The 144,179-nt window shown below is 42.6% G+C and overlaps 2 protein-coding genes across 2 annotated transcripts; both read left to right on the top strand.

Annotated features, from left to right (window-relative positions):
- The first annotated feature begins 42,207 nt into the window (after positions 1-42,207).
- LOC137301271 (sialic acid-binding Ig-like lectin 14) lies at positions 42,208-56,508 on the top strand. The gene is made up of 5 exons (XM_067970729.1): positions 42,208-42,256; positions 42,794-43,141; positions 46,660-46,962; positions 52,256-52,576; positions 56,414-56,508. The coding sequence occupies exons 1-5, from the start codon at positions 42,208-42,210 to the stop codon at positions 56,506-56,508; spliced, it is 1,116 nt and encodes a 371-aa protein (XP_067826830.1).
- An 8,897-nt stretch (positions 56,509-65,405) lies between these two features.
- LOC137301509 (sialic acid-binding Ig-like lectin 14) lies at positions 65,406-130,958 on the top strand. Its single transcript, XM_067971036.1, has 10 exons — positions 65,406-65,631; positions 66,452-66,799; positions 73,770-74,072; positions 75,814-76,134; positions 76,660-76,761; positions 111,083-111,110; positions 117,782-117,825; positions 123,627-123,683; positions 123,766-123,878; positions 128,556-130,958. The coding sequence occupies exons 1-10, from the start codon at positions 65,583-65,585 to the stop codon at positions 128,685-128,687; spliced, it is 1,497 nt and encodes a 498-aa protein (XP_067827137.1). The 5' UTR covers positions 65,406-65,582; the 3' UTR covers positions 128,688-130,958.
- Positions 130,959-144,179: the final 13,221 nt, after the last annotated feature.

Raw genomic sequence — 144,179 nt, 5'->3', positions numbered from 1 at the left:
TTGTCCACTGGAACATCTTCCTTAAACCCTCCCACCTCCTCACCTGCTACCCTTTATTTCTTAAGCCTTCTAATAAAACCCTCCCAAACTGTGTCTTCGCTTCCACCAAGCTCCTTTTCTGTTCTTCCCTTTTTTCCTCCTGCTTGGCATCGAATTTTTCTCTGCTCTGTAATGTGTTTTCAGATGGCTTTCTGTGAGTACTATTACATCAAGTTACATTGATACAAGAGAACAGAAACTGGCCATTCAGCCCAACTGGTCTATGCCAGCTTTTATGCTCCATACGAATCTCTTCCCTCCCTACTTCATCTAATCCTATCAGCATAACCTTCTATTCCTTTCTCCCTCGTGTGCTTATCTAGCTCCCCCTTAAATGCATCTATTCTATTTGTCTCAACAACTCCTTGTGGTAGTGCGTTTCATATTCTAATCACTCTTTGGGAAATGAAGTTTCTCCTGAATTCCCTATTGGATTTATCAGCGTCTCTTTTATATTTATGACCTCTAGTTTTGGACGCCTCAACAAGTGGAAACATTTTCTCTATGTTCACCCCAGCAAACCCTTTCATTATCTTAAAGACCTCCATCAGCTCACCCCTCAGCCTTCTCCTTTCTAGAGAAAAGAGCCCCAGCCTGTTCAGCCTTTCCTGATTAGTATATCCTCTCAGTTCTGGTATCATCCTTGTGAATCTTTTTTGCACCCTCTCCAATGCCTCTATACCCTTTCTATAATATGGAGACCAGAACTGTGCTCATTACTCCAAGTGAAATGTAAGTCGGTTTTTATTTTAAACAATCAGTTCAAACAATAGCATGCAAATGCCTAAAGTATTCAGATAAACGGTCATTTTCTCAAAGCAGTTGGACCACATGAGAATGTCTTGTAATGGAAGCGTCACATACCTCACTGTGGTCAAAAATAACTCTGATGCAAAAGATATGAAACAACTTCCTCACAACATTTGTTGACGCGCTATCAGCAAAAATCAAGACGTTTCCTGTCCACAGCAGAGCTACTGATACCTAGTACTTCTAGGTTTTAGACCACTGAGGCTGACAGATTACTCAGCACGCATTTTCCATGGTCTACTGGTTTCGTGCAGAGCTGTGAAAGAAAAGCAGTGTGGTTAATACTTGCTCTAATTTCAGAACTCTGAAAATGACTACTAATCAAAATTAATTACATTTCAGACCAGGATCCATCAGAAAGGACTAAGCTGCGATTTCATATTACCTTATCCAGTGACTTGCTGTGTTTCAGGTCAAATGTGGTGGTTGTACACCAGTGTGGCTGCTGATCCATACTCATCTAAATGTATTCTTCTCTGAAAACTAACCTTAGGTCAAAAGTTAAAGAAGGAAAGACTTGCATTTATAAAGCACCTTGCTCGAGGAGATGGAGATGGAGAACTGTGGGAGAGCTGTTGGGTTTAAGTTGGAGTGCATGTACAACTCTAAATTCTTGCAGTGTGTAGACAGTCTGATGACTTGAAAAGCCTCCTGCTATCTTCTGATTCACAAGTCTGAAATGAAACGAGTGTCCTTTTGTTTCCCTCACAGGTGCTGAACGTTTACAGATCATAGCGTCTGGCAGATACCTCCAGAGAAATCCTTGCTCCACCTGATTCACCCACTTCACCATGGCACCTTACTTATTCAAGCATCAGCCCATACCGACTCAGGATGAGGACATTACTGAGACAAAGGGGATATCACTGGGTGAATCACAGAGCACCAGTGAGCAAGGGGAGCTGGAAGGAAATGATGAGGAAACAGCCATCGCTCTTGAATGGGGGCAGAGACAGATGTCTTGGCTAAGGAGCTCAAGGGCTAAGTCCTTGGGCTCAGTCCTTAAAAGATCTATGATTCGAGAGCACAGATGTCATGTGCAGACAGTGGAGATGCTCTCTTCTCATGTGGGTTGGATGGTGGTGGAGTTGGAGAGGTCCATAACCTAAATCTGCAGTCCAATGCAGGATGTATGGTATTAACTGAGGAACAGCTCAGTGGCTGTGGTAGTCCAGGAGATCAATGCAGCTGCAAGATGTAAAGGAGAACTCTGAGGGCAGTTATCACTTCTAGAGTGGCAGCAAAGACTACTTTCATAAATGGTCTGAAGAGCAACCTAGTTCAGGGCTTTTCTGGGAATATTTGACCTGCTCTCATGAAGACTATCATACGAACTGAGCCCATGCCCAGCACCAGTGACTTGCACGGAGTGGGCATGGGCTCAGCACTGCCACCTTTACACTGGTATTGACTTTCAGGGATGGCAGGAGAAAGAAACACAGGGAACTCTTGACCATGTGCCCTACTTCATTTAAAAATGGTGGGGCATGTTCTGGAAGGCAGTGGGTTCACGGGAGGGAAACCGCAGGGGTCATTTTTGGAGGTAGAATTTAGCATAGGGCTTCTTCACATGATTTTTCTTGCCAGATTGACTGTACACTGCCCAAAAACAGATGGATCCTAGGAATTGCATCATGCAGCATTCGCTTTTCAGGTGATAAACCAGCACTGAAGAGTCCAATATGGCATGCACGCTCATTCCGCACCAGGTACGTGCGTACGGCATTTGGTTAGGGTACCCTGAAGCCGCTTAGAGCCTGAAACAAGCCTTGCATGCTGCCGTCAGTTTTCTCAGGTGAAAAGTAGATAAACCAATGGTCTTTAAAGGGATTGCCAGAGCCTATTTGCAAAACAGAACGTAAAAAATGTTTTCCTTACCTGAATGTGGAGTCAGAAGGAGCAGGAGTACTTCTCCTGGTTCCACATTAATACTGTGGGCCACTGCCAGCCACTGCTTTCCCCCTCCTGATCTCCTCTACCTCCGCCCCCCCCCCACCGCCCCAGACTCACCATGGATCCAGTACTGGCATCCTCCCCGGCTGACCTTTGTCTTCTTCATGAACAGTGCACTGCCCCTTTTCTGATGACGCAAAAGGACCAATTTTGCATGGTCCTCTTGTTTATCAGTTTCAGCACAGCGGTTAGTGGTTGCTATTGAGTTCGTGTCCGAAGTCAGGCGTTAAACAAATTCTAGGCCTTTTTTTTTAAAGGAAGTTCCAAGCTTTTCTGTCTAAGCAGCAGGCCACGCCTAAAACATTTTGTTTGACTGAACGGGTGATTGGAGGCAGAAGGTCATGTGATGAAACCTCCAGGAATACATCCAACCAGAGTTGGCAACCCTATCACCCACGCACTGTTTTTATTTTTAACTACCAATGTGAGTGGCATGGTGATTTAAAATGTCGCACAGGGAACGGCTCAGTCTGTGGCACCACTATGCTGACAGCAGCTAATTATTTGCCTTATTACAGGCACAAACTCCAAAGGCAGGGGAATTCGCCTCTTTCTTTCCAGAGACTGACAGTCATGCTTTGTATTTCAAGCATTTTCTGTTTTCGTTCTACCTGTGTGAACATGCTGCGTCAAGAGGAATTATTTTACTGATTTATAATTATCCTGTCAGGTATCCTCTATTTGGTGGAGAGAACATGTGAAATATTTTATTTTGTACTGAAAATATCACAGGACAGCTGTATAATAATCAAATGATAGTTAAAGTACATTATGAATATTTTAAATCATATCATAGTAGGTACAGCACAGGAGGAGGCCATTCAGCCCATCGTGCCTGTGCTGGCTCTGAAAGAGCTATCCAATTAGTCCCATTCCCCTGCCCTTTCCCCACAGCCCTGTAATGTATTTCCCTTCAAGTATTTATCCAATTCCCTTTGAAAGTTACTATTGAATCTGCTTCCACCACCCCTGCAGGCAATGCATTCTAGATCATTACAACTCGCAGTGTAAAAAAATGTTTCCTCATGTCGCCTCTGGCTCTTTTGCCGATCACCTAAAATCTGTGTTCTCTGGATACCGACCCTCCTGCCACTAGAAACAATTTTTCCTCATTTACTCTATCAAAACCGTTCATGATTTTGAACACCTCTATCAAATTTCCCCTCAACCTTCTCTGTTCTAAGGATCTTCTCCAGTGTCTCCACATAACTGAAGTCCATCATCCCTGGTACCATTCTAATAAATCTCTTCAGCACCCTCTCTAAGGCCTTGACATCCATTCTCAAAGTGTGGTGCTCAGATTTGAAAACAATACTCCAGCTGAGGCCTAATCAGTGTTTTATAAAGGTTTTGCATAATTTCCTTGCTTTTGTACTCTATGCCTCTATTAATAAATGTGATGTGGAGATGCCGGTGATGGACTGGGGTTGACAAATGTAAGGAATCTTACAACACCAGGTTATAGTCCAACTGTTTTATTTGAAAATGACAAGCTTTCGGAGGCTTTCTCCTTCGTCAGGTGAGCGAGTGTGGGATTCCATGGAAGGTTACCGCATTTGTATTCAGAGAACAATACCTGGTGATTACAGATAATCTTTCCAACTGCCCGTTGTCAAGGCAATCAAAGTGTTCAAACAGAGTGATGTTACCTACAGGACCACCGAATACACAAACGGCCAGAACACAAAACAGAGAGAGAGAGGGAGAAACAACCGAAAGGAAGAGAAAGACAGAGAATGACCCGTTGTGTTAAAAACAGATAACTTTTTTTTGCTGGTGGGGTTACGTGTAGCGTGACATGAACCCAAGATCCCGGTTGAGGCCGTCCTCATGGGTGCGGAACTTGGCTATCAATTTCTGCTCGACGATTTTGCGTTGTCGTGTGTCTCGAAGGCCGCCTTGGAGTACGCTTGAAGGATGCCCCGTAGCATGGTACATTGGCGAGACCATGCAGACACTGCAACAACGGATGAACGGACACCGCGCAACAATCGCCAGACAGGAGGGTTCCCTCCCAGTCGGGGAACACTTCAGCAGTCAAGGACATTCAGCCACCGATCTTCGGGTAAGCGTTCTCCAAGGCGGCCTTCGAGACACACGACAACGCAAAATCGTCGAGCAGAAATTGATAGCCAAGTTCCGCACCCATGAGGACGGCCTCAACCGGGATCTTGGGTTCATGTCACGCTACACGTAACCCCACCAGCGAAAAAAAGTTATCTGTTTTTAACACAACGGGTCATTCTCTGTCTTTCTCTTCCTTTCGGATGTTTCTCCCTCTCTCTCTCTCTCTGTTTTGTGTTCTGGCCGTTTGTGTATTCGGTGGTCCTGTAGGTAACATCACTCTGTCTGAACACTTTGATTGCCTTGACAACGGGCAGTTGGAAAGATTATCTGTAATCACCAGGTATTGTTCTCTGAATATAAATGCGGTAACCTTCCATGGAATCCCACACTCGCTCACCTGACGAAGGAGAAAGCCTCCGAAAGCTTGTGATTTTCAAATAAAACAGTTGGACTATAACCTGGTGTTGTAAGATTCCTTACATCTATTAATAAAGCCCAAGATCCCATATGCTTTTTTAACAGCCTTCTCAACTTGTTCTGCCACCTTCAAAGATTTATGTATGTGCACCCCAAGGTGTCTCTGTTCCTTTAAAATTGTACCATTTAGTTTATATTGCCTCTCCTTATTTTTCCTACCAAAATGCATTTCACACTTTTCACACTTCTCTGCGTTAAATTTCATCTGCCACATGTCTGCCCATTTCACCAGTATGTCTGTGTCCTCCTGAAGTCTGTTACTAACCTTCACATTGTTTACTACATTTCTGAGTTTTGTGTCATCTCAAATTTTGGAAATTATACCTTCTATACCCAAGTCCAGGTCATTAATATATATCAAAAAAAGCATTGGTCCCAATACTGATCCCTAAGGAACACTACCATATACTTCCCTCTAGTCTGAAAAACAACCGTTCACCACTACTCTCTGCTTTTTGTCCCCTAGCCAATTTTGTATCCATGCTGCCACTGTCCCTTTAATCTCACGGGCATTAATATTGCTAACAAGTCTATTATGTGGTACTTCATCAAATGTCTTTTGTAAGTCCATATACACAACATCAGCCATACTACCCTCATGAACCCTTTTCCGTTACTTCATCAAAAAACTCAATCAGGTTAGTCAAACGTGATTTTCCTTTAACAAATCTGTGCTGACTTTCATTTATTAGCCCATACTTTTCCAAGTGCCAATTCATTTTGTCCCAGGTTATTGTCTCTAAAAGTTTCCCCACCACCGATGTTAGGCCGACTGGCATGTAATTGCCGGGTTTATCCCTCTCCCCTTTTTTGAACAGGGACCGTAGCATTTGCAATCCTCCAGTCCTCTAGCATCATCCCCATATCTAAGGAGGACTGGATGATTTCCACCCTTACTTCCCTCAGTAACCTTGGATGGAACCATCTGGACCAGGTCACTTTTCTACTTTGGGTACTGCCAATCTTTTAAGTACCTCCTTTATCTATTTTTATCCTATCCAATATCGCTACTACCTCCTCCTTTACTGCTACAATGGCAGCATCCACTTCTCCAGTGAAGATGGATGCGAAGTATTCATTTAGCACCTCAGACGTGCTCTCTGCCTCCACAAGAAGATCTCCTTTTTTGTCCCTAATTTGTCCTGAACCAATTGCTCCTTGAAGGCCTCCCATTGTTCAATTACTATTTTGCCTACCAATTTTTGATTCCATTCCACCTGGGCAGGATCCCCTTATAACTCACTGAAATTTGCCCTCCTCCAATTAAGCATTTTCACATTGATAGTTCCTTGTCCTTTTCCATAACTATTCTAAACATAATGATATTATGATCACTGTTCCCCAAATGCTCCCCCACTGTAACATGCTCCACCTGCCCCACTTCATTCCCCAGGACTCGATTCAGCACTGTTTCCTTCCTGGTTGGCTGGAAACACACTGTTCCAGAAAGTACTCTCAAACACATTTCAGGAATTCCTCCCCCTCTTTGCCCTTTACACTATTACTGTCCCAGCCTATATTGGGATAATTGCAGTCCCCCATTATCACTACTCCATAGTTCTTGCATCTTTCTGTGATTTTTCTGCAAATTTGCTCCTCTACCTCCTTCCCACTATTTGGTAGCCTTTAGTATACACCCAGTAGTGTAATAGCTCCTCTATTGTTCCTTAATTCTAACCAAATAGATTCTGTCTTTGACCCCTCAACTATATCATCCCTTTCCAGTGCTAGAATAGTTTCTTTGATCAATACTGCCACACCCCCCCACTCCTTTCTTTCCTTCCCTATCTTTCCTGAATACCTTGTAGCCAGGAATATTAAGTACCCAATCCTCCCCTTCTTTGAGCCAGCTCTCTGTTATTGCCACTATATCATAGTCCCATGTGGCGACTTGAACCTTCAGCTCACCAACCTTATTTACCACAAGTTATTATTAAGAGCTATTGTAAACAAATTTGGCTGTGTAGCACCCGTTTTTCTGGCACTACGCGGCCTCTTAAGGCCCCAAAATGGCATCCAGAATGCGCCATGCTTCTGGCATGTTGTGCGTCAGACGCTATTTTGGTAAAGGCGTTTGCACACATGCAGATAATGAACGCCAGCATCATGTAAATTAGGAAGAATGTGCATTAGATCAGTGTGCAATGCTGATTTAAAGGGATAGACACCATTTTGGAACTCAATGCTCCAGCCAATTAACTTTCTTAACCAGGAACAGCTGAACACATCTTAGACGGCCTTGAGGATCCCCCACCAGTGCTATTTAAAGGGATCATGCAGGTGTTGCAGGTTAGTGGCTGGATTATTGCTTCTGGCTGCTGGTACAATTGTACGTGTTTGTTGAAACTTCCAATACTTGGAGAATGTTGCAATAGTATATAAAGAGTGGTTAGGCAGGTCCTGCATTACTGTTTGTGTCATTTACAACAGTGTGCTGAACAAAATTTCTGGCAACCATGGGTGGCCGGTTAGGGGTCCCGCTGGGCATAGAAAAAATATGGGAGCATGCAGAGCAGGTGAGGAGAGGGATGAGGAGGCATAGGGCACTGAGCAGGAGGCCATAACCCATGAGGGCCTTCAGGGAACAATACACTTGAGCGAAGATCAGTGCATCTGACGGCTGCGGTTCACTAAAGAGGTTGTGACGGAGATACATTAACTGCTGCAGCCTCAGAGCAGGGCAAGGACAACATTGCCTGTGGCTGTCAAGGTAACCGTGGTGCTGAACATTTACGGCGCTGGATCCTTTGAGGCCTCTGCTGGTGATGTGTGCAACACCTCGCAGTTTGCAGTGCACTGCTACATAAGGGAGGTCACTGAGGCACTGTACGAGCTGCGCAACAGATTCATATCCTTCTTGCTTGACAGAAAGAAGCAGAACAAGCGAGCATGAGGGTTTGCTCGCATTGCAGGCTTCCCCATGGTGCATGGCGCCATTGACTGCACGCATATCGCCATGCGTGCTCCAAATATCAACTCGGCCATCTTTATGAACAGAAAGGGATACCGGTCTTTGAATGTGCAGCTGGTGTGCGACAACACGCAGCGCCTCATGCAGATCAATGCCCGCTACCCTGGCAGCAGTCATGACGCCTTCATTATGCGGTAGTCCAATGTCCCAACTATCTTTGATCCGGCTTGGCAAGTCAAAGGCTGGCTACTGAGTGACAAGGGCTATCCCCTCATGAGGTGCCTCATGACTCCAGTCAGGCACGCACACACATGTGCAGAGCAGGCCGACAACGAGAGCCACGCGGCCACACGGAACATCGTTGAGCACACTATGGGCCAACTAAAGCACTGCTTCTGCTGCCTGGACCGTTCTGGAGGAGCCCTGCAGTACTCCGCTGACTGGGGTCAAGATTCGTCATGGTATGCTGCATGCTGCACAACCTCATGAGGGAATTGCCTTTTCTACCGCCTATCCGGCAAGACCCTGAGGCAGAGGAAGAGGAGGAGAAGAGGAAGGGAAGAGACGGAGGAGGGAGTGGAGGAAGATGCAAGGAGGCAACAAGGTGCACAGGCCCTGCCTGCCAGGGCTCTGTGTGCTCACCTTATTCGTGAGCAATATCACTAACCTCAATGACACCTCCCAAGTCAGCAACAGTCCCATACTCCCCACCTGTCCTCTCCCACATGGCCATCACATCACCCGTCATATGATTACACATTGCTACGGACACAGCGACGTTCTGCCCAATGGCACGGTCTCCTCCAGGAGGATGAGGACATGTAGGTGTCCTCCCTTGGGTCTTTCAGTCTTCCCAGGTGTTATGTGCCACCTTCTCCTGCAAGACATAGGGAAGTGTGTCAGTGAGTGTCCTTCAATGTGTTTGGGTGATGTGCCTCTCATTGTTGAATAGCTGCTAGTATATGTGACCTGTGAATAGTGGATGTGTGGAATGCAAGTGTGCTACTATGTGAGGGTGAGATGCAGCATCCAACGAGCAGCGTTGTATATAGATGGGCAGCGTTTGTTGGTGGGTGGGTGAGGGGTGGGTGTCATGCTTGGAGCAGAGCTACGGTTGGCAGGATGTGCCACTTGACACTTGCATTCACTCACCTTGACCACTCACATCAAATCATTTAACTTTTTCCAGCACTGTATTAACGCGTGGTGCTATATTCCTGCCATTCACCTCCACGGCCACTTCCTCCCACTGCCTCTGCAGCTGGTGTCTGGAGGGTCTCCTGCCGCCCTACAGGTACAGGATGGCTCTCCGTTCCTGCACTCCCTCCACTAAGGCCTCCAGTGTGCTGTCGGAGAACCTCGGTGCAAGCTCTCTTGCTGCTCCAGCCATTCTGCCTGTCATCCTGCACTGCTTCCATTGACAGTGCACCTCCCCTTTAAGAGGTGCAGGTTGCCTTTACCTAGTGCTGGCTCCGCCCCATATCGGGCCTCTTGTTGGTGCGTTCAGCCACTCAACGGCGCGGGTAGCGCTGGCTGCACATGGGAATCATGGAAATAAGGATGCAGCACGAATCTCTCGTGGTGCCTGCATCAGTAACGCTGGGCAGGGGTTAACCTCGCACCGCGACCCCCGCGCTCTATATCAGGCCTTATCCAATTTAACCCCCAATATAATTATATAACACTACGCTACGTGTTTACGCATATGCACTCCAATCTCATCTTAGACTGCCTCGCATCTGCCCCCTGATCCCTCCTATTTTTGAACTATTCTTTACTCTAGGGCTACTTGCCTCTCGCGGTCCTCTGTGCACCTTGTTTCTCCTCTCTAATGTTTCATCCTGGTGCCCACCCCTCTGCCAAATTAGTTTAAACCCTCCTCCACAGCACTAGTTAACCTCCCCGGGCAGATATTGGTCCCAGCTCTGTTGAGGTGCAACCCGTCCATCTTGAACAGATCCCTCCTGTCCCAGAACTGGTCCCAATGCTCCAGAAATCTGAAGCCGTTCCTCCTGCACCATTGCTCCAGCCATGCATTAACCTGTCTTATCCAACTATTCCTATACTCACTAACACATGGCACTGGGAGTAATCCAGAGGTTACTATCTTTGAGGTCCTGCTTTTTAACTTACTCCCGAGCTCCTGAAACTCTGACTGCAGGACCTTTTCCTTCCTATGTCATTGACTCCCACATGGACCTTGACTTCTGGGTGTTCCCCTTCCCCCCTCAATATTCTGCACCCTCTCAGTGATGTTCTTGAAGGGATGTAGTGGAATTATTGCATGCTGCTCTTAAACAAATGTCAGAAGTGGTGTTGACTGTTTGTACAGTACCAGGCTGCAGCTAAATATAATTAGTGATATAAAACATCACGGTAACAACCTCACTGTATCCTGGATGAACTGAGGTCTGCCTCCTGCATATGCCGCCTTATTTACCATGAGATATTATTAAAAGTTATAGCAAACAACAAATATTTATATAACGCCACGTTACGAGCGTTTTCGCACATATGCTCATCTTAGACTGCCTCACATCTGCCCCCTGTCTAATCTCTCCGATTTCTGAACTATTCTTTACTCCAGTGCTACTTGTCCCTCCTAGTCCTCTCTAATATTTCACCCTGGTGCCCATCTGACTGCCAAATTAGTTTAAACCCTCCCCCACAGCACTAGTTAACCTTCCCACGAGGATATTGGTCCCAGCTCTGTTGAGATGCAACCTGTCGATCTTGAACAGATCCCGCCTGCACAAGCCAGTAAGAGCTGCTAAACTCGCAGCTCAGGGTTAGTCTGCCTTTTTTTTGTACAACTGACATTTTCTTGATATGAACTGCAGCTTTTGAAAAGGCCCTTATGCTTCTCTCTCCAACGTGACCGTGGCATTTTCACGCACACTAAAACTCAGCTGAAAATGAAATTTAATCAGGTTCCATCTTCGAAAATAGATGATCCCTGAAAGCTATTGCACAACAGTTAGATTAGGTGACAGACAAGTGGCTTCAAAAATAGGGGTTTATTTATTTTTTAAAACATATTTTGTTGCCTGAATCATCCTGATGTTCTGATAAGAGGGTGGAGCAGGAAATTTGCTTCTTGGCTGCCCCTCGTGTATGTAGGCAGAAAGGGGCAGAAATCTGGTCCTTGCTGTTCTTACTGCACATATGTGGTTCATTTCGATCATTGCATTGCCAAGTTAATCAATCTGGGCTCAGCCTGATGTCTATCATTTGTGGCAGTGGATGCAACAATGTGAATTGTTCTGTCAACAGCGTGTTTAGATTTAGAGTCCTGTGCCAGCGGTATCTGGTGTACAGCCTGAGCAATTACCTGTGTTTTTATGTTATCACACGTCAGGCTGGGGTTAAACCAATTGCTGATCATGTTATGTGGATGATTCCATTTCGAATCTGTGGCCTAGAAGAACATACAGCTTAAATTATCTGCTCACACCTCCAGACTGAGATCAGGTGCCAAAACAGGCCTAACGGAATAGACATTTTGTTGAAATCGGATTTGATGGTTCAATTCTTTTATTAGTTGTGCCTCCTTAAAACAAAGGGGCACATGCACATTTGTTTCTCTGTGGTTGACACTGGGGCAACGCAGTGTCATCTTTATGGATCAATTAAAAAGAGGCAATTGAAGCTCCTCCTTCTCTGCAAACTGTATATTTAAATAACAAGGTGAATGACATCATCAGACAAGGTTAAACCTCAAAAGGATGATGATGATGAATCATGATCGCAAGTAGTTGTGACCAGATCCAGAAGGACTGTAATGAGGCTAACTCACTTGAAAGATTTTGTTACTTCGTCATTTATTGCTTGTTTGAAATGTTTCTTTGTTCGTTCCATTTTGAGCTCAAAGTATATGACATTTTAGAAGAGAATTATAGTTCATACTAGGGAAAGGGATTTAACCCAGTCATGTTGAACTTTAGAGGGACAATGGTCAATTTGAGAAAAAGGAAAAGGATATAATAAAGTGACACCCAGCATGTAGACTTCTAGAACAGCGCCAACTGGTGTACAGACTGAGCAGTCACCTTTGTTTCTGAGTATGGTCAATAGTGAAAACCCTTAGACTTATATTGTGTTTTTAACTATTGAAATGTCCGAGAGTGATTCAGACACCAAACAGGAAGTGGAAGAAGGAGGTTAGGGAGGCAAAGAAAGGTGTAGTCGAGGGGTTAGTTTGAAGGTGGGGCAATTTAGAAAGAAAATTCCAGATTGTCCATCTATAATAGCTAAAGGCTCTGCCATCAATGGCAGAGTGAAGGAAAAGGAGGATGCACAAAAATTAGTAGATGTAGTGCATATGGATTCACAGAAGGTATTCAGTAAGGTATCTCACAAGAGGGATGTGCCAGGAGTATGGCACAAGAGAAAAGACAGAAATTTGGTTGGTGAAAAAGGAACCAAAAGTTAAGTTAAATTGGTGTTTTCGAACTGGTTTAAAATGACGTACCCTGGGGGTGAATGTTGACTCCACTTTTGTTCTCTATGTATGGGTGATTTGGACATTTCTATACAGGAAACGATTTTGAAATTTACTGATGGCATAGAACAGGGCTGGGACCAGCGTCCTGGTAATCGAATAACTAAGGTGGAAAATAGGGCTTTAAACTAAAAAGGGGGGAGGGTTCAGGTAAGGGTAAATTTATAAATCTAAAGGGAAAAGTCAAGGCCGCAGAGCAGTGTAGCGATTTGGGTAAAGATAAGTAGAGTGTGTCAGGAAGGGACAGAGAGTTTAACGGTAATAGTGCATCAGTGAATAAGGTCAAATCAGGGTAAAATAGTAAAAAGTTCATATATACTTTGGGCAAATCAAATTGGCAAAAGTAGTTTGGAGAACGAGTTCATGAAATGTATTCGAGACAGTTACCTAGAATAATACGTCGTGGAACCAACAAGGGATCAGGCTATTTTAGATTTTGTCTTGTGTAATGAGACAGGGTTAATTAGTAATCTCATAGTAAGGAACTCTCTGGGGAAGAGTGATCATAATATGACAGAATTTCATATTAAGTTCGAGAGTGACCTAACTAATCCGAAACTTGAGTCTTAAACTTAAACTTAAACAAAGCCAATTACAAAGGTACGAGGGGCGAGTTGGCTAAGGTTGGTTGCGAAATTAGATTAAAAGATATGACGGTAGATGAGCAATGGTGAACATTTAATTAAATATTTCATAATTCTCAATGAATACACATTCCATTAAGGAATAAAAACTCCACAGGAAAAGTGATCCATCCGAGGCTAACTAAAGATGTTAAGGATAGTATTAGATTAAAAGAAGAGGCTTATAATGTTGCCAAGAAGAGTAGTAAGCCTGAGGATTGGGAGAGTTTTAGAAACCAACAAAGGATAACCAAAAAATTTATATAGAGGGAGAAAATAGAAAATGAGAGTAAACTAGCAAGAAATATAAAAACAGGTTGTAAGAGCTTCTATAAGTATGTAAAAAGAAAGCGAGTAGCGAAAGTAAACGTGGAATATAATGTGGGGAAATGTGAGGTTATTCACTTTGGTAGGAAGAATAGAAAAACAGAATATTTTTTGAATGGTGAGAAACCATTAAATGTTGGTGTTCTGAGGGATTTGGGTGTCCTTGTACACAAACCACAGAAAATTAACATGCAGATACAGCAAACAATTAGGAAGGCAAATGGTATGTTGGCCTTGAACTGCAACCCCCTTGCAATAAAGAGTAAGGAAGTCTTGCTACAATTGTACAGGGCTTTGGTGAGACCATACCTGGAATACTGTTTACAGTTTTGGTCTCCAAAAGAGGATATACTTGCCTTAGAGCAGGTGCAACGAAGGTTCACTAGATTGATTCCTGGGATGAGAGGGTTGTCCTATGAGGAACGGTTGAGTAGAATGGGCCTGTACTCTCTAGAGTGAGAAGAATGAGAAGTGATCTCATTGAGTGCGGGCTTGACAGGGTAGATGCTGAGAGGCTGCTTCCCCTGGCTGGAGAGACTAGAACTTAGGGGCATAGTCTCAGGATAAGGGATCGGCCATTTAGGACTGAGATGAGGAGAAATTTCTTCACTCATCGGATTGTGAATCTTTGGAAATCTCTCAGGGCTGTGGATGCTCAGCCATTGAGTATATTCAAGACTGAGATCGATAGATTTTTGGACTCGAAGGGAATCGAGGGATATGGGGATCAGGTGGGAAAGTAGAGTTGAGGTCGAAGATCAGCCATGATCTTATTGAATGGCGAAGCAGGCTTGAGGGGCTGTATGGCCTACTCCTGCTCCTATTTCTTACGTTCTTAAAACTAGGAGGTTTGCAAAAAGCAAGGACTATAAAGACTTCAAGAAGATGTACATTGATTACATTGGTTCCTATTTGACCCTGAGCTTAACTTCCGACCACATATCCTCTCCATTACCAAGACCGCCCACTTTCACCTCCATAATATCGCCCCTGCCTCAGCTCACTTGCTGCTGAAACCCTCAGCAGCAGATGATAACCTTTTGTTACCTCCAGACTCTACTATTCCAATTGTATAGGGTGGATAAAGGGGAACCAGTGGACATAGTGTATTTAGACTTCCAGAAGGCATTCGACAAGGTGCCACATAAAAGATTATTACTTAAGATAAAAAATCACGGGATTGGGGGTAATATTCTGGCATGGGTGGAGGATTGGTTATCGAACAGGAAGCAGAGAGTTGGGATAAATGGTTCATTTTCGGACTGGCAACCAGTAACCAGTGGTGTTCCACAGGGGTCGGTGCTGGGTCCCCAACTCTTTACAATCTATATTAACGATTTGGAGGAGGGGACCGAGTGCAACATATCAAAATTTGCAGATGATACAAAGATGGGAGGGAAAGTAGAGAGTGAGGAGGACATAAAAAACCTGCAAGGGGATATAGACAGGCTGGGTGAGTGGGCGGAGATTTGGCAGATGCAATATAATATTGGAAAATGTGAGGTTATGCACTTTGGCAGGAAAAATCAGAGAGCAAGTTATTTTCTTAATGGCGAGAGACTGGAAAGTACTGCAGTACAAAGGGATCTGGGGGTCCTAGTGCAAGAAAATCAAAAAGTTAGTTTGCAGGTGCAGCAGGTGATCAAGAAAGCCAACGGAATGTTGGCTTTTATTGCTAGGGGGATAGAATATAAAAACAAGGAGGTATTGCTGCAGTTATATAAGGTATTGGTGAGACCGCACCTGGAATACTGCATACAGTTTTGGTCTCCATACTTAAGAAAAGACATACTTGCTCTCGAGGCAGTACAAAGAAGGTTCACTCGGTTAATCCCGGGGATGAGGGGGCGGACATATGAGGAGAGGTTGAGTAGATTGGGACTCTACTCATTGGAGTTCAGAAGAATGAGAGGCGATCTTATTGAAACATATAAGATTGTGAAGGGTCTTGATCGGGTGGATGCAGTAAGGATGTTCCCAAAGATGGGTGAAACTAGAACTAGGGGGCATAATCTTAGAATAAGGGGCTGCTCTTTCAAAACTGAGATGAGGAGAAACTTCTTCACTCAGAGGGTGGTAGGTCTGTGGAATTTGCTGCCCCAGGAAGCTGTGGAAGCTACATCATTAGATAAATTTAAAACAGAAATAGACAGTTTCCTAGAAGTAAAGGGAATTAGGGGTTATGGGGAGCGGGCAGGAAATTGGACATGAAGCTGAGTTCGGATCGGTCAATGCCCTGTGGGTGGCGGAGAGGGCCCAGGGGCTGTGTGGCCGGGTCCTGCTCCGACTTCTTGTGTTCTTTAGATTTGTGGTTGGGATCAGATCAGCCATGATCTTATTGAATGGCGGAGCAGGCTCGAGGGGCCGATTGGCCTACTCCTGCTCCAATTTCTTATGTTCTTATGTTCTTCAGGCTGGCCTCCCACCTTGCACCCTCTGTAAAACTCTGCTGACCATATCCTAACTCGCACCAAGTCCTAGTCAACCATCACCCTGTGCTCGCTGACCGACATTAGCTCCCGGTCCGACAATGCCTCGATTTTAAACTTCTCATCCTTGTTTTCAAATCTCTCCATGGCCTCACCCCTCCCTATCTCTGTAACATCCTCCAACCCTAAAACATTCTGAGGTCACTGCTCTTCTCCCATTCTGGCCTCTTGCGCATTCCCAATTTTTTTGCCACCATCATTGGCAGCCGTGCCTTCAGCTGCCTAGGTCCTAAGCTCTGGAATTCCCTCCCTAAACCTCTCCACCTCTCTACCTCTTTCTCCTCCTATAAGACGCTCCTTAAAACCTACCTCTTGTCACCTGCTCTAATATCTTTTTATGTGGCTCGGTGTCAAATTTTTTTTGATAATCGCTCCTGTGAAGTTGGGACGTTTAAGGTGCTATATAAATGCAAGTTGCTGTTATTAGCAGAAAATTCTATTCACCTGTCTCGGAAAAGGCAGCTCCAAAGTAAGTGGGTAGTTCCTGGTATTGTTCTCCAGGATTATTGGCGTCTCCTCAATCAGCTGCTTAAGGTAACATAGAAAATAAGAGCAAGAGTAGGCCATTCGGCCCTTTGGGCCTGCTCCGCCATTCACAATGATCGTGGCTGATCATCTAACTCAGTACCCTGTTCCCGCTTTTTCCCCCATATCCCGTGATCCCCTTAGCATTAATACATATATCTATTTCCTTCTTGAATACATCTAATGACTTGTACTCCTATGCCTTCAGTGGTAGAGAATTCCACAGGTTCACCACCCTCTGAGTGAAGAAATTTCTCCTCATCTCGGTTCTAAACGGCATACCCTGTATCCTGAGACTGTGACCCCTGGTTCTGGACTCCCCAGCCATTGGGAACATCCTCTCTGCATCTAGTCTGTCTAGTCCTGTTACAACTCTAGTGAATATAGGCCTAGTCGACCTAATCTCTCCTCATACGTCAGTCCTGCCATCCCAGGAATCAGTCTGGTAAACCTTCATTGCATTTCCTCCATGGCAAGGACATCCTTCCTCAGATAAGGAGACCAAAACTGCACACAATACTCCAGATGTGGTCTCACCAAGGCCCCGTATAACTGCAGTAAGACATCCCTGCTCCTGTACTCAAATCCTCTTGCAATGAGGTCCAACATACCATTCGCCTTCCTAACTGCTTGCTGCACCTGAATGCTCGCTTTCAGCGACTGGTGTACAAGGACACCCAGGTCTCATTGCAACTCCCTTTTTTCCAATCTATCACCATTCAGATGATAATCTGTCTTTCTGTTTTTACAACCAAAGTGGATAACCTCACATTTATCCACATTATACTGCATCTGCCATGTTCTTGCCCACTCACCCAACTTGTCTAAATCATATTGGAGCCTCTTTGCATGCTCCTCATAGCTCACGTTCCACCCCAGCTTTGTGTCGTCTGCAAACTTGGAAATGTTACATTTAGTTCCCTCATCCAAATCATTGATCTATATTTTGAATAGCTGGGGCCCAAGCACTGATCCCTGTGGTACCCACTAGTCACTGCCTGCCACCCGGAAAAAGACCCGTTTATTCCTACTCTCTGTTTCCTGTCTCTCAACCAATTCTCAATCCATGCCAGTATATTCCCCCCAATCCCATGTGCTTTAATTTTGCATACTAACCTCTTGTGTGGAACCTTATCAAAAGCCTTCTGAAAATCCAAATACACCACATCCACTGGTTCTCCCCTATCTATTCTACTAGTTACACCCTCAAAAAACTCCAGTAAATTTGTTAAGCATGATTTCCCTTTCATAAACCCATGCTGACTTTGTCCAATCCCGTTAATGCCCTCCAAGTGTTCTGTTATCACATCTTTTATAATAGACTCTAGCATTTTCCCCACTACTGATGTTAGGCTAACTGGTCTGTAATTTCCTGTTTTTTCTCTCCCTCCTTTTTTAAATAGTGGGGTTACATTTGCCACCCTCCAATCTGTAGGAACTGTTCCAGAGTCTATAGAATTTTGGAAGATGATCACCAATGCATCCACTATTTCCAGGACCACTTCCTTTAGTACTCTGGGATATAGATTATCAGGCCCTGGGGATTTGTCAGCCTTTAGCCCCATTTATTTCCCTAGCACTATTTTCTTTTACTAATACTGGTTTCCTTCAGTTCCTCCCTCTCACTAGACCCTTGGTTCCCTAACATTTCTGGGAGGTTATGTGTGTCCGCCCTTGTGAAGACAGAACCAAAGTATGTATTTAATTGCTCTGCCATTTCTTTGTTCCCTGTTATAATTTCCCCCATTTCTGACTGTAAGGGACCTACATTTGCCTTCACTAATCTTTTTCTCTTGACATAGTAATAGAAGCTTTTACAGTCAGTTTTTATGTTCCCTGCTAGTTTACTCTCATACCCTATTTGTCCTCTCTTCATCAATCTCTTTGTCCTCCTTTGCTGAATTCTGAACTGTTCCCAATCCTTAGGCTTGCCTCTTTTTCTGGCAATTTTATATGTCTCCTCTTTGGATCTAATACTATCCCTAATTTCTTTTGTAATCCACGGTTGAGCCACCTTTCCTGTTTTATTTTTGCCCCAGACAAGAATGAATAATTGTTGTAATTCCTGCACACGTTCTTTAAATATTAGCCATTGCCTATCCACCGTCATCCCTTTTAGTAAAGTTCCCCAATCTATCATAGCCAACTCGCACCTCATACTTTCATAATTACCTTTATTTAGATTCAGGACCTTAGTTTCGGATTCAACTACTTCACTCTCCATCTTAATGAGGAATTCTATCATGTTATGGCCGCTCTTCCCTCAGGGACCCCGCACAGCAAGATTGTTAATTAATCCTTTCTCATTGCACAATACCCAGTCTAGGATCACCTGTTCTCTAGTTGGTTCCTCAACGTATTGGTCTAGAAAACCATCACGCTCGAGGAATTCCTCCCCCACAGTATTATTGCTAATTTGGTTTGACCAATCTATATGTAGATTAAAGTCACCCATGATTATAGTTGTACCCTTCTTGCATGCATCTCTAATTTCCTGTTTAATGCCCTCCCCTACATCTCCACTACTGTTTGGGGGCCTATAGACAACCCCACCAACGTTTTCTACCTCTTGGTGTTTCTTCGCTCCACCCATACAGATTCCACATCGTGATTTTCCGAGCCAATATCCTTCCTCACTATTGCATTGATCTCCTCCTTTACTAACAATGCTAACCCACCTCCTCTCCCTTTTTGCCTGTTCTTCCTAAATATTGAATACCCCTGAATGTTCAGTTCCCATCCTTGGTCACCCTGCAGCCATGTCTCCATAATCGCAACTATATCATATCCATTAATATCTATCTGCGCTGTTAATTCATCTAACTTATTCCAAACGCTCCGCGCATTAATGCACAATGCCTTTAGACTTGTCTTTTTAAGATTGCTAGTCATCTTAGTTTTATTTTGCACTGTGGCTCCATTTGTTTTTCGCCCTTATTTTCTCTGCCTTCCACTATTGCTTCTTCCCTTTCTGTCTTTTGTTTCTATCCTTGTTCCCCCTGCTCTGTCTTCCTGCTCAGGTTCCCATCCCCCTGCCATTCTAGTTTGAACCTTCCCCAACAGCACTTGCAAACACCCTTGCGAGGACATCGGTCCCAGTCCTGCTCGGGTATAACCTGTCACGCTTGTGCAGGTCCCACCTTCCCCAGAACTGGTCCCAATGCCCCAGGAATCTAAACCCCTCCCTCCTACACCATCCCTGCAACCACGCATTCATCTGGTCTATTCTCCTGTTCCTATACTCACTAGCAGATGGCACTGAGATCCTGCTTTTTAAGTTATCTCCTCGCTCCTTAAATTTACCTTGCAAGACCTCATCCCTTTTTTACCTATGTTGTTGGTAACGATATGGACCACGACTACTGCCTGTTCACCCTCCCCCTCCAGAATGCCCTGCAGCTGCTCCGTGACATCCTTGACCCTAGCACCAGGGAGGCAACATACCATCCTGGAGTCACGTTTGCGGCCACAGAAACGCCTATCTGTTCCCCTTACAATTGAATCCCCTATCACTATAGCCCTGCCACTCTTATTCCTCCCCTCCTGTGCAGCAGAACCACCCGTGGTGCCACGAACTTGGCTCTTGCTGCTTTCCCCTGATAAGCCGTCTCCCCCAACAGTATCCAAAGCGGTATATCTGTTTGAGAGGGAGATGGCCCCAGGGGACTCCTGCTCTACCTGCCTAGTCCTTTTACTCTGCCTGGCGGTCGCCCATTTCCTTTCTGCCTGCGTGATCTTTACCTGCGGTGTGACCACCTCACTGAACGTGTTATCCACGATAATCTCAGCATCGCGGAAGCTCCACAGTGAATCCACCCACAGCTCCAGCTCTGAAATACGGTTAGTCAGTAGCTGCAGCTGGACATACTTCCTGCATACATGGTCGCCAGGGACACCTATAGTGTCCATGACTTCCCACATGGTACAGGAGGAGCATATCACTGGTGCGAGCTCTGCTGCCACAAACTTGCCTTAGATTTACATTGCATTCACCTCTCGGACTCTCTTCCTGCTCTCGAGACTCTCCTTTTACACTGCGCTCACCTCTCGGACTCTCCTTTTATACTGCGCTCACCTCTCGGACTCTCCTCCCGCTCTCGGACTCTCCTCCGGCTCTCGGACTCTCCTTTGACACTGCACTCACCTCTCGGACTCTCTTCTCGCTCTCGGACTCTCCTTTTACACTGCGCTCACCTCTCGGACTCTCCTCCCACTCTTGGACTCTCCTCCCACACTGCACTCACCTCTCGGACTCTCCTCCCACTCTTGGACTCTCCTCCCACACTGCACTCACCTCTCGGACTCTCCTTTTACACTGCGCTCACCTCTCGGACTCTCCTCCCGCTCTCGGACTCTCCTCCGGCTCTCGGACTCTCCTTTGACACTGCACTCACCTCTCGGACTCTCTTCTCGCTCTCGGACTCTCCTTTTACACTGCGCTCACCTCTCGGACTCTCCTCCCACTCTTGGACTCTCCTCCCACACTGCACTCACCTCTCGGACTCTCCTCCCACTCTTGGACTCTCCTCCCACACTGCACTCACCTCTCGGACTCTCCTTTTACACTGCACTCACCTCTCGGACTCTCCTTTTACACTGCACTCACCTCTCGGACTCTCCTTTTACACTGCACTCACCTCTCTGACTCTCCTTTTACACTGCGCTCACCTCTCGGACTCTCCTCCCACACTGCACTCACCTCTCGGACTCTCCTCCCACACTGCACTCACCTCTCGGACTCTCCTCCCACACTGCGCTCACCTCTCGGACTCTCCTTTTACACTGCGCTCACCTCTCGGACTCTCCTCCCACACTGCGCTCACCTCTCGGACTCTCCTCCCACACTGCACTCACCTCTCGGACTCTCCTCCCACACTGCACTCACCTCTCGGACTCTCCTCCCACACTGCACTTACCTCTCGGACTCTCCTCCCACACTGCACTCACCTCTCGGACTCTCCTCCCACACTGCACTTACCTCTCGGACTCTCCTCCCACACTGCACTCACCTCTCGGACTCTCCTCCCACACTGCGCTCACCTCTCGGACTCTCCTTTTACACTGCGCTCACCTCTCGGACTCTCCTCCCACACTGCACTCACCTCTCGGACTCTCCTCCCACACTGCGCTCACCTCTCGGACTCTCCTTTTACACTGCGCTCACCTCTCGGACTCTCCTCCCACACTGCACTTACCTCTCGGACTCTCCTCCCACACTGCACTCACCTCTCGGACTCTCCTCCCACACTGCACTTACCTCTCGGACTCTCCTCCCACACTGCACTCACCTCTCGGACTCTCCTCCCACACTGCACTCACCTCTCGGACTCTCCTCCCACACTGCACTTACCTCTCGGACTCTCCTCCCACACTGCACTCACCTCTCGGACTCTCCTCCCACACTGCGCTCACCTCTCGGACTCTCCTCCCACACTGCACTCACCTCTCGGACTCTCCTTTTACACTGCACTCACCTCTCGGACTCTCCTCCCACACTGCACTCACCTCTCGGACTCTCCTCCCACACTGCACTTACCTCTCGGACTCTCCTCCCACACTGCACTCACCTCTCGGACTCTCCTCCCACACTGCACTCACCTCTCGGACTCTCCTTTTACACTGCACTCACCTCTCAGACTCTCCTTTTACACTGCACTCACCTCTCGGACTCTCCTTTTATACTGCACTCACCTCTCGGACTCTCCTCCCACACTGCACTCACCTCTCGGACTCTCCTCCCACACTGCGCTCACCTCTCGGACTCTCCTCCCACACTGCGCTCACCTCTTGGACTCTCCTCCCACACTGCGCTCACCTCTTGGACTCTCCTTTTACACTGCACTCACCTCTCGGACTCTCCTCCCACACTGCGCTCACCTCTCGGACTCTCCTCCCACACTGCACTCACCTCTCGGACTCTCCTTTTATACTGCACTCACCTCTCGGACTCTCCTCCCACACTGCACTCACCTCTCGGACTCTCCTCCCACACTGCGCTCACCTCTCGGACTCTCCTTTTATACTGCACTCACCTCTCGGACTCTCCTCCCACACTGCACTCACCTCTCGGACTCTCCTCCCACACTGCGCTCACCTCTCGGACTCTCCTCCCACACTGCGCTCACCTCTTGGACTCTCCTCCCACACTGCGCTCACCTCTTGGACTCTCCTTTTACACTGCGCTCACCTCTTGGACTCTCCTCCCACTCTCGGACTCTCCTTTTACACACCTTTATAAGGTACCCATGCACTCAGTGTCCCAGAGTGGAACTGTGCATTCTATCAACAAAAAGGGGAATCCTAGTGGGCCCAAAATTACCAAGGAATCTTGCTGCTATCAGTGGTTTTTAAGATGCTTCTTTGGATTGTCATGGCATACCCCTGACATGGTATGTAAACCTGCAGAGCAATCATAAAGGAACAGGTTGGAATTTGTACACGAGGAACATATAGAACAGTTTGTGGTTTTATCAAGATTGAAGGACTCAGGAAATCCACTTGCATTGTTTTCATTGATTTTCTCATACCTCCTGCAGCCCTCGTGAAGAAGCTGAAAGCTGTGGCAGTGGATGGTTAAATCTTGGATTTTAGCAAGGATGTGTATTCCAGTTCTAAGGTTAGCCAAAAGTTCGAGAGGAGACTCCGTGAACCTGTGACCCGATTTTAACCTGCTTTGAGATGACTAAATAAATTGCATTTTTTTGCAGCATGGGATTTCAGAACTGTTTACAAAGTTTTGGGGATTGAATTCTGCAGTTGTGCTTGTTTTACAGTGAAAATGAAACCGAAAAATGTTGAGTAGAGCAGACTAGATCCATAGGCAAGTCCAGCGACTGCACAACGTCATCTGTGCAAGGGGTACATTTGCAGAAATTGCCAGACACTCGAAGGCAGTCCCTCATAATGCCATCTGAACACAACTGCCCCGCGAGATTGGATCGGGTGCAGCACAGATGTCCGATTTACACCCCGCCTGATTTCACGTTCCGTTGAAGATAATAGAGCGTAAAATGAAGCGGGTTGCAAATCAGGCCAGCGATCCGAACTCGCCACCTTCTCATCGGGTGGTTAGGTTAAAATTGGGGCTTATATCTCTTGACAGAAGAGTGTGGTAAGATTGTCCACTGTCACCCATCCTATTCAATGTCTTCATCAATGATGTGTTCAGATGGCATTATAAGGGACTGCCTTCGAGTGTCTGGCAATTTCTGGAGATGTACCCCTTGCACAGATGACGTTGATGATGTTGTGCAGTCGCTGGACTTGCCTACGGGCCTAGTCTGCTCCACTCAACATTTTTCGGTTTAATTTTCACTGTAAAACAAGCACAACTGCAGAATTCAATCCCCAAAACTTTGTAAACAGTTCTGAAATCCCATGCTGCAAAAAAATGCAATTTATTTAGTCATCTCAGAGCAGTGGGTCTTGGTCCTAGGCTTACATGCAGGACTGTGTTTGAGTTACATCGAATCTACAGCACAGTAACAGGTCATTCGACACAACTGGACTATGCCGGCATTTATGCTCCACAAGAGCCTCCTCCCACCCCTCTTCATACAGCCCTATCAGCATATCCTTCTATTCCTTTCTGCCTCATGCACTTATCTAGCTTTCCCTTAAAGGCATCTATGCTATTTGCCTCAACTACTCCTTGTGGTAGCGCATTCCATATTCTTACCATTCTTTGGATAAAGAAGTTTCTCCTGAATTCCCTATTGGATTTATTAGTGACCAGCTCATACTTATGACCTTTTGTTTTAGACTCCCCCACAAGTGGAAACATTTTCTCTATGTCTACCCTATCAAATCCTTTCATTATCTTAAAGACCCCTATCAGGTCTCCCCTCAACTTTCTCTTTTCTAGGAAAAGAGCCCCAGCCTGTTCAGCCTTTTCTGATAAGTACATCCTCTCAGTTCTGGTATGATCTTTGTGGATTTTTTTTGCACCTTCTCCAATACCTCTATATCTTTTTTATAATATGGAGATCAGAACTGTGCACAGTACTCCAAGTGTGGTCTCACCTAGGTTCTATACAAGCTTAACATAACTTCACTGCTTTTCAATTCTGTCCCTCTAGAAATGAATCCTAGTGTTTGATTTGCCTTTTACATGGCCTTATTAACCTGTGTCGCTACTTTTAGTGATTTGTAAGGAATCTTACAACACCAGGTGATCGTCCAACAGTTTTATTTGAAAATCACAAGCTTTCGGAGGCTTTCTCCTTCGAAGGAGAAAGCCTCCGAAAGCTTGTGATTTTCAAATAAAACTGTTGGACTATAACCTGGTGTTGTAAGATTCCCTATTTGTCCACCCCAGTCCATCACCGGCATCTCCACATTTAGTGATTTGTGTATCTGTACCCCTAGATCCCTTTCCTTCTCTACCCCATTTAAACTCTTATTATCCAAGCAGTATGTGGCCTCCTTATTCTTCCTACCAAAATGCACCACCTCAAGCTTATCTATATTGAAATCCATTTGCCAATTACACGCCCATTCCGCAAGCTTATTAATGACTTCTTGCCTTTTGGCGCATTCTTCCTTTGTATTAACTACACCCCCCAATTTGGTGTCGTCCACAAATTTGTTCATTGGTTGTTGGTCGTTTTCTGAGTTGACAGCTTTTTAAAAAATTATTCATCGGTGTTTGTGAGTTTGCTAGTTGACATAATATGAATATCAAAACCAAAAACTGTTGCTGTTTCAAAAAACAATACAAGCAGCGAACAACAGTCTTCTGCAGCCAGATGTCACAGATGGCACTGTATGTGACCAGCAGGTGGTGCAGTAACCGGTGATACAGTAAATGAATCGAAATACTGATAACTTCAAGAACCAAGATGTGGAGATGCCGGTGATGGACTGGGGTTGACAATTGTAAACAATTTTACAACACCAAGTTATAGTCCAACAAATTTATTTTAAATTCCACAAGCTTTCGGAGGCTTCCTCCTTCCTCAGGTGAACGGTGTGGAAATGGAAAAAACAATACAAGCAGCGAACAACAGTTTCCACACCGTTCACCTGAGGAAGGAGGAAGCCTCCGAAAGCTTGTGGAATTTAAAATAAATTTGTTGGACTATAACTTGGTGTTCAAGAACCAAAACAGCAGTATCTAGAGTGGATGATCAGAAAATAAAAGCATAGAAAGAAACCCCAATTCTCCCGATTGCACCCGGATGTTCCGAGATCACCATTTTGGATCAGGCCACTTTTAGTTCAGAATGCTCACCTGAATCAGGCATGTGGCCCTTTGAATATGCTAATCAGGGCCTGTTTCATGACCCCAATACCAAATTGGGCAAAGACTGGGCGGACCATGTGCTGAGCATGCTGCGCTCAGTTTTTCTGGTCTACGGCAGCCTAACCAACGGTCCTTAAAGGGACCGCTGCAGGCCAAGGAAGAAGTGCTCCATTCTCCAGTTTCCACTTACCTTAATGTGGCGTGAGGCAGAGCAAGAGTGCTCCTCCTGTCTCTACAGTAATACTGCGGGGTGCTGCTGGCCTGCGCTCATCACCTTCCTGTTCACCTTCTCCCCCATCCACCCACCCCAGGACTTACCTGTGGGTTGACTCGCGTTCAAACCAGATGATTTCCAGATGGCCCGGACTAGTGAGCTGCATCAAGATAGCTGATTGGCATCTGCAGCTCACCGGTATGATGGAATTTGAAGCCCACAGTCCAATTTGGGGCGAGTAACGGGCCTCCGTCTTTGGCACACATTTTCAATGAGTCGCTGTTTTTGCGCTGGTTCCACGCGAAAACCTATTTTCTCCCCCAATGACAGTAATAATTAGAGTTTAAATGGGGGAAAGCTGGATGATGTGGAAGAGCAGAGGGATTCACAAAACATTAAAAGCAGCACTTCAAGTGGAGAAGCCCATTTAAAAAAAAGCTAATGGAATACTGTGTTTTATGGTAAGAGGTATAGGATTTAAAAATCGAGATGAAATGGTGAATCTATATAAGACTACATTTGGAGTACTGTGTTCAGTTTTGGGCTTTATGTATTAGGAAGGTTGTTGAGGCATCAGAGAGGGGCACAGCACAGATTCACTGGGAAGCTGTCTGGTCTGAGGAAATTCAAACACAGAGAAAGACTTGAAAAATTGAGGCTATTTTCATTAGAACAGAGGAGATTACTGGGTGATTTGATAGAGGTGTTTTAACATTATGAAGGGTTGGGATAATGTAGATAGAAACACACTGTTTCCAGTGATTGAGCAGTCTAGAACAGGGGGACATAGATACAAGATTAAATGTAAGAGATTTAGGACAGTGTGCAGGTGACACTTTTTTGTACAGTAGTTGGAAGGTTGTGGAATGCACTACCAGAGTTACTGACTGAAGCAGAGAGCATGTCAACATTTAAGAATAAATTGGTGGGAGGAAAAGTGAATAAAGGGATCTGGAAATAGAGCAAGTGCATGGGGTTCAGACTACTGCTTTAGTGGAGGATAAACACCAACACGAACTGGCTGGGCCAAACGGCCTGTTTCCCTGTTGTAATATCTACGTAATTCTACGTAAAGTGTTCTATTCTCCTGCAGTCACATGCCTCACCATAATGACCACAAAGCTCAGTGAAATTGAGAGAGATAACCATGTGAACTTCAGATCAGCATGTGAGTTGGCAACTCTTGAGCAGTAGTATGTTGCATCCTTAGGAGAATCACCTCCTTTAACTTCAGTGGAAGAGTCATGGAAAACAGGCGTAAATGGCATTTACACTATTTTTTTCTGGTTTTGGGTGCTCCTCGGCTGAAGTTATGATGGACTAACGAAAGAAACCCATGAAAATGCACCCCCTTAGTTCTCTAGTAAATAGACAAACTAGCAACAGAGATATCAAATGCTGCAATTAAAATGGAGTTATTTTATTCTGATTGTACCGTTCTCTGCTCCATAAAAAGAGCGCCCTGTGTACGTTGATAAACTACGGGTAGATGGAGTTAAGGTACAGATTAGCCATGATCTAATTGAATGGTGGAACAGGCTCGAGGGGCTGAATGGCCTATTCCTGTTCCTATGGTCCTATGTCCACCGATGTGCCAACGCCAGAAGAATTCTTCAGTTTTAGAGAAGAGCCGATGGCAACCAGGGTGAGACTGAAGCAGTGTAAGATCGTAGTGGAGCTGGTCTCCGACCACCCTGAACAGTAATTGGAACAAGTTGCTCAGGGCCTCCGGACTAAAATAAGCACTAAATGAATGACAGGCTGCGAAGTGCATACTGACAGTCCAATAAAGTGGTTGATGGGGTCAAGCTTCCTGCCTGCAGTAGACATGTTACAATAAGACGAACTTAAACACGCAGCAGTTCAGCTTACAGGAAGTCCCATGGGTTAGCACAACTGTCAAATACATAGACTAATTAAAGCTACTTTATTTTCAAAAAGTCCACTGAACTTTAGCAAAAATCCAGAAATTGTGCGTTAAATTGTTAATGTTTCATTTACAGTGTCTAATCATGACTGTTTCTCAGGGATGGCAATGAAAGACTCAGTGAAACGAATTTGGTTGTCAGTCAAATCCATTATATTGGACTGGTGTAATAATAAACATGCCCATAATATTGGATTGATAGCAGTAGTAGGTACAGCACAGGAGGAGGCAATTTGGCCCATCGTGTCTGTGCTGGCTCTTTGAAAGAGCTATCCAATTAGTCACACTCCTCTGCTCTTTTCCCATGGGCCTGCAAATTTTCCCCTTTGGGTATTTATCCAATTCCCTTTTGAAAGTTACGATTGAATCACCACACTTTCAGGCAGTGCATTCCCGATCGTTACAACGCGCAGCGTAAAAAAGTGTTTCCTTGTGTCACCTCTGGCTCTTTTGCCAATCACCTTAAATCTGTGTCCTCTGTTTACTGATCCTTCTATCATTGGAAACAGTTTCTCCTTATTTACTCTGTCAAAACCATTCATGATTTTGAACATCTCGATTAAATCTCCCCTTAACCTTCTCTGTTCTAATGAGAACAACCCCAGCTTTTCCAGTCTCTCCACATAACTGAAGCCCTTGGCATCATTCTAGTAAATCTCTTCTGCACCCTCTTTAAGGCCTTGATATCTTTCCTGAAGTGTGGTGCCCAGAATTGAACACAATATTCCAGCTGAGGCCTAACCAGTGTTTCATAAAGGTTAAGCATAACTTCCTTGCTTTTGTACTTTATGCTTCTATTAATAAAGCCCAGGATCCCATAAGCTTTGTTAACAGCCTTCTCAACTTATCCTGTCACCATCAAAGATTTTGTGTTTGTGCACCCCCAGGTCTCTCTGTTCCAGCACCTCCTTCAAAATTGTACCATCTATTTTATAACCTCTCCTCATTCATCCTACCAAAATGCATCACATCACATTTCTCTGCGTTAAATTTCATCTGCCATGTGTCTGCCCATTTCACCAGTCTGTCTATGTCCTCCTGAAGTCTGTTACTATCCTCCACATTGTTTATTACATTTCCAAGTTTCGTGTCATCTGCAAACTTTGAAATTATACCCTCCACACCCAAGTCCAGGTCATTAATATATATCAAAAAGAGCATTGGTCCTAATACCGACCCCTGGGGAACACCACTGTATTCTTCCCTCCACTTTGAAAAACAACTGTTCACCGCTACTCTCTGCTTTCCGTCCCCTAGTCAATTTTGATTCCATGCTGCCACTGTCCCTTTAATCCCATGGGCCTTAATTTTGCTAACAAGTCTATTATGTGATACTTTATCAAATGCCTTTTGAAAGTCTCCATTACTTCATCAAAGAACTCGATCAAGTTAGTCAAACACAATTTTGCTTTCACAAATCCATGCTGATTTGCATTTATTAATCCATACTTTTCGAAGAGCCAATTTATTTTGTCCAGGATTAATGTCTCTAAAAGACTCCCCACCACCGACGTTAGGTTGACTGGCCTGTCACTGCTGGGTTTATCCCCCTCCCCTTTTTTGAACAGGGATGTAACATTTACAATCCTCCAGTGTTCCGGCACCATCCCCATATCTAAGGAGGATTGGATGATTGTGGCCAGAGCCTCCGCAATTTCCACCCTTACTTCCCTAGTAACCTAGAATGAAGCCCATCTGGACCGGGTGACTTTTCTACTTTGAGTACTGCTAATCTTTTAAGTACCTCCTCTTTATCTATTTTTAATCCTATCCGATATCGCTACTACCTCCTCCTTTACTGCTACAATGGCAGCGTCCTCTTCTCTAGTGAAGATGGATGCAAAGTATTCATTTAGCACCTCAGCCTTGCCCTCCGCCTCCACAAGAAGATCTCCTTTTTTGTCCCTAATCGGTCCCACCCTTCCTTTAACTACCCTTTTACTATTTATATGTTTATAAAAGATTTTTGGGTTCACTTTTATGTTAGCCACTAATTTAATCTCATACTCTCACTTTGCCCCTCTTATTCCCCTTTTTAGATCTCCTCTTTATTTTCTGTATTCAGCCTGGTTCTCTACTATATTATGAACCTTATATTCATCATAAGCCCCCTTTTATGGTTTCATTTTAATCTCTATATCTTTAGTCATCCAGGGAGCTCTAGCTTTGGATGCCCTTCCTTTCCCCCTTGTAGGGATGTGTCTACTCTGTACCCGAACCAACTCCTTCTTGAAGGCCTCCCATTGTTCAACTACTGTTTTGCCTAAGAATTTTTGATTCCAATCCACTTGGGAAAGATCCCTTTTTAACTCACTGAAATTTGCCCTCCTTCAGTTAAGCATTTTCACATTTGATTGTTCCTTGTCCTTTTCCATAACTATTCTAAACCTAATGATATGATCACATGCTCCACCTGCCCCATGTCATTCCCAAGAACTAGATTCAGCACTGTTTCCTTCCTGGTTGGGCTGGAAATACACTGTTCCAGAAAGTTCTCTTAATCACATTTCAGGGATTCCTCCCCCTCTTTGCCCATTACACTGATACTGTCCCAGTCTATATTGAGATAATTGAAGTCCCCCATTATCACTGCTCTATAGTTCTTGCATCTTTCTGTAATATGCCTGCAAATTTGCTCCTCTACCTCCTTCCCACTATTTGGTGGCCTATAGTATACACCCAGTAGCGTAATAGCTCCTCTATTGTTCCTTAATTCTAACCAAATAGATCTTGTCTTTGACCTCTCAACTACCTCATCCCTTTCCGGTGCTATAATAGTTTCTTTGATCAATACTGCCACCCTCCCTCCTTTCTTTCTTTCCCTAACTTTCCTGAATACCTTGTAGCCAGGAGTACCCAATCCTCCCCTTCTTTGAGCCAGGTCTCTATTATTGCCACTATATCATAGTCCCGTGTGGCGACTTGAGCTTTCAGCTCACCAACCTTACTTACCATGCTACGTGCGTTTACACACATGCACTCTAAACTCATCCTAGATTGCCTCACATTTGCCCCCTGTCTGCTCCCTGCTATTTCTGAACTATTCTTTACTCTAGTGCTACTTGTCGCTCCCAGTCCTCAGTGCACCGTGTTTTTCCTCTCTAATGTTTCATCCTGGTGCCCTTCCCTCTTCCAAATTAGTTTAAACCCTCCCCCACAGCACTAGTTAACCTCCCTGTGAGGACATTGGTCCCAACTCTGTTGAAGTGCAACCCGTCCATCTTGAACAGATCCCTCCTGCCCCAGAACTGGTCCCAATGCCCCAGGAATCTGAAGCCCTCCCATCTGTACCATTGCTCCAGCCACACATTAACCTGTCTTATCCTACTATTCCTACTCAATAGCACGTGGCAGTGGGAGTAATCCAGAGATTACTACCTTTGAGGTCCTGCTTTTTAACATCCTCCCTAGCTCCTGAAACTCTGACTGCAGGAACTCGACCCTTTTCCTTCCCATGTCATTGGTTCCCATGTGGACCACGACTTCTGGCTATTCCTCTTCCCCCCTCAAAATGTTCTGCACCCTCTCAGTGATGTCCATTACCCTGCCACCAGGGAGGCAACACACCATGCAGGACTCAGTTCGGTGGTTGCCGAAATGCCTGTCTATCCCCCTGACTATCGAATCCCCTACAACAACTGCATTTCTTTTTCCCCCTGTGCAGCCGAGTCTCCCACAGCGTCGTGGATTTGCTCCTGACTGCACTCCCCCAAGGTGTCAAGACCCTCACTAATATTCAACACTGAATACCGGTTTGTGAGTACCACACTCCCAGGGGACTCCTGCACTGCCTGCCTGTTCCTCCTAGTCTGTCTGGTGGTCACCCGCTCCCTCCCCGCCTGAACTCTCGATAGCTGCGTGTTGACCACCTCCTGAAACACCAGCTGCACTGTAGTAACATCAGCCGCCCTTCAAGCTCAGAATCTCTGAGCTCAAGCTCGAGCAGTTGGTGGCACTTCCTGCATATGTGGTTTTCCAGCACGCACAGAGATCCCACATGGCACAGAATGTGCATGCGACAGGCTCCAACTGTCCTGCCATGTTAGCTAACAGTTATTTAAACTGTTTGTTTACCTTTAAGGCACTTTACTCTTTGTCTGACACTAAAACACTAACCACTAAAAAACACTAACCAACTGCTAAAAAACACTAACCAATGAACTAAATACTTACTGACTTACCCTCGGAGCTCCTCTTTGCCATATTTTGATTCCTCGTGCGGATCCCTTTATGCTCCACTCAGTCTTAGTACAGTGGTTTGGTTTAAATCTCTTTGGTTTAAATCGCTTAGCACCTCCTTCCCCCTCTGCACCTAATTCCCACACTCACCAAATTCCGGGTTGAATGTCCTCACTCTGTTAGCGGTTCACTCTGTTAGAGGTTCACTCTGTTAGAGGTTCACTCTCTGACTTTCCTAACCTCTGTGCTCAAGCTATCAGGATAAAAATAAATAAAGGAGGAAGCAGTTAAAATATTGGCAGTATTCAAAGTAGAAAAGTCACCCAGTCCAGACAGGATGCATTCTAGGTTACTGAGGGAAGTATGGATGGAAATTGCGGAGACTCTGGCCACAATCTTCCAATCCTCCTCAGATAGGAGGATGGTGCCAGAGGATCAGTTGATTGCAAATGTTACACCCCTGTTCAACAAAGGGGAGAGAGATAAACCCAACAAATGCAGGCCAGTCAGTGGTGGGGAAACTTTTAGAGACAATAATCCGGGACAAAATTAATTGGCACTTGGAAAAGTATGGGCTAATAAATGAAAGTCAGTACGGATTTGTAAAGGAAAATTGTGCTTGACCAATTTGATTGAGTTCTTTGATGAAGTAATGGAGAGGGTTGATGAGGGTAGTGCGGTTGATGTGTATATGGACTTTCAAAAGGCATTTGATAAAGTATCACATAATAGACTTGTTAGCAAAATTAAAGCCCGTGGGATTAAAGGGACAGTGGCAGCACGGATACAAAATTGGCTAGGGGACAGAAAACAGAGAGTAGTGGTGAATGGTTGTTTTTCAGACTGGAGCGAAGTACACTGTGGTGTTCCCCAGGGGTCAGTATTAGGATCAATGCTCTTTTTGATATATATTAATGACCTGGATGCAGGGAGGATGTTTCCCCTAGCTGGGGGGTCCAGAACTATGGGTCACAGTCTCAGGATAAGGGTTAGGACATTTAGGACTGAGATGAGGAGAAATTTCTTCACTCAGAGGATGGTGAACCTGTGGAATTCTCTACCACAGAATGCTGTGGAGGCCAAGTCACTGAATATACTTAAGAAGGAGCTAGATAGATTTCTGGATACAAAAGGCATCAATGGGTATGGGGAGCGAGTGGGAATATGGTATTGAGATAGAGGATCAGCCACGATCATATTGAAATACGGAGCAGGCTCGAAGGGCCGAATGGCCTACTCCTGCTCCTATTTTCTATGTTTCTATGTTTCTATGACCTGGACTTGGGTATAAAGGGTATAATTTTAAAGATTGCAAATGAACTGAATCTCGGAAATGTAGCAACCAATGTGAAGGATCGTAACAGACTTCAGGAGGACAGAGACAGACTGGTGAAATGGGCAGACACACGGCAGATGAAATTTAACACAGAAATGTGAAATGATGCATTTTGGTAGAAAGAATGAGGAGAGGCAATATAAACTAAATGGTACAATTTTTAAGGGGGTGCAGGAACAGAGAGACCTGGGGGTGCACATACACAAATCTTTGAAGGTGGCAGGATAAGTTGAGAAGGCTGTTTAAAAAAAGCATATGGGAACATGGGCTTTATTAATAGAGGCATAGAGTACAAACGCAAGGAAGCTATGCTTAACTTTTATAAAACACTGGTTAGGCTTGAGCTGGAATATTGTGTTCCATTCTGGGTATCACACTTCAAGAAAGATGTCAAGGCCTTAGAGAGGGTGCAGAAGAGATTTACTAGAATGGTGCCAGGGATGAGGGACTTCAGTTATATGGAGAGACTGGAGAAGCTGGGGTTGTTCTCTTTAGGAGGGAGATTTAATAGAGGTGTTCAAATTTATATGAGGTTTTGATAGTGTAGATAGGGAGAAACTTTTTCCAGTGGCAGGAGAATCAGTAACCAGAGCACACAGATTTACGGTAATTGGCAAAAAGAACTAGGGGGGAGATAAGGAGAATTTTTTACGCAGCAAGTTGTTATGGTGTGGAATGCACTGTCTGAAAGCGTGGTGGAAGCAAATTCAATAGTAACTTTCAAAAGGGAATTGGATATACACTTGAAAAGGAAGAATTGCAGGGCTACGGGGAAAGAGAAGGGGAGTGGAACTAATTAGATAACTTTCAAAGAGCCGGCACAGGCAAAACAGGCTAAATGGTCTCCTTCTGCACTGTATGATTCTATAAAATGTGCCAGTTAAAATCAGTACGGCTTCAACATTTCTAACAATATTACTGTAGTTCATTAATAATGTTTCCAGTGGCTGTTATCTCTGTAAAAATCTTGCCCATTCAAACTAAATCTTGTCATACACTTTATGTTTGTGGTCACTATGACTCTACCCTTCCTCCTCTCACCTCTCTCTCTCCCTTTTTACCACACTTGGACAGTGTGCAGGATACAGATATATGTACAGTGATGCATAGCTGAGGTCTCAGACAATATAATGCCTGAAAATACAGCCTTCCAAAGACTATTCCATGATTACTCTTAGAAAATAACATACACTGTACTTTCATTCTAAAAGTTGTAACATAATTTGAGAATGTATACTATGGAGAGGTACGTTGGAGGATATGATGGAGCTAAGCGAGATCGGAGGTGGATAAAGGAGGGCCCGAGAGCGGGAGAGCTGAGCTAAGCGAGATCGGAGGCGGATAAAGGAGGGCCCGAGAGCGGGAGAGCTGAGCTAAGCGAGATCGGAGGCGGATAAAGGAGGGCCCGAGAGCGGGAGAGCTGAGCTAAGCGAGATCGGAGGCGGATAAACTGGGATCAGCGGCGGAGTTCCAGAGGTGAAGTCACCAGTGAAAAAGTGACGCGACGCAGGGGAGGCAGCTGATTGGTAAGTAGGTTCAGGTGAGTATTTCTACTATTCTAAACTGCAGCAACTTAAGTAAAAAGAAAGGGAAGGTCTGCAGGTCTTATAGCAAGTAGAGTTTTTTAGTGAATCAAGGTCCCTAGTGTAGTTAACATTCTCTAAATTAAGAGTAATTTAAAGGAGGAAACTCCTTAAAGGGAGTAACTAATGAGCTTAATCTAAGGCAAGTCATGGCAGCAGAGCTCGCACCCGTGATATGCTCCTCCTGTGCTATGTGGGAAGCCATAGACACTACAGGTGTCCCTGGCGACGAAGTGTACAGGAAGTGTGTCCATCTGCAGCTACTGACGAATCGTATTTCGGAGCTGGAGCTGCGGGTGGATTCACTGTGGAGCATCCGCGATGCTGAGATTATCGTGGATTGCACGTTCAGTGAGGTGGTCACACCGCAGGTAAAGATTACGAAGGCAGAAAAGAAATGGGTGACCGCCAGGAAGAGTAAAAGGACTAGGCCGGTAGTTCAGGGGTCCCCAGGGGCCATTTCCCTCTCAAACACATATACCGCTTTGGATACTGTTGGGGGAGATGACTTATCAGGGGAAAGCAGCAAGAGCTAAGCTCATGGCACCACGGGTGGCTCTGCTGCACAGGAGGGGAAGAATAAGAGTGGCAAGGCTATAGTGATAGGGGATTCAATTGTAAGGGGAACAAATAGGCATTTCTGCAGCCGCAAATGTGACTCCAGGATGGTATGTTGCCCCCCCCTGGTGCTAGGATCAAGGATGTCACGGAGCAGCTGCAGGGCATTCTGGAGTGGGAGGGTGAACAGCCAGTAGTCATGGTCCATATTGGTACCAACGACATAGGTAAAAAAAAAAGGGATGAAGTCCTGCAAGGTGAATTTAAGGAGTTGGGAGATAAATTAAAAAGCAGGACCTCTAAGGTAGTGATCTCAGGATTACGACCAGTGCCATGTGCTAGTGAGTACAGGAACAGGATAATAGACCAGATGAATGCGTGGCTGCAGGGATGGTGTAGGAGGGAGGGATTTAGATTCCTGGGACATTGAGACCGGTTCTGGGGAAGGTGGGACCTGTACAAGCGTGATGGGTTACACTCAAACAGGACCGGGACCGATGTCCTCATGGGGGTGTTTGCTAGTGCTGTTGGGGAAGGTTTAAACTAGAATGGCAGGGGGATGGGAACCTGAGCAGGGAGACAGAAGAGGGGGAAACAAGGATAGAAACAAAAGTCAGAAGGGGAAGAAGCAATAGTGGAAGGCAGATAAAATAAGGGTGAAAAACAAATGGAGCCATAGTGCAAAATAAAACTAACATGATTAGCAATCTTAAAAAGACAAGTCTAAAGGCATTGTGTCTTAATGCGCGGAGCATTCTCAATAAGCTAAATGAATTAACAGCGCAGATAGATATTAACGGTTATGATGTAAATGCAATTACGGAGAATTGGCTGCAGGGTGACCAAGGATGGGAACTGAACATCCAGGAGTATTCAATATTTAGGAAGGACAGGCAAAAAGGGAAAGGAAGTTGGATAGCATTGTTAGTAAAGGAGGAAATCAATGCAATAGTGAGGAAGGATATTGGCTCGGAAAATCATGATGTGGAATCTGTATGGGTGGAGCTAAGAAACACCAAGGGGCAGAAAACGTTGGTGGGGTTGTCTATAGGCCCCCAAACAGTAGTGGAGATGTAGGGGAGGGCATTAAACAGGAAATTAGAGATGCATGCAAGAAGGGTACAACTAGCATCATGGGTGACTTTAATCTACAGAGAGATTGGTCAAACCAAATTAGCAATAATACTGTGGGGGAGGAATTCCTGGAGTGTGTACGTGATGATTTTCGAGACCAATACGTTGAGGAAGAAACTAGAGAACAGGCAATCCTAGACTGGGTATTGTGAAATGAGAAAGAGTTAATTAACGATCTTGCTGTGCGGGGTCCCTGAGGGAAGAGCGACCACAACGTGATGGAATTACTCATTAAGATGAAGAGTGAAGTATTTGAATCCGAAACTAGGGTCCTGAATCTAAATAAAGGAAATTACGAAACTTTGAGGTGCGAGTAGGTTATGATAGATTGGGGAACTTTACTAAAAGGGATGACGGTGGATAGGCAATGGCTAATATTTAAAGAACGTGTGCAGGAATTACAACAAATATTCATTCCTGTCTGGGGCAAAAATAAAACCAGAGAGATGGCTCAATCGTGGCTTACAAAAGAAATTAGGGATAGTATTAGATCCAAAGAGGAGACATATAAAATTGCCAGAAAAAGCGGCAAGCCTCAGTATTGGGGGCAGTTTAGAATTCAGCAAAGGAGGACAAAGAGATTAATTAAGAGGTGAAAAATAGGGTATGAGAGTAAACTAGCAGGGAACATAAAAACTGACTGTAAAAGCTTCAAAAATATGTCAAGAGAAAAAGATTAGTGAAGACAAATGTAAGTCCCTTACAGTCAGAAATGGGGGAAATTATAATGAGGAACAAAGAAATGGCAGAACAATTAAACACATACTTTGGTTCTGTCTTCACAAAGGAGGACATAAGTATCCTCCCAGAAATGTTAGGGAACCAAGGGTCTAGTGAGAGGGAGGAACTGAAGGAAACCAGTATTAGTAAAAAAATAGTGCTAGGGAAATAAATGGGGCTAAAGGTTGACAAATTCCCAGGGCCTGATAATCTATATCCCAGAGTACTAAAGGAAGTGGCCCTGGAAATAGTGGATGCATTGGTGATCATCTTCCAAAATTCTATAGACTCTGGAACAGTTCCTACAGATTGGAGGGTGGCAAATGTAACCCCACTATTTAAAAAAGGAGGGGAAGAAAAAACAGTAAATTACAGACCAGTTAGCCTAACACCAGTAGTGGGGAAAATGCTAAAGTCTATTATAAAAGATGTGATAACAGAACACTTGGAGGGTATTAACAGGATTGGACAAAGTCAGCATGGATTTATGAAAGGGAAATCATGCTTAACAAATCTACAGGAGTTTTTTGAGGATGTAACTAGTAGAATAGATAGGAGAGAATCAGTGGATGTGGTGTATTTGGATTTTCAGAAGGCTTTTGATAAGGTCCCACACAAGAGGTTAGTGTGCAAAATTAAAGCACATGGGATTGGGGGGAATATACTGGCATGGATTGAGAATTGGTTGAGAGACAGGAAACAGAGAGTAGGAATAAACGGGTCTTTTTCCGGGTGGCAGGCAATGACTAGTGGGTACCACAGGGATCAGTGCTTTGGCCCCAGCTATTCAAAATATAGATCAATGATTTGGATGAGGGAACTAAATGTAACATTTCCAAGTTTGGAGACAACACAAAGCTGGGGTGGAATGTGAGTTGTGAGGAGGATGCAAAGAGGCTCCAATATGATTTAGACAAGTTGGGTGAATGGGCAAGAACATGGCAGATGCAGTATAACGAGGATAAATGTGAGGTTATCCACTTTGGTTGTAAAAACAGAAAGGCAGATTATTATGTGAATGGTGATAGATTGGGAAAAGGGGAGGTGCAACGAGAACTGGGTGTCCTTGTACACCAGTCGCTGAAAGCAGGCATTCAGGTGCAGCAAGCAGTTAGGAAGGTGAATGGTATGTTGGCCTTGATTGCAACAGGATTTGAGTACAGGAGCAGGGATGTCTTACTGCAGTTGTACGGGGCCTTGGTGAGACCACATCTGGAGTATTGTGTGCAATTTTGGTCTCCTTATCTGAGGAAGGATGTCCTTGCCATGGAGGGAGTGCAACGAAGGTTTACCAGACTGATTCCTGGGATGGCAGGACTGACGCATGAGGAGAGATTGGGTCGACTAGGCCTATATTCACTAGAGTTTAGAAGAATGAGAGGCGATCTCATCGAAACATATAAAATTCTAACAGGACTAGACAGACTAGATGCAGGGAGGATGTTCCCGATGGCTGGGGAGTCCAGAACCAGGGGTCATAGTCTCAGGATATGGGGTATGCCATTTAGAACCAAGATGAGGAGAAATTTCTTCACTCAGACGGTGGTGCACCTATGGAATTCTCTACCACAGAAGGCAGTGGAGGCCAAGTCATTAAATATATTCAAGAAGGAGATTGATATATTTCTTCATGCTCAAGGGATCAAGGGATATGGGGAAAAAGCAGGAACAGGGTACTGAGTTAGACAATCAGCCATGATCATTTTGAATGGCGGAGCAGGCCCGAATGGCCTACTCTTGCACCTATTTTCTATGTTTCTATGTTCTTTATTTTGCCAATTTTCTACCCTCAGAAATGTCCCCAAGCCATATACCTAATGCAGCAAAGACGGTAAGGCAGTGGCTAGCTCCGAGACCATTGCCAGTGCTTGCAGGCAGGATGTGGCAAGGGCAGTCATGTTGCAGGTAGCCCATGTGACCTCCCCTGTCTCTGTCCTATATTGCTGCTGAACCTTTTGTCACAAGCCTTCTCGGGTTTTTCTGCCCCACACACGATTCCACAACTGAGAGCACAGGGCGTGTTTAGTGTTTAGTGCCAATAAAAATCTTCAAAGAACCATTTCAAAATGTGTGAGAGGAAAGATGGTAATGCTTAAGCCGACCTCCATGTTCATGCCATTGTATGGCTTCATGTAAGTGCCTGAAATGGCTGGAATGCTGGAGGATGAGTGGAGCATTTAAGGAAATTTAACTATGGAAAGACTAAACTTGCATTTATACAGCACTTTTAACATCCTCAAGACTTCCCAAAGTGCTTCACAGCCAATTAATTACTTTTGAAGTGCAGTCACTTGTTTTTTAGACGCAGCAGCCGATTTGTGCACAGCAAAGTCCCCGAACAACAAATAAGAAAAATGATCAATTCGTCTGTTTTGCTGGTGTTGGATGAGGGGTGAATTTTGTCCAGGACACCAGGAGAACTCTCTGCACCATTTGACCAAGTATGCCACCAAGGAGCCTTAGTAAAACTGATGTCATGTCAATGGGGATCAGGGGGTAAACTCTCCAGTGGATGGAGTCATACCTCGTTCAAGGAAGATGGTTGTGGTTGTTGGAGGTCAATCACCTTAGCCCCAGAACATCACTGCAGGAGCTCCTCAGGGCAGCATTGTAGGCCCAACTATTTTCAACTACTCCGTCAATGACTTCCCTCCATCATAAGGTCAGAAGTGGAGTTGTTTGCTGATGATTGCACAGTGCTCAGTTCCATTTGCAATTCCTCAGACAATGAAGAGGTCTATGCCCACATGCAGACAACATTCAGGTTTGGGCTGATACATGGCAAATCTAACATTTGTACCACATAAGTGCCAAGCAATGACCATTTCCAATAAGAGAGAGCATTTCCACCTTACTTTGACATTCAATGGCATTACCATCACTGAATCCCCCACCATCAACATCCTGGGGGTTACCATTTACCAGAATCTCAACTGATCCAACACATGAATGCCATGCTATGCAGAGCTCTGATTGTTGGAGAATGGAGTGTTTTGCTATCGAGATTAGTTGAAGCAGAAACCATTGCTTCTTTGAAGGTATGATGCAGAGGAAGATGCAGAATTATGGAGAGCGCGAGCAGAGCAGTGGAATTAATTTTGGATTGCTCTAGCGAAGAGTGAGATATGATGGCCCCAATGGTAGCCTCTTGAGCTGTAAATGTCTATGGTGCTGGATGAGCAAATTTTCCTGAATTGCAGCAACACTGAGGCCACCCTCTTCAAATCCTGTCAGCACCTTCAATTTCTTGGGCCTCATATCCATCAACCTTCTCAAATGCCATCTCAACCTGAGTCAGAAGGTGTGGTACCTCGGTGTCCTGTTCCACTCCAAGTTCAGTATCCTCCTCCACATCTGCTTCATTACCAAAACTGCTTTCTTCCATCTCTGCAACCATGCCTGCTTCCACCATTATCTCTCTCACTGAAATCCTCGTCCAAGGTTCAAAGTTTGATGTCTCAAACATCCTTTTAGCCACCTGCCCAATCAACTCATCCAAAATGCTGCAGCCTGTGACCTCACCGCACTCAAATCCCACACTTCCATCACCCATATTCTCCAAGTACCACTGACGCTCTGTACCCCAAAATGCCAATTTCAAAACTCTCATCCTTCCATTCATCCTCTGATCATTTGAGCTCAGACTTCTCACTCCTTGCTCCCTTTGTTCCTCCATCTAAAGAGATTCATTCAAGCACAATGCTTCTGCCCTCTGGAACTTTCTACCCAGTTGCCTCCACATTGTCATTCCCTGATTTCGAAAACCTTCTCAAAATCCTCCTGGTCAATTATCCCTTCAATTTCTCATCATCTTTTCTCTACTCCCCTTTTCCCACTCAGTATCCACCCTTATAAAGCACGTTGACATTTCTCTCTGCGCCTCACGATCACTGTCTACCTGTAAGTTGTTGCTTTATCTGCAATTGCAGCAGCTCCTCCATATTTCCATCGTGTTGAATTCTATAAACTATCAGCACACTAAGAATAAACATTTCCTTCCTCCCTTCACCAAAGGAAAGAGGTTAGGTTTATAATTGTTTTTTGAGTTTTAATTATCATCTCTTTTTTATACAATGTCCCTCTCTTTACATTGAAATAAACCCAGACGAAAAATTCAACCCCCTCATTATTGCCTTTTGCACAAAATAAATGTCAAACAAATTAATGCATAAAAACGTAAAATGAATATACACAAATAAATATTCATTACATGGAAACATTACTTGTATTATTGGTGAATATAAAATATGCTAAAACAGCTCATTGTTCCTTTCATTTATTGATTATGTATTTGTTTTAGCCAAAATCAGTGGTTTCTATGGGGAGTAACTTTTTACTATTTCCATTACGTCATAACATAACCACTAACAAGTCAAAAAGAAAAACACATTTCCTATCTCCTGTCATTAAACTTGGTTCATGAGAGGAATCGTGTCTGTATTTATATCACAGTTCGTCCCTTACAGGAATAAATACAAATAATAGAGAGGAGACACCCTCATGTACTAAACAAGTATGAAATCAGGATTAGAGCTCAATAAAGTATAATATCTGAAAGGAAGGAATATAATGAACAGTAAAATGGGAAGCATGTTAGCGCAGCTGATCGCACTTCTACTTCCAGGGACGAGTATAGTAGGTAAGTGATCTGATTAAAGTCTTTTAACATTCAATCCTTGAATTAAATTTACTGGCAACAAGTAGCTGTTACTGACAACAAGTGCGGAGTATTCTGAAGTACAGCTGAAGAATTGATCAATAACAGTGTTCAGAATAACAGTTCCAAAATAAAGTTAGTTAATATGTTAATACAGACATTTCTTTGACTGGTTCCTGTTTCAATAGAATAAAATGATAGAAAAATCCTCCAGTAAGTAGAGCTCTGGCTCAACATTTGCAGTGAGGGTTTATACTGTCTGTTAATTGAGAGGGTCAGGCACTGAAATCCAGATTGTTCAGTTTGACCGGTCTTGTTACAGAATAATTATATACTGCTAAAATAAATACCAGGTCAAATTCGCCTAACACATTTTGTTATTACAATACTTTGATTTGTTTTCTTCCTGTGTAAATACTGTGAAATTTGTGTCATCTGCTGTGTTTCATCGTGTGATTCGATTTACAATGTTTTCGGTAGATGTGTTTGATTGGCAGATAATGCATTTTATTCCATCAGGTGTCCCACACCTTGGGAAGGTGACTCAGCCGCCTCTGGTCAGTGTCCTGAGAGGAAAGTCAGTCACAATAAACTGTACATTTATTTATAATGGAACTAATAGTGAATGGGTCTATACAGCTTGGTACAAGACATCTCCACTGGCCCCTTATGTTCAAAATGAAGAGAATACCCTGATCTGCATTCCCGACGGTACTCCGGGTGGTTTTAGCCACTGTATTGCATCACTGAAGATTGAACGTGCTTCTTTTGATCACTCTGAATATAATTACACCTGTTTGGCGCAGATACCGACAGTCTCCCCGCCGTTAGAGAGAAGGGGACAAGGAACATGGATACAGATTTATGGTAAAGTATTTGCATATAGTGTTGCAGTTAGATAACAACGTCATTTATATTTTACACACATACATAATATAACTACAGATACCAGTCTCAGGCTTAATGCAGTGTGCACTAGCAGACCTAAATTGTAGGACAGGCTGTGCTTATTCGGCTCTGTGCATGTGCGCTTGTACACAAGCTTCTAGAGAGGCATAGGGCAGCTAGTTGTTACTGTTGTGAGGAAATGAGTACAGGAGTCCACTTTCTCATCTATATTTCCATCCAAAAGCTTTGAAATGTCGCACTTCGGATGTTGTACTTCAAAGCGTGAAAAGTTTGAAAAAGAGGAAGAAAAACAACTAATCAGGCTGTTTTTTTTTAATGGGAACCTTAAAATTTATCCGCACTTTTCAATCTGAAAACTTTCCTCACCAAATAGCAATGAAACTCTAACCTCAGACTGTGGTTGTTTATAGGAACTGCATTATATGCCTTTAAATGGACAGGCTGCCTTAAACACAGCTCCATTTTAACAGCAGAATAACACATTGTACGTTTTATAAATATAATGCTACTGCTGTTAAAAAAGAGTTTCATCTGACTTACTAGGAGCAATGAGAAAGGAGATCTCTGGTAACGTTTATTATCCTGTGCCCAGGCACTTTTGAAATGTGATTCATGAGGGTCTAGAGTTGACCTACACCTGAAACAAACTCCAAGTAGTGAAAGACTATCGATTGGAATTTCAAAACTCCTTGCCCCAGTTTACAAATTCCTTCATGTTCTCACGTCATACCAACTTTCCAATCTCCTCCAGTCTTATATCATAGCCTATGTCCTTTGGTCCATCAATCCTGGCCACCTGTATATCTCTAACACTGCCCCCCCCCACCCACCATATGCCATTGATGCATAGCCATTACAGCCACCATGGTCCACTCTCTGGACTCCCTTGCTAAATCTTTTCAGCTTACTGCGTCTCTCCCAACATTCCTATTACTGCTTGATGTCCATGCTGTGAAGTGCCCTGGGACTTTTTTATTACGTTAAAGGCATGTTGTTGGAGGTGGTCTCACAATTCTTGCTTTAATGTATAAGGAGTCTGATCGCCAACCCAACTTTTGAGTGGCATTAATGCAGGCAAAAAAAAACTACTGCCCATTGGCATGAAAATAGAAATATAATTGCACAGTATGCCAATCGGTGCCTTCACCCATTGGGCCTTTTTATACAAAGTGCCATGCGATTTTTGTTACATTATTAAAGGTACTAACTCAATGCAAGCTGTCATTGCCATTAATGCAATCAAATATGGCAAACTCTATTACTATGTAAACCAAACATATTGTTTGATATGCAATTGTTAACGTTACAGTCGCCTTACAGTTTACAAATTATGTTTGATTTATGGTGATTCACAGCTGCAGCATTTAAGAAAAAAAAGTTATTTGATTCCTGGTAGCATCTGATTTAGTAGCTTCAAATGCAGTAATTTCATTTAAACATTTTCAGTGGCTGATTTTGCAATGTAAGTACAGTTTCTACAAGGCACAAGTCAGGAGTGTGATGGAATAGTCTCCATTTGCCTCGATGAGTGCAGCTTCAATAACACTCAAGAAGCTCAACACCATCCAGGACAAAGCAGCCCCCTTGATTGGCACCCCACCCACCACCTTAAACATTCACTCCCTTCACCACCGGCACACCGTGGCTGCAGTGTGTACCATACATAGGACGCACTGCAGCAACTCGCCAAGGCTTCTTCGACAGCACCTCCCAAACCCGCGAACTCTACCACCTAGAAGGACAAGGGCAGCAGGCACATGGGAACACTACCACCCGCACGTTCCCCTCCAAGTCACACACCATCCCGACTTGGAAATATATCACCGTTCCTTCATCGTCACTGAGTCAAAATCCTGGAACTCCCTACCTAATAGCACTGTGGGAGAACCTTCACCACACGGACTGCAACGATTCAAGAAGGCGGCTCACCACCACCTTCTCAAGGGCAGTAAGGCCTTGCCAGTGACGTCCACATCCCATGAACGAATAAAAAAAAGTCTAATCCTCATAACTCAAAGTTACTTAATTCAAATTATCTGATAATTCAACTTTTCTGGCAAAAATGTATACTTTCCTTCATTATTTATATCACTTAATTCAAATTTCAGGATAATTCCATTTTTTAAACACAAAACATGTCTTTGAATTATCCGGTTATAATAAGTTACATTCTTCACTTCTAGTTATACCATTGTATCACAGATTTCGAAAAAAATTCCTGAGAAGAATTTACTCATTTTTTCACTAGAAATTGACAAGTTTACAAACCGTGCAATTTCCAAAAATCTTTCTATTTCTGGGACTCTCAGAAGATTTATTTCTACCTGCCTCTTTGGGTGCATATGTCATCTGGCGTCCTTTGTAGTGTTTATTTATTTTCCTTTCATTTGTAACATGTTAAAAACAAGGGAACTTACAGAAATTTTTACAATTGCAAACTTTTGTTAAGCTTACACTCTGGTTACTGGAGTACTCCAGTGTAAAACAGACAGGCGTACTGCCTATATTGGACGAAGCTACATTGCAATGTTGCTAACATGTCAGATTATGTAGAGTTTCTTCAATTATTTGGATCTCTTACAATTATTTGATAAATAAGTGTTTTAATTCATCAGTAGCAGTAGCTTTCTGTCGAATTAATCAATATCAAAATGTGCCCAAAACTGACAATGTTGAAAGTACACTTACCAGGTTACTGCATTTTATCGGGTAGCAATTAACTGATACAATTATGGATAATCTGATTATTTGCTGTCATATCTTGTAGTCACATGCAGCAGAAAGCATCAGAGGACCTATTTTAACTTTAGTTAGAAACCATTTTTTAAATATACCCACCGTGCCAGTACCAACATTTAATATTTCTGGCTCTTCCTTCTCATAATTTCATGCATTGTACTTTATCTCCTTCTCTAGAACCTCCTGAAGTTTCTACTTGGCTGGTGCATTGGTTGCAGTACCTGCTCTGCCAAGGGCTTTTACTCTGAGAATATCTCTTTTACTTGGATAAATCATGGAACAAAGATCTCTACAAATGTCACTACATTGACCACAAAAAGAACTCGTGATGGTACATCTGTTGTCACCAGACAGCTTGAGGTTGTTCCTAAAGTGGGGGACCAAGGAGCTGTCTGTCGGGGATCTAGAGTGACATTAGTGTAATTCTCTAACATATATTATGTTTCTTGATTCTTTTGATCTAGAGAAAAGGCTACTTTAACTACTGCTGTGTCTCCATTGAACCAAAATAACAGGTTCTGCATGAAACTACAACGAAGTGTATTTAAATTTAAAATTAACTATTTATTCAGCTATAAATTATTTTACATTATGATACTCAATACATTTTCAGAATGGCAGCACTATGAATCTCTAATAATGTTGCCATTAACTTCACTGGACATGATGTTAATAAATATTCACTGTAGAATATGTTCTTTATAGTTTCATATATTCTGTTTTGTCCTCTCTCTCAGAACCTCCTGAAGTTTCTATTGTAGATGGTGCTTTGGTTGCTGGACGTAAGTCCAGCCTGACCTGTTCTGCAAAGGGGTTGTACTCTGAGAATATCTCCTTTATTTGGGCATGTCATGGAATAAACATCTCCACAAACGTCACTACACTGATCACAAAAAGAACTGGTGATGGTACATCTGTTGTCACCAACCGACTTGAGATCGTCCCTAAAGTGAGAGACCACGGAACCGTCTGTAGATGTCAGATCAATCATGTGACTTTCAGACAGCCAGTAATAAATGAGGTCATTCTACATGTTTTGTGTGAGTATTATCCTTAACATTATTGTTATTTTTAGTAATGTTTAAGAATATAGGGTATAAGAAAAATGCTCACTGTCCGATTAGCAATTCCACTTTCGTCTGTGGTTTAGTTTACAACTGCGTCAGTTTGGTTCATTCAATAGCGCACTCACTCCTGCACGAGAAAGTTGTGGCTTTTAACTACATGCCATGATTTGACCTCATAATCTAGGCTGGAAGTCACATAGAGTACTGAGAATGTGCTTCATTGCTGGAGGTGCCGTCCTTCGGGTATGTTAAACCAAGGTCCTGGCTGCTGGTTCAGGTCGATGCTGATGATCCCGTGGCTCTAATTGAGGAAAAGCAGGTAGTTACCCAGTGTGCTGATCAATAATCCCCCTAGCAGCAAATACCTACAGTAAACAGATTAACTAATTGTTCACTGCATGGAGGGTTTGGGATACCTCTGGCCTTGAATGGTTGTTGCGTTCAACTGCATGAAATGTAAGAATTTTGCTTACTTTTAAGGTTGCGACTGGCACAAATTGACAGTAAGACCAATTCGTTCAAAACAACTGGGAAAGATTTATTAAACACATGCGTCCATATAGTTTAATAAACAGGGCAGTAATGTACAGGTATTATATGGGCTTTACTTCCCGTTTTTCCCTTAGGTGACGGAGCGTGCTGACTCGGTATCCTTAAGTTCTTGTTCTGGCCTTTAGGGAACCTTCCTGGCTCATTGTCCTTCTCCACCGTGTGGTCTGAACTTGGCATCCCTCTCATACCTTTTGAGTGCATGGCCACCTCATGCACAATTCTGTTGGGCCCGGCGATTAATGCAGCCTCAGCTACATGGCCAATCTTCAATTGGTTCCTTTGCTCATGTACAGGCCTTGGCCTATAGTGTCCCTTTTGTTAAGTACCTCGTTTAGCTGGTGCTGGGCCATGATTAGATTAATCTGCAGTCTGGTGCCTCTTCAGCACTCATGTGTGCTCGTTGTGTTTCTTCCTGTCCAAGCCATGCTTCAATCACCTTGGCTATGTCACTTTCGGTTCAAGCCATGCTTCACTTCCTTGCCGAGTTCGGCAGGGCAGTCTTGTCAGACTCTGACCATTCAGGGAAAAGGCAGAGAAGTTCTTGCTGTGGGGTTTTTAAAACAACAGGGTTTCAACTGGCTTCGGCTGCCCCTACCGCCATAGTCTGAGCCAGCATGGCCATCCGATGCCTGTACACCGCCCAGGAGTCCCAGGAGGGGAGAGAGATCATGTACATCTTTATTATTTTAACAGCACAGTAATTCTTAGTATATTACCAGGCTTTCCACGTTATTTTTCCTACAAAAAACGGTCACTATACTCATTCATCGTGTGATGTGCCTTTGAAACATTCTGTTACAGAAATGCAAGTATGATTATAATATTTATTAAATTGTCTCTCAATTTTATCAATGCTACTATGGTCTGAACTCTTCCTCCTTGTTACTTCTAAACTGCAAATAAGACATTCTGCAAGCACTTTCTTTTACGCCTATCTTCTATGTTGAACTGAAAACCCATCGCACTGACCCCTACTGTAACTCAGTCTCTACCAAGACCTCCAAATTGTACAACATCTCAGTCTTCCTTTCCTCTTACAATCATCAGGCTTTAAAAACCAAAACTGGGCATCACTTGACAACTAATACCTGATTAACCTCATCTACACTTTTCTAGCTTGCTCTAGGAGTCTTTTTCTCAATATAAAACAAAAGGGTTGATGTCTCGGAGCGGCTGCAGGACATTCTGGAGGGGGAGGGTGAACAGCCAGTTGTCGTGGTGCATATAGGCACCAACGACATAGGTAAAAAACAGGATGAGGTCCTACAAGCTGAATTTAGGGAGTTAGGAGTTAAACTAAAGAGTAGGACCTCAAAGGTAGTAATCTCAGGATTGCTACCAGTGCCACGGGTTAGTCAGAGTAGGAATGACAGGATAGCTAAGATGAATACGTGGCTTGAGAGATGGTGCAAGCTGGAGGGATTCAAATTCCTGGGCCATTGGAACCGGTTCTGGGGGAGGTGGGACCAGTACAAATTGGACGGTCTGCATCTGGGCAGGACTGGAACCAATGTCCTAGGGGGAGTGTTTGCCAGTGCTGTTGGGGAGGGTTTAAACTAATGTGGCAGGGGGATGGGAACCGATGCAGGAAGTCAGTGGGAAATAAAGTGGTGACAGAAACAAAAGGCAGTAAGGGAGAGTGTACAGAACATGACCGGACAGATGGTCTGAGAAAGCAGGGCAAAGACCAAGGGAAGTCTAGATTAAACTGCATTTATTTCAATGCAAGAAGTCTGATGGGCAAGGCAGATGAACTCAGGGCATGGATGAGTACATGGGACTGGGATGTTATAGCTATTACTGAAACATGGCTAAGGGAGGGGCAGGACTGGCAGCTCAATGTTCCAGGGTACAGATGCTATAGGAAAGATAGAGCAGGAGGTAAGAGAGGAGGGGGAGTTGCGTTCTTGATTAGGGAGAACATCACGGCAGTAGTGAGAGGGGATATATCCGAGGGTTCGCCCACTGAGTCCATATGGGTAGAACTGAAAAATAAGAAGGGAGAGATCACTTTGATAGGATTGTACTACAGACCCCCAAATAGTCAACGGGAAATTGAGGAGCAAATATGTAAGGAGATTACAGACAGCTGCAAGAAAAATAGGGTGGTAATAGTAGGGGACTTTAACTTTCCCAACATTGACTGGGACAGCCATAGCATTAGGGGCTTGGATGGAGAGAAATTTGTTGAGTGTATTCAGGAGGAATTTCTCATTCAGTATGTGGATGGCCCGACTAGAGAGGGGGCAAAACTTGACCTCCTCTTGGGAAATAAGGAAGGGCAGGTGACAGAAGTGTTAGTGAGGGATCACTTTGGGACCAGTGATCATAATTCCATTAGTTTTAAGATAGCTATGGAGAAGGATAGGTCTGGCCCAAAAGTTAAAATTCTAAATTGGGGAAAGGCCAATTTTGATGGTATTAGACAGGAACTTTCAGAAGTTGATTGGGAGAGTCTGTTGGCAGGCAAAGGGACGTCTGGTAAGTGGGAGGCTTTCAAAAGTGTGTTAACCAGGGTTCAGGGTAAGCACATTCCTTATAAAGTGAAGGGCAAGGCTGGTAGAAGTAGGGAACCTTGGATGACTCGGGAGATTGAGGCACTAGTCAAAAATAAGAAGGAGGCATATGACATGCATAGGCAGCTGGGATCAAGTGGATCCCTTGAAGAGTATAGAGATTGCCGGAGTAGAGTTAAGAGAGAAATCAGGAGGGCAAAAAGGGGATATGAGATTGCTTTGGCAGATCAGGCAAAGGTGAATCCAAAGAGCTTCTACAAATACATAAAGGGCAAAAGGGTAACTAGGGAGAGAGTAGGGCCTCTTAAGGATCAAAAAGGTCATCTAAGTGCGGAACCACAAGAGATGGGTGAGATCCTGAATGAATATTTCACATCGGTATTTACGGTTGAGAAAGGCATGGATGTTAGGGAACTTGGGGAAATAAATAGTGATGTCTTGAGGAGTGTACATATTACAGAGAGGGAGGTGCTGGAAGTCTTAACGCGCATCAAGGTAGATAAATCTCCGGGACCTGATGAAATGTATCCCAGGACGTTATGGGAGGTTAGGGAGGAAATTGCGGGTCCCCTAGCAGAGATATTTGAATCATCCACCGCTACAGGTGAGGTGCCTGAAGATTGGAGGGTAGCAAATGTTGTGCCTTTGTTTAAGAAGGGCGGCAGGGAAAAGCCTGGGAACTACAGACCAGTGAGCCTGACATCTGTAGTGGGTAAGTTGTTAGAGGGTATTCTGAGGGACAGGATCTACAGGCATTTGGAGAGGCAGGGACTAATTAGGAACAGTCAGCATGGTTTTGTGAGAGGAAAATCATGTCTCACGAATTTGATTGAGTTTTTGGAAGGGGTAACCAAGAAGATAGATGAGGGCTGTGCAGTAGACGTGGTCTACATGGACTTCAGCAAAGCATTTGACAAGGTACCGCATGGTAGGTTGTTACATAAGGTTAAATCTCATGGGATCCAAGGTGAGGTAGCCAATTGGATACAAAATTGGCTTGACGACAGAAGACAGAGGGTGGTTGTCGAGGGTTGTTTTTCAAACTGGATGCCTGTGTCCAGCGGTGTGCCTCAGGGATCGGTGCTGGGTCCGCTGTTATTTGTTATTTATATTAATGATTTGGATGAGAATTTAGGAGGCATGGTTAGTAAGTTTGCAGATGACACCAAGATTGGTGGCATTGTGGACAGTGAAGAAGGTTATCTAGGATTGCAACGGGATCTTGATAAATTGGGCCAGTGGGCCGATGAATGGCAGATGGAGTTTAATTTAGATAAATGTGAGGTGATGCATTTTGGTAGATCGAATCGGGCCAGGACCTACTCCGTTAATGGTAGGGCGTTGGGGAGAGTTATAGAACAAAGAGATCTAGGAGTACAGATTCATAGCTCCTTGAAAGTGGAGTCACAGGTGGATAGGGTGGTGAAGAAGGCATTCAGCATGCTTGGTTTCATTGGTCAGAACATTGAATGCAGGAGTTGGGATGTTTTGTTGAAGATGTACAGGGCATTGGTGAGGCCACACTTGGAGTACTGTGTACAGTTCTGGTCACCCTATTATAGAAAGGATATTATTAAACTAGAAAGAGTGCAGAAAAGATTTACTAGGATGCTACCGGGACTTGATGGTTTGACTTATAGGGAGAGGTTAGACAGACTGGGACTTTATTCCCTGGAGAGTAGGAGGTTAAGGGGTGATCTTATAGAAGTCTATAAAATAATGAGGGGCATAGATAAGGTCGATAGTCAAAATCTTTTCCCAAAGGTAGGGGAGTCTATAACGAGGGGGCACAGATTTAAGGTGAGAGGGGAGAGATACAAAAGGATCCAGAGGGGCAATTTTTTCACTCAAAGGGTGGTGAGTGTCTGGAACGAGCTGCCAGAGGCAGTAGTAGAGGCGGGTACAATTTTGTCTTTTAAAAAGCATTTGGACAGTTACATGGGGAAGATGGGTATCGAGGGATATGGGCCAAGTGCAGGCAATTGGGACTAGCTTAGTGGTATAAACTGGGCGACATGGACATGTTGGGCCGAAGGGCCTGTTTCCATGTTGTAACTTCTATGATTCTATGATTCTATGAACTTGTATATATTTATGAATTAATTTACAGTTATTATATTTCTGCAAATGTAGTAAATTCAGGTTCTTTTCTATGTAGTTAGCATGGTACAAATCTTTTAATTCCATTTTACTGTTAGATGGACCACAAGATCCCAAAATAATATACAGGTTGAACAACACAGACAGTTACCATCCTGTGACCAGCAGTCCCATCATTGTCCCTCCTGACTCATTCCTGGAACTGAGATGCTCTGTGGATAGTAACCCAGCATCCTCTTTGATCTGGATGAAGGACAGGGAAAACCACACTGAGATGTTACAAATCGCAGCTGAATTAAATAGTTCAATAGTAAAGATAAAACATTTGCAGTCTGAAGATGGCGGAGTCTACTGGTGTACGGCAAACAACAGCTACGGCTGGGGAAACGCAAGTGTTTGGATAAAAGCTGAACAGGAAGGTAAATAGAAATTAAACAAAGAATGATTAATTTGATGCATGAATTGATAAGGTGACATTCTGTGACATGAACTGACAAAAATCACCCTATCCAGCAATTTAATTTGCAAAACATTGTAAAGGTGTGATGGATGTGGGCCGCATCCTTCATCACACATAACATATTTCTATTTTATATCTTGTTCGTATAAAACTATAGCTCAGATAATGTGCTGTGAGTTTATAATGGACATCTGTGAGTTGTTTTAAAGGAATTCTTTTGCCTTTGCCTTGAAGCCGAATACACAACACGATCTGAAGAATAACTACCAAATTAAGAGGCTATCTGACAGATTAAGAGGAGGTGACTTGCATCTATTTATGTTATTGCTGATAAACAAAACCATTGAAACACAGAAACATAGAAAATAGAAGCAGGAGTAGGCCATTCGGTCCTTCGAGCCTGCTCCGCCATTCAGTATGATCATGGCTGATCCTCTATCTCAATACCATATTCCCGCTCTCTCCCCATACCCCTTGATGCCTTTTGTGTCTAGAAATCTATCTAGCTCCTTCTTAAATATATTCAGTGACTTGGCCTCCAAAGCCTTCTGTGGTAGAGAATTCCACAGGTTCACCACCCTCTGAGTAAAGAAATTTCTCCTCATCTCAGTCCTAAATGTCCTACCCCATTTCCTGAGACTATGACCCCTTGTTCTGGACCCCCAGCCAGGGGAAACATCCTCCCTGCATCCAGTCTGTCTAGCCCTGTCAGAATTTTATATGTTTCAATGAGATCCCCCTCATTCTTCTAAACTCTAGTGAATACAGGCCTAGTCGACCCAATCTCTCCTCATACGACAGTCCTACCATCCCAGAGATCAGTCTAGTGAACCTTCGCTGCACTCCTTCTATGGCAAGTATATCCTTTCTTAGGTAAGGAGACCAAAACTGCACACAATACTCCAGGTGTGGTCTCACCAAGGCCCTGTATAACTGCAGTAAGACATCCTTGCTCCTGTACTCAAATCTTCTTGCAATGAAGGCCAACATACCATTTGTCTTCCCAACTGCTTGCTGCACCTGCATGTTTGCTTTCAGCGACTAGTGTACAAGGACACACAGGTCTCTTTGTACATCAACATTCCCCAATCTATCACCATTTAAATAATACTCTGCCTTTCTGTTTTTCCTTCCAAAGTGGCTAACTTCACATTTATCCACATTATACTGCATCTGCCATGTATTTGCCCACTCACTCAACTTGTCTAAATTGCCTTGAAGCCTCTTTGCATCCTCCTCACAACTCACAATCCCAATTAGTTTTGTGTCATCAGCAAATTTGAAAATATTACATTTGGTTCCCTCATCCAAATCATTGATATATACTGTGAATAGCTAGGGCCCAAGTACTGATCCTTGCGGTACCCCACTAGTCACTGCCTGCCACCCAGAGAAAGAACCATTTATTCCTACTCTCTGTTTCCTGTGTGTTAACCAATTTTCAATCCATGCCAGAATGTTACCACCAATCCCATGTGCTTTCATTTTGCACACTAACCTCTTATGTGGGACTTCTGAAAATCCAAATAAATCACATCCACTGGTTCTCCCTCATCTATTCTACCAGTTACATCCTCAAAAAACTCCAGTGGATTTGTCAAACATGATTTCCCTTTCATAAATCCATGTTGACTTTGTCTAATCCCTTTGATATTTTCTAAGTGTCCTGTTATCACATCCTTTATAACAGACTCTAGCATTTTCCCTACTACTGATGTTAGGCTAACCGGTCTGTAGTTCCCTGTTTTCTCTTTCCCTCCTTTTTTAAATAGTGGCGTTACATTTGCCACCCGCCAATCTGCAGGAACTGTTCTATAATCTATAGAATTTTGGAAGATGACAACTAATGCATCCACTATTTCCATGGCTACCTCTTTTAGTACTCTGGGATGCAGATTATCAGGTCCTGGGGATTTATCGGCTTTCAGTCCCATTAATTTCTCCAGCACTATTTTATACTAATACTAATTTCCTTTCATTCCTCCTCACTAGTCCCTTGGTTCCCCAGCATTTCTGGGAAGTTATTTGTGTCCTCTTCCGTGAAGACAGAACCAACGTATTTCTTCAATTGCTCTGTCATTTCTCTGTTCCCCATTATAAATTCTCCCGTTTCTGACTATAAGGGATCAGGTTAAGATTAGTGGTTAATGTCTCTAGTTTATGAAATTATACTGTCAGCATATTTACTACTGTGAGAAGAATGGAGATCATTGTCTGTGATTGTCACACTTGCCAGACAGAAATTCCAAGAAACCTTGTTTCAAGCCTGTAAACATCTGCCCAGACAGTGATGGGCCTTCTATCCATATCATGATCTATTCAGATGATAGAAATATTAATATTATAGTTACTGGCCTGTTGAGAAAGAACCGGGAGCATAAAAGGTGCTAGGCTCTTCTTCATGTGAAGTGAAGGGTATATCCAAAGAGCAGCCTTTGGCTGTTTATATCAGAAATTGTATTTCTGTGTTACAATAACGAGACTCCATTCTGTGGGTGTCTTGTGTAAAAGATCATCAAAGGACTTTGTTTTAAGAGTCTGGACAGACACTTGCAGATTCTAGTGAGCTTTATTATTTTCAAGTCAGGAAATTCTTATGTTGTTCAGCTGAATTAATTTGCTTTGCTTCTGTGTGAATTTTTTTCTTATAATAAATTTGATTTTAGTGTGAATTATATGGCCTGACAGCGTGATTTTTTCATGTTTCAAAGGGGCCAAGAGTGCATGGTGGCATTCCATGCACCTTTCGGTATGAGATAGCTCAGTAAAAGGGTAGGTACTAGCCCAGACACAAGATTTTGGACAGCCTACAGAAACTGTCTCAAAAACAAAATACTGTGGATGCTGGAAATCTGAAATAAAAGCAGAAAATACTCAGCAGGTCAGGCAGTATCTGTAGAGAGAGAAACAGGGTTAACATTACAGGTCGATGACCTTTCATCAGAACTGGAAGACGTTAGAGATTTAACATTTATAAGCAAGTACAGAACATAGGGGTGGTGGGGGTGGAAAAAACAAAAGAGATGGTCTCTGTTTGGGTGGAGGGCAGGAGTGATGAAATGACAAAAGGGTTGATGGTGTGAGGCAAAAGGGGTGATAATGGGACAATAAAGAAACAAAAGATGGGCCCGGAGGAGATGTAAATGGTTAGAGCAGTACTATAACCAGCACCTGCTGTCCAAGAAAATGGGAGCAATGGTTCAGATCTAGTGTTAAATTCAATGTTAAGGCTGGAAGGTTGTAAAGTGCCTAATGGAAAGATGAGGTGCTGTTCCTTGAGTTTGCGATGAGCTTAATTGGAACAGTGTAGGAGGCCAAGGATAGAAAGATCAGAGTGGGAGTGGGATGGAACCCCCCACCGCTTTTTTTTCCTGGCTCTGTACTTGCTTATAAACCGTTAAATCTCCAACTTCCTCCAGTTGTGATGAAAGGCCATCAATCTGAAACGTTAAGTCCGTTTCTCTCTCCACCGATGTCACCTGAACTGCTGAGTTTCTCCAGCATTTTCTGTTTTTATTGTAGAAACTGCATGTTGTTGTGAGCACGGATGGAGTCTGAGGGGAAGAAGCCTGAACTACAACAACTGGGTTTTTAAAAATCTTGGTTGCCTCACTTCTGTCGATCAGAAGTTTGTAAGGATAGATTGAAATGAGGTGTTTCTGTCCACCAGTTTGAATATTTTTGGTGTGGCGTGTAATGGAGTGATGGGATCTTTAGTCTTGGTATTGTTTTTTAAAACTTGCTAAAGGTTCTTTGTTTAAAAATGTCAAACTGATCTTTCACAAACTTCTTGCAGATTCCACTTTGATTTGGATTTTTGTTATAAGATTCATTGCTGTTGCTGCATTCATTTTTATTCTAACCACACTGAGCTGCTTGGTTAATTGCTGAGTAACAGGTAAGAATATTAAGCTTAAGTCTCCAAGAAGCTATAAGATATTGATATTTTCCTTTCAATCAGTAATGGTAAAATAATGCAACTTTCGCACCTAATGTAATCATTGTTGTCTTTTAGAAATATGCCTCAGTAAATGAATTGCTCTGTGGAGCATCAGTCTGTTGTTCATTGTTATATAACTTTCTGTTAGATTGCTTTATTGAAGACATGTGAGTGTATTTGTGTATATGTGCAGAATTGTTTAAATTACCATTTAGTTAATAACCAGGAGGAAGGTCTAATTCGAGGAAGTAGAGTTGGTCAAGGGAGTGGTGGTAGCCATTTTGTTCCTCTCTGCTTGTTTGTGAAACTATCTCACAATACAAACCTAACCAGCAGGAAAATGCATACCAGAGACTTGTGAATTTAGATAATGTGGTGTCCATATCTAGTGCTAAATGAAGTACAAATTCATCAATCATAACAGGAAAAATGTGGGTGCAAATCTGCTGAAAGAAGAGTAAACGATCATATAATATTTATTACCAGAGAATGAGAGAAACTTGGGTACAAAAAAGACTATAATTCTACCCTCACTGGCCCCAGAATGTCAGGCCTATTGTATATTTTTTCTGTTCTGGTTTTCTTTGCTATTAAAATAATTTTTGCTTAATTTCTACAAACTAAACAGTCTTCAATTTTATATTTTAGGAGCTGACTATTTTCACTGCGACAATGTCTTACATGAAAAGCTACATTGCTCTTTCTAATAGAGTGTCATCATCAAACATTTGAAGCTTACTCTGCATTGTCCAAAAAAACTGTTATGGGGAAAAAAAAAGTATGAACAAAAATACTTTAAAATGGTGACTGGTTCCTTGTTTTTACTTTCTTACTTTCACCCTCTACAATGGAAGAAATGATTGAACACTGTTGAAAGTCACAATGCTCCAATATTTACTGAGTGATCTTCGATCAGTAGTGTGACTGACAACATGGTAAATTCCTCTGCCCTTCCATCTTTACGCAACAAATCTCAAGATTTCATTTAAAATGCATCATATTGTTAAAATAACTTTCGTTTTCATTATTTTATTGATAATTCAAATGACACAAGCTAACAATTCATTTCTACTTGCTCTTCATAAGCATTTGTGCTTGATAATAGAAGTTGAAGTGTAATAAAATGTTCAATGCCTGCTCATAAGGGAAGTTTTTTTTAATCAATGTGGAATTGCAAAACAAGAAATAAAGCCTTCACACATCTGTATGATTACAATTTTCTCCTGCTGCTGAAAGCACCAACTCATGCTGAGATGCTGTTACACGGCCACTGGCAACCTTTCAGTATCTCTACCAATTGGTCATTTATCATGTGAGAATGGCGAGAGGCCTTTCAACAGGCCCCATAAATGAGCCTGACCTTACCCTTACTCTAACCTCAATGCATATGCATCAGGAACAGGAATCCTGGCTAATTCTTTCCTCTCTTTCGGACAGGGAAGCTGATGTCATCAGCCAATGGCACATGCAGGAGAATGAACTTTGGACCTTCCTGGCCTGTAATGCTTAACATTTACTCATTAAGACCATGGAGAGATTATACATTGTGCTGCACAATCCTGACATAAACTGGAGGTGGACAGCTAATAACGACAGCTAAGTCGTTAATAAATATTGTGAATAATTGAGGCAATATTTATTAACGACTTAGATGAAGGCATAGAAAGTCTCATATCTAAGTTTGCCGATGACACAAAAATTGGTGGCATTGTAAGCAGTGTAGATGAAAACATAAAATTACAGAGCAATATTGATAGATTAGGTGAATGGGCAAAACTGTGGCAAATGGAATTCAATGTAGACAAATGTGAGGTCATCCACTTTGGATCAAAAAAGGATAGAACAGGGTACTTTCTAAATGGTAAAAAGTTAAAAACAGTGGATGTCCAAAGGGACTTAGGGGTTCAGGTACATCGATCATTGAAATGTCATGAACAGGTGCAGAAAATAATCAATAAGGCTAATGGAATGCTGGCCTTTATATCTAGAGGACTAGAGTGCAAGGGGGCAGAAGTTATGCTGCAGCTATACAAAACCCTGGTTAGACCGCACCTGGAGTACTGTGAGCAGTTCTGGGCACCGCACCTTCGGAAGGTCATCATGGCCTTGGAGGGAGTGCAGCATCGGTTTACTAGAATGATACCCGGACTTCAAGGGTTTCGAAGGTTAAGGGGTGATCTGATCGAAGTTTGTAAGATATTAAGGGGAACAGATAGGGTGGATAGAGAGAAACTATTTCCACTGGTTGGGGATTCTAGGAGTAGGGGGCACAGTCTAAAAATTAGAGCCAGACCTTTCAGGAGTGAGATTAGAAAACATTTCTGCACACAAAGGGTGGTAGAAGTTTGGAACTCTCTTCCACAAACGGCAATTGATACTAGCTCAATTGCTAAATTTAAATGTGAGAGAGATAGCTTTTTGGCAACGAAAGGTATTAAGGGATATGGGCCAAAGGCAGGTATATGGAGCTAGATCACAGATCAGCCATGATCTTATCAAATGGCGGAGCAGGCACGAGGGGCTGAATGGCCTACTCCTGTTCCTATGTTCCTAATAAAACTAGATTGGACAGTGGTCAGCAACTGCATATACTGACTTATAATGGCAAAAGTGGGAGAGCAGTTGGAGCAACACTTACAGATCAACTGTATTAATGTACCTCATCTGTATGCAGGGTAACTAGTCAAACTCTGTTTTTGTCATACAGTTTATAATATGATTCTGGGCAAATCATACATGCTGACCTTCCTTGTTTTGAGAGTCCTGTCTGCAGACAAGAATCAGCATGGACTGGACCTGTCTCCCCTCAATGTTGTTCCTACTCGAGTACGGCTGCTAATTGAAATGGTTCTGTCTTCTGCATGCGGTGGACAGGAATTCTCATGAAAACAGGAATTTGTGTTGACAGTATACAATGGCTGGCATCACTTCAAGTAGCAGCAGAGCTGAGGTAGATATGGGCTTGAAGGGAAAGGGAAGGGGGGAGAGTAAAAGGAGCAGCAAGAAATAGAAGGCAAAGGGAGGAAGGAAAGAAAGGGGAATGGGCAGAAACCGGCAGTGATGCATTGAGTACGAGCTGGTACTCTCCCTCTCCACTCCCTTTTAGTTAACACTGGCACTGCCCTTTCCCTACTCTCTCAGTTAATGCTGGTACCAGAGTGAAGCAGGGAGAAAGAGAGTAACAGCATCATCTGGGGGAGTGGATGGAAGGACAAATTACTCAGAGGGAGTGATTAGGGAGAGTGCCAGCTTCAGCTGAGGGACTTGGAGGAGGAAGAGAATGTCAGTATTAATTGTGAGGATTGGAGAAGGACAGATTGTCACTGTGAAAGGGTGAGTTGGATGGGGTACAATGTTTTTATGACAGATCTGAAGTGAGTAGAATGCCTAAATGAGCTGAGATGAAGGGTTGGATATGAAAGAGTGCAGGCCTGCTCGATCTGTTGTAAATCCAAGTCACTTTGTTTTTCTTTCTGAGAAAAAAATCAAGCTATTGTGAAGTATAAAAGGGCTTACAATTAACAGGGATGCAAACGTTTTAATGTGAGAATTCAAAACTTTTCAGGGTAACGGCCCTAACCTCCCTGGAAATGCACCACCAATTTTATGCCTTCAACATTTATAATTCCTCTTCAAGATTTCATACACTTATGTTTTTATTTCCTTAAACACAGTGAAGGAAGGTTAGAACCGTAGAACCGTAGACAAGATACAGCACAGAAGGGGGCCATTCGCCCCATTGTGTCCGCGCCGGCTCAAAGAACAACCAGGTGCCCATTCTAATCCCACCTTCCAGCACCTGGTCCGTAGCCCTGCAGCTTACAGCACTTTAGGTGCAGGTCCAGGTACTCTTTAAAAGAGCTGAGGGTCCCTGCCTCGACCACCAATACAGGCAGAAAATTCCATACACCCACCACCCTCTGGGTAAAAAAGTTTTTCCTCATGTCCCCTCTAATCCTTCTGCCAATCAGCTGAAATCTATGTCCTCTAGTTCTTGAACTCTCCGCTAGAGGAAACAGATACTTCCTGCCTATTCTATCTGGACCCCTCATAATTATGTACACCTCAATCAAGTCACCCATCAGCCTCCTCTGCTCCAAGGAAAACAACCCCAGCCTATCCAATCTCTCCTCGTAGCTGCAATTTTACGTCCTTCCTGTAATGTGGTGACCAGAACTGCGCACAATACTCCAGCTGTGGCCTTACCAGCGTTTTATACAGTTCCATCATTACATCCCTGCTTTTGTATACTATACCTCGGCTAATAACAGAGAGCATTCGTATGCCTTCTTCACAACCTTATCTACCTGTACTGCCACCTTCAGGGTCCTTTGCACATGCACTCCAAGGTCTCTCACTTCCTCTACCCCTCTCAATATATTCCCGTTTACTGCTTATTCCCTTTTACTGTTTGCCCTCCCTAAGTGTATTACCTCACACTTCTCCGGGTTGAACTCCATTTGCCACTTTTCCGCTCACTCCACCAACCCATTGATATCTTCTTGGAGTCTACAGCTATCCTCTTCACCATCAACTACACGACCAATTTTTGTGTCAGCTGCAAATTTGTCAATCATGCCCCCTACATTCAAGTCCAAATCATTAATATATACCACAAACAGCAAGGGACCCAACACTGAGCCCTGTGGCACACCACTGGAAACGGATTTCCATTCGCAAAGACATCCATCAACTTTTACCCTTTGTTTCCTGTTACTAAGCCAATTTTGGATCCAATTCACCACATTTCCCTGTATCCCATGGGCTTTTACCTTTCTGACCAGTCTGCCATGTGGGACCTTGTCAAATACCTTACTAAAATCCATGTAGACAACATCCACTGCACTACCCTCATCAATCCTCCTTGTCACGTCCTCAAAGAATTTAATCAGATTTGTAAGGCATGACCTTCCCTGAACAAATCCATGCTGAGTATCCCTGATTAAACCATGCCTTTCCAAGTGACAGTTTATCCTATCTCTCAGTATTGATTCTAATAGTTTGCCCACCACCGAGGTAAGACTGACCGGCCTATAATTGTTCGGCCTTTCCCTCATACCCTTTTTAAACAATGGTACTACATTTGCAGTCTTCCAGTCCTCCCGTACCTCCCCTGTATCTAGTGAGGATTGGAAAATGATCCTCAGAGCATCCGCTATTTCCTCCCTGGCTTCCTTCAATAGCCCAGGAAACAATCCATTCGGCCCTGGTGACTTATCAACTTTCAAGGATTCCAGTCCCTCTAGTACATCCTCTCTCATTATGTTTACCTTATCCAATATTTCACACCTCTCCTCTTTAACTACTATGTCCGGATCATCCCTTTCCTTTGTGAATACGGAGACAAAATATTCATTTGAAACCCTACCCACATCCTCTGCTTCTACACACAAGTTACCCTTATCATCCCTGATAGGTCCCACCTTTTCCTTAGCTATCCTCTTGTTCTTAAAGTACTGATAAAACATCTTTGGGTTTTCTTTAAACTTACTAACTAATATTTTTTCATGCCCTTTCTTTGCTTTCCTTATTTTCTTTTTTACATCATCCCTGTACATTCTATACTCCTCTAGGCTTTCTGCAGTATTTAGTTTTCTGTGACAGTCATAAGCTTTCTTTTTCTGCTTTATCTTGCCCCGTATACTTCTAGACAAAAGGCTGTACCACAATGATGTTGTCGGGAAGGCAGAAGTCTAAAGCAGATTGAATCTGCCCTCTTAGTTGGTTGAACTGATAGTTTTCAATGGTACTGGTTAATAGTTTCTACCATAAACGTTCAGTGGAACATTCAGAATGGCACAAAATCCACAAAAAAAACTGTGCTCAAAATCCACTTTTCTGCCGAGGGGAATTTCATGTCTATAATTTACAAATATTCAGATAGACCTCTTCATCTATTGAGAATTAATGGATGGAAGAGTGGGATCTGGAAGTACCTGTTTAAAAAGGAAAAGAAGTTGTAAATGTAACAAGAAGCAGCGTGGCCCCCAAATAAATGATCCAGTCATTAGTTGGTGTTATGTACATGGTGCAGATCAGTGCCACTTCTCTGTTTGATGGTGTTAGTCTGGTATTCTCGTCTGCTATTGTTTCCTACCCCAGTTCTGTTATTGTGGTTTTTGGATTTACCAAGGATCAGAACACAGTCCTAATAGTTAAAGCGGAATTCCCTACCTGATTGAATCTTTTAAGAATCTTTTGCTCTCAGAGTGAATCTATGATGTAAATTAAGTACATTTGTAGGGCTTTAATGCAGAAACCTGGAGCATATTTAGGCAATTTGATAAAGCAAGGTTTAAGTCTGCAAGGTGAAGGGAGAAACTAAGTTTGTGCCAAGGTTTTCCTCCACATCAGCCACCTCATCTATTCCCACTTTCCTGCTCACTCACCTATCGTATTTTTAAGGAACTGTCTAACCAAGTGACTAAATAAATCATGTTAAAATGAAACAATACTGGCATAAAAATTATACCCCACATAATAAATATGGAGGAGGCACAGTTCACACTGGAGCTGGTGAAAATTGTCCACTTTGATTATTACAACAAAGTAACAGATTCTTATAAGATTCCTATTTGATATTCCCTTGTTTTGCCAAAACAGAATTTTTTTTATTATTTTCTCCCCACTTTATCTGAAAGCATTGCTTCCTTGCCAGAATACTTTAGCCTGTGCCCACGTAGCCATTATTCTACATTGAGCCCAGACAGTGAGTGCCAATTGGCTATTTTACCACAGGGGACATTACAAGTGAGCTGCACCAATTCATCAGCAAACTAACAATGTTATATTAAAGTTGTGCACAAGGTGGAGCACTGGTTGTTAACACAGGGATAAAGCCGACAGTGCCATTACGCTACAGTTATACTTTGACTTTGTGCCAATTTAAAGCAGTTTCAGATATGCATTGATATCAATGTGGCAGTGTAAGTAAGGGGTCAGCTCACAATCTGACCCTGGAACGCACTAAAGGCAAGTGGTGTGAAAGTATGACCAGAAAGCCATCTCACATGGTTTGAATGCACACAAACTACATGGTGAGAAGCCACATTTTAAAAGTGCAATTCCATCCAATGGACAATGTGAAAATTTTGTATGGAGTCTTTTTATTGTTATGAGGAAGAAGATACTCCCAACCACCCCTGATAACAGTCAAAACTAACCACCAGAGAGTGGGGCACTCAACATGCATCGAAGCACTGAGCTGTTTTTTGGGTCAGCCATGGCTTAGTTGGAAGCACTCTCACCCCTGAGTCAGTAGGTCATGGTTCAAGTTACACTCATAATGCACATAATCTAGGCTGACACTTCGGTGCAATACTGAGGTAGTACTGCACTGATGGAGCTGCCATCTTTCAGATGAGACGTTAAACTGAACCCCATTCTGCACTCTCAGGTGCACCTAAGAGATCCCATGCATTATTTGAAGAAGTGTAAGGAATCTTACAACACCAGGTTATAGTCCAACAATTTTATTTTTTTTAAATCACAAGCTTTCGGAGATTATCCCCTTCGTCAGGTGAATGAGTGAAAAGGTTCTCAAATCGCATATCTTATATTAGGCTGGGACAGCATCACACCAATCAAAAGGTGTCGTTGTTGTTCAAACAGGCCAGTCACGGAGAACAGCACGACCCAGTACACTGGATATATATTGTGTCAATTACACAGACAGAAAGAAAGAGACCCAAATGGCAGAGAGAGAGAGAGAGAGAATATTAAAACACATAACATAAAAAAAAGTTATGTGTTTTAATATTCTCTCTCTCTCTGCCATTTGGGTCTCTTTCTTTCTGTCTGTAATTGACACAATGTATATCCAGTGTACTGGGACGTGCTGTTCTCCGCGACTGGCCTGTTTGAACAACAACGACACCTTTTGATTGGTGTGATGCTGTCCCAGCCTAATATAAGATATGCGATTTGAGAATCTTTCACTCATTCACCTGACGAAGGGGATAATCTCCGAAAGCTTGTGGTTTAAAAAAAAATAAAATTGTTGGACTATAACCTGGTGTTGTAAGATTCCTTACATTTGTCCACCCCAGTCCATCACCAGCATCTCCACATCATTATTTGAAGATCAGGGGTGTTCACCCAGGTGCACTGGACATTATTTATCCCTCAACCAACACCCCAAAAAAACAGATTATCTGGTCATTATCACGTTGCTGTTTGTGGGACTTTACTGTGCACAAATTGGCAGCTGCATTTCCTACATTACAACAGTGACTACACTTCAAAAGTACTTTATTGGCTGTAAAACGCTTTGGGATGTCCTGAGGTCATGAAAGGCACAATATAAATGCAAGTTCTTTCTTTACTAAGAGCTGGAGGGGTGCACTGAGGTGGTATAACTCCAATCTGCAGACTGTTATCTGCAGGATCACTGCAGCCTTTGTGCTTTGCTTGGGCAGGGGAGTGTCATGTATTTGTAACTTCAGCAAAGAAAGAAACACATTCTTCTGATCAATTTAACTGATGCAATTCTAGGAAGTGAGGAATTTGTTCTGTAAAAGTATTTACAGGTAGAAAATATCAACTGGAATAAATAATCATTTGAAGCAATAAAAACCCGTGGTTGTAAAACTCGTAGCACGTCCACAGCATTCTAATTGAAGTGATAATGTGGCAGCGAAGTCATTCCAAGTAGCATTCAGAACTCCAGGTCAGATATACAGTTTCCATGAAGCAGAAACTATCTTGCATACTGTGGTGGGATTCCGATTTATTTGACAGACACTGTCAGATCTTAACTTTCTTCACACGGATCCTCGTCATCTGGTAGAACTCGGCTGAACCATTACTCAGAAAAAAAACCTTTCTTCGCTTCCCACGTAACTTCCTCCCTTACTGTGGCAAAACTCATGGCATTTCGCAGTTTATGCCGGTCCGGGGGTGAAATGCGGATTATTTACTGGGCGGAGCACCCGCACGTATGTCTAAAATACGACGGGAGCAACACGGTAACTGGTTACAAGTCAAGAGTTTAAACAGCTTTAGGAAAGTTCAGAAACAGTGAAATATGCAACTCTTGCTGAAGCTGTTTTTGATTTTACAAACAGGAGTTCGAGGTAAGTCACTCTGATCGGTAAATTAACGTAGAGCTAGGATATGGATTTTAGAGGCATCCTATTCCCCTTTTAAAATACTTCAGCATTTTTCTGTGACTGTGTAACTGCAGAGAGAGTCTAAGTTAGAAAGAGCCGTGTCATTTGGACACTTTAAGATTATTGTTCAAAGCCCCACATCACGTTGGTTGGGTTCAGTCTCCTCTCCATAACTTACATTTAGGTTGAGGTAATAATTTGAGTATTTATTGATTGTGAATCTTTACACTGCGACAAGGGTCGGATTATTTAAAGTTGTGTGGAGCTTGAGTAAAAGTGGGTCATTCATTGAACAGTGCTCAATGATACCATCGAGTTCACAGAACTGGAAACAAGATCTTGTGGCAACATCCTGATCAGTCTGGGACGGTTTATATAGAAAACAACAAATTCAACATATTGTAAACAATTTTACAACACCAAGTTATAGTCCAGCAATTTTATTTTAAATTCACAAGCTAAAAATAAAATAAAATTGCTGGACTATAACTTGGTGTTGTAAAATTGTTTACAATTGTCAACCCCAGTCCATCACCGGCATCTCCAAATTCAACATAGTAAAAGAACATTACTGCAGAATATCAGATCTCAAACTGTCACATAGTTTAGAATTAAAGCTGGAAAAGAATACAAATATTTTAACAGTTATTTATATCAGATCCAATAGAAACAATATTTAAAATTCAGCATTGTTTAAATTTAGTTTTTGACGTTTCCCATTTATGTTAAAAGAATTACTAACTGGACCCAAACTGAAAATGACAAACTTATTTTATTCCATCAGGTTTCCCGCTTGTTGAGACTGTGTTGCAGCCGTGTCTGGTCAGTGTCCTGAGAGGAGAGTCAGTCATTATAAACTGTACATTTAATTATCGTGGAAATGATAGTGACTGGGTCCGTACAGCCTGGTACACGAGATCTCCAGGATTCCCTACTATTCACTATGAAGAGAATAAACCGACTTGCATTCCTGACGTTGCTCAGGGTGGCTTTAGCCGCTGTGTTGCATCACTGAAGATTGAAAATGTTTCTTATGGTCACTCTAATTATAGTTCGGTCTGTGTGGTGAAGGTACCGATAGTCTACCCGCCGTTAGAGAGAAAAGGACAAGGAACACGGATACAGATTTATGGTAAAGTATTTGCATATCTTGTAATAAGTAGAACGACAGTGACTTTTTATAGATCTACAGTATACGGACTGAGTGTGTATTAATTATGGACGCAACAACTTTTGTACCAAACCATTTACGGAAACATACACTATTAACAAGCACATCCAATATAGAACCAGCTTATTTAAGCTAATTGTATTGCTGCCTAGAAGAATGCAAGAGGTAAATCAGCACTCGTGTTTTGAATTATGTTCTATGTACCTGGTTAGGGATGACTTGCTGTTGTAGAGTCAATAGTGAGGGGATCATGAGTGAGGTATGAAGGGCATCACTGAAATGGATTTTGTATCTCTTTCACTCTCATTGTCTGTTCCATGCAGACCACAAGATATAAGTCAGTTTTACAATTGTTAAAACATTACTCTTTAAGATTACTGGATTGGTTATAGTTTCATGCTTGTTTATGTTACCTTCATGCTCAGTTACCTTTTTGAGACTTTGTCCAGTTCCAGTTAGTATTCTAAATACTTAGAGGTGTCCCATTATTCCATTATATGACCAATAAGGTAAAATGAATAATCCAATGAAACGAAAACAATTTGCAATGTTGAAAATACACAGCAGGTCAGCATTTGTGAAGAGAAAAGCCAGGTTAATGTTTTGGTTTGAAACCTTCATCAGAACTCAAAACTAAGTCGTATGATCAACAAATTACAACTAAACTGAACAAAAAGTGTGCTAAACAGTTAGTTGTAAAGAAATTCCAATGAATATATCCAACAGGAGATTTCAGAAAAATGCTTTTCAATGTTGGAAACAGATCTGAGAGTTGCCATGCAAAGAGTAAAGGTTCAGGATGAGAGGGTACATGCCACGCATCACAACCTGTTGGCAGTGCCTCCTGACATCATTAAATGCTGCCCCTGATACAGGAGGAGTGATACAATAATGAATGATAACCAATGGATGCAGTCAAGGTGTTTTATTGTGTTACATACACTGATGTATTGACATCATGAGAAACTCAGTTGTCAGAGAAAGCAACAAATTTTAAGAGCACTGGTGATAATCTAATGCAGTTGATCAAAATAGCTGTGTTGATGGTAAATGGTAGTTATTCAAAGATTTATTTAATTGTTTAGGCTAATGATTTCATTTTGAGTTTTGTGCTGTGTACTATTTGGATTACATGTAATTTTCTACTAGTTATCCATCGAATCGGTGAGAAAATTTTTTATTTTATTGGTTGACCACACCATCCTGCTCCAATGCCTCTCCTCTGTCGTCCAGCTGGGTGGGACTCCCCTCGCTTGGTTCCATTCTTATCCATCTAGTTGTAGCCTGAGAATCACCTGCAATGGCTTCTCTTTCAGCTCCCGCATCGTTAACTCTGGAGCCCCCAAGTATCTATCCTTGGTCCCCTCCTATTTCTCATCTATGCGCTGCCTCTCGGCGACATCATCAGAAAACAAAACGGCTGGTTCCGCACCCAACACCACCTCTCTCCACTGTCTCTGATTTGTCACACTTCTTGTCCGACTGGATGAGCAGAAATTTCCTTCAACTAAATATTGGGAAGACTGAAGCCATCGTCTTCGGTCCCCGCCATAAACACATTTCCCAGCCACCGACAACAACCCTCTCCCTGGCTGCTGTCTGAGGCTGAACCAGACCATTTGCAACCTTGGTGTCCTATTAGACCCTGAGATGAGCTTTCGACCACACCAAAACCACCTACTTCCACCTCTGTAACATTGCCCGTCTCCGCCGCTGCCTCAGCTCATCTGCTGCTGAGCCCTCACCCATGCCTTTGTTACCTCAAGACATGACTATTCCAATGCTCTCCTGTCTGGCCTCCCATCTCCCATCATCCATAAGCTTGAGCTCATCCAAAACTCTGCTGTCAGTATCCTAACTTGCACCAAGTCCTGTTCACCCGCCACCCCTGTACTTGCTGACCTATATTGGCTGCTGGTCCGGCAACGTCTCAATTTTAAAATTCTCATCCTTGTTTTCAAATCCCTCTGTGGCCTTGCCTCTCCTCACCTCTATGACCTCCTCCAACCCTACAACTCTGCGAGTTCTCTATGTTCCTCCAATTCTTGAGCCGTGCCTTCAGCTGCCTAAGCCCTAAGCTCTGGAATTCCCTCCCTAAACCTCTCTGCCTCGCTACCTCCTTTAAGATGCTCCTTAAAACCTATCTCTTTGACCACCTATCCTAATATCTCATTATGTGGCTCAGTGTCAAATTTTGCCTGAAAACACTCCTGTGAAGCGCCTCGGGATGTTTTACTATGTTAAAGGCGGTATATAAGTTGTTGTTGTACATCAGAAAATTGATCTATTGAAATGAATGAATGAAAAATTGCTGGCACTGGGCCCACAATGTACAATGCATGCTTGTGGCATGGCCAAGGGCCCGGAGATTTTAACTCATATTGTGTAAAAGTAGAATAATATCATTGATGATTGGCACTAAGTGGTAATTCCAAATTCAACCTTTTAAAAAAATTTACATTTTGATAATAACGTTTCACTTCATTCCCAATTGGAGTTCCTACACCGTGTTTGACCCATTGCCAAGAAGGGGACTGGATGACCAGCTCCCAGAACTTGGCCAGTCCATCAGTAACAAGGCCTTCATGAGAATGCATAACAGGAGCTCCACAATGATTTTCACTCTAATTTTCCCACCCTGTCTCCCTGGGTGATAGTGCCCGGTCTCTGTTCAGCCTTGTAGTTTAGATTAGGGACTCTGTGGTTTGAGCTATTGAAAGCATCAGCTCTCTTCCACCACTCCATGAATTATATTTCAGCCAACTAGGTACAAGTAGAGGCAGATATGCTAGATGCAAGACTTCTATTTTAAGTATTGATAGGTAGCAGCTAAAGTAGCCTAGAAACTACAGCATGCTATCTCAGCTGATAAGAGATTGAAATGAGTTCTGCTCTTTGCCCCGAGTTCTGGCTCCATAATCACAGGAACGAAGGGAAAAAGGGCAGGGGACAACGGCATAACATCATGTATATATGAAGTTGATCTCCATCGTGTTTATAAGGATTGGTACTAAAAGAAAATATTTCAACCGATACTCTACCCATCCATCATAAATATTTTATGACAAATATTTTAGGGTACGGTAGCATAGTGGTTATGTTACTGGACTAGTAATCCGGAGTCATGAGTTCAAATACCGCCATGGCAGCTAGGGAATTTAAATTCAATTAATTAAATAAAATCTGGAATTAAAATACTAGTATCAGTAATGGTGACCATGAAACTACCAGATTGTCATAAAAAACCATCTGGTTCACTAATGTCCTTCAGGGAAGGAAACCTGCCGTCCTTACCCGGTCTGGCCTATATGTGACTCCAGACCCACAGCAATGTGGCTGATTCTTAATTGCCCTCTGAAATGGCCAAGCAAGCCACTCAGTTGTAAAATCTTGCTAAAAAAAAGTCATAGTAAGAATAAAACCGGACGGACCACCCAGCATCGTACCACCAGGCACCGGATACGACAAAGGCAAACCAAGCCCAGTCGACCCTGCAAAGTCCTCCTCGCTAACATCTGGGGACTGGTGCCAAAATTGGGAGAGCTGTCCCACAGACTAGTCAAGCAACAGCCTGACATCGCTATACTCACAGAATCATATCTTTCAGCCAACGTCCCAGACTCTTCCATCACCATCCCTGGATATATCCTGTCCCACTGGCAGGACAGACCGACCAGAGGTGGTGGTACAGTGATATACAGTCAGGAGGGAGTGGCCCTGGGAGTCCTCAACATTGACTCTGGACCCCATGAAATCTCATGGCATCAGGTCAAACATGGGCAAGGAAACCTCCTGCTGATTACCACCTACCGCCTTCCCACAGCTGATGAATCAGTCCTCCTCCATGTTGAGCACCACTTGGAGGAAGCACTGAGGGTAGCAAGGGCACAGAATGTACCCTGGGTGAGGGACTTTAATGTCCATCACCAAGAATGGCTCGGTAGCACCACTACTGACCGAGCTGGCCGAGTCCTGAAGGACCTAGCTGCCAGACTGGGCCTGTGGCAGGTGGTGAGCGAACCAACACGAGGGAAAAACTTACTTGACCTCGTCCTCACCAATCTACCTGTCGCAGCTGCATCTGTCCATGACAGTGTTGGTAGGAGTGACCACCGCACAGTCCTCATGGAGATGAGGTCCCGTCTTTGCACTGAGGATACCATCCAACATGTTGTGTGGCACTATCACCGTCAGAACAGATCTAGCAGCTCAAAACTGGGCCATCAGCAACAGCAGAATTGTATTCCAGCACAATCTGTAACCTCATGGCCCGGCATATTTCTCACTCTACCATTACCAACAAACCAGGGGATCAACCCTGGTTCAGTGAGGAGTGTAGAAGAGCATGCCAGGAGCAGCACCAGGCATACCTAAAAATGAGGTGCCAACCTGGTGAAGCTACAACTCAGGACTACATGCATACTAAACAGTGGAAGCAACATGCTATAGACAGAGCTAAGCGATTCCGCAACCAACGGATCAGATCAAAGCTCTGCAGTTCTGCCACATCCAGTCGTGAATGGTGGTGGACAATTAAGCGACTAACGGGAGGAGGAGGCTCTGTAAACATCCCCATCCTCAATGATGGCGGAGTCCAGCACGTGAGTGCAAAAGACAAAGCTGAAGTGTTTGCAACCATCTTCAGCCAAAAGTGCCGAGTGGATGATCCATCTCAGCCTCCTCCCGATATCCCCACCATCACAGAAGCCAGTCTTCGGCCAATTTGATTCACTCCACGTGATATCAAGAAACGGCTGCATGCACTGGATACAGCAAAGGCTATGGGCCCCGACAGCACCCCGACTGAAGTGATGAAGACTTGTGCTCCAGAACTAGCCGCGCCTCTAGCCAAACTGTTCCAGTACAGCTACAACACTGGTATCTACCCGACAATGTGGAAAATTGCCCAGGTATGTCCTGTCCACAGAAAGCAGGACAAATCCAATCCGGCCAATTAGTGCCCCATCAGCCTACTCTCAATCGTCAACAAAGTGATGGAAGGTGTCATTGACAGAGCTATCAAGCGGCACTTACTCACCAATAACCTGCTCACCGATGCTCAGTTTGGGTTCCGCCAGGACCACTCGGCTCCAGACCTCATTACAGCCTTGGTCCAAACATGGACAAAGGAACTGAATTCCAGAGGTGAGGTGAGAGTGACTGTCCTTGACATCAAGTCAGCATTTGACCGAGTGTGGCACCTAGTAGCCCTAGTAAAATTGAAGTCAATGGGAATCAGGGGGAAAACTCTCCAGTGGCTGGAGTCATACCTAGCACAAAGGAAGATGGTAGTGGTTGTTGGAGGCCAATCATCTCAGCCCCAGGACATTACTGCAGGCATTCCTCAGGGCAGTGTCCTTGGCCCAACCATCTTCAGCTGCTTCATCAATGACCTTCCCCCCATCATAAGTTCAGAAATGGTGATGTTCGCTGATGATTGCCCAGTGTTCAGTTGCTTTAGCAACCCCTCAGATAATGATGCAGTCCATGCCCGCATGCAGCAAGATCTGGACAACATCCAGGCTTGGGCTGATAAGTGGCAAGTAACATTCGCGCCAGACAAGTGCCAGGCAATGACCATCTCCAACAAGAGAGAGTCCAACTACCTCCCCTTGACATTCAACGGCATTACCATCGCCGAATCCCCCACCATCAACACCCTGGGGGTCACCATTGACCAGAAACCTAACTGGAACTAAATCCTGGAACTCCCTTCCGAACAGCACTGTGGGAGAACCTTCACCACACGGACTGCAGCGGTTCAAGAAGGCGGCTCACCACCACTTTCTCAAGGGCAATTCGGGATGGGCAATAAATGCCGGCCTCGCCAGCGACGTCCACGTCCCATGACCGAACAAAAAAAAATAGATGGGCTCTGCAGCTTTAAGATACAAGATACCAAACAATCCTATTTAAATGCAGTAAAGATGGTAAATTTAGTTTATCGTAACAATCCTATTAATAGGAGGTGTCTGCCACTGAATTTCCTGTTGAATGCTGCCAAGAACTGGAAGGGTAGAATTTTCCAAGGCCAAGCAGTATTGGTGCAGTCTCACATGTAGCAGGCTTTTTATTGGAAAATTGCAGGTATGCTACCCTTGATTTCCCATCCATTGATATTAATGAGTGCAAAACAGGTGGCAGTTTCTCGATAAGCTGCTCACTGCAACAGGCTCCGTTTTTTGCTCAAGGCTTTAGAAATTCCACCGTCTGTGCCCGTTGTTGATGTCACTGGAGCAGAACTACAGGATGTCACATCTGAGGGAATGTAATACAAAATAACTGTTCCCAGGGTAAACATGAAGCATTGTAACAAAAGGTGACAGAAATTCACCATCTGCAGTATTCAGCACACTCAATGGTAAAGTACCTTATATGGACTTGGCTTCTCTCATTTTTAGTCACAGAGAAAAATCCCAATATATACTGATCAACATACACTCATATAGGACCAGCTTCTGCTACCATTCATCCACTATTAAACTGTCTTAGTGTGACATTGATGCCACCTTGTAGGTAATGTAGATGTAAGAGTATTGTACATGAGTCACTTTGATCAGATGATTGAGAAATCCCAATAGAAGATCCTGATTGAGCAGCGATCCAGAGTGATACTGGTACACTCAGTATTTTTTGTTTCTCGATTCTTTTGATCTACTAGAAAGGCTACTTTAACTACCAATATGTCTCTATTTTACCAAACTAAAGGGTTCTGCATGGAAGTATGGCAAAGTATACTTAAATTTAGAATTAACTATTCGTTCAGCTATAAATGATTTTACATTATGATACTCAATACATTTCAGAACAGTGGCAATTAGAATCTCTAATAAGGTTGTCATTAAATTCAATGAGATGATGTTAATAAATCTCATTCACAGAGTAGATGTTCTTTATAGTTTCATATATTGTATTTTGTCCTCTCCCGCAGAACCTCCTGATGTTTCTATTGTAGATGGTGCTTTGATTGCTGGACGTAAGTCCAAGCTGACCTGCTCTGCCAAGGGGTTGTCCTTTGAGAATATTTCCTTTACCTGGGCATGCCGTGGAACAAACATCTCCACAAACGTCACTACACTGTCCATAAAAAGAACTGGTGATGGTACATCTGTTGTCACCAACCAACTTGAGATCGTCCCTAAAGTGAGAAATCATGGATCTGTCTGTAGATGTCAGATCAATCATGTGACTTTCAGACAGCCAGTAATAAACGAGATCATACTACATGTTATGTGTGAGTATTCTCTGTAACATTTTAAATACTTAGTACTATTCTCTGTAATGCTAAAGATTCTGACTTTGGACTCTATCTTATTGTTTCTTTCCTATTCTCCGTTTACAATCAGAACATATCTATCTTAATCTTTGCCATGCCTTTGAAACCTGAATTTCCTCTGTGTCCATTTGGGCTGCCATTCCGGACCCGAGCCCATTACTTCTATCTCTCATGTTCTTTCTCATCTCTTTACCCCTCTTGGGGTCTTCTCTTCTGTCTCCTCCCCCTCTGATTACTTAGTCATACCTCTTCTTGGGTACTTTGTCCGTCCAAATCTCTACACCAACCCTTCACTATTCCTCTACCTTGCTACTCATCTGCTGCTCTCCCAGGCTTGACTCCTTCTTAGATAAGCCCACAGCTTTCCTCTGTGCCTCTCTTGCCATTCTGTGGAGGGCCCATCAAAGCACTTGTCACTGCCTCCATATCAGCAGCAATCCCAACTGCCCCACCCTCCTCTCTTGACGACCTTCCCACCCAGCGCACCCATTGGGGGCTAATTCTGCCAACTTCCTTCCTGACCTACTCACCCCTCCCACCACTGACCTTGTGGACTGTGCTAGCAGATCAATAATCACTGCCCCTCTCCACATCTCCCTCCAAAATGTCTGTTCAGTTGCAAACACAGCCCTTGCCATCCATGACCTTATTGTGGATGATTGCATGGACCTTATGGCCTTGATGGAAACTTGGTTCACAGGTGATGACACTTTATTGAAGCCTCCCCGCCTGGCTATACCTTCCACCAACCGCCTTGCTCAAACTGTGGCCCCTATCACCATATCTCACCATACACCTTTGGTACCTTCTCCTCCTTTAGCACCTCAACTTGTACCACCCCTCTTGCCTCTCCTTTAAAATCATCAATCTCTATCACCCACCAAAGCCCCACCCTAAGTTTCTCACAGAGATTTCCTCCCTCAGCCTTTGCACCGAGCGACTTCTCATCCTCGGTGATTTCAACCTCCATCTCAACTCACCCTGCCCTCTCTCCTGAGTTCACTGTTGCCCTCTCAATCTACCCATATTTACTGCCACCCTCTCAACCTTGCCACCTCATGTGGCTTCTCTATTCCCAATCTCAATTACAGACAAGGCCATCTCTGATCACTTCCTTGTACCCCTCACCACTCACATCCTCCTTCCCCCTTCCATCCCCATTTCCTTCTGCATCCACTCCTTGAAAAAACTTTCCCCCAAGACATTTACAACGGCAATTTCAAACTCCCAACTGTCTTGCCTTTGACTGTCCTTTTGCCACAATACTTCTGCAGTTATAGATCTGCTCAGTCACACCCTCACCTTCAACTTTGATGCCCTTGCCCCCAGTACTCTTTCCCACTCTGGTTGTTCCATTAGGTACAGCACCCATCTTCATTGCTTTCAGCCATCTAGGCCCTAAGCTCTGGAATTCCCTAAACATCTCCACCTGTCCACCTCTCTCTCCTCCTTTAAGATGCTCCTAAAAACATACCTCTTTGAGTAAGCTTTTAGTCGCCTGCCCTAATATCTCCTTCTTTGGCTCAGAGTCAATTTTTGTCTGATTACACTCCTGTGAAGTGCTTTGGGATGTTTTTCTATGTTAAAGGCGCCATATAAATGCAAGTTGTTGTTGTTGTTGACTAGCTAGACCGTATCTACTTGTGTATTTTCATATTGTTTCTATGTAAAATTAAGTATACATTATCTTTACTGATAGATGGGCCACAAGATCCCACAATAATGTACAGGTTCAACAATACAGGCAGTTACCATCCTGTGACCAGTAACTCTATCACTGTCCCTCCTGATTCATCCCTGGAACTGAGATGCACTGTGGAAAGTAATCCAGCATCCTCTGTGATCTGGGTGAAGGACGGGAGAAACCACACTCAGGTGTTACCAAGTGCAGCTGGGTTGAATAGTTCAAAAGTAAAGTTAATAAATTTCCAGTCTGAAGACGGAGGAGTCTACTGGTGTACGGCAAACAACAGCTACGGCTGGGGAAACGCAAGTGTTTGGATAAAAGTTGAACAGAAAGGTAAATAGAAATGTAATAATGCATGTGTAAAGATCACAATGTCTGTTGCAGTAGAATCACTTCTACAAGATGGGAGCATAGATTAATTGTTTCAATCATCTTCTCTCCTGGTCTCAGACGTAAATGGATGGTAATATTTGTTCTATTTTAAAATAAACTTGTGTAGTAAATAACATATACAGTTCCCAAAACATTGCCAGTGTTTAGCCACTTACAACTTATAGCACATTTGTCCATGATTTGACACCACTTGTTTTTAACCATAACGCCAGTGCTTTATAATGTTGAGTAAAGAAAATGGGAAATAAAAATGCTGGAATTTTATCTATTAACTGCAGTGTACATCAGGCATAAAACTTTCTTTGGAATCTGAAGAAAATAGTTTTACAGTTGTCAAAGAAAAATTAAAAAATATAGCAACTTTTCACATCTCTTAGAAATATCTCCAAGCATTACCAATTGTTGAGGTATGGTAACTGTTGTCATTAATTGTGATTTTATTATTGTTTATTATCTCTTTCACAGATCATTGGTGGCCTTTTGTTCTAGCTCCACTCATTGCTGTCTGTGGATTCATTGCTGTGGTGACAATACACTTTTGTCTGATCTGGAAGAAGCAGTTGAAAGGTAAAACCTAAAATAAATCATTGGTTGTAGGTGTTAATCTTGCCATTGACATCAATAGCGAGCTGTAAAATGATGTGGTTTTCACTTGCTGGTGTGATTATACAGTCCTTTGCAATAATGTATTTGTAAGTTTTCTTGTATGTTGGCTTATTTTCATGTCCCAATCTCGTTTTCTGTTATAGAGGCTGTTCATACCAAGCCAGGGCATTATATGAGATCGTTTTAAACATTTTGAATTTTATCACTTGTGTTCTGGATGTCATACTAGGTATGCTATACCAGAAAATTAACTAATATATTGGGTTTTTGATAAAGACAAAATTATAATATTATTTTTGCAGCAAATATGTGATCAACATTTTCTATTAGTTACTGAATGGCATCCTTTCAAATGTTTAACAGTCATGGATAGATTAGGATACAGGAGTTAAAAGTAACTGTACTCCAATATTTCTATCTCTAATACTCTCCAGTATTCAACTAGAAATGGTACTGAAGAACATACTCAAACTAAAGGGAAACAAATCACAGGGACCTGGTGGTTTACACCTGGGGAAGAAATAGCAAAGGCTCTGAATATAATTTATTAAAACTCATTGGTAAAGAAAATTGTGCCAGCTGACTGGAAGGTGAAAAATGTGATACCCCTCTTCGAAAAAGGAGACAAACCAGGAAATTAGAGGCCAGTTACTCTTATTTCAGTTGTTAATAAACTACTAGAAACTATAACACTGGATTACAGGGCCAGTCAACACAGATTTTTTAAAGGCAGGTTGTGCTTGACCCAGCTAATAGAATTCTTTGACAAATAACGGAGAGGATAGATAAAATAAATTGCAGTGGGTGCAGGTTATGTGGATTTTCAAAAAGCATTTGTTAAGCTGCTATATAGAGCTTTATGGTAAAGGCAATGGCACATATAATTGGCTACAGGAATAGAAAGATGGTTGGAGAGCAGAAAGCAAAGAGTAGTGGTAAAAGGCAGTTTCTTGGAATGGAAAGGTTTGGTGAATGGTGTTCCATAGTGATCTGTACAGAGTCACTATTATTTACGAATTACGTAGAAGACCTGGACTTAGGAATTGAGGAAACAATATCAAAATTGGCTGATGACATGAAATTGGAAGATATGGGAAATTGTGATGAGGATTGTGAAACACTGCAGAAGACAAAAGTAGACTAATAGGATTGGCGCATAGTTGGCAGATGCAATGCAGAAAAATATGAGTTAGTACATTTGGAATTGAAAATAGAGTCTTTCTATGGTAATATTTTAAATTAAAGGAGCAGAGCGACCTTGGTGTGCAGATACAGTAATTTAAACTGCAAGTAGATAAGGCCAAAGAACTGTAAACAGAATCCTTGGTTTTAGATCTGGAGGAATAGATTAGAAAAAGAGGTGAGTCATTCGCCATAGAATACCCAGCCTCTGACCTGCTCTTGTAGCCACAGTATTTATGTGGCTGGTCCAGTTAAGTGGTCAATAGTGACCCCCAGGATGTCGATGGTGGGGATTTGGCGATGGTAATGCTGTTGAATATCAAGGGGAGGTGGTTAGATGCTCTCTTGTTGGAGATGGTCATTGCCTGGCACTTGTGGGGCACGAATGTTACTTGCCACTTATCAGCCCAAGCCTGGATGTTGTCCAGGTCGTGCTGCATGCGGGCACGGACTGCTTCATTATCTGGGTTAGGCTGAAGTTGGAGTATTATGTGCATATTTGGGCACTCAATTATAGGAAGGGTATTAGAGGTGGTGCAACAAAGGTTCACTAAATTGATTCCTGGGATGAGAGGGTTGTCCTATGAGGAGAGATTGAGTAGAATGGGCCTGTACTCTCTGGTGTTTAGAAGAATGAGAGGTGATCTCATTGAAACATACAAGATTCTGAGGGGGCTTGACAGGGTAGATGCTGAGAAGTTGTTTCCCCTGGCTGGAGAGTTTAGAACTAGGGGGCATAGTCTCACGATAAGGGGTCAGCCATTTAAGACTGAGATGAGGAGGAATTTCTTCACTCAGAGGGTTGTGAATCTTTGGAATTCTCTACCCCAGAGGACTGCGGATGCTGAGTTGTTGAATATGTTCAAGGCTGAGATAGATAGATTTTTGGACTCTAGGGGTATCAAGGGATATGGGGATCGGTTGGGAAAGTGGAGTAGAGGTTGAAGATGAGCCATGATCTTATTGAATGGCAGAGCAGGCTCGAGGGGCCGTATGGCCTATTCCTGCTTCTATTTCTTATGTTCTTATGTTCTTATAAGAACAGTGGAAAAGGTACAGCAAAGAATTATCAGGATGTTATCGGGGATGAGGAGTTACTGTTATGAAGACATTTAAAAAGATAGGGCTTTTTTTGACTACAGCTGAGAAGGTTAAAGGTGTCCTGAAAGAAGGCTATGATAAGGTAAATAGTGAAACTGTTCAGTGAGACAGTAACGAGTGGGCACAAATATAAGATAATCGCAAAGAAATTGAAGGGAAAATTGGAAAAAAAAATCTTCACACAGAGATTGTTTCGAATGTGGAGTTCTCTGCCACAAACTGTTGTTGAGGCAGAGTCTTAAATGGCCAACCCCTTATCCTGAGACAATGCCCCCTAGTTCTAAAAAGGAATGAGATAGTTGTTTGAAAAGAGGAATATTAAAGAATATGGAGAGTGAACAAAAGTGTGGGAATGGATTAAGTGGCTCATGTGGAGAAAAACACTGGCCTAGACTTAATTGGGCAAATGACCTGTTCTGTATTGTAACATATGATCCTTTGTATAATCAGCTTTATCTGTCTGTCAGAATAATAAATCCATGCAGTGGAATTAAAACTTAAATTACGCAGATGCTGTTGGAACATTTTGTTGATGTGCATCAAAAACTGTTTACATTCTGTTGCAATTGTTCTTTGTATTATCATTGGTGCTGCTCTCAACTTTCCTCTCTTGCTCCTCTGAAGTTCCAGATACACTGTCCTACATGCACTTCCTGTTCTCTGCACCAACAGTGTATTGAAATCAAAACTTGTCACCTCAAAACCTCATAACTGTGGAATGCCTTACCTCCCTCATTGTTACCTTTCTCCTACAATTCACAGGCTTTTATAACCAAAACGTGATATCATCTAACCAGTAATTCTTGATATTTCTCATCATCTCTTCAACCTTTTTCAATCTTAATATCCATCACTTCAAAGAAAACGTCTGATGGCACAGAGCTGGGAGTGTCTGATGGCACAGAGCTGGGCGTGTCTGATGGCACAGAGCTGGGAGTGTCTCATGGCACAGAGCTGGGAGTGTCTGATGGCACAGAGCTGGGAGTGTCTCATGGCACAGAGCTGGGAGTGTCTCATGGCACAGAGCTGGGAGTGTCTGATGGCACAGAGCTGGAGTGTCTGATGTCCCAGAGCTGGGAGTGTCTGATGTCCCAGAGCTGGGAGTGTCTGATGTCCCAGAGCTGGGAGTGTCTGATGTCCCAGAGCTGGGAGTGTCTGATGGCACAGAGCTGGGAGTGTCTGATGGCACAGAGCTGGGAGTGTCTGATGGCACAGAGTTGGGAGTGTCTGATGGCACAGAGCTGGGAGTGTCTGATGGCACAGAACTGGCAGTTTCTGATGGCACAGAACTGGCAGTTTCTGATGGCACAGAGCTGGAGTGTCTGATGTCCCAGAGCTGGGAGTGTCTGATGGCACAGAGCTGGGAGTGTCTGATGGCACAGAGCTGGAGTGTCTGATGGCACAGAGCTGGGAGTGTCTGATGGCACAGAGCTGGGAGTGTCTGATGGCACAGAGCTGGGAGTGTCTCATGGCACAGAGCTGGGAGTGTCTGATGGCACAGAACTGGGAGTGTCTGATGGCACAGAGCTGGAGTGTCTGATGGCACAGAGCTGGAGTGTCTGATGGCACAGAGCTGGGAGTGTCTGATGGCACAGAGCTGGGAGTGTCTGATGGCACAGAGCTGGGAATGTCTGATGGCACAGAGCTGGGAGTGTCTCATGGCACAGAGCTGGGAGTGTCTCATGGCACAGAGCTGGGAGTGTCTGATGGCACAGAGCTGGGAGTGTCTGATGGCACAGAGCTGAGAGTGTTTGTGGATTTCACGGAGCTGGGAGTGTCTGTTGGCAGGCATTAACTTTTGTATTTTAAGCGGCATAATGGCAGTGTGAAAATAATAGACAAAGGAATGTCACAATAATGTGTAAAGTGTTTGTTCACTAATATTGTGAATAGTAATATCTAAACTTATCTCAGTTAAGTATGTATGGGAATGGGAAGCACCTGCTCTGATGAGAGACCAGTGATTGTATTAATAAAAATAAATCATCTCAACTGTTCGAAAGCTCTTGAGTTAATTTCTATTCTTTTCAGCTTGTGCTACGTAACGTATCATCAGCATAATGTGCATTAAACAGAATATAAAAATATTGTAAACAGTTGAAAATATGAAAGGATTTGTGACTCACGTTTACTGAAAGTTAGCTGGGTGTTGGTCGGGGTTAACAGAAAATGTTGATGCATTCATTAACTGTACACATTCACTTATCGGCTCAAAGTGAAACATCAATGGAAATCATGTGGTATTAACTATTCATTGGTAGATTTTTCTTGCTGGAAATGTTTTATTGCTACACCTCTAACTGCTGTGGCATTATATGAGTTCAGTGGTTTTTATATTTCACGAAGGTTCGGAGTAGATGTTGTGAAGTATTGTGGGAAGAAATGTGATTTGTGTAACAAAGCTGGGAATATTTGATGGCACAGAGCTGGGAATATTTGATGGCATAGAGCTGTGAGTTTTTGTGGATGAAACAGAGCTAAGGGTGTCTGATGGCACAGATGTTACAACAACCCTAAATCTAAATTCTGTCCTGTAAGATCTTTGTTTTTCGATATGTAATGGTACATCTTCGCACAGAGGTTGTTTCGAATGTGGAGTTCTCTGCCACAAACCATTGTTGAGGCAGAGTCTTAAATAGCCGACCCCTTTTCCTGAGATTATGCCCCCTAGTTCTTAAAAGGAATGAGATAGTTGTTTGAAAAGAATATGGGAAGTGAACAAAAGAGTGGGAATGGATTAAGTGGCTCATGTGGAGAAAAACACTGGCCTAGACTTGATTGGGCAAATGACCTGTTCTGTATTGTAACATATGATCCTTCATATAATCAGCTTTATCTGTCAGAATAATAAATCCATGCAGTGGAATTAAAACTTAAATTATGCAGATGCTGTCGGAACATTTTTGTTGCTGTGCATCAAAAACTATTTACATTCTGTTGCATCGCCTCCAAGGCAACTATATCCTTCTTTAGATAAGGAGACCAAAACTGTACGCAGTACTCTAGGTGAGGTCTCACCAAAGCCCTGCAATTGCAGCAACACTTCCTTGCTCTTGTACTCCAACCCCCTTGCAATAAAGGCCAACATGCCATTTGCCTTCCTAATTGCTTGCTGGACCTGCATGCTAACTTTTTGTGTTTCTTGCATGAGGACACCCAAATTGATCTGAACACAAAAATTAATAGTTTCTCACCATTTAAAAAATATTCTGTTTTTCTGTTCTTCCTACCAAAGTGTATAACCTCACATTTCCCCACAATATACCCCATCTGCCACCTACTTGCCCACTGAATTAACCTGTTTATATCCCTTTGCCGACTCATTGTGTCCTCCTCACAGCTTACTTTCCCACCTAGCTTTGTATCGTCAGCAAACTTGGATACGTTACACTCGGTCCCTTCATCTAAGTCATTAATATAGATTGTAAATAGCTGAGACCCAAGCACCAATCCTTGTGGCACTGCACTAGTTACAGCCTGCCATCCTGAAAATGACCTGTTTATCCCTACTCTGTTATCTGTCCGTTAATCAATCCTCAATCCACGGTGATATTTTATCCCCAACTCCATGAGCCCTTATCTTGCGTAACAACCTTTTATGTGGCATCTCATCGAATGTCTTTTGAAAATCCAAATATACTACATCCCTTTATCTACCTTGTTAGTTACATCCTCATAAAACGCATAATAAATTTGTTAAACACGATTTCCCTTTCATAAAACCATGTTGACTGTGTCTAATCATATTATGATATTCTAAGTGCCCTGTTACCACTTCCTTAATAATGGATTCCAGCATTTCTTGACAACTGATGTCAGGCTAACTGGTCCATAAGACCATAAGAGATAGGAGCAGGAGTAGGCCATTTGGCCCCTCGAGCCTGCTCCGCCATTCAATGAGATCATGGCTGATCTGATTTTTACCTCAACTCCACTTTCCCGCCTTTTGCCTTGCTGATCAAAAATTTGTCGAACTCAGCCTTGAATGTATTCAATGACTCAGCCTCCACAGCTTTTTGGGGTCAAGAATTCCAAAGATTCACGACCCTATGGGAGAAGAAATTCCTCCTCATTTCCATCTTAAACGGGCGACCCCTTATTCTGAGATTATGCCCCTAGTTTTAGATTCCACTATGAGTGGTAACATCCTCTCAGCATTTACCCTGTCGAGTCCCCTCAGAATCTTGTATGTTTCAATAAGATCTCATCTCGTTCTTCTAAACTCCAATGAGTATAGACCCAACCTGTTCAATCTTTCCTCATAAGACAACCCTTCCATACCCGGAATCAACGTGGTGAACCTTCTCTGAACTGTCTCCAATGCTAGTATGTCCTTCCTTAAATAAGGGCACCAGAACTGTAGGTGTGTCTCACCAGCACCCTATACAGTTGTAGCGTGACTTCCCTGCTTTTATACTCCATCTCCCTAGAAATAAAGGCCAAAATTCCATTTGCCTTCCGAATTACCTGCTGCACCTGTATGTTGACTTTTTGTGTTTCATGTACGAGGACACCCAGATCCCTCTGTTCCACAGCATTTTATAGTATTTCTCCATTCAAATATTTTTTTGCTTTTTTATTTTTCCTCCCAAAGTGGATGACTTCACATTTTCCCACATTATATTCCATCTGCCAAATTTTGGGCCATTCGCTTAACCTGTCATTATCTCATTGCAGACACTTTGGGCTTGATTTTCGCACCCCCGAGCGGGTGCGTTCGTGGCGGGGGGGCTGCGAAAATCGGAGATTCCCGGGGCGGGTCTGGAGCCCGGCTCCAACCCGCCCACTTCCGGGTTCCATAATGACGCGCTGACATGCGCGCGCAGCCCCCGCATGTGGGACTCCCGCCGGCAATTAAAGCCAGCAGGGTGCCAGTTGAAGTACTTAAACAGGTACTTCAGGTCATTTACAGACCTGATTGACCTGATATTTTACGAGGGGTGGGATTTTGAAATGAACTAAGACTGTTTCCCGTACTGGGGGAAACACTCCCAGTTTGAATGGATGTGTTGCAGCCATCAGCCTGCGGCAGATGCAAAGGTCCATTTGACAGGTTGGGGGGTGACCCTCACTCATTGCAGGAGGCCACTCTGTCACTTTGGACAAAGTTTGGCCTCCACCACCCTCCTCCTAACAATAAAGTTCACAAACTTGCACACTTACCCCGGTGTCCAGACACATTTACCTACCTTGTGGACCCCCTCAAACGTACATCTTCCGGATGGGGGCCGCCAGAGCTGCAGTCATGACCTCCTCGGAGGACGAACAGCATCACCAGCCTCGCCGGCCACGCCGTCCACTTGACACGTGGAGCTCTACAACACAGTGCTGTGACACAACCACCTGCACAGCAGGAGGGAGAGCAACGGCAGAGAGAGATGCGTCGCAGAAGGCACTACCCTCGCCACAGGGTCTACAGACCGAGGCTCAGCTTCCTACCTGTCGCTCTCAAAGTCACAACTGCCCTCAACAACTTCTCCTTCGCATCCTTCCAGGGTGCCACCGGGGACATCGCCGACGTCTCTCAGTCTTCTGCACAAAAGAGCCCTGCAAATACACCTATACCCACTCTGCAGTGACCCAGTGGGTGGCATCAAGTGTGCGTGTTCATGGTGAACCCCATGAAAGGGACCTATTCCACAAGCCAGTCAAGAATGGGCAAGACGTGGCAGTAGTGGTGATAATAATAGGATTTATTGTGCATGTGGCAGAAAACAACTATAAATAAAAACCATGACAAATCGTCAAACACCCTTGTGCATTCCCTTTGTGCTCACAAAACCTTTGCCTTGCGTTTACGGGAGCCCTTACGTGGTGCTACCCCTGTGGCTTCAGCAGAGGTAGTGGCAGGTTGCTCTTGTCCATACGCTGACTGATTAGATGCTTTGGGCCGACGCCCTCTGGGTTTCGGTGTCCGTGAGAGCCGCTCCAAAGACTGCTCCACCTGCACCTGTGCAGGAGCAGACTCGGCCATCTGGAGAGGGGGCAGCAGTGCGGGTACTGGTTGAGAGGGAGGCAACGGGTGAGACGTGGGAGCGCTTTGAGTGGCGTCCCCACTTCCATGTCCCCTTTCACCATCATTCCTCTCCTGGCCCAGGCCCACATCACTCCTTCCACCCTGCTGGATGGCAGTTTGGAGGGCTTGTGTGAGGCCTTGGAAGGCCACTTTTAAAGTATCTGTCAGCCTGTTTAAGGCAGCAGAATGTTGCTCACCCTGAATCCGAATGCCATTGTCAGGTCCTGAATGGACCCATTGTTGAGCTGTGCTTGACGCTCGATGGAGGCTCGCCTTTCCTCCATCGCAGACATTCCCGCACCTACCTGCGACACTATCTCGGAGATACCCTCCTGTACCTGTGCCACCCTTCCCCTCATGCAGGACTTGGACTCCTCCATCCTCTGCGCGATTGTGGAGGGTGTGCGTGGCACCTGTTCCAGCATCTCGGCAATATGCTGCTGCCCCTCGATGACTCTCTTTTTCATGGCTGGCCCCCAGGGTTCAGCATCTGGGTCCAGCTGAGCAGAGCCTAGAGAAGAGTGCTCCCACCGACGCGGACTCTCCACGGCTGCCCCTGCCACCAGGGTCTGCTCGTGCTCACATGTGCGTGGTGACTCACCATGTGCAAGCCCAACTAAGTGAGGATGGGGACCCACCAAGGTGTGTGTCTCTGCGCTGGTGGGTGGATGGCTCAGATGTGACGATGGATCCTCAGAGGCCGGCAAGTCCTCTGAGGAATCGCCCTCCATGGTCATGGCGCTCGCAGATGGGCCTGCAAGAGAACAGAAAGCAATATTAGGCATGTGGACAGATGTTGAGGTGCTGCAGATGCCAAGTGATGCTAAGATCATTCGCTATCATGAGTGCTGAGTGTTAGCTTTCTGTCACCGGCCGCTTGTGCAATCCCAATGTCGGCATCCGCCACGGACAGGCACTCCAGCGTGCGGCTGATCTCCAATGCCTGCTGCTCTGCGTCTGTTAGTGCCACCTGGTGTGGCGGGCCCCCTCCGGTCCTTGCCCTCTCCCGGGCGTTCTGGCATCTCTTCTAACAGAGGCATGATTGAGTGATGATTGCATGGTGACCCGCTGCATGCATTGGTTGAGCGTGAGGGAGATGCATGGAAGGGTGCGTGTGCAACATAGCCATGAGATTGTATGAGGATTGGTAGTGTTCGAATGGGGACAGGGGCGTTGAGTACATGTCGGCAAGATGAGGATGATAGTTGAGTGGATGTGAGGAGTGATGCGAGAGCGTTGTGGTGGCAGTACAGAAGGGGTTGTGTGGTGGTGGAGGTGATGTGGAAGACGGAGTGTGGGAGAATGCGTAAGTATACTCACTTTGGCTGACCTGGTTAGGTCATTAAATCTCTTCCTGCACTGGACCCTAGTTCGTGGCACATTGCCACAGCAGGTGACCTCCTCGGCCACCTCCAGCCAGACCTTCTTGGTGGTGGAGGGAGGGCACTTCCTCCCATCGGATGGGAAAAGGATTTCTTCCTTCTCCTCACCCCATCGAGCAGCACCTGGAGTGAGGAGTCCGAAAACCTTGGGGCAGCCTTTCCTCTGGCCTGCTCCATGGTTCAGAATTGGTTGTTTGCTGCAGGAGGAGCATTGGTGGACTGCCCCTCCTGCTGACAGACTTTGCTGCGCATGCGCAGTCCGCCCGCTGCGCAGCTCTCCAGCGCGAAACCCGGAAGCACAGGTAAGTGGCTCCAATTAGCCTGCGATTCCGTGCGGAGCACACTGATTTCACCGGGCACGTTACCCACGCGGCCAGTCGATCCCCCACTGAGAACCCGCCGCCCTCCTAATATCGGGCCCTTTGTGTCCTCATCACAACTTGCTTTTCTACCTATCTTTGTATCATCAGCAAATTTGGCCACAAGACACTCTGTTCCTTCATCCAAGTCATTGATATATATTGTCAATAGTTGAGGCCCCAGCACTGAGCCCTGTGGCACCCCACTAGTTAGAGATTGCCATTTTGAAAATTACTCTTTTATCCCGACTCTTTGTTTTCTGTTAGTTAGCCAATCCTCTATCCATGCCAGTATATTACCCCCAACACCATGAGCTCTTGTGCAGTAATCTTTTATGTGGCACCTTATCAAATGCCTTTTGTAAATCCAAATATACTGCATCCATTGGTTCCCCTTTATCCACCCTGCCCATTACTTCCTCAAAGAATTCTAATAAATTTGTCAGACACGATTTCCCCTTCATAAAACCATGTTGACTCTCCTTGATTGTATTATGAGTCTCCAAATGTTCTGCTACTACTTCCTTAATAATGGATTCTAGCATTTTTCCAATGACTGATGTTAGGCTAACTAGTCTATAGTTACCTGCTTTCTGTCTCACTCCTTTCTTGAATAGGGGTGTTATGTTTGCGGTTTTCCAATCCGCTGGGACCTTTCCAGAATCTAGTGAATTCTGGAAGATTACAACCAATGCATCCACTATCTCTGAAGCCACTTCCTTTAAGACCCTCGGATGCAAGCCATCAGGTCCAGGGGACTTGTCAGCCTTTAGACCCATTAGTTTACCTAGTACTTTTTCTCTAGTGATAGTGATTGTTTTTAGTTCCTCCCTCCCCTTTGCCCCTTGATTTTCTACTATTATTGGTATATTATTAGTGTCTTCTACTGTGAAGACAGATACAAAATATCTGTTCAATTCCTCTGCCATTTCCTTGTTTTCTATTATTATTTCCCCAGTCTCATACTCTAAGGGACCAATGTTTACTTTAGCTACCCTCTTCCTTTTTATATATTTGTAGAAGCTTTTACTGTCAGTTTTTATATTTCTTGCTAGTTGACTCTCATAATTTATTTTCTCCTCTTTATTATTCTTTTAGTCATCCTTTGCTGGTTTTTAAAGTTTTCCCAATCTTCGGGCTTACCAGTAATCTTTGCCATGTTGTATGCTTTTTCTTTTAACCTGACACCATCTTTTACTTCCTTAGTTAGCCATGGTTGGTTCACCCTTTTTGTGGAGTCTTTCCTCCTCACAGGGATATATTTTTCTGTAGCTCCCTGTTTTCTCTCTCCCTCCTTTCTTGAATAACGGGGTTACATTTGCTACCTTCCAATTCGCTGGGACTGTTCTAGAATCTAGGGAATTTTGGAAGATCACAACCAATGCATCCACCATCTCTGCATCCACCTCCTTTAAAACCCTAGGATGTAAGCCATGCGGTCCAGGGGATTTATTGGCTTTCAGTCCCATTAGTCTCTCCAGTACTTTTTCTCTACCGATGTTAATTACTTTAAGTTCCTCACTCTTATCAGCCCGTTGGTTCTCCATTATTTCTGGTATGCTTTTTCTGCCTTCTATTTTGAAGACAGACACAAAATATTTGTTTATCGTCTCTACCATTTCCTTATTCCCCATTATAATTTCTCCTGTCTCAGCTTCTGAGGGACCAATATTTACTTTTGTTACTCTCTTCCTTTTTACACACTTGTAGAAGCTCTTACAATCCATTTTTCTATTTCTTGCTCGTTTTCTCTCATATTCTATTTTCTCCCTTTTTATCAATTTTTTGCTCATCTTTTGCTGGTTTCTAAAACTCTCCCAATCATTAGGCTTACTACTCTTCTTGGCAACATTACAGGCTTCTTCTTTTGATCTAATACCATGCTTAACTTCTTTAGTTAGCCACTGATGAATCACTTTTCCCATGAAGTTTTTATTTCTCAATCGAATGTATATTCATTGAGAATATTGAAATATTTCTTTAAATGTTTGCCATTGCTTATCCACCGTCATACCCTTTAATCTAATTTCACAATCTACCTTTGTCAACTCACCCCTCATAACTTGATTTAAGTTTCAGACTTCAGTTTCTGACTTAAGTATGTCACTCTCAAACTCCATTTGAAATTCTATCATATTATGATCACTTTTCCCCAGGGGATCCTTTACTGTGAGATTACTAATTAATCCTGTCTCATTACACAGTAAAAGATCTACAATAACCTGTTCCCTGGTTGGTTCCATGACATATTGTTCGAGGAGTGCAGTGTGTACTATCCACAGGATGCACTGCAGCAACTCACCAAGGCTTCTTTGGCCGCATCTTTATGTCTTTATTAATTCAGAAATGTCAAGTTTGGTGTTTCTTCAGTAAAAGCTAATAAATTAAGTATAAAAATTACAGTTAAATGCTATTGATTCCCATTGAGAACACTCATTTCCTAATGTAATGAAATGACATTAGGATGTTTTTAAGATTATTTAATTTTGAATGGTGATGTGCTTCCTCATGAAATGTACTCAATCAGAAAATACAGTTTCTTCTCAATGTAAATTGAAACTTTCAGTAAAGAGTTTTAGATTAGTGTGACTCCTTGGGTGAGTGATAGTGTCAAACAGACGGTCATTTCACAACAGTTCCTGGATAGCTATCAGTAATTATTTATCTTGACTCAAAGTGCGAGGTCTATTGTAATTAAAATATTATCAATTTTACTCCATAAACTTTTAAAACTTGAGGAAGTTGTTTTAACAGTAATTTCTGAAGACCGGGGATCCTCCTCTGTTCAGTATACAAAACAAGGCCAAGGTCAGAGGAAATTGTGCCTGAGTTACACGGACGTAGGGGGAAACTGTATTAATGCTATCAGATATGGGCACCGATGTGCAGCTCACGAGAGGTTGTTTGGAATATATTGGGGATTTTTTTTTAAGTTCCAAATTTAATATTCATTTACAGTGTGTTTTTAAAAAAATTCACTGCTTGCTTGCTGCACTCCTGCCACAAAGGGAGTAGAAGCTCATTTTATAAAACTTTGTGTTTTTTTTTGAAAGAAGTCAATGGAATTCCTGTGTTATTCCTGGGTCTAAACTGTTCTTATTCAATGGGACATTCCAATTTTGAGGATCAGTTTTATCCTGACCCACTGTCCCAATTGCGGAGGAGTATTCCAGAGTTTTGAAATGTGATACCTCGAGCTCTCCGAGCCTCCCTCCAAAAATTCCATGGATCTCCTGCCTCCTGATTATAATCTCTCTGGCGTCATTCCTTTCTAGATGAGTCTCTCTGCCCGACTGCCCTACTGCCCTCCCATTTTACTGCTATCCTGAAGAGTTTCTGGCTGCCAAGGTGCTCCCTTCTTCACCCTGCTAGGCCTGTTTGTTTAAACCTCTGATGACTGGAATCCAGTGGCAACAAAGTGGGGAGAAACAAAATGGGGTAGGAATCTGTCTGGGGTGGGATCGTAGACACCCCGCCCAATACCGAATATCGCGTGGGGCGTATAACAGGCGGCCTTTGCGCTACTAACCACAACGAATTTCTACCCCAATAACTTCCTGCTGTGCTGCTCAAGGAAAATAAATTATAAAATTGAGATGGGGATTAAAACCCCATATATAATAATGCACAGAGTTCAAATCTCTTATTTGCTATCAAAGGAATTTATATAATATTTATAAAAGAAGTGAAACATACAATTTAATATTTTGCTGTTAGAATTTGGAAGGACTCCTTCAAAATAAAAATATATTATACTGTAACCTACTACATTCATTTATGACAAAAAAATCCCATAACAGCAAATTCAGATATTCAAACTTTATGGGCACCCAAAGCCAAATGGCTTTCTGTCCCCCATCCGTAATTACTGGGGCAAACAAAGAACATTTTTAATCACAGAACGTATTTAATTATTTCTCCAATATGAATTTTCTTTCATCTAAAATGCTTTAGAAAGGTAAAATGGGGGCATATTTGAAAATTTGTGGTGTTGCACGCAATAAAATACCCCTCGTTTCCAAAGCACGGTGAAGATAGACAGCACAGATTACAGTATTGCCATCCGTACATTGTCACATTTGTGGTCCCTTGCGATGAGCAGTTAGATGAAACCACTGAAAATGAACTCTGCAAAGATTCAAAAGGTCAGTTGTTTTGCTCTTGCATTATTTTGCTTGTTAAGTTTGGAGCAACAATACTATGTGGTTTACTTTGTAATTGAGAAGCAGCTTTTAGTACGAGGCTGGCGTTACCTTCAGCATAGTCCTGGGTGCCCACAGTAGAAATCTGCAGACCTCCATCAGTGAACTATCAAGCTGCAAATCTTTATATTTTAATCATTTTTATTTCAGTGTTGACTCAGTTAAACATGAATATGTTCTACTTTTTATAAGTTCAGCATCCTTCTGTATATAGACCTGTTTACATCAGGGAAGTGTTTGGAGTTAGAATTTATTATCAGAAAGTAACACAGGCTGTATATCCGTTGACTCACGGCATGGCAGTTATTTTGCAGAATTAGGTAAATTAAAATGGACGACATACGAAATTAAAATGAGTGAGTTTCACACCTAATGATTAAGAGTTGCCAGGCCTCTGTGTATGTCAATATTTTTATATGATCACGTCTGTCTCTTATCACAGCTCAGTAACATGTTACTAAAATGTTCCATGATCAAAATTGTTTAAAACTAACCAATAATTATAAAGAAATCCTCAGATCAGGATATATGTAATAGTAAAAATATCACCACCCCACCAATACTTTATTAATGGAGATAGTTGACTGCAGGCAATAGTTTTTATAGCCATTAATTAACACTTATAAATTATTTCACAGTGGCCAATGTTGAACTCAAGAAGCCTGTCGTGTAAATAAAAGCTATTATTTTTGCCAATATTTAGTGCCTCGCTCCTCTCCTCTCCTGAAACTTTGACTTATGGCTAGAATAAGGGCCTGATAGGACTCCTGAACAGGAGTGACTGTTCTTCATGTGTGAGCATAGATAGTGAGTGTCAACAGACTATTGGACAGTTGAGAGCACCACAGCTAAGTCTGCTCCTATCATTGCCCGATACCACTGTACATGCGCTTCCTGGAGTTGTTACTGGGTAGTAATCAGAGGTGGCCCTGACTGATTTTCTCCTCCATAACCAGGGCCACTGAGACCCAATGCTACCACCCTGCTTCAGATCAGCTAACTCAGCACAGACTGAGGATTAAATCTGAGAATTTCCTCTTCTATATGGCTGAGTTCCTGTCTGTTTTAATGAGCTGACCCAGTGAGGGAAACATCTACGGAAATGAAGCCTGTATCTTTTTAGTAAGGATTAAAAGCGACATAAAATCTGTAATTCTATGAAAAAGAACTTTAAAGGTGGTTCATATTAACAAAAGTTAATTATCACACTATGGTTGGGTTCCATTTGAACCACTTATAATATAGTTGGTTAATTCTTGCTAATCTCAAAATAATGACAAACATAAAGTATCACTACAAGAGCATTACAGAGCATGCTGGCCACCTGTACAGAAATGACTGGTTAAATTCCCTACTTTCATAGATTTTAAGGGTCAGATATCAAAATAGTGAAGCCATACCATTTAGGACAGGGAATTTCATGCAATATTAATTCATTAGCTAGAAAAGTGGCTGACTATATGCACCTGTAATAATACTCCTTTCACATTTCTCAAGCAACTAAATTGCTAAAAAGGTTTGACTGATACAAAGTTTGTGAATCCTGATATGGATACTTGTGCCTAATGATTTCCATGAAAATTGATAAAATCCCTTGTTTGCTCACAAGGCCCTGCACATATAAACATAGCTAAAGGCTGCCAGCAAAAATATCTGATGGTAAAGCACGTCTGACTGCAGAAGAACCAATTAGTCGAAGCAATTGTATGACGAAGGAAGGAACTTGATGAAGTATGTCTCATACATTACATAAAAACACTTGTGACTTCTTGTACTGTTTGTATAACTGACTGTCTGCTCTGACATATATTGTAAACTAAAGACATTTTTGCATTCTGCATGCCCCAGACACACTGAGAGTAGGAATGTAATTAAATTACAGGGCAAATAATTGAACACAGGAGGAAAGAGATAAATAAATGAACAGCAACATTTTTATTTTGAAAACTTCAGTACTGGCCAGCGATGAAATTAAGAAACTTCAACACTTGAGGGTGTGAAATTGGACATGGGCAGAGACACAAAACAGGTGTAATCGCATCGGTCACCTGTTACACGCTCCGCCTCATATTCAGTTTAATTGATTCTGCCTGTTTTGTGTCTCCACCCATGTCCAATTTCACCCCCTTGTAGTTTTCTAGTTGGAGATTTTCTGCCTGAAAATAAAATCGTCTATGTTTGTATTCACAGATGGTTTCAAATATTTAAATTAAAAACAGATTTGAGGTCATTGAAATTTCAGTATTTGCATATTTTCTATTTTTTGACCCTTCAATATTAATCATGCCATCACATCTATAAGGCATTCGCAGGCTTCTCCAGGATGCATTGACCTTCATTATGTTGGTATCTTCCCCATCGTTGTGCCTTTTTATCCTTATGTTTTTTCTGTTGTTTACCTTAATACTCATCTTTTTTGGTAAGTTCTCAGGTTTCCATCCACATATATATTCCCTTTTCCTCACATCTCAGATTAAATATTTTATTTTAACTACACACAGTTTCTCATTATGAGTACTACCAAACTCTCGTCCCTTATAAACATATCAAACTGACCATATGAAACTCATGTCTATCCTTAGCTTTTAACCATCATTATCCCGATATAGACTGGGACAGTAACGGTGTAAAGGGCAAAGATGGGGAGAAATGTGTTCAAGAGAACTTTCTGGAACAGTGTGTTTCTAGCCCAACCAGGAAGGAAACAGTGCTGGGTCTATTTTGGGGAATGAGGTGGGGCAGGTGGAGCATGTTTCAGTGGGGGAGCATATGGGGAACTGTGATCATAATATTAGGTTTAGAATAATTGTGGAAAAGAACAAGGAACAATCAAATGTGAAAATACTGGAGCTGGGCAAATTTCAATGAGTTAAAAAGGGATCTAACCCAGGCGGATTAGAATCAAAAATGTTAGGTAAAACAGTAATTGAACAATGGAAGGCCTTCAAGGAGGAGTTGGTTCGGGAACAGAGTAGACACATCTCTACGAGAGGGAAAGGAAGGGCATCCAAAGTTAGAGCTCCCTGGATAACTAAAAATATAGAGATTAAAGTGAAACAGAAAAAGGAGGCTTATGACGAATGTGAGGTTCTTAATACAGTAGAGAACCAGTCTGAATACAGAAAGTACAGAGGAGATCTATAAAGGGGAATAAGATGGGTAAAGAGAGAGTATGAGAATAGATTAGTGGTGAACATAAAAGGGAACCAGAAGTCTTTTATGAACATATAAATAGTAAAAGGGTAGTCAAAGGAAGCGTGGGATCAATTAGGGACAAAAAACAGATCTTTTTGTGGAGGCAGAAGCCATGGCTGAGGTACTAAATGAATACTTCACCTCCGTCTTCACTAGCGAAGAGGATGCTTCCATTGAAGCAGTAAAGGAGGAAATAGCAGTGATATTGGATAGGATAAAAATAGAGAAAGAGGATGTACTTATAAGATTGGCAGTAACTCAAAGTACAAAAGTCACCCAGTCCAAATGAGATGCATTCTAGGTCACTGAGGGAAATAAGGGTGGAAATTGCTGAAGCTCTGGCCACTATCTTCCAATCCTCCTTAGATATGAGGATGGTGCTGGTAGACTGGAGGATTGTAAATGTTACATCCCTATTCAAAAAAGGGGAGAGGGATAAACCCATCAATCACAGGCCAGTCAGCCTAATGTTGGTGGTGGGGAAACTTTTAGAGACACTAATCCGGGATAAAATTAATTGGCACTTGGAAAAGTAAATAAAAGTCAGCATTTGTTAAAGGAAAACCGTGTTTGACTAACTCGATCGAGTTCTTTGATGAAGTAATGGAGAGGGCTGATGAGGGTACTGCGGTTGATATTGTGTATATGGACTTTCAAAAGGCATTCGATAAAGTATCACATCATAGATTTTTTATCAAAATTGAAGCCCATGGGGTTAAAGGAGAGTGGCAGCATGGATACAAAATTGGCTAGGGGACAGAAAGCAGAGAGTAGTGGTGAAAGGTTGTTTTTCAGACTGGAGGGGAAGTATACAATGGTGTGCCCCAGGGGTCACTATTAGGACCACTGCTCTTTTTGATATCTATTAATGACCTGGACTTGGGTATAGAGGGTATAATTTCAAAGCATGCGGATGATACGAAACTCAGAAATTTACTGGAATGGTGCCAGGGATGAGGGACTTCAGTTATGTGGAGAGACTGGAGAAGCTGGGGTTGTTCTCCTTAGAACAGAGAAGGTTAAGGGGAGATTTGATAGATGTGTTCAAAATCATGAACGGTTTTGACAGAGTAAATAAGTAGAAACAGTTATCTGTGGCAGATGTTGGTAACCAGAGGACACAGATTTAAGATGATCAGCAAAAGAGCCAGAGGTGGCATGAGGAAACATTTTTTTATGCAGCGAGTTGTAATCTTCTGGGATGCACTGCTTGAAAGGGTGGTGGAAGCAAATTCAATGGTAACTTTCAAAAGGGAATTGGATAAATACTTGAAAGGAAAACATTTCCAGGGCTATGGGAAAAGAGCAGGGGAATGGGACTAATTGGATGTTGGTATGTTGGTCTTCATTGCAAGAGGATTTGAGTACAGGAGCAGGGATGTCTTACTGCAGTTAAACAGGGCCTTGGTGAGACAACATCTGGAGTATTGTGTGCAGTTTTGGTCTCCGTATCTGAGGAAGGATGTCCTTGCCATGGAGGGAGTGCAATGAAGGTTCACCAGACTGATTCCTGGGATGGACTGATGTATGAGGAGAGATTGGGTCGACTAGGCCTATTTCACTAGAGTTTAGAAGAATGAGAGGTGATCTCATTGAAACATATAAAATTCTAACAAGACTAGACAGTTTAGATGCAGGGAGGATGTTCCTGATGGCTGGAGAGTCCAGAACCAGGGTTCACAGTCTCAGGATACGGGGCATGCCATTTCGAACCGAGATGAGGAGAAATTTCTTCACTCAGAGGGTGGTGAACCTGTGGAATTCTCTACCACAGCAGGCAGTGGAGGCCAAGTCATTAGATGTATTCAAAAAGGAGATAGATATATTTCTTAAAGGTAAAGGGATTAAGGGATATGGAGAAAAAGCAGGAACAGGGTACTGAGTTAGACAATCAGCCATGATCATTTTGAATGGCGGAGCAGGTCCGAAGGGCCGAATGGCCTTCTCTTGCTCCTATTTTCTATGTTTCTATGTTTCTATGGATAGCTCTTTCAAAGAGCCGGCACAGGCATGATGGGCCGAATGGCCTCCTCCTATGCAGTATCTACTATGATACATTGATATTATCTTACTTTTCTTGCACATAACCTCAAGCTTCTCTAACTTTTTTCTTATCCTTCAGTCATACTTAAGTTTGTCTAGTTTTTCTAAATGTCCACTCTTAGGCCCTTGGTAAACCAGTTTTATTTCTTGATACCTGACCTTCTGTTCACAGCTATTCACCCTCTGATTTTCTTATTCTCCATTTAATGCTTCTCCTGGTTGCTCCCTCCCCAGTTTCTCATTTACTTTTCCAATTGAAGTGCATTAGATTTTCTATTCCTAGCCCAATGTATATTTAATTTTAGTCCATCTTTACTAACTAACTTATATCAAAGCCAATCCAAAGGCTAAACTAGAACTATCTAATCATCTGAACAGATTTCTGCACATCAACTCTTGGATAATATTGTTAGAGACTTCTGTAATCAATCGTTAAATTGATATTCAAGATTTTATATGTCGATGCAAATATTATGGGTTAATTGAGTAAAGCACTGATTAATATTTTCTCATTCTAAATAAAATGGTAAATTATGTTGCAGACCTCAAGATAAGATTTTAAGAAAGACTGTGGTAATACTTAAAACTGTGCCTTCTCAAACTGACTAACATCAGTTTAGCTGACTAACCGCTGTTCTGCTTCTGTTCCCCCTGTGCAATTCTGCACATGCTTCTCGTGTCTCGCCTTTAACAAGGCCTTTACAAATAGGCCATTTGATTTGCAGGTTTTATTTCTGTCTTTTCTAAGCGTGGTCTGCACTGACTAGCAAACAATATCAGAATCAGAATCCTGAGAAAACCTCTTTTGAACTGTGTCTGCTGCACCAAGATCTTTTTTTAAATAGTGACATTTTATTATTTTCCCATGAAAATAAAATGCATGGTCTACTTATTCAAATGATGTTTTGTTTCTGCTATGTTCCTATCACCGTTTAGGATGGGAGTGAGACATTGCCACTTTCAAACAGTCTTACCTATTTACTCACACCTTTTTTTCCCTTTAAACTTAACACTGAAAGGAAAATATCTCCCTCAGTTTCAATAATGCAAATCACCATCTGGCTCCTCCCTGTCCTTCCTGCTTAGTTGCTGACTCTGTAATGATTTCAGATAAGCCATGGGCACAGTTGTTTCTGCCTTCCTGTAAACAGTTAATTTACGTCACTTTATTAATACAAAATTATAAAAGGTTAACAGTTTACCCTTCTTGAGTAGATATTGAAGCTGAACAGAAAGAATATGACTCATAACACCCCCAAAAGTCACCAAAATAAAGTGGCTGTTGGAAGTTATTAATCTGTCAGGATCTATTACTTTGTGGCCTAGTCACTCACACAGACCTATATTTGGTTTGAATAAACTGCAGTTTAGGCAGCATAAACCAATATTTCTGTTTCTGTGGCTGTCTTCATCTCTGGTTAAACAATAACATTTTACAACCTGTTGACTAGTCTGTGAATGAAACGGATGCAAGGCAAAGTGGTCTGTGAATGAAACGGATGCAAGGCAAAGAGGTTTTCTCAGGATTCAGTAACGAATGGACAAAATATGTTGAGAAGAAGTACCAGGGACAAACAGATATTAACAGCATTGCTTGCTTCTTTCAGGGAAATAGTTTGCGATGTTAGTGTTGAACACATTTGTATCAAATTTCCCTCTGCCAGACCAACAGACAATTTAATATATTTAAAATAAACAGGTTAATGTCTCTATTAAAGCAGAGAGAGAGAAATTTGCTATTAACACATTGAGCACTTTTTATGATTTATTCTTGGGATATGGACAATGCTGGCAAGACCAGATTTATTGCAAATCTTGAATGGTTTGCTAAGCTACTTCAGAATCAAGCACATACAGTGGGTTAGAGTGATGTGTAGTCCAGGCCAGGTAGAGGTGGCAGGTTCCCTTCCCTGAAGGACATTAGGGAACCAGTTGGGTTTTTATAACACAAAAAAAAACCTTTCAAGGACATTTTTCCTGGTGCCAGCCAACAAATTATTAGATTAGTTGCATTCATTTCCACAACTTGCCATACTGGGATTTAATCTCTCAGCCTCCGGGTTGCTCGTCCAGTGCCAACCCATTATTCCACCATGCACCTCGTAGGATGACATCAATGTCTATTTTTTTCTGGGATTCTGGAGGTGCTAGTATCTCTCTGAACCTGGTTCAAGTGACCGTTCCTCAGGTGTGAGCCAGGATTGTGAGTGTTTACATACTATGTGATGATAATATTTCCTACATTGCAAAGTGACCACACTTCAAAAGTAATTCAATGGCTGTAAAGCGCTTTGGGACGTCCTGAGGTCTTGAAAGGCGCTAAAATATAAAATGCAAAACTTTCTCTCTTATAGACGGCATCACAGCTAACCCCAATCCTGCCCTTATACAATGCCCACACAAGTGCACTTTCCAACAACGGTTACTGCACAGCAACTAAGATAGGAACATGGCTGATCTCCACTCCCCAACCCCGGCACCATCCCGTCCCCTCAGCCCAGAAATCCGAGGCAGGTTGCAAAACCTCAACTGCTGCAGCAGTTGAGATCAGCTACATTTGGTCAGACTCGAGATCGAAGTTGACCCATATGACTCAGTGTCACGCTGCTTGGCACACTTGCCCACCAAGCTAATGGAGCAGCTTTAATCTTTATTCTTGTTGAATAATCAACAGTGACTGAAATCAGTACAACAAAATAATTTTTAATAAAAATCTTGCAGATCGTTCATTGTACATCACTAATACAATGGATCCTTTGCTAGGCAGTTTTGATTTTTATGAGGTATATATGATATTTTATCTTTTTTTTAATAACAGACTGTCACAGAGCAAGCAGTTTTTGCACATTTAAAGACAATGTAATCTACTTATTTTTAAAGGCTGGAGCTATATATGAAAGGCAGTATTCAGGGTGCGACAAACGTTGATATGTAGCTGGTTTCAGTGCAGCAGTCTCTTCTATCAGTCTGAGTGCTGATTCTGCCTCTCTTTTCATGTTTTCCCCAGTTCCGCTGTGTTTCTGTGAGCCTCTCTTATGATTCACTTGTTCCTTTTTTTTACTCTACACTATTGATTTATCTCTGAATTGATACCTTCCCCCTTGATTCTGACAGTCTCTTCATATCCACAAGTCAGATCAGCATTTTATTTGTGAGCTACCGATTTCCTTTCCTCTTCATTTCTACTCCCTTGCCTTTTGGCCTCCCTCCTTCTTTAACCTTACCTAGTCTGACCTTCTGTTAAAACAATTTGTGTGCCTAACCTGCTTTTCTCAGTACAAAAAATGAATGAAAGCATAAAGAAAATGGAAGTATGTGAATCAAATTAAGCAATAATGCTTTTATTATTGATTTTATATTAATATTGATATATTATATCAAACAAATATAAAAATGTGCTGGTAAAATTGAGTTAGCATGAAAATGTATACAACACAATTAATTTTTAAATGCAGCAAATATATTTTACCATTTGCTTTTTTGAATCGTACTTGTTAAAAATCCTAAAAACTCTCTCTTTGACTGTTATTTTTCTTAATTTTGTATCAGATCTTTCAGTGGAATAATCTTGTTTTTTTTGTTCTTGACATGTGGACACTGGCAAGGCTGCTTTACATTGTGCATCTCTAAGTTGTTTTTTAAGTGTATTCAGCGCAGTGAAAGACAGATTTAAAAATGCAATAAATGTAGAACCTTTGAAACAATGCACGGACTCAATTGATATAGTCACATACCCAGTGCATCAATAGTGAGGAACTCTCCGAGCAGATTTCAATAAATCAATTTCATAGAATTCTGATTAACATCCTTTTTCTGTTGGTAGTCTTCATATTTTCTTTTTAATGGTGACCTATAATATTATTGAGGAAACTATTTCGGTGGAATTACTAAACCCATTATTATGAATGAGCTGAATTACTGCACAGTGGCTGAAGCAGTCGTTAATGGCTGTATATCTTTTGATATTGATTCGCCTCCATCACACTTTCAGTCTCAGCACCTCCTCTAAGCAAGCTCCCCAATTATGTTGTCAGCACTAACTATTTTTTTAAAAATCCAAGAATACACAGAAATAGATAGACAAAAAACAAAATTATATTGAAGTTGATCACAATTCTTTGCAACTGATTATTTTTATGAAGGCATATTGAGAGTGAAGCTTGCTACAATTAGTTATATTAACAACAGTCTTTACATGACCCAGTTGTAATCTTGTGACATTAGTAAGTCCCTATTTCGTTAAAAGCTACAGGCCTCACAGAAGTAAGTTATTCCTCCCTGATGCATTGTAATGCACTTTCTCACAACAACCAAGCCAGAAGCAAAAGGTTGAGACCATAAAATCATGATAAAAACTGCTCTACTAAAAATAACTTTCATAGTAAAACCTTGAAGCGGATGACTTTCGCTATGTGGTATTAATTTTGAATATGTTCAGTTGTTTATATTTTGCCCTAGACATTAATCCAAACAACACCTTCCTTAAAATAGTGGTTAGAGGAACTTCATACAAGTGCATTTACACGTTCTATTGCAAATATTGCATGGCATAATTTTAACCCTGAATACTTTCAAAAAGGATAAGACAAGGAAAAATTTTGTTGTCTAACAGTAGGCATCCTTTGATATAACTTTTTCTAAATGAGGGAAAATAATTATACAACTATTACAACAGTTAGAAATTGAATTATTTCCATTGTGAGAATTGGGCTGACCTCTGTCATTTGCTTCCAGTGCTTCAAGTTCTAAATACATTCATTTTGAGAAGATTTCCATGTTCTAAAGTACCACAGCCGAAGAATTTAAAGCATGCCTTCCAGTTTCTAAATAGTAAATATTTATCAAAAAGAAATTAACGGAACTAATAAAGCAACAACACCAGCATCAACTCAATTTAATTAGAAAGAAAATGTCCATTTTATATAGTTACTTATAACTTTTCTCCGAAATGTCTCCTGCGATAAATTACTTTGAAGTGCATTGACTGTTGCAATGTCAGTAAATGTAAGAGAGAAACAAACACAGATAAGAGAGAAATCAAATACAATCCATTATCGATTTTGAGAAAGTTGCAACAATCCATCTGAAAGGCAAAGCAAGTCAGCATTTTATTAAACATTATTTTTCATCTCTGATAAACTATTATTAAAGGATATTGAATTATATTTCAAATTTTACAATGCTATTTATTCTTGTAGTGTTCTACGATGACCACATCATTTGTGTTTTCTGCAGCTTGCACAGGGCCTGGGTGTTTTGATCCTGTGGTTATTGGTATTTAAGCTCCATCTTACAAATTAGTAACACCACAGCTTTTACAGGCAATTAATTTGTATTTCTACTGAGCTGGTGGTAACAACTGAATGTGTTCGTGTCCGTTCTATAGAGTTCCAAAGTGGTTACGAAAAAGTTACTGTGGTGTAATACAATTTAACAGATTGATTGAAAGAAGAAATGTCAAATGTTTGGAAAAGGAACTTTCAGTACAAATATATTTACAAAATATACATGTGAAATAAAGATTGCAAGATAGCTTTCAGTGGAACACTTCATCTGATCAGTTATTCCAAATGCTAATGTTGAGGAGGATTTGATGTGCAAAATCTGAAATGCTGAATTTACCTTGGTGCATTTGTGGAAAGAGTTGAATAACTAACAGAATAAGGGCAAATTATTTGTTTCCACTCCAATCTACTGAGAAACCAGCATTTTCACTATCTCTGGGACTTTTTATGTCTGATTGCAGTGCTCAGGCAGCAAGTCTACATACTGTAAATATATAAATTTATGGGATGTCGTGCTGTACCATGCCAAATCATTTGCTCCAAATGACAGTATATGCACCCACATGTCAAATTTAGAAAATGAAATCTTAGGTGGAAATCAGTCAAACCATTAAATGAGGCATAAAATGAAAGGGGAATGATAGACACTTACAACATCCAGAAAGGGAATTAATCTTGCCCATTCCTTCTGTTGTGCTGGTAAGATCTTGGCCCAACAACAGAGTTAGTAACTTATACCTGAGCAGTGACATGAAAAGGATGATTGGGCAAAGATGGGCTGTGGTCTTACTTTCAAACTCAGAGGTTCTTCGGCTACATTTTCTAGGTACAACATTTTGTGCAGAAAGAACAATTTCCCTAGATTTACAATACGTAAAATGCTGCAGTTTACACTGGCCCAAGAACCTGCCCTTACACAGAGCAGCAAGCAAAACGGAAACAGTTTCATTTCCAACTATATAGATGTCAGTTTGAATCTGTTGATAGCAGACCTGCCTTAGCCAGATATTTTTGGGTTGAAGACCCACTTCAGGACTTGAGCACATGAAGAACTTCATTTATATAGCACTTCCTCATGTCCTCAGAATATTCCAAAGTACAATTGATGGATTTCTTCTGAATTGCTGTCACTATTGTTGTGTATGCATACATGGCAGCTAATTTGCACATGGCAAGATGTCACAAACAATAAAAGAATGAATGACCAGATAATCTTATTTTTGCTGGTATTGGTTGAATGAGGAATTTTGATCAAGGCTATGGAAAGACTCACTGTTTTTATTCAAGTAGTGCCATAGGACCTTTCATGTCCTCCGAAGAGGACTCACAAGCTCTTGATTTAATGTTTCCTCCAGCGATGCAGCATTCCCTCAGGGCTGCACTGAAGTGTCAGTCTAGATTAGGTGCTCAAGTCTGTAGTAGGACTTTACCTCACAACCCTTTCATTTGGAGGTGAGAATACTACCAACTGAGCCAATCTGGCACTCGGTTGATGCTTCCGTACATTACCATGGGGCCAAAGATGATAGTAAATCATCTCTCCTTGGGAGGGATATTGGGCACCCTTTGCACCGCCCCGGGTGACAGCTGACACCCGTGTTTCTCGTAGTACAGAGCTGGTAGGCGCCTGAGATGGGATGGACAGCTGCCGGCCTCGTGCAAATGAGGTGCCCTCTCAGTGACCCAGCAAACCCCAGTAGGATTCAGCGCTGTGGGGTGGGGGCTTCACTGCTGGGATTGCAGCCCGTGTAAGTGTTCATTCATCTTTCGCCATTTGTGGGACACTGCTGACACAGAATGGTTGCTGCACTTCAGAAACAATTCAGCATTATAAGAAACTAAATAAATAAAAAGTCTTTTGGGTTTAAAGGGGAAATTCAGACATAGTTTCTATGTCAGGATGCAGTACTATGTGCTTCCAGCAATTTTTTTGATTTTCATTTCATACCTTCTGCATCTGTAGATTTTTGTTTCTCCATTGCCCCCATTTTCTTGTCTTTTTCTTTGTGGTGGGCTTTTACTATGTCTTTTCACCAACTTGTTTATTTGCACGTGCCTTTGTGTTACAAGTTGGCTAGCCTGGTGGTGAAGGATAGAATACTAGAGCCTGGTCTTCAGTTGCTTCCAAGCCTTTATTCACAGAGCTCCACATTACAAGCACCACACCCTAGATAAGCTCTCTCATACATGGATACGAGAGTCCCAATTGATACACACCACCTGAATACAATTAACATGAATTGATATAAATCACATGGATGCAATTACCATTTTGTTCTGTTAATGCCTTTCCATTGCCTCACTGAGGTAATCTTTTACATCATTGGATAGTTTTCTACTAAGCAGTTTGCATTTAACGCACAAATGTCCTCTCCGTGATTTGAAGTATTTTTTGTTTCTTCCCTTTCTCCTTTCCAACCCTTCTAAAATTCTTGCTTAGCTATTAGGTTCAGTTCAGATGAAGGGTCATACCCAAAACATTAACTTGTCTTTTCTCTTTATTGATGCAGATGTGTATCCAGCATTTTTCATTTTATTTCTGATATCCAGCATTTGCAGTTTTTTTTTAGAAATGCAAGCACTATTATTCTGTTATTAAAACAAAGCTATAAACACTACCATAAATCAGCATACAAATTAATCGCATGAGTAGAAGGTGATGTGAAACCAGCCTTGTCAACTATTATCTGATAACTAGTATTGAAAAAAGGGGAAGACTGCACAACTGTGTATATCTTGAATTTTCCCCATGTTAGGCAAATTAGAATAAAATACCGTGTAAGCTGTAGTTAGAAAAACAGAGTGATTACATTAATATTTATAGGTCTATCTCATTATAAGGATATTAGTGAATAATATGTATCAGCTGCCAAGTTGCACGTATACTTTTTGTAGTCTGTTGTAATATTTATGAGATATCCTTACTGTCTATCTTTTGTGTTGTACGTCCAGCATGTTACTGCATAAGTTTGGGCTTGCAGTAGCCTTTTGTGAAAGTATTTGGGCAAACACAGGTGACAGCCACAACTTCCGTCAAGAGAGGTTCAAAGCAATGTAAGATCATTTTCAATCATACCTATATGAAAAGAAAGACATGGGTTTCGTGACCTCAGGATGTCCCAAAACGCTTTACAGCCAATGAAGTACTGTTGAAATGTAGGAAACTTGGCAGCTAATTTGTGCACAGCAAGGTCTCCCAAACAGCAACGTGATAATGATCAGATAATATGATTTTTAGGTGTTGGTTAAGGGACAAATATTGGCCGGGACACCAGAGAGAATTCCCCTGCTCTTCTTCAAGATAGTGGCATGCGATTCTTTTACATCCACCTGAGAGGACAGACATGGCTTCTGTTTAACATTTCATCTGAAAGACAGCACCTCCAACAGTGCAGCACTCTCAGTGTCAGTGTCCTGGAGTGTCAGCCTAAGTTTTATGCTCAAGTCTCTGGAGTGGAACTTGAACCCACAACCTTCATAACTCAGAGGCGAGAGTGCTGCCTCTGAGCCACGGCTGACAGTCATTGCCGTTGCTTCAGGTAGTGGACACCACACTGATGCTCTAAACAATCACTTCCCATGCATGTTGGACCGATTGCTTACTGACATTGTGAAGGGCACTTCAACTTTCTATGAGACACTGAGTGAACCTTTGCATTCCTATTAGTGCATTGAAAAAAAATTAACTCTCACTGGACAGCCTTTCAATGCACTATGAGTAAAGTTAAGCCTGTATTACATTCATTATTACCCATTTCCTGCATTAGGTTCTCCACATTTTAACTAATCTGTGTAGTACAATAATGTAGAATTGTTTCTTCCATTTGCTTCAAAATCCATACAAGGATTTATTTATAATGCTGGGCCAAACAATCTTACTTGAGAATTGGCCGCAGCATGTTATAGATCTTCGTTTGACAGTTAAAAAAAAAGGTCCTGAATTTCCTCGGACTCTGCTACTGCACCACCGTAACTTTGCTGGACTTCCAGTGAAGATACGGAGTGCAGCAGGAGAAGCCCCAAGGAATTTCGGCCCCAAAGTAATTCATCAGCTTGCAAATAACAAACACATGATTCTCTTCTATCTAAATATCCTTCACTGTTTCCTTCTTAACTTTGTTGATGCACCTGACCATCTGTTGCCTGTCACAGTTCTTCCTTATGCCACTGAACACTCTTGAGCACTGAGTTGCAGAAAGAATTAGGGGGAGCAAGGGCAATGCATGTGGGAGCCTGCGCTTGCTCAGTGCATGTCAAGCCCTACTCATTTGCATTCAAACTAGTAGGCTGGACACGCGTGAATGTGAGTCAGATGAGGGTGATATCTCCCGCAATGAGTCAAGTAACCTGCTATTCACTGTCTCGGCTCAGACATGAGGATTGGCTACTTGGGTACGCCACCAAAAGACAACTGTGGAACTCGTATCAGTCAGGATAAGAGAGAAGTAAATTGTAGGAGGAAAAGTTTTAAAAAGAGAATAACAGTGTGGTCAGTCAAATACAATATGGCCACCATTTGGAGGTGTAACAACACTAGGAGATGTTCTGTTGAAGAGTGCAGTCCTGCAATAAACAAAACCTATAGGTTGGACTGTAACAAACCATGGGCTGTGCAGCAAGTATGTAGTTGTCATTATAAATGAAAGTGCACTGTGGAAGACTAAACCCAAGGTTTGTATTAATAGCACTTAAAAGTCTAAAATGTGGAATGGGTAGGTGGAAAACAGGTACCTCCTAAATAGCATTATTGCTCAGCATTCTACTTTTCTGGTTTCATTTATGTTTTAGTGATTCTGCGCTTCCAATGCTAAGCCAAGCTGGACAGGAATGCAGATTGGAGATGGCACTTTAATACCACTGCCACGATTCTCCCATTCCATGCTCCTGTTTAGCATGGCTCAGTGCTGGGAGCACAAATTGTTATCCTTTTATTCCAACCCAGATATGACCTTTCTTTGGAGTTTTCAGTGCAATTAAAATCATAGAATCATAGAATCATGGAATCATATAGCACAGAAGGAGGCCGTTCAGTCCACTGTGCCTATGCTGGCTCTTTGAAAGAGCTTTCCAATTAGTCCTACTCCCCTGCTCTTTCCCCATAGCCCTGCAATTTGTCCCCTTCAAATATTTATCCAATTCCCTTTTGGAAGTTATTTAATTATTAATTATTTATTATTATTTTTTAATTATTTAAAAATGAATTAAAAATTACATTTTTGAACATCTGTTTGAACTGTTAATGCTGATGGCACCATCTGGGAAATGACCGGTAAGAGTAACTGAGAATGACGATGCAAGAGATCTAAATAACACGGCAACTAAAGAGATAAGATCATCAACGCACCTATGTTATTGATTCTATCTACTGAAACTAATTCACACTGTCAGACTTACTAAGTCCACCCAACTACTTCTGACAATGATATTATCAGTACTTAACAAGACAAGGAAGGAAAACAATAAACATGTTAAAGTTAATCACAATTATATCTTGTTGTCTTCTCCTGATGGGTCGCCGTAAGTTCGTCGGAAGTGCGGCAGAAAGTCTGTATATGTACGTAAATGGGGTATCCACCGCTTTTCTGGCAGTGCAACAGGAGAAAGTCTGTGAACTTCAGAGCCTCAGTGTTGGTGAAATCCACTCTTTAAGTATTTTCTCAAAAGCTTACCTCAGTACAGATCATGCAAAATTAAATTCAGCCGGTTACTTTGTTTCTGCCTGTCATTTCCAAGGCAGTTAAAATTTAAATAAAAACTTGTATTCATATGAGCAGCTCTTCACAGCTCTCAGAAACGTCGCAAAATGCTTCACATACAATTGATTACTTTTGAAGTACAATGACTATCGTTATCTGGCAAACATATGGTGCACAGCAAGATTCCACTAACAGCAACGAGATGAATAATCAGCTAATTCGTGATTTGGTGGTGTTAGTTGTGGGGGGATTATTGGTCAGGACACTGAGAGAACTCAAACTCCCAATCTCTTCTTTAAATAGTGCCATGGGATCTTTAACATCCCCAGGACCTTGATTTCATTTCTCATCCATGGTACGAAACCGCCCACAAGTACTGAGTTTGTTTTCAGTACTGCAGTGAAATGTTAGCCTAGATGTGCTAAAGCAGTGGAATGTAGCTTTGAACCCACAAACTTCTGATCGGTGTCAAAAGTTCTACCAACTGAGCGAAGCTTGACATGAAAGCTGTGCAGTGCTGTGGGAGTGTGGTCAGCAGTACTATCTATTACTGAAATGTTCATATTGGTTCCTTGAACTATTGGACTCTAAAACTGTTTTGGGATGGTACTTTCAAAATTCTAGTTCTAACAGGACCCATTAGAGATCTAACACATGCAGTTATATTGAGGATTTATTTTACTGATAACTGATCTGCAGAAAGACAATTGTTACATGTACAGCACACATTCCCATTGCTTCAAGACTAAATGACAGCCATTGTGGTATGATGTTAGTGTCAGTGACACCATTTTTATTCATTGATTCATCATTTTTCCAAGTAAATTTGTTTTTAAGGTGGCTGTGCTCAAACCCTCAACAAGTTCCTTTCACCAGTTATGAAAGGAACAGCTAAATGTTGTGTCCACAGGAATTAAATGCTTGTTGGAAGTCCAGTCCCTTTAATACTTTGAAACCTTTCCATGATGACTAGCTTTGGGGTTGCCTTGAGATGCTTTTTATATATAAACAAACTTCGTTTTAGTCACTAAGTTTATTGTTGGGAGCGATGTTTTCCAAACAAGTGGACAGGTTTTATTAAAGGATATCATAGAACGATAGAATCATAGAATAATTACAGCACAGAAGGAGGTCATTCAACCTGTCAAGTCCATCCCGGCTCTCTGCAAGAGGAATCCAGTTAGTACCACCCACCCATCCATTCCCCGTAGCCCTGCAAATGTTTTCCCTTCAAGTACTTATCCAATTCCCTTTTGAAAGCCACGATTGAATTTGCCTCCTCCACCCCCTCAGGCAGTGCATTCCAGATCATAACCACTCGCTGTGTAAAAAAGTTTTTCTTCATGTCACCTTTGGTTCTTTTGCCAATCACCTTAAATCCGTGACCTCTGGTTCTTGACCCTTCCACCAATGGGAACAGTTCTCTCTATCTACTCTGTCTAGACCCTTCATGGTTTTGAATACCTCTATCAAATCTCCTCTCAACCTTCTCTGCTCTAAGGAGAACAACCCCAGCTTCTCCAATCTATCCATGTAACTGAAGTCCCTCATCCCTGGAACCATTCTAGTAAATCTTTTCTGCACCTTCTCTAAGGCCTTCACATCCTTCTGAAAGTGCAGTGCCTAGAACTGGACACAATACTCCAGCTGTGGCTGAACCAGTGTTTTATAAAGGTTTATCATAACTTCCTTGCTTTTGTACTCTATGCCTCTATTTATAAAGCCCAGGACCCCGTATGCTTTTGTAACTGCTTTCTCAACCTGCCCTGCCACCTTCAAAGATTTGTGCACATATACCCCCAGATCGCTCTGTTCCTGCACCCCTTTTAGAATTGTAACCTTTATTTCCTCTCCTCATTCTTCCTACCAAAATGCATCACTTTGCACTTTTCTGCGTTAAATTTCATCTGCCACGTGTCTGCCCATTCCATCAGCCTGTCTATGTCTTCTTGAAGCCTATCATTATTCTCCTCACTGTTCACTACACTTCCAAGTTTTGTGTCATCAGCAAATTTGGAATTAGTGCCCTGTATACCCAAGTCCAAGTCATTAATGTATATCAAGAAAAGCAGTGGTCCTAGTAACGACCCCTGGGGAATACGACTGCACACCTCCCTCCAGTCTGAAAAACAACCCTTCACTATTACTCTCTGTTTATGGTCACTTAGCTAGTTTTGTATCCATGCTGCCACTGCTTCTTTTACTCCATGGGCTTCAACTTTGATTACAAGCCTATTACGCCGGACTTTATCACATGCCTTTTGGAAGTCCATGTACACTACATCAACTGCATTGCTCTCATCGACCCTCTCTGTTAGCTCATCAAAAAACTCAATCAAGTTAGTTAAACACGATTTGCCTTTAACAAATCCATGCTGGCTTTCCTTAATTAATCCACACTTGTCCAAGTGATTATTAACTTTGTCCTGGCTTATCGTTTCTAAAAGTTTCCCCACCACTGAGGTTAAATTGACTGGCCTGCAGTTGCTAGGTTTATCCTTACACCCTTTTTTGATCGCTGTTCCCTAAATAATCCCCCACTGACACTTGCTGCACCTGGCCCACCTCATTCCCCAGAACCAGATCCAGCATTGCCTCCTTCCTCGTTGGGCTGGAAACGTACTGGTCAAGAAAGTTCTCCGGAACACACTTCAAAAATTCCTGCCCCTCTTTGCCCTTTGTATTATTACTATCCTAGTCTACATTAGGATAGTTGAAGTTTTTTTAATTCGTTGATGGGATGTGTGCGTCACTGGCGACGCCGGCATTTATTGCCCATCCCTAATTGCCCTTGAGACGGTGGTGGTGAGCTGAAGTCCCCCATTATCACTACTCTACGGCCCTTGCACCTCTCTCTAATTTCCCTGCAAATTTGCTCTTCTATATCCTTCCCATTAGTTGGTGGCCTATAGAATACACCCAGTAGTGTAATGGCACCCCTATTGTTTCTTAACTCTAACCAAATAGATTCTGTCCTTGACAGGACATCCTCTCTCTCCAGCACTGCAATATTCTCCTTAATCAATACTGCCATCCCCCTCCTTTCTTTCCTTCTTTATCTTTCCTGAACATCTTGTATCTAGGAATATTTAGTACCAAATCCTGCCCTTTTTTGAGCCAGGTCTGTGTTATCGCCACAACATCATATTCCCATGTGGCTATTTGTGCCTGCAGCTCACCAAACTTGTTTACTACTTCGTGTGTTTACACACATGCATTGAAAACCTATCGTAGACCTTCTTGTATTCTCTCTTAGTCTGATCCCACCTAACACAATACTATTTCTTACTCTAGTGCTATCTGTCTGTCCCAATCCTTTGTGCACTTTGTTTCTCCTTTCATCATCACTGAAACCAAATTGTGGCTTCTTCTGAAACTGCAGGTCAGTGTATTGCTAGAGCAATCTCACACCTACAGAGTTTTATTGCTGTATTCCCATCTGGGAGACTTGAGACTGAAGGGAGTTTGAATTCATGCTTTGTCTTTCGGTAGAAAGTGGAATCTTTTAAGAAACGGTTGGATGTTGTGATGCAGGACTGTAGATTGGGCTGTGATAAACCAATAGTCTTCCTCATCTATGTTTTATCTGGTGAGTTTTATATGTCTCGGCCAGACCATCAGTGGGTGGAATAGAAAACTGGCAGGGGCAAGATGTCTGTTCTATCTGATGAAGCATACACTTTATTGGAACAACAAAAGACCATTTTTGCTGATACCTGTGGAGTGGACCATCCCATCATCAGAACTGAGAAGGCTTATATGGAAGTTAGGGCCTACCAGAAAACATTTGATTCTAAAGTATTTTTTCTTTCTTTCTCCAGATCCAGTTAATGTATCCATCGAGCTGAGGTGAGAACCATTGTTAACTTTGGTCATTAATCATTTTTGCAGCCAGTTTCATGCTGACTAGTGCTTTCAACATGACAGGAAATTATGTTGGAAAAGAATGTTTCAACTTAATGTATAATATATATTTAATTGGATACATTTATTTCATATTCGGTCAGACCATGCAAATACCAGCTTATCTGAAAGTATCTTATATAATTTGCAGTGTCCAATGTCCTATTACCAGATCTCATGATTCTCTCATTCTGGTCATGCCACCAGATGGATTAATCACAGTGACATGGAATTTCCTGAATAATCGGGAAGTTATGCCGATCTTCCTGTCGGCAAGCAAAAGTGCTTGAGAATCTAATTAGCATACGCCAGAATGTAAAAACCAGCATAAAACAAGTGGAAATCAGCGTAAATGATCGGGGCCAGAGGAAAGCACCAAACGTAAACCATATTCCTTCTTCAAGTCCCTCTTTATGCATGAAAGTTAATGTTTGAAGGTGTCAAACCTTCCTTTATGCACATTAGGCACAGAAAATGCAAGTAAATGCAAAAGTGAATGTTTTTCAATTTTTAGTGCAAACCACTCTGATGCCACGAAAATGCATTCATAGATACAGAAAATATATTTTAGGCGTAAATTTTAAGCCATTCAAAACTGACATAACCTCAGGAAATTCATTTGGGCAGAGTTATTTAATGTGCAGCAGAGGGTTTCAGCACATGTTTCACAGAATTGGCATAAAAGATTGAGGAAATTTGGATTTAGGGTACAAATGTTGCCCATCTAGTGCCCAACTCTTAAAAAGAACAGTGTCCCCAGTTTTCCATGTGTATGATAGTGAGATGAATGTTTTTTAGTTTATGACAAAATTGCCACTCTATGTCAGTCCTTTGAAATATATTTTAAGGTACAGGTCTCCCTCCTCTGATTTTGCTTTCCTTTAAATTTCAATTTGGTATCTTTAAAAATAATTTAAAAGCACAAATCTTCTAGCTCATTATTTTGGAAGGGGATTCAATTTGACGATATAATGTTAGGTCAATGTCGCTATTTTGCACATCTACAGATTCTTTTAATGACCCTGTACTGCTTTGCAGGTAACAGTTTGACATAAAGTGCCTGCCTTAAAGTGCTGTGCACAGCAGAACAGAATTGTACAATAGGCTCAGCAATATCTTTTGGTCAGACAGAGCTTTGAATGCAAGTGCTTAGAGGCATGCACAGAGTTCTGCTGCTCAGTATTCAAATGCCAGTTATATTTTTAGTCTTAGTAAAGAGGCAATGGGCTATTTCAGATATTGGGACTAGTTCCACCAGAGCAGAGAAGGATAAGAGGAGCTTACATGAAGGTTATTAAAGCTATGAAGGATTATGTTGGGGGGAATAGGGAAAGACTATTTTCTCTGAAGGGGGAAATCAGCGACATAGGATCATCAACTTAAAATATTCACCAAGAGAGTGAGAAGAAAGGTTAGAAATTTCTGTGTGCAGAGGGTTGTTAGAGCATGAAATACTTTGCTACAAGGAATAGTTGAGGCAGAGAGAATTGTACCTTTTAAGGAAAAAGAGGATACATTTTTGAAGCAGAGGAAGATACAGGGTGATGGAGAGAGCAGAGCGGAGGGATTAGTTTTAGATTGCTCTAGCAAAGAGCTGGCACAGTCAAAATGGGCTGAAAGGCCTCCTTTTGTGCAAAAACTTCTGTGGGATAGTCTTTGCTGATACGATAATATCTAAAAATATGTTTATTTTAAATGTGATAATACTTTTGCTATGATTGCAGACATGGGAATTATGGACAAATATGTTAAGCAATCGTATGCTAGTCTCACATGGTATAATTTTAGAGTTGATGTGTTCATTTCCTATAGTGAAAATTGAAATGCAGAACTAGAGAATTCTGCAGAATCCTGGAACTCTTTAATTAATAGCGTTCAAGAATGAGCTGTAATCTTGATATGTTTTTGACTGAGATGCAGGATGCTACACTGACCTCAAATGGTTAAGCATTTCAGAGTAGAGCTGGTATGCTGTATTAATCTCATGACATTTGGGAGCCTGATTCGACTCAGAACCATTGACAAAACCACACCTGATGCATGGCAGACTGTATTTGCTAACCAAAGTAAATTGATGTCACAGTCCTGCAGATTGAAACAGCTAGTCCTTTACCAGTTAAGATGACAAGTGTGCTAGCAAGCAACAGTGGGTTGCATAAAATACAGATCTTTGCTTAGTGATAATGAAATGTTTATTTGTCATCCACTATTATATCTAGGGCTTATATAACTTGTGGTTTGTCTAGTGGTGCCCTGCTTCGTCTTGGTTTCTCGCTATATACTGACCTTGATGCACTTACAGAGAGTTGCTCTATGATTATCATTTGATTGGCTGGAGTACCACAGCAACCCAATGGGAATGGATTCCCACATTCCACATCTTCCATTCTTTAATTTGCCTTTTTTTAACAATGTATTTTTTTCCAGAATGTTATATTGATTGGGATAAGAGAGGAATCTTGGACTAGTTTGTCATAACTCATCTGTGATAAACTTATAAGCTCTTATTTTGCATGAATGACAAAAATGGTGTTGTGCTGGTCATCTGCATCATCAGCTTTGGGGCTAGGCCATACCATGCCATATCATGCCATGCCAAATTTTGTGACAGGAATCCTCCTTCTAACTTGAATAGGCTTATTGGCACATGAAAAGTGTACCTACAGAGTTTTACCATTTTGCTGTGACAACCTTCATGACTTTCCCAGTGGAAAGCATCTAACAATTGGAGAGGGCACAGAACCTTTATCTGATTGGCAAATTTTCCAAGAGTGCAGGGCACTGCGGGTGGAATTCAGATGACCATCAGGGCTCCACAGAAGAACCCACAATGTTGATATAAACAGGAAATTACTGACAACGCTGCAACTATTTGAGGGGATCACCGAGCTTTCGGGACACCAGGGCAACCCTGACTGATGCCCATCAGGAGCCCCCCAACATACCAGCAACGCATTGATACAATGAAGACCTTGCTACCACCTCAATTACTATATTATAGCTCAAAAAACGCTTCTGTTTTTTGGACAGCACAAGAAAGGTTGCTGTTGTATAATCCAGGCAAGGTGAACAAGATCATCAACATGTGCTGCATCCTTCACAGCTTAGCCCCCAGAAGGGAATGACCACACATCAGCGGCAACCCCTGAGAATAGGAGGAGGCCCACATGGAGGAGCTGTTTGTGCAGGCCGGCAGAGGAGAGCCCAATGCACTGGTCAATAACTATTTTCAATAATGGATCCCTCCTGCCCCTGTCCAGCTGTCCAGCAAACAAATTGTAGTCCCCACAAACATGACAGACACAGCAACCCATCGGCTGCAAAGTGCTTTACAATGTCCTGAGGTTATGAAAAGCACTATATTAATGCAAGTTATTTTTTTCTTTCTCTCTTTATTCTTACCCTCAGCCTGCATTGCCCTCTTCCTGGCCAGTACCAGCAATATAACCTTGTCATGACTGAAAACAACAAACGGTGCCAGACAAATGAGAAATAAAAACCCTTCTCCTGCCATGACCTTGGTACCCGCTGTGCTGACCCCCTGTGACCTGCATGAGAGCTGCCTATAGACTGTCCCCAATGTGGGTAAAGCCTGCTGTCACTGTTCTGTCCAAATGATCACCCAGTCTATCAAATCTAACAATGGCAGCCTCCAGTAACTGAGTGCTAAAAGTCTCAATGGTGCCAGTCACAGCATTCATGACAAATCTATGTATTGTGTTTGCTCCTTCACTGCTTTGGGGCTTCCCTACAGAGGACTGCAAGAATGCCACTCACTCCATGGTCCTCCGAATGCCAATATATCCCTACTATCGCACTACAATCATGTCAGAGGTGCACAGTTGCATATTCTCTGACAGCTGCTGCAGATTGCTCAAGATGGATTCAAAGGAGGCGGCAAATATGAATCCCTTGCCCTTGTGGTTGGAAAATTGCTCACAGCCTTACAAAATCTTTCAGCTTCCTCTCCTGCCACTTCTAATTGCTCCTCACTTGTGAATTGTGCTTTACTTGGGACATGTTCCTCAAAATTATGAATTGTAAGCACTGGAGTGCTAGTATTAAAGGGAGTGCAGTGCTTGGGGCTGAATGGCCACATCCTATGGCCTCCTCAGCTTAGGAAAAGCCTATAAGAAAATAAAAGCAGTATGTACATACCCCCTAGCAATGGCCTGTAAGACAAGTTAGATCATAGAACTTTAGTGCATCATTCAGCTGACTAACAAACTTAGTCTCTGCTACCAGGATTTTGAAACGGAGTCACACTATGAAGATCATAGCAAATACTTGCTGGGTGGCAGCAACACAACTTCAAATTCACCCTCACCAATGCTCCACAGAAAGCCACTTTCCTTTTCTGTGCCTCCTGCAATAGGACTCTAAGAAGTCATTATCATAACCATCATTGCATATATCTCAGAATGTCTGCTGTACCACCACCTTCATCCAGCTGCAACACTTCTCAACTCGTCCGAAAGGTGAGCAGCAGATCTTTTCCAACCATCTTTCCAAGCTTGACTCCCTGTGCACATTTTCCATGCATGGGAGCCCATACAAATTATGGGGAGGGGCCTAGATTGGAAATTTGCCCAGGCCGGCCCCCACACTGCTGGCATGGTTGCACAAATGCCTTGGGCACACACAAAATAAGTGCTAAATAGATTAGTATAGCAAAGCTGGATGGAATAGTATAGAAGCGCTACATGCTTAAGGATCAGGGGCCTGACATTCTGTCGAGGTTCTCCTGGTTTCCTGCCCTACCTCCGAGAGGAGACTGGCGCAACTCCCAGGGAAGTGGCTGCAAATGGTGATTTACGCCATTACCCTGAGGGTTCCATTGGTTTCTTGCCAGAGTCACAATGAGACAGTGGGAGAACGCCCATGGAATTTCAGGGCCAAGGTGCTTTGTTAGTGGTGGTAGCTGGGATTGCCCAATCCTGTCTGCCAGTGCAGTTGGGCTGGTTTGCCAGATTTGTGGTGGTTGGGATTGTCAGAATAAACACTCCCACCTCCTCATGTCAACTTGGAAATTCTCCTGTAGGGAACTGCTGTAGTATTTATGGGGGGCGGGGGTGGGGGAAGGCGTAGGAATGTGATAGTTTTTCAGTCTTAGGAGGAAGCCAGATATCACTTGCTATGACCGGTATATGTCCTGTAGTTCCTTTACCTGCATTTTTGTGGTGTAGTACTTCACCACAGTGTGGTTGCATCTTCTTGCTGCTTGCAGTGAAAACTATCTTGCACAGCATCCTCAATGCCTTCAAAGATAGCCAACAAGCAGGTGACTGAGTCTGAGAGATTCAGGTGTTGGCTTTTGTGGCGCCTCAGATCACTGTCCAGAAAGTGTGTAGAACTGTCCCTGTCTTGCTGCAGCCACTCCATTCTGACAAGATAGGATGGAACTGATGACCATTGTTAGAGATGAAGAAAGATTTTGTGGTCACTTTCCCACTTATTACTGCATTTGGTAATTTGGAGGATATGTCTCTGAACTTCCCTCTCTTTTCTGTTCGCTGGTAGTCCACCTGTCTCTCTTTGCTTCCTTCAAGCCTTCTGTGGAGTCTACCGACATGACATGAGAGTGGTGTGTCGGACAGAAATGTGGTTCTGGGTGCCTTTGGGCTAAAGTGAGAGCTTGGCCTCGCATACTTCAAATACTACCACTTCTTAACCCATCTTTGCAGGAACTGTATCCTGGATCCTGGCCTCCCCAAAAGATCTATAAATTTCAAGCACATGTCCTCTAATGTGCCTTCTTTTGCCGCTCTGTTTCCAACTGTAGAAATTCCAACTATGTCATGATAATTGACTATGGCACATTACAATATACCACAATCTTTACATTGCATGCAGTTTCTATCACTCCTTCACTAATAGAGAAACCACATAAACACTCTAACAAGCCTCTTATCATGTACTGACACATCAGGACATCTGATGCTTTATACACTCACTAATAGAGAAATTATAACTAAAAACGTGTCTCGTGTAAACAGTAATCTTTTATTGGACTAAATGTATTCCCCCTCCCCTGTTATCATCCACTGGGTTGACCTATAGGATTATATTTTTTTCAACACTGGTGGAAAGGTTTCTATTTTGACAATGCTGATATGTTAAAATTATAACCTGTACCACCTTGACACAAATAGGAATCACGCTTATGCTCCAAGCCCCTCAGAAGAGATTTTATTTCCAAATGTTTTTGATATAGATGCATTTATAGAACCAGAAATGGAGTGACACAGTCATGATAAAATGCTACATATTTAAATGCTTGTTTGCAAAAACGGATGACTGTGCTTTGACCTAATCTAAGTGGAAAAAGTAGACACAGGTGAACTTGGAAGGGCTGTCCCCTTTATTTGCGACACAGTCTACCCAGTCACATCATTACAATAGTAGGTTAGATAATACAAGCCACACAACATCTGATTTACAAATGCCCTTGAAGCTGCGATGCACCATCATGTAAGTTATATTAATATGCTAAAATTGGCCACAACTGTGTCCAGTTCTTATACCCAGTGATACTGGAACGAAACTGATAGTGTTCTGTTCTGAAATACTCTAGGATCTTGTATCACATTAATTTTGTTTTATTTTGTCTGTTCAAGTCCAGAAACCATGGACAGGAGTGCAAATTGCAACAGTGAGCCGGGTAGGTACATTGTATATATTTGTGTATTAAGTACAGTAAGGGAGCATCTATGCAACAAAATGGTATAATGCTATATATTCTCAAAACTATGGAAATGCCATGTGGAAGCTCTGCAATGTCCATCTATTCAATTACATAGGTTATCTTCCAAAGAAAATATTGGAACAAGAGAAACGGCCCCATTTGTAAATATTGGTGTATTCTAGCTGTTAGGTGGGCATTGTAACAGAACTTATGCATGGGACAAAACAGCAATAAATACAAGGGTTTATAAAGAATGGTGGACCATGACAAACTATTTCAACTTGTCCAGGACAGTAGAACCAAGGGACGTGGCCTGCGCTTGAAGGGGGGTAAATTCAAAACTAATCTGGGGAAACAATATTTCAGTGAGCAAGTGGTCAGTCCAAGGAACAGGCTCCCCAGGGAGACAGTGGAAGCAGTTAGTATTGATTCATTCAAATGCAAATTAGATAGATTTCTTTCAGAGAATAACATTTTGGGTTACAGTATATGAGTAATTTGAGACATGACCTGTGGTAAGTGCAGCATTGCTTGGGAGGAAAAAGGTGACTTTGGTTCCCAATGCTCTCCACCACTGGGTTTTTTGTCGTGTCATATCTGGGCCTGTTGTCAACTAATTGATAGAGGTTGATTGCTATGATTAGTCATCAACTCCATTATCATTGTATCATGCAATTCCAGGATGGTAGAAGGCGAACTAGATGGACCTTGGTCTTTTTTCGTCTAGCAATTCCTACGTTCCTATGGAGGTGTAGTATGTTGATCGAATATAATAACTTAAGGACTGCTGAGGGCTCTTTAAGAAAATGCAACCATAATCGAATGATCATGTTGTACCTCCAGTATCAGGTGTGCCACTTCACTGCCAAGGAATGTGGTGAGATTGTATCTTCACAGAGTTTGTTCTTACACTAGGTCATCACCAAAAAGCAGAACAGAAGCTATATAAATGCGAAAGAAAAGAATTGGAACGAATGCCACCAATTGGCTGCTCTGGTATATCTCTCAGTAACTGTTTGCATGCTCCCATTGGCAGAGGCAAGCAAGCTAGCTGCCTGCTTGTCCACTTTTCAACCAGAAAATCTACATCAAACATGAGGACCTGAAAAGTGAGAATAATTTTCTTGAAATACTGATGAAAGCTTCATATGCTATAAAGACCATTTCCTAATTCCGCTCCTTGGTCTCCTATTGTGTGCAACTTTGACCTTTAAGCATAATGGAAATTCAGACAGGGCGATTTCAGTCATTTGAATTCATTCCAGTAGCATATTCTCTTCATCGTCCTGGCATGTGCAACACGATTGCATCAGCCAATGATTTTAAATCGTACTGTTTACCTTGTTGCATCCTTCTTCATATGTTCTTCATGTTAAGACAGAGTATTAACCTTGTCATAACATGATACTCCTTTTTAAGTTGTGATACTTCTTCCTGGTTTCCTCCCAGGTCTTTGCAGTATTCCATCCTGAGTTCAGTGGTCTGTGATGGATTGTGTCTGATGCAAGTTTGTGGACTGCCCCTCTTCCACTGCACCAAAAAGTTCACCATGCTTTCCAAATATACTGTCAATCATGACTTTCATGTCCTGGTCAATGAAATGGTTGTTCCTAAGTTTTTATTGTGTCATTGTGGAAAATGTTTGTGCTTTCCACAGCTGGATGAACAAAATATTTAACATTTATTCAGGTTAAATGTCAATACTTGCTTGACAAGCGTGAATAGGGCTTTTCACTGTGCATCGTAATTGGGTGGTTATCTTTCATTCCCACAGACAGATTTGTATTTCATGAAGTTATCGGCAGCAAAATTGCACCCACCTGCCTTTTCGACTTTCAACCATTGAAAACTTTCAACCAATGAAAACAGGGCAACTGATGCATTACTCAGATATTCGGAAGTTAAGTCCCTAAGTCTATTGGCAAACCTCAGCAACCTTAAGACACAGCGGTTTTGAGTACGTCATTGATACTGGATTCAGAGCAACATTCATTTCCCAAAATCATATGTGGTTAAAATGTTACAGCAAATTGACAGCCAAGCAATTGTACTAAATCATGCAAACTCAGGCTAAAAAGGATGTGTTCCTAAGTCACTAAATATTTGGTTTCTATTTATTGATTGTGGTCAGTGCTGCAAAAATTGTTTGCTGGAACTCTCGCTCAATGAATCTATAGTTAAATGCACCTTGTAGCATGACAGGAAAGTCCCACGTTTGATGAATTGGCTGTTCTCAGCTGGGCTGCACAGTGGAGACAGGGTTAATTAGTAGTCTTATAATAAAGGATCCTCTGGGGAGAGTGATCATAATATCATAGAATTTCATATTGAGTTTGAGAGTGATGCAGTTAAGTCCGAAACTAGGGTCTGAAATTTAAACAAGGCCAATTATGTAGGTATGAGGGGTGAGTTGGCGAAGGTAGATTGGGAAATTAGATTAGAAGATATGACAGTAGATAAGCAATGGCGAACATTTAAAGAGATAATTCACAATTCTCAATGAATATACATTCCCATGCGGAATAAAAATTCCACGGGAAAAGTGATCCAACTGTGGTAACTAGAGAAGTTAAAGATAGTATCAGATTAAAAGAAGAGGCTTACAATGTTGCTAAAAAGAATAGTAAACCTGAGGATTGGGAGGGTTTTAGAAAGCAGCAAAGGATGACCAAGAAATTGATAAAGAGTGAGAAAATTGAATATGAGAGTAAACTAGCAAGAAATACAAAAACAGATTGTAAGAGCTACTACAAGTGTGTGAAAACGAAGAGATTAGCAAAAGTAAACGTGGGTCCCTTAGAGGCAGAGACAAGAGAAATTATAATGAGGAATAAGGAAATGGCAGAGACGTTAAACAAATATTTTGTATATGTCTTCACAGTAGGAGACACAAAAAACATATCGGAAATGGTGGGGAACCAAAGGTCTAATGAGAGTAAAGAACTTAAAAGTATTTAAGATTAGTAAAGAAAAAGTACTGGAGAAATTAATGGGATTAAAAGCCGACAAATCCCCTGGACCTGATGGCCTACATCATAGAGTTTTAAAGAGGTGGCTGCAGAGATAGTGGATGCATTGGTTTTGATCTTCCAGAATTCCCTAGATTCTAGAACGGTCCCCATGGATCGGAAGGTAGCAAATGTAAACCTGCTATTCAAGAAAGGAGGGAATGAAAATAAGGGAACTATAGGCCAGTTAGCCTGACATCAGTAGTAGGGAAAATGCTTGAATCTATTATTAAGGACATAGTAACAGGGTACTTAGAAAATCATAATATGATTAGATAGAGTCAACATAGTTTTATGAAAGGGAAATCGTGTTTGACAAATCTATTAAGAATTTTTTGAGAGTGTAACTAGCAGGGTAGATAAGGGGGAACCAGTGGATTTTCAAAAGATATTTGATAAGGTGCCACACAAGAGGTTGTTACATAAGATTAGGGCTCATGGGATTGGGGGTGATGTATTAGCATGGATTGAGGATTGGTTAACAGACAGAAAACAGAGAGTAGGAATAAATGGGTCACTTTTGGGTTGGCAGGCTGTAACTAGTAGTGCGCCACAAGGATCAGTGCTTGGGCCTCAGTTGTTTACAATATATATCAGTGACTTAGATGAGGGGACTGAGTGTAATGTATCCAAGTAAGTAAGCTGTGTGGAGGACACAAAAAGGTTGCAAACAGATATAGACAGGTTAAGTGAGTGGGCAAGAGGATGGCAGATGGAGTATAATGTGGGGAAATGTGAAATTATCCACTTTGGTAGGAAGAATAGAAAAGCAGAATATTTTTTTAAAGGTGAGAGACTAAGAAATGTTGGTATTCAGAGGGATTTGGGTGTCCTTGTATATGAATCACAGAAAATTAACATGCAGGTACAGCAAGTAATTAGGAAGGCAAATGGTATGTTAGCCTTTATTGCAAGGGGGTTGGATTATAAGAGTAAGGAAGTCTTGCTGCAATTATATAGGGCTCTGGTGAGACCACACCTGGAGTACTGTGTACAGTTTTGGTCTCCTTACTTGAGGAAGGCATACTTGCCTTAGAGGTGGTGCAACGAAGGTTCCTGGGATGAGAGGGTTGTCCTATGAGGAAAAATTGAGTAGAATGGGCCTATTTTCTCTGGAGTTTAGAAGAATGAGAGGTGATCTCTTTGAAACAAGTAAAATTCTTAGAGGGCTTGACAGGGTGGATGCTGAGAGGCTGTTTCCCCTGGCTGGAGAGTCTAGAACTAGGGCACATAATCTCAAGATAAGGGGTCAGCCACTTAGCACCAAGATTAGGAAAAATGTCTTTACTCAGAGGGTTGTGAATCTTTGGAATATGCTACCCCTCAGTTGTTGATATATTCAAGACTCGGATCGATAAATTTTTGGACTCTAAGGGAATCAAGGGAAATGGGGATAGGGCAGGAAAGTGGAGTTGAGTTAAAAGATAAGCCATGATCTTAATTGAATGGTGGAGCAGGCTCGAGGGGCCGTATGGCCTACTCCTGCTCCTATTTCTTATGTTCTTATGTACAACTGGTGTTAGCTTTACTGCACTAAGGAGAGGAAATGAATCAGCAAGGTGTCTGCTCCTAAGCACTATCCAGTGACCACTGCTAGAAATGCATGCTCAGCTTTTATGAGCCCAACAATAGAGCAATTACCCTTGACTTAATGTTCAGGTTCAGCTGTGAACCTTTAACTTGAAAATCCAGTTGAACACATGACGAGTAATCTGTAAATATCAGGATGGTTAAGAATGAGCACTAGAGGAATTACCAGTCCTGCCACTGCCTATGAAACAATACCTCAGCATGGGTCGTTATCTTTTTCTTTTTGGGAAGAGTTCTCCACTTTGGGGCGGAGTTCTGATGAGGTGGGACATCTCCCCATCACTCTGTATCCATCCCAGCCATGACCTATTTAAATATGCATGGCCGGCTCCCAGCAGATTCCCGCCATTAAGAGGGAACCCTCCAGTGCAAAGGAGGCAATTCCAGCTGCCGCACTAGAAGATCCAACGAGGGACGTCAAAGGGGGCATGAACGCCCCGAAGATCTGAAACAAAGACCCTCTGAAGGTCTCGGCAGAGACCAGGGCCTTCAACAGGTAAGTCACTAGGGACTGAATGGAGGGAGAGGAGGCCACTACAAGGCCCTCTCCCTTCATGGGAGCACCTCAGGACAGTTACCATCGCTTTCCAGAGCTCTGTTATTTTCTGGCCTGAGAAGCAGCAGTAACACAGGAGGAAAGATGGAAAATTGACCAGGACCTAGTCCTTGCCCTTCCCACCATCTCCACCACCATTTGCACACGAAGGACAGGGTAGGAGCAGGCAGTGGTCATGGTTGGCACGATCAGGCAGCAGTAAGTCTCAACAAACCATTTTTCCCACCATTTCTGCCACAATCCCATCCATTTTTGGGGCAGGATCACAGAGGAAAATTCTCCCCTTCTGTCTTGTCCTTTTGTCTTATTTCAAATCCTTTTATCGTGTTACTTATATGAAAACATTGCTCCTACAAGTTTTTGTTCCAGCTTGGCGAAGTTTGAGTAACTTGCATTTGCTGAGATTGTGAGTGGCATTTACCAATTTATCAACCAGCTGAAAAGCAGCAATGACAGATGAATGGGAACAGCTGATTTCTAACATTTGACGAATTGTCTATGGCACAGATGAATTTTAAAAAAGGGCAGCAAAAAGACTTAAATGGGGAAGGGAAATAATTGTTTTGGAATTTAATCTCTCTCTCTCTCCCTCTCTCATTTTGATACTCTGTTACAATTTGCAGATACAGTATATGCAGAAGTCAGGAGAAAGAATCTACGAAGCACTCCAAATCCTGCAAGTAAGTTAAACTTCATCGACTTAAAACCCTTCCGTATCTTAAGACTGCGATGATTGTTTTATATGGTTCTTTTTATCCCCAGAATCAGCTTATATTAATGAATACAACAATGCAGAAGAGGAAGATGAAGAAGTGTCCTATGCAGACATTGTCATTCATGATCCAAAGCGACAATTATACAACCAACAGCACAAGGTATTAATGTTATTCCACTGCAAACTTCCTTGTTCATCTATCCTTCACATATATTAAGTCCATCAGCCATCATGGGATAGTCATAAGTCAATGTCCCCTCAGGAAAACTATACCCAGTGAAGCATTGTGCCCTTTTCTGCTGAATAGAAGTCCTTTCACCACACAGACTCTTCCTTGAGGAGGGGATGGCTTCATTGGATGCAACTTCACTGACCAAAAGTCTCTCTTTACAACTGGGCCTGCAGAGAGGGAAAGAAATGTATTCAGAGAGAGATTCCGATAGTAAAGGAAATTGTAATCAGTCAGGCTTCTTATCTTCATGTACGATTAGGGAAAATATATAGGGTTGTTCATGACTCATCAGTAGACAGTGACTGGCTCTAATACTATCTGATACCTCAAAGTCATGTAGGGGAAGGGCGCTGCTGTTCTCTTGAATTTCTTCCAGAGTTAATCCAATTGTGACCTTGATCAGGACTTCACTTCCATCTGTATAGTGAGATGCTTTGTTTCCACTTGATGCTTCTTCATAGTTGTATGTCTGCAACTGGAAACTGAATATAGGGGAGGAGAGGAATTGAATACAAGACATTTGCAAGTCAACCGTTTTTTAAATTTTATGCTCAAAGTGCATGAATGTGGCATGGAGGGAAAACCTTTAGTCTGATAGTCTGTTATTGTGAGACCTTAGTCTTTTGCTTCTTGTCATAGGTTTGTGTTTGCCCTACTCTGATAGTTTATTAGAGTATGGTTTACATGGCTATGTGATACTGACACATCTATCCTGTCCAACCTCAGCTCATAAACTCTATTAAATCAGTAGTGCTTGCGGTAAGATCCACTAATATCCAAATGTGTACAATTCTTACCCATGCTCCTTGGCATAGAGTAGATCACCCTACAGTTTTATGGAACAGTTTTTCCTACACAATAGAAATTTGGTAACATCAAGTATCATTTTGTCTTGCAAGCTTTCAAATTTAGTCTTTAGCTTCGGTGGAATCAAATGTTAGTGCTTTCAGAACCAAATGTCAACTTTTCAATAACATTTTGTCCTGACATGGATAGAACTCTCCATAATTATCTCAAATCATCTTATCGTTCCTAATATTTGAAATTTAGTAATAACTTTGTAACCTGTGGTTAATGTGAATTTTATCCCCAACATCCAGAATCACTTCTTTTAGATTTGCTTGATCTTTATTCTAGAGAAAAAAAACTCATTCTGTTTCAAACCAGAGGAAGGCAAGGAAACCTCCTGCTGATTACCACCTACCACCCTCCCTCAGCTGATGAATCAGTCCTCCTCCATGTTGAGCACCACTTGGAGGAAGCACTGAGGGTAGCAAGGGCACCGAACGTACTCTGGGTGGGGGATTTCAATGTCCATCACCAAGAGTGGCTCAGTAGCACCACTACTGTAACCGAGCTGGCCGAGTCCTGAAGTTCATAGCTGCCAGACTGGGCCTGCGGCAGATGGTGAGTGAACCAACACGAGGGAAAAACCTACTTGATCTCGTCCTCACCAATCTACCTGTCGCAGATGCATCTGTCCATGACAGTATTGGTAGGAGTGAAGAAGTCCCGTCTTCACACTGAGGACACCATCCAACGTGTTGTGTGGCACTATCACCGTGCTAAATGGAATAGATTCAGAACAGAACTAGCAGCTCAAAACTGGGCATCCATGAGGCGCTGTGGGCCATCAGCAGCAGCAGAATTGCATTCCAGCACAATCTGTAACCTCATGGCCCAGCATATTCCTCACTCTACCATTACCAACAAGCCAGGGGATCAACCCCTGGTTCAATGAGGAGTGTAGAAGAGCATGCCAGGAGCAGCACCAGAAGTACCTAAAAATGAGGTGCCAACCTGGTGAAGCTACAACACAGCACTACATGCATGCTAAACAGTGGAAGCAACATGCTATAGACAGAGCTAAGTGATTCCACAACCAACGGATCAGATCAAAGCTCTGCACTCCTGCCACATCCAGTCGTGAATGTTGGTGGAGAATTACACAACTTACGAGAGGTGGAGGATCTATAAACATCCCCACCCTCAATGATGGCAGAGCCCAGCACGTGAGTGCAAAAGACAAGGCTGAAGCGTTTGCCACCATCTTCAGCCAGAAGCGCCGAGTGGATGATCCATCTCGGCCTCCTCCCGATATCTCCACCATCACAGAAGCCAGTCTTCGGCCAATTCGATTCACTCCACATGATATCAAGAAACGGCTGAGTGCATTGGATACAGCAAAGGCTATGGGCCCCGACAACATCCCGGCTGTAGTGCTGAAGACCTGTGCTCCAGAACCAGCTGCGCCTCTAGCCAAACTGTTCCAGTACAGCTACAACACTGGCATCTACCCGACAATGTGGAAAATTGCTCAGGTATGTCCTGTTCACAAAAAGCAGGACAAATCCATTCCAGCCAATTACCGCCCCATCAGTCTACTCTCAATCATCAGCAAAGTGATGGAAGGTGTCGTCGACAGTGCTATCAAGTGGCACTTACTCACCATTAACCTGCTCACCAATGATCAGTTTGGGTTCCACCAAGACTACTCGGCTCCAAACCTCATTACAGCCTTGGTCCAAACATGGACAGAAGAGTTAAATTCCAGAGGTGAGGTGAGAGTGACTGCCCTTGACTTCAAGGCAGCATTTGACCGAGTGTGGCACCAAGGAGCCCTAGTAAAATTGAAGTCAATGGGAATCAGGGGGAAATCTCTCCAGTGGCTGGAGACATACCTACCACAAAGGAAGCCCCAGGACATTGCTGCAGGAGTTCCTCAGGGTAGTGTCCTTGGCCCAACCATCTTCAGCTGCTTTATGAATGACCTTCCCTCCATCATAAGATCCAGGACAGCATCCAGGCATGGGCTGATAAGTGGCAATTAACATTCGTGCCAGACAAGTGCCAGGCAATGACCATCTCCAACAAGAGCGAGTCTAACCACCTCCCCTTGACATTCAACGACATTACCATCACCAAATCCCCCACCATCAACATCCTAGGGGTTGCCATTGACCAGAAACTTAATTGGACCAGCCACATAAATACTGTGCCTACAAGAGCAGGTCAGAGGCTGGGTATTCTGCAGTGAGTGACTCACCTCCTGACTCCCCAAAGCCTTTCCACCATCTTCAAGGCACAGGTCAGGAGTGTGATGGAATACTCTCCACTTGTCTGGATGAGTGCAGCTCCAACAACACTCAAGAAGCTCGACACCATCCAGGACAAAGCAGCCTGCTTGATTGGCACCCCATCGACCACCCTACACATTCACTCCCTTCACCACCGGCGCACAGTGGCTGCAGTGTGTACCATCCACAGGATGCACTGCAACAACTCGCCAAGGCTTCTTCGACAGCACCTCCCAAACCCGCGACCTCTACCACCTAGAAGGACAAGGACAGTCGGCACATGGGAACAACACCACCTTACGTTCCCCTCCAAATCACACACCATCCCGACTTGGAAATATATCGCCGTTCCTTCATCGTCGCTGGGTCAAAATCCTGGAACTCCCTACCTAACAGCACTGTGGGATAACCTTCACCACACGGACTGCAGTGGTTCAAGAAGGCGGCTCACCACCACCTTCTCAGGGGCAATTCGGGATGGGCAATAAATGCTGGCCTTGCTCGTGATGCCCACATCCCATGAACGAATAAAAAAAAAGATAGAAAATATAAAACTGTTTCAATATAAGAGTGTTATATATTACATGTCACTGAGGATTATTTTTCTACTACTACAAGGTAGCCTATTCTGAGACCCAGGGCAGAACCTTCCAAGGCCAAGCATCATTGGCAGGGCCTCGCATGCAGTGGGTGACACAGATAAAGCTGGAAAGTTCTGCCTTCACAATCTGAGAGTGATGTTTCTGCTACACCTTGTTTCTCACAATTATATAAGTTTGCAATCTCACAATCTTGGTTTAAGCCTATTATCATATTTAGTTCAAAACAGTGAATGACTCAATCTGCTTTTGATATTTGTTGAAAATCAACTTATTTGCACGCTTTGCTGGTGCAAAAACATGTTCCTCCCTCCCTTATCTACAAAAGGAGACAAAGGGAAATGAGTCTTGTAAGCTTTCAGGCCTGTTATGGTAGCTGGAAACTGGGGGTGGGGGAGTAGGTTCTTTCCCCCCTCTGGTTGTGAGAATTCTGTGGACCCCAGCCAGGCTGTACATTCGATTGTTGTCCTAAGGAAACTCACAGCAAAGCACATTAAAGAGATGTAAGTGACTCACCTGACGAAGGAGAAAGCCTCCGAAAGCTTGTGATTTTCAAATAAAACTGTTGGACTATAACCTGGTGTTGTAAGATTCCTTACATTTGTACACCCCAGTCCATCACCGGCATCTCCACATCATTAAAGAGATGGGAATAGGAATACAAAATGGGCCCATCTTTATCAGACAAAATGCAAATGCTGGAAATCTGAAATGGAAACACTCAGCAGGTCAGGCAGTATCGGTGAAGAGAGGAAGGTTCTGGCAAACAGTCATTGACCTGAAACATTAACCCTACCTTCCTCTCTCCACTGATGCTGCCTGACCTGATGAGTGTTTCCAGCATTTTCTAGTTTAATTCCACACTTATCAGATGCTTCTTAAAAAGATTGTGAGTGTGATTTTTCTTTTTCTTTTTACGCATGTTACAGCAAGATCCTGATCTAACAGAGAAGAATACCAGAAGAGACTTCAAATACATCCGTGGTTCATCTCCTCACAAAAAAGTTGGTCATGATACCTCTGAATATTCTGTCGTCCGGCAGGACTTGAAAACTGCTTGACTGATGAACATCTGTAGAACACTGAGATTAGCTTTCTGCCATATTGCAGGATGACTAACAAACTGCTCACCAGTCTTCACAAAAAGATTTGCAGAAGTAAAGGTGCTTTATTGATGGAACAAACAGGGATGCATCTGCAAACGGAAGGACTGGGACCGAATGAACAAGAACTAATATTGAGCTTCAGGAGGTGTGTATCACTTCAAAGAGTTTCCTGAAATTCTGTTAAGACTCTCTCATTCATTTTCTTCAGGTGTTAAAAATCTACCAGGAATTTTAAAACTTTGAAACGTAGTATTTTTTTCCCCCCAGTTTTCTTTCCTCCTCTGCTAAAGATAGAATCATGGCAGGGTATAGTTACATACGTACCAGCAGCTCTCTGAGTACCTCAACAAACTAACCATTTCTTACGCGTTGCCTAAGCTTCGAGTTTATATTTGGTGTTGAAGGACCCAAAATGCAGCTTCTTGGAAGCCAAAGACTGGCCACAGCCAATTGCAATCTGTCCTCATCCATTGTCCATAGATTTTACAATAGGAGAAATTGGATAACAGTGAGGAGTCGGAACCTTAGCTGACTTTTCTGCCCTGTTCATGGCCTAGGGACAAGAGGCCTAATATAATGGTTGCAGAACTGCCCTCCTACCTGAGTTTGGCAAACTCAGCACAGATCAAGGGTCAAACCTGGAGCATTTCTGGTTTGTATGGTTCAGAACCACACGGCACAGTGTACCTACCACTGAGCCATCAATGGACTAATGAGAAATTTTAACATAACTAAGCAGCTGTTCCAACAGTAAAATTTTAAGCATGTACTTAATAAAGAACAAAAATAAACATTGCACTTTTTGAATGTACAAAATTGCAGGTTAACACAAAAATGTTAATCTGAATGCGATTCACGAATAAAGCAAAGAATATTTAATGTAAATGTTTATACAAGAATATTGCATACAGGAAATTCAACACCTAAGAATGAACAATATGAAAATGGTGGCCATATATATTTTACTCCATTGTTCATACTAAGTCAGAGTGGATTCTGTACTGCTACAGCAATTAAACACTTTAAAACCATGTTCTTGTGAATAGAATAGTGTTGAGTGTCAAAGTGGCTGTTTTACAAATTTGCAAATTCCAGGAGCATACAAAAATATGGTACATTGCAAATATCAAACAACGGCACAGAATTCAAACCGCACAAAAAATACTGAAAAATCAAAAATGCTCAAGTAGAGGTTAGCATAAATTTAACTGATATCCCACAGTACTGAATTATTATTTGCTTTGGCTTTATAACATTTGTAAAAGTCTCAAAGGGTTCCTAGAGAGTGTGTGGTCCTCCTTATGATCATCAACCTATAAAATCCAATCTTCGGTGCTTGCAAGAGCCATGAATGTCTTGTGATAAGTAGGAGAGGGATTTGGGATCTGAGAGCATTAAGAGTGGAAGTGCCAGGGTCTGGGAGTACTGGGGGCAGCCCTGAGATCAGGGAGCACTTAGAGCGGAATCCTTGGGTCCGGGAGCATTGGGGGTAGTCCCAGGATCTGAAATCACTGGAAAGGCTGTCTAGGGGCTGATGGACATTGTGGTGGACCTTGGGACTTGGGACTTGGGAAAGAGGGGAAGCAAGTCCATATGGAGAGGGATCTTGGGGTCCAGGAGGACTGAGGGAAAATCTGGGAGCATTGAGGGGCCAAGGTCTAGCAGTACCGGGGAGGAGAGGGATCCAGGTGAATGAGACCTAAACTGTCTTTGGATCCTTTTGGACCCTCACTGTGTTCCTGCCTATCAGGTTTTTTCTCTAACCCATTTGTGACTCATTTCGGGTTGTCAGGCAGCCCCCTCCCACCACTTACCTCTTGATTGACCAGCTCCTGCCTTTAAGCACTAAGTCTGTTTTTTTATTAATCTTTAATAAACATGAATGTCAATAAATATACAAAAATTGCCTCCTAAAATATTCAAAAGTTCATTGTGTATGCTGTTTGAAAATTTACCTTTAAACCCCAAAAATAGTTTGCTTCTTTCTTAGAAGGAAAACATTTTAGCTGAATTTGGAGCCAAAATGAAGAGGGAAGGGTCACAGGCAGCCACCAATCAGGGGTCATCCAATTATTCACATCATCTTCCAGCAAGGTTCAAATCACTCAGAAAAACAAACTGAAATCCTCCAACTTTTCCACTGAGAGAAAACAAAAGAGTTGATAAAATTTCAACAAAATAAACCTTGGGTGTGATTACTCTAACTGTAGGTAAGGTGAAAATTGAACAGCTCATAATAGAAATAAAGCTTTAAAAATTCAATTTCCCATTTGTTTTGAAGTTTTTGGGAAAATGCAAAGAAATTTACAAATCCTCACAGGATCCAAGGAGACATCTTTTACTTTAACAGAAGAAACATAGTGATGGAAAACGTTGCAAACTGTACATGCTTAGAATGTGGTTGATAACTTCCTTCAACTGTTCTGGGGAAAAGTAAGCAGTCAAAGTCTAAGGTTTTGAGTCAGGCTGAGGCCTTGGCATAAAAACTTTAAAAAACACTAAAGATAATTCAATGGCTAAATGTAATCATGCTATTGTGAAATATTATTTTTTTTGTAATTTTTATTTTGTTTAAAACCTTATTTTGGACTTACAGTTACTCCAAAAAGCATTTTGAGCGATTTGATTTTCTTCATTTTCTTCGTTCTTTTATTGATAGTTCCTCCTGACTGGTTATTCAGGATTGTTTGTTAATTTGATGTTATTTTAATTTGACTTAATCAACAAGGTGTGACAGTGAAAGTGTGATGGTAAAAATATAACTGTGACAGAAAATATGTGGTTCTTACAGGAAGTAAGTGTTGTACAGGAAGAAATGCTGCAGATGCAAGACTTTTAATATATAATAGCTACTTAAAACTCCAATTCATTTTCCTTTAGTACCTTAAAATTTCTGACCAAATCGTTAGTAAGATAAAATCAAATTGCAATTATTTTGCCTCCTTATATTCAGTGTCTGCCCAGTTAATAAGTTTGTTGGCAGAAGACATACATCTAGGTACTACTTTGAAAACCTTTCTTATCACTAATAAATTGCCCATGGTCAGTTGATCAATATAATTTTTTATATATACATAAGATGGTGACAACGTTGGGAGAGGGACCTCAGAAAATCACTGCACAGATCCATCTAGCGTCCTGAACCTACAACCATACTGTGAGCATTTGACAAAATTGAGTAGGAAGTGTTGACGTGGTAATTTGTACTGGTAAATGTTGATATGAAAGAATAACCAATAATTGTGACAACAGGAAGAAAGGTTTGTCGACAGGAAGTATGTTCCCTACACTAGATTTTTAATAATATACTTGCTGATCTCCCCTAGCATTGCACCATGTGGTCACTCTCTTACCTGCCACTGATGTCTTTGTATTGGATATTGATGTCAGCTTCGCTGATGAGCTGCCCGGGAGCAGGTCTCCGCAGCTTGCTGGTCTAATTTAAATGAGATCCTAGGCCCAATTTCGGTCGGGCCTATTCGTTCCTGCGCAGGGATCATTCTCTCTCCAGTTCATTTTCTGAAGATCAAAGAACATAAAACAAAAACATGTTTGTAATTAGTACACAATTTTTTTTCTCTTTCTCTGACACACAGCATTTAAAAAAAAAATCAATATAAATTTTAAGCCTTTGAAATTAGTCCTCTTTTTCAAAATAATTTATAAAGATAAGCTACTGAGCAGAAAGTTGAAGAAGCTGAGGAATATTTTGCATCCATGCAGCTGAATGAATGGTGCTGAAATATCCTGGGAAATGAGATGCACTCCACATACACAGACTGCATAATTTAAATTCAGCTCATAGGCTCACAGGTCTCAGCAAAAATATCAACTGCTAGCCCAGGCTTTTGGGAGAGACTGAGGCCTTCGAGCGAAACTTTAATGAAGGCAATAAAAGATGTTAAAGATAATGCAACTGATAAATTTGATCATATTATAGTGAATTCTGTAATATTTTTATTTTTAAAATTTTGTTTAAACCCTTACTTTGGACATAGAAATTTTAGTTACTGAGGGGAAAAAATGGCAGATGAAAAAAAAATTCAGGGAACATTTTGTGGGAACCTGGTAGCCAGATTATACAATCAGAGCGACAAGTTTACATAGGCAAAACCAATAATAAATTTATAATGGGGAATAAGTTGACATGAAAAGTGTGACAAAAACATGACAAGAGGCAGTTGCACAGACAGGAAGTACATCAGTACGTCTGAGACCAGGGAAAGAAAAAAAATAGACACTATCCAATTACCCTTAATTAAAAGTGCTTAAGAGTAGATTTGGTCAAGTGAGTTAAGGTGAGAGTGAGCTCAGCAGAGATGATCCCTCTGATCAAATAGCAAACCACTGCTCACTATTTCAATTCACACGTTGAGCAGAGCTACATGGACTGCCAGTATCTGTGGCATTGTATGCCAGGGTGAGTTGATGCCTACAGGAGGAGGAAATGGGCAAAAATTGGAGAGAAAAAAGGCAAGCCTGAACTAATTTTAAAAAGGCTGCGATGTAATGCAAAAAGAAAACTAGCATATATTTATCTTAAAAAGCCTGACATATAGAACAAAAAAAAATTCCAGAACAATTGCTTTAAAAGCCTTCTGAGAGGGTTAGTTGCACAACTCTATTGTAAAACTTTATATGTGCTTGCAAACCTCCAACTAATGTATCAGCCTGATATAAATATAGCTCATTGCCACAGCTGATCCATGATGTGATATATTTGGCAACCAGCATAAAGTGTGCTGGCAGTTCCTGTTTTAGAATTCATGTGACAGAAAAAGCACTCAAACTTTCAAAGATGTCACCAGGTGCTACATTCAGAAGCCTTTTCCAGCTGGCTTAAACTGTTTCTTAATTTTCACTCTGAAAAGTTATGTACTTCAAAGAGCTGGCACAGACACGATGGGCCGAATGGCCTCCTTCTGTGCTGTAAGATTCTATGATTCTATGATTCTCCGGTTTTGTCACGTTAAGGTAGATTTTATTCTCGATGACCATCCGCAGAGTGCACAGGTCGGCCACTCGTTCCTGCGGCAGGAAGGCCTGGCCTCATTACTGTGCCACCATCGAACTTTACGCTCCCAGCGGGTGTACCGTTGCATCTTGCCACTTCTGGGCTGGCGCAATATCTGGCGGCCCGGAGGCCGACCCAGCCAGCGGGTAGGTGGGTCTGGGGAGGGAGGGTGGTGAACTGCCTAGATGTCTCTCAAAATTGCATAGGGATCCAGTGTACGTCATGGGACCTGGTTCCATATAGTAATGAGGCTCCCATCTGATTCAGGCGGGTAGCTGGGCTGTGCAGCGGAAGGTTTCAGTCAATATAGCGACGGATTGGGAACTGGGCAATTTAACCCCCCTACTACGCTGTTTCCGCTGGATGGGTCAAGTTACTCTTGCAGAGTACATCGGTACCATTAAAATCAATTAAATATGGATTTATTCTTTCTACTGTGATGTAGAAATCTAGTTTGATTTTTATCATGTGTACTGTTAACTGTAGAATGCCAGTTTTAACTCAAGAGTGGTATGTGTAGTCCTGGTTAAAATAGTTCTCAACAGTTACCGAAAATATCCTATCTGTCTCATTAATTCATTTTAATTAATCTTTGAAATGAAATATTTTTAGTTTAATTTCAAAGGAGAGTTTGTTTGGACGGTGCCCTGAAAACAGGTTTAGGTCTGTGATACCCCGCTATCTGATACTGTCTGACTTTGCTGTCAATGCTCTGTCCAAACTATGGTACACATTAATCCAACAGTAACTCCCTTAGAATTCGACTTCCCTTTGCATTTCTCTCTCTTCCTCCAGGATGATTGGCTCTCTTGTGCATAATGCAGTCGTTATTAATATTTTTCTCCAAGTTGTCACAAACAGTCTTGTCATAGTGTGCAGTATAAATATTTGCTGATACCCAGATACAATTTGCTGACCCAGTCTGTAAACCTGTAACCCAGTCTCGGTACTGAGACAATATTCATAAACCAATTGAGTTTTGCTCATGTAGCTTGACAGGTTAGCTTTTTGAGGCTTGTTACATCCTCCCAGATCTACCTGTAACTGTGGTTTCATGGTTTAACCGTTATCTTCTGCGATGTTTGAGACTATATTATGTATTTACATATGTAACCAACAGAGGAACCCTTGATTTAAAGGTCATGCTTTGACTGAATTTGTCAGCTTCTGGTCAAGATATAAAGGGCCAACAAGTTAGAACTTATGTTGCTGAAGGAATAAAAGCACAGCTAGCTTGTAAAAGAAGTAGCCTCTGTTCCATTTTACTCAAGCCTACCACCATGTGCATAATATAGTATTGGTAAAAGCAGCCATTTCTCAGTTTGTGAGTCCCTATCAACATGGTGTCAGTGATGTGATTGATGCTCAGTCTGATGCATCCTCTGTTGCGATTTATTGGTTAAAATTGCAAACGAAACTTGAAAAGGAAAATGATTGGAATTAATATTACTGTGGTAAAGGAGCTCCACTCATGTATTTGGTTGGGGGAGGACCTACATGGAATTTTTGACACTCTGAACCAGAGGGGAGAAGAGGGGATTTTTTTTACGCAGGTAGTTGTTATGATCTAGAATGCACTTCCTGAAAGGGTGGTGCAAGCAGATTCGATAGTAACTTTCAAGAGGGAATTGGATACATTCTTGAAAAGGAAAAATTTGCAGGGCTATGGGGAAAGAGCCGGGGAGTGGGACTAATTAGATAGCTCTTTCAAAGATACATGGCTGATTTTAACAGCCCAAACAAACCTCAGTGCAAATTTTCATTCTAATTAATGTTTTAAAAAGACAGTACCAATAAACATTAAATGGTTCAAACAGATTAAATCTTTCAAACTTTAAAAGAGGATGACGTTGATTATATCAGTGACTAACACAGCAGTGGCTGGCTTGGTTATGGATATTAACAAAAAGACTTCAGTAACTCTTTTGGGGCCTGAATTTTGTTTCTAACATTTACATATATGGGTGTTTTATTCATATTACAGATATTGTTAGTACAGAAAGTCAGAGAATTCTCAGGAGGTGCAGAGCCACACACCATTCTTTATATTTACAGTATTCAACAAAAAAAATTACGGTCATATTATTGATGCAAATACAGTACCATGGCAACCTGAAAGGATTGAGGCCAACTTGTACCTAAATCTGCACAACGTACAGTAATGTTGCTGAGTGCCAAATAAGTTCCACTTGCTAACTACCAAGAGGTGAATTACTTTTCACCTTTTGTCCTGAGAATCAAACCAAGACCCAGTTTAACAGCAACATAAATGTATCCACCATTCAGCCTCTGCTTTTCTGGTGTATTTGATGCCTTACTTCTGTTGCAGATCATTTCCAGCCCACTGACTAGATCCTTATCTGCACTTAAGCTGTGTGTGATTCCTTTTTAGAATTCATTTTCTACCATTAATGTTCAAATAATAGACATTAACCCACCTGTCAGTGCCTCTAAACTTTTAGGGACTGTTTTAGGATGAAGTTGTATCATTTATTGAACTGCGTGAGCCCCTTAAAATTGTTCTAATCTGTGAAAAAAGTGATTTTAGATGTTATCTTTTCCTTATTACTGCAAACGTTGAGTTGACACCATAAATGCAGACTGTAAGAACTGCTTATGACTCGATTCATCTCTCTGCTGATGCATGATCTCTGCTCTAATTAAGGATTAAATGTTGAAACAACAGTCTTATTGATGAAGCACTTTTTCACACAACGATGATGGAAATCTGGAATTCTCTTCCCGTAACAGGCTGTGGATGCTGGGTCAATTGAAATTTTCAAGACTAAGGTCGATAGATTTTGTTGGGTTAGGTGATCGAGAACCAAGGCGGGTAAATGGAGTTGAAGTACAGATCAGCCATGATCTAATTGAATGGCAGAACAGACTCGAGGAGCTGAATAGCCTATTCCTGTCCCTATGTTCCTTAATCAGATATTTAGAGATGTTACTTTTGAATAGGTTTCAAATTCAATCCAAGTAGGCCACCTAAATCGAAAGTGCCATTCAATTTAAAATTTTAAAACAGCTCGAAGATAAAGCCTTCAATTCCCTCAGTTTCCTGCACCAGTTATAACTAAGCACACTGTGGTAACGCATATCTGCAGCTGCTAGCCAGAACACAGGACGTGGTATAATGGTGCAGAGACAGGAAATGGTGGTTTGCTCGAAGCACATGTTACTGCACTGTGAACTGTACCTTGACCAGGTGCTAGCTCCTATCACATAGAATTAAAAACGTCACTGAGCTGTGCTGATAGTGGAAAATTTGCATTTTAGGATAACTGCAATTTGTGCATGAAGTAAATCAAGTCATTTTTCAGACTGCAATTTGCACTGTAGAGTTCCCTAATGGCCCATTTGCTCAGAGTGGTACCAAGTTTTACAGACCACAGGCTTAATTCCTGGTCTCTGCTGAGTTAGGTGATCTCAGCCATTGTGGTAGTAAAATTACAGTAAGGAATGAAGCCCCATTGATCAAATAGCTTGTTGACACCATCCTAGGCTGATCGCTGAAGACTGACCAGTTGGCTGCGGTGCCGGAGAGGTGCCAGGAACTGTACCCCAGCAAGAGGTAGCACCTTTAGGAAAGGAGGTGAAGAACTGACACTCAGGTATGGCAGCATGGTGGTTATGTTACTGGACTAATAATCCAGAGGCCTGGACTAATGATCCGGAGTCATGAACTCAAATCCCGCCACGACAGCTGAGGAATTTAAATTCAATTAATTAAATCTTGAATTAAAATACTAGTATCAGTAATGGTGACCATGAAACTACCGGATTGTCGTAAAAACCCTTCTGGTTCACTAATGCCCTTTAGGGAAGGAACCTCTGCTGTCCTTACCCATTCTGGCTGAGATGTGACTCCAGACCCAAAGAAATGTGGTTGATCCTTAATGGCCCAGCAAGCCACTCAGTTGTAAAATTTCGCTTAAAAAAAAGTCATAATAAGAATCAAACCGGATGGACCACTAGGCACCGGACATGACAAAGGCAAACCAAGCCCAGTTGACCTGCAAAGTCCTCCTCACTAATATCTGGGGACTTGTGCCAGAATTGGGAGAGCTGTCCCACAGACTAGTCAAGCAACAACCTGACAAAGCCATTCTCAGAGAATCATACCTGTCAGCCAAAGTCCTGGACTCTTCCATCACCATCCCTGGGTATAGTCCTATCCCACTGGCAGGACAGACCGAACAGCAGTGATATACAGTCAGGAGGGAGTGGCCCTGGGAGTCCTCAACATTGACACTGGATCCCATGAAATCTCATGGCATCAGGTCAAACATGGGCAACGAAACCTACTGCTGATTACCACCTACCGCCCTCCCTCAGCTGATGAATCAGTCCTCCGCCATGTTGAACACCACTTGGAAGGAAGCACTGAGGGTAGTAAGGGCACCGAATGTACTCTGGGTGGGGGACTTCAATGTCCATCACCAAGAATGGCTCGGTAGCACCACTGCTGGCCGAGTCCTGAAGGACATAGCTGCCAGACTGGGCCTGCGGCAGGTGTTGAGCGAACCAACACGAGGGAAAATACTTGGTTAACCTCGTTCTCACCAATCTACTTGTCGCAAATGCATCTGTCCATGACAGTATTGGTAGGAGTGACCTCCGCACAGTCCTCATGGAGATGAAGTTCCATCTTCGTACTGAGGATACCATCCAAAGTGTTGTGTGGCACTGTCATGCGTGCTAAATGGGATAGATTCAGAACAGATCTAGCAGCTCAAAACTGGGCATCCAAGAGGCACTGTGGGCCATCAGCAGCAGAATTGTATTCCAGCACAAATCTGTAACCTCATGGCCCGGCATATTCCTCACTCTACCATTACCAACAAGCCAGGGGATCAACCCTGGTTCAATGAGGAGTGTAGAAGAGCATGCCAGGAGCAGCACCAGGCGTACCTAAAAATGAGGTGCCAACCTGGTGAAGCTACAACTCGGAACTACATGCATACTAAACAGTGGAAGCAACATGCTACAGACAGAGCTAAGCGATTCCGCAACCAACAGATCAGATCAAAGCTCTGCAGTCCTGCCACATCCAGTCGTGAATGGTGGTGGACAATTAAACAACTAACAGGAGGTGGAGGCTCTGTAAACATCTCCATCCTCAATGATGGTGGAGACCAGCACGTGAGTGCAAAAGACAAGTCTGAAGCATTTGCAACCGTCTTCAGCCAGAAGTGCCAAGTGGATGATCCATCTTGGCCTCCTCCCGATATCCCCACCATCACAGAAGCCAGTCTTCAGCCAATTCGATTCACTCCACGTGATATCAAGAAACGGCTGAGTGCATTGGATACAGCAAAGGCTATGGGCCCCGACAACATCCCAGCTGTAGTGCTGAAGACTTGTGCTCCAGAACTAGCTGCGCCTCTAGCCAAGTTGTTCCAGTACAGCTACAACACTGGCATTTACCCGACAATGTGGAAAATTGCCCAGGTATGTCCTGTCCACAAAAAGCAGGACAAATCCAATCCGGCCACTGCCGCCCCATCAGTCTACTCTCAATCACCAGCAAAGTGATGGAAGGTGTCGTCGACAGTGCTATCAAGCGGCACTTACTCACCAATAACCTGCTCACTGATGCTCAGTTTGGGTTCCGCCAGGACCACTCTGCTCCAGACCTCATTACAGCCTTGGTCCAAACATGGACAGAAGAGCTGAATTTCAGAGGTGAGGTGAGAGTGACTGCCCTTGACATCAAGGCAACATTTGACTGAGTGTGGCACCAAGGAGCCCTAGTAAAATTGAAGTCAATGGGAATCGGGGGGGGGGGAAAAACTCTCCAGTGGCTAGAGTCATACCTAGCATAAAGGAAGATGATAGTGGTTGTTGGAGGCCAATTATCTCAGCCACAGGACATTGCTGCCGGAGTTCCTCAGGGCAGTGTCCTAGGCACAACCATCTTCAGCTGCTTCATCAATGACCTTCCCTCCATCATAAGGTCAGAAATGGGGCTGTTCGCTGATGATTGCGCAGTGTTCCATTCCATTCGCAACCCCTCAGATAATGAAGCAGTCCGAGCCCGCATGCAGCAAGACCTGGACAACATCCAGGCTTGGGCTGATAAGTGGCAAGTAACATTCGCGCCAGACAAGTGCCAGGCAATGACCATCTCCAAAAAAAGAGAGTCTGAGCACCTCCCCTTGACATTCAATGGCATTACCATCACCGAATCCCCCACCATCAACATCCTGGGGGTCACCATTGACCAGAAACTTAACTGGACCAGCCATATAAATACTGTGGCTACAAGAGCAAGTCAGAGGCTGGGTATTATGCGGCGAGAGACTCACCTCCTGACTCCTCAAAGCCTTTCCACCATCTACAAGGCACAAGTCAGGAGTGTGATGGAATACTCTCCACTTGCCTGTATGAGTGCAGCTCCAACAACACTCAAGAAGCTCGACATCATCCAGGACAAAGCAGCCCGCTTGATTCGTACTCCATCCACCACCCTACACATTCACTGCCTTCACCACCGGCGCACAGTGGCTGCAGTGTGTACCATCCACAGGATGCACTGCAGCAACTCACCAGAGCTTCTTCGACAGCACCTCCCAAACCTGCGACCTCTACCACCTAGAAGGATAAGAGCTGCAGGCACATGGGAACACCGCCACCTGCACGTTCCCCTCCAAGTCACACACCATCCCGACTTGGAAATATATCGCTGTTCCTTCATCGTCGCTGGGTCAAAATCCTGGAACTCCCTTCCTAACAGCATTGTGGGAGAACCTTCACCACATGGACTGCAGCGTTTCAAGAAGGCGGCTCACCACCACCTTCTCAAGGGCAATTAGGGATGCGCAATAAATGCTGGCCTCGCCAGCGATGCCCAGGTCCCATGAACAAATTTTTTAAAACCCTCACTGTAGAATGTTTTGCTTTAACAATGACAGAGATTAAGCGATTGGGGTAGTTTTCTGATTTTGCACACTTGGTGGGGAGTCTCACCTATCAAAAGTAAATAACAGAATTTCTCATCACTTCTGATATGCAAGGCTCCTGCTAGAGATGTGAAGTCAGATATTGATTTTAATCTCAGCTCTGGTAGGACATCAGTCTCTTCCTCAATCAGTGCACTGGCACAACTTGTGAGGTTGATCTTGTTTGACCTTACTTATCTCTCCTTACTGTGGCTTGGATCAGTGTATTCAGGCACCCAAGAGAATTTTCTAGTTTAGATGACTCTCTTGAATCCTGTTTATTAAAAGAAACCCCTTATTTCTTGACAACACCTGGACAAAAGTATTTGAGTTCAATGCTAAAGCAGCACCTCAGTCTCTGCTTAGCCTGTTCCAAATCAGAAATCACTTTGGGCACGCCTAACCCCTCTGGCCTTCCATCACTTCTTCCTTTCAGTGGACAGACGCAAACTTGGTGGCAATGTGATTTGGTTACTTCTTCTCAACTCGCTTTGGCCTGGTTGGGGACACTTGGCAAAGTCCTATGGTTAGATTTTAAATCTTGGGCAGCTGGCCAGCAGAGCCCCATCCTGTCGACGGATGGCCCAGTCCATTTTGAGGTTCGACCCTCAATACCATGCTACTGGCAAGCTGCACGCCCAGAACTGGCATCCTGCTGCAGCTCGCCAGCTCTGGGTTGGCACAATATTGGGTGGCCCAGAGTCTGACCCGACTGGAAGGTAGGCCTTGGGAGGTGGGGGGAGTGGAGGCCAATCACAGAGTGGGGATGCCCAAGACAGCAACTGTCCACTTTATTCTTGTGGAGCCTGGAAAAGCATTACTGCTCTTCCTGGTTCCACAAAAATAATTTTTTTCTTACATTTTTGGGGCCTCTTTCTCTTTACCGTCTAGTTCAACAAACTGCACAGCAGAAGGCCCCTGTAAATATGACAGTGGGCTGGGAACGGAGCAGTAAGTTCACCATAACAATTTTAACTGTGCTACCCACTCCCCATCCCCATTTCTGCCAGGTGGAAGGGCTTAAAATTTCCTCTCCAATTACCTCCAGGGAAGCACTTTTTTGCTTAACACATCACTGATCAATCTGTGGCATTTTTTGTACAGAAGATGAATGGGACATTCTCTAAGACGAGATCTGTGTGCACAGCTTATTACAAAGCAAAAAATAAGGCCCAATGCTACAAAATGAGAAGTAAGAGATACAATCCTAGAGCACATAATACTATTTGTAGGGACAAAATAAACACATCAGACTGTGGCTTAGCCTTAAAAGGAAATGGTGATTACAAGTTATGTATTATGTGTAACTGTCCATCTTTGTCCATTATGTGCCTGTAACAATTAGAGACTAAGCCATTTGTAATAAATCAAATCTATGTACACAAAATTAATATACTTTGTAAATATGCTCTTCTATTAGCAAAAGATAGGACTTATATTTTTAAAGCAAAGTCTATTTTCTAAATAATCTAATCTGCATATATAAATAATCTGATGAGGATCATTTATTGATTCATGCTGTCTTCATAAAAAATATGCTCAAGGTTTCATAAAAGGAACCGCAGTTTAGAGAAAATACAGAGGAAAATTCTTTTTCTCATTTGGAGAATTTGAATATGCAAATAAATATTAATACATTTACATAACACACTGTCTTCCAAGTTTTGTACAGATAGAAGTTTTGGATTTATTGATAAAATGTGGGAATCTTATATTCCCGTTCCTCCCCCTCCTGTGCTCTGTGTTGTTCCATGCTCTTACAAATTGAAAATCTGTGTGAAGTTTTGTCGATCTAGAAGATCATTTTACAACTAAGTATAATTTAGACAGTGTCCTTGGCTAATTTTTTTCCTCTCTGTTAATGCATCACTTAAGTTAGGATGTTTTTCACTATATCAGATTGAGTGGCACACGTGTATGGCTATAAGAACATAAGAAATAGGAGCAGGAGTAGGCCAATCGGCACCTCGAGCCTGCTCTGCCGTTCAATAAGATCATGGCTGATCTGATCCTAACCTCAAATCTAAATTCATGTCCAATTTCCTGCCCGCTCCCCGTAACCCCTAATTCCCTTTACTTCTAGGAAACTGTCGATTTCTGTTCTAAATTTATTTAATGATGTAGCTTCCACAGCTTCCTGGGGCAGCAAATTCCACAGACCTACTACCCTCTGAGTGAAGAAGTTTCTCCTCATCTCAGTTTTGAAAGAGCAGCCCCTTATTCTAAGATTATGCCCCCTAGTTCTAGTTTCACCCATCCGTGGGAACATCCTTACCGCATCCACCCGATCAAGCCCCTTCACAATCTTATATGTTTCAATAAGATCGCCTCTCATTCTTCTGAACTCCAATGAGTAGAGTCCCAATCTACTCAACCTCTCCTCGTATGTCCGCCCCCTCATCCCCGGGATTAACCGAGTGAACCTTCTTTGTGCTGCCTCGAGAGTATGTCTTTTCTTAAGTATGGAGACCAAAACTGTATGCAGTATTCCAGGTGCGGTCTCGCCAATACCTTATATAACTGCAGCAATACCTCCCTGTTTTTATATTCTATCCCCCTAGCAATAAAACCCAACATTCCGTTGGCCTTCTTGATCACCTGCTGCACCTGCATACTAATTTTTTGATTTTCTTGCACTAGGACCCCCAGATCCCTTTGTACTGCAGTACTTTCCAGTTGCTTGCCATTAAGATAATAACTTGCACTCTGATTTTTCCTGCCAAAGTGCATAATCTCACATTTTCCAATATTGTATTGCATCTGCCAAATCTCCGCCCACTCACCCAGCCTGTCTATATCCCCTTGTAGGTTTTTTATGTCCTCCTCACTCTCTACTTTCCCTCCCATCTTTGTATCATCTGCAAACTTTGATATGTTACACTCGGTCCCCTTCTCCAAATCGTTAATATAGATTGTAAAGAGTTGGGGACCCAGCACCGACCCCTGCGGAACACCACTGGCTACTGGTTGCCAGTCCGAGAATGAACCATTTATCCCAACTCTCTGCTTCCTGTTAGATAACCAATCCTCCACCCATGCCAGAATATTACCCCCAATCCAGTGATTCTATGGGTGTTTGTGATTGGGAGTGGGGGTTGCGTGTGTGCGGGGGGTGTTGGTGTGGGTGTGTGTGTGGGGGGAAGGGGAATGGGTGTGTATGTGGGTGTGTGGGTGGGTGTGAGTGGACGTGGGTGTGGGTGTGCATGTGGGTGGGTGTGGTTGAGTGCGGGTGCGGGTGTGTGGGTGTGCAGGAATGTGGGCCTGAGTGTGTGGGTGCATGTGTGGGTGCGTGTCTGGGTGTGTGCGTGGTAGTACGGGTGGGTGTGTGGGTGAGTATTTGGGGTGGGGGGTGGAGTATATAGGTCCTGTCTCTTCCCTAAATTGGTATTTTTAGTTAAGCTAACACTTTTGTACATAGAATTTTACAATAAGTTGAAAGGAACGCTTAACAGAATCATTTAAGAACAACTACAATTGTTGCAAATACAC

This window comes from Heptranchias perlo, chromosome 33 (genome assembly GCF_035084215.1).
Source record: "Heptranchias perlo isolate sHepPer1 chromosome 33, sHepPer1.hap1, whole genome shotgun sequence".
Classification (NCBI taxonomy): Eukaryota; Metazoa; Chordata; class Chondrichthyes; order Hexanchiformes; family Hexanchidae; genus Heptranchias; species Heptranchias perlo.
Note: the sequence above shows the minus strand (reverse complement) of the source record. Positions and strands in the feature narration are given on the sequence as shown.

Coding starts and splice junctions, on each gene's coding strand:
- LOC137301509 (XM_067971036.1), top strand. CDS start 65,583: ATGCAACTCTTGCTGAAGCTGTTTTTGATTTTACAAACAGGAGTTCGA. Junction 76,135..76,659: donor GATAAAAGTTGAACAGAAAG/GTAAATAGAAAT, acceptor TCTCTTTCACAG/ATCATTGGTGGCCTTTTGTT. Junction 117,826..123,626: donor AAATTGCAACAGTGAGCCGG/GTAGGTACATTG, acceptor TACAATTTGCAG/ATACAGTATATGCAGAAGTC.
- LOC137301271 (XM_067970729.1), top strand. CDS start 42,208: ATGTTAGCGCAGCTGATCGCACTTCTACTTCCAGGGACGAGTATAGTA. Junction 43,142..46,659: donor AACATGGATACAGATTTATG/GTAAAGTATTTG, acceptor CCTCTCTCTCAG/AACCTCCTGAAGTTTCTATT. Junction 52,577..56,413: donor GATAAAAGCTGAACAGGAAG/GTAAATAGAAAT, acceptor AACTTCTTGCAG/ATTCCACTTTGATTTGGATT.